Raw genomic sequence first — 137,862 nt, 5'->3', positions numbered from 1 at the left:
TTAAAAAAAATCACTGTTATGTGGAAGCTAAATCCCCTCCACGGAGGTGTAGGGGGATCTGTCTACCTTTTGGGTTATAATATAATATATTTTGAATATGTTTTTTTTCATAGACCACTCTTTCTGATAGCCCAAAACTTTAAGAGCTTCACAATAACTTAGCATGTGGACCAACTAGTCAGATGGGAGTGACAACAGTGGAACCCCAAAGATGACCTACGATGAAAGGAGGAGAGGAGCAGAACAGCTAAACAGGAGACTCAAGGGAGAGTTTGGATGATCCAGTCGGCCCCTAGGACCGTGCACTAAAGCTTTAATGAAAGAGAACTAAGTGACATCATCCCTATACCTAACCATAACCCAATTGTGACCCTGACACTAAAACCACATTTTAACTCTCAAAAATGCCTTCAAACTTGTCTCATAAGTATAGTAAACTTCAAACATTTGGTCCCTACAAAGATATGACACACACACACACACACACACACACACACACACACACACACACACACACATACTTTGGGTGTAACTTGGGGTTCATTATCTTGCACAAGAATGCACGTTGGACAATCAGAGATATGTCAAGCACACCCCTACTTTTTCATTTGAGTCACTTTGATGGTATTTATTGAAGAAAAAAAAAAGCATGATTCATGCTTCAGGGAAGTGTACAGCTTTGGCTGTAAGCACAGATGCAACCACCCACCTGCTGTTCACATCCTTTGTTCATGAGGGGAGTCAGTCAGATGAAAGTTGGCTTAAAGTGAAGGGAGCTAAAACAGCTCGTCTCAGACAGAGGAAGCAGTAGGAATGCACTAAAGCCCAGCGTTTTGAGCTGTGAATCAAGCAAAGCCTAATAGTACAAATTTGGAGCTGGAAATAGGCATAATAGGTTACCTTTAACAACTAAGAAATTCTAGAGAATAAAGGGAACACATACTAACAGGTTTGCTATACACCTTGAAAATGTGAACATCTATTAAATAGGGGAAAATTCTATTTACTAGAGTTCACTATTCTTTTCAGGGTGTGATGCTACCTTCACTCTGTGTGTCATTTCTTTATGAGCAGCCTAATGGTCATGGCCATCTAGTTTATTCATACAGCTCAAATGAAAATAGAACCCATAACACATTTGATTCCAGCATGCTAGAGAATAGGTATCTGGCCTCCAGTGGTCCTTGGGCCTTCATGACGTAAATGGCTTGCACTGTTTCTCCCCTGCTGTGGCATGAGACGGAGAAAGGCAAGCAGTGCTAATAGATTCTGTGGGAAAGTGAAAAAGATGTGGACTGTATAAACAGATCAATAGCTCAGCCACGTATCATTTCTGACAGATTTGTTTTCTCAGTCTGATAATTGGAGAAAGAACAAAGCGTGCCATGCGCCTGCTGATCTGACGGCGTGTGGTCTCTGGGTTCACAGCTGTTTCAGTTCAAGGTGGAGATGCCGGAAGGTCCTAAAAGTGGCCAGTAATTATACCCGTAAGATTTTTGCCAGACCTTTTGTCATTGGAGAGGATAAATTTAGGTTGATTGTTGTTCCAGAGAGGCTATTGATTGTTATTTAGTGGTTTTCATTGTTTTTGGTGCGTTCTATATCAGAAAGAAAATACTGTCATTCATTCAACGGCACATTAAGTGAGCAGGTGGACACATTTGAGAGAAAAAAAAAAGAGACAGAAAGAAAAAAAGTGAAATTTCTTTCGCTTTCTCTCTCAGTCTCAAACTCATAATTAAGGCTATTCATGCCAGAATAGAGCAGATCTGCATGAAGCGTTGTAAATCAAAAATCGATATTTGCAATAAGTGAATAACCTGTCCAATCATGGGGTAAAGTGGGCAGTCATTAGACAGTCTCGACCATTTCATCCTTGGAAACTATTGAAAAAAAAAATAAAAAATCCCCCAAAAACCCTTTCAGCTAGAGGTTATTGACTATCATCTATCATCTTCTAGATTCAGCTTGTAACTTCAGTCAGATCTTAAATCTGATCAAAATTCAGTCAGACTAAGAAATCGTGGTGCAGAGAAAGCACAAAACAGGAACAAAGGCACAGTCTGAGGGGATTTAAAGGCAAGCAAGCTGCAAGGCTAAATAGACATATATTTAAAATGTAAGTGACTGAATTAAGCTGTCATGAACCAAGTAATTAGGACCCAAAGGCAGACTCAGGAACAGGCCATCGTTAACTCAAAACACACCTTTTAACCTGGCAGTTGAAACAGTCAAAAATACAAAATTCACAATGCAACAGGCAAAACAAAAGCCAGCGATTATAGTGAACACACAATTGGAGATTAGCAGATGCTGAGACAAAAACTAAAGGAAAGACATCACCATTATACACTAGAGGGCAATTAAAGGGGAAGTGAACACAGCTGGGTAACGAGTCACAGGTGATAGTAATCAAAGACAACGAGCCAGGAGGGGGAAGTAAAAGCAAATGTGAAGCACAAAAGATAAGTGATGATCAAAAGGAAGCAGGAAGTGAGAAGTAATGCAAAAACAGGGCAACTCAGCCACATGAAGGAACTTAACAAAGGCGATGAAAGAGAAACACTGAGGGATAAAAGAAGAACTAAAAACAGATAAATAAAAACACTAAGGAGATACACACAGATGAAAATGTAAAGAACTAGCAAACTAAGAATCAAATAATTTAAATAACAAGAACTAATCAGAGAAAACAAACTAAACCAAGGCAGCTAAGCTGCTTGGGAGTATTTGGAGGGAAATGGATTGTGTTTTGTGTATATATATATAAATTTTTTCCCCATACCTGGGCCACCCAGCCAACTTTCAAAGAAAGCCCATTTCTGCCGCTTGTATCAGCGATCTCACCTTTAGTCACTTCTCAGAGCTCGTTACCATATGTAGGGTAGGGACATAGATCCACCGAAAAATAGACTGCTTCACTTTTGTGCTCAGCTCTCTCGGACTAATACAGCATCAGCATCAGGGCAGATGCTGCCCCAATCCATCTGTAACTCTCTCACTGAGAACTGTTTCAGTGGGAAGCCACCACCCGATGAAGCCAACAGAACCACATCATCTGCAAAAAGCAGAGATGAGATATTGAAGCCACCGGAGTGGAAGCCTGGCTATGCCTAGAAATTCTGTCCATAAAAATTATGAACAGAATTGATGACAAAGGCAGCCCTGAGTTCAACACCCACTGGGTTCAAGTCCGACTTTCCCCATATACCAGTGAAATTTCCTAAATATTATTAATGCAATTGTATTTACAGACAAAATGAGACGTTACCAAAAACATAAGAGTCTTCGCAGAGGTCATAATTAGATCTTGAAAGTCAAAAAATCAAAACCCTGGATCAGAAACCCAGGACATGACAGAACCCTCTATCTACTGAATCTATTGACAACCTGAACACCATTTCCTCTAAACTAGACGATGGTTTTAGCTACGAGCACAAAGCAGGAAAGCAAAGCAAGATGGATTCTACTTTACATGTTCCCACTTCAATATAGAATATCATGCGCATAAACTGGCATTTTCTACACTTGCTGATTTCGCAAAGTGTTTTCTCATAGGGGATCGTCTGACTGCTGGAATTTTCTCTCTTATATTTCAGGGTCTTTACCTTACAATATAAAGCACCTTGAGGCGACTGTTGTTGTGAATTGGTGCTACATAAATACAATTGAATTGAATTAAACTGAATTTCATTGTTCACTCACTTTCACCCCCTGGCCTCGTTTAGCCACTTAGTCAGGATTTGGAAAAGTTTGGGTTAAAACACGCCTCCTCACAGCAGCAGCTTGTTGACAACGAGTTAGGAGATTTAGACTCACTAATTCCACAACCCAGTGCACTATGCCAGAGACACTCAAGGGCACGTTATGTGTGTGAATGAAGACAGTTGCTTTTAATATTTGCTTTTCATGTTTTATTCTATTCTATTGTGTACACTATCTTATTCTTATCATCTTATACTATTCCAGTGTTTTTCTAATTTTTGCTATGTAACTTTGCACTGTCCACTTTCTGCTGTAACAAAACAAATTTCCCACATGTGGGACTAATAAAGGTTATCTTATCTAAAACATCTTTGAATGACATCTCAGGAGTAAGAACAGGCTGCATTCTCACCTGATCTCTCATGAATGTCGCTGGATTTCAGTCGCCACGACCATAATGCAGACTCTTATAATATGTAACTCGCGCAGACGAAAACTCTGCTGCTATTACATAGCTTTATTTCCTTTTCCATTCCATACAGCTCTGTACTCTGGTTGTACATCAAAGGCAAAAGGGATTCACAACCATTATCATAACACTGGATAAACCAGCCATTTTCTGGACTCTCCATAAAAACCACGATGTCATTAATGTAACAATGCCTGCACATAACAAAGGAATCCTAGTGTAATTTTCTACTTTAGTATTTACAGTCATATATAGAGCTGTCTGGGCATACAAACAAGTTGTTTGGCTAGCTGATGCTTTGTCCCAGCAAAGATTCTTATGCATTAAACAACAAGGTGACGACTGTTTGTGAAATTAAATGGAATTTTGTGTCTTTGGAAAGCTCAACGAGGCTGGCAGGGTCTGCTCTTTGGTGGAAGTGTGCTTTCAAACTAATGTGATAAGGTGAAAAGTTATGTCATGAGTCATATTTTCAGAATCATTGATGATATTTTGTACTATAGATGATGAGATATTCAAAGTCCTGACAATTTGTCATTGGTGAACATTATTCTGAAATTGTTTGTAGATCCGTTTTTTCAGTTTAGTGAAACTCTGCTATCTTCTGATAAACTCCGCCTCTCTAAGGTACCCAATCTTGTTACGGACCTGTTGCCAGTTACATAATTAGTTGCAAAATGTTCCTCCAGCTGTTCCTTTTTCCTAATACGACTTTTTCTTGCCGCATTCAAACTTTTTTTGTGTGTTTCTGGCATCGAATTGAAAAGCTAATATTTTCATGAAATGGTATAGCAGCTTCATACACTTTTGAGTTCTGTTGTCAGGGAAATGTGGCTTTATAGGATTAGCAAATCATTGCATTCTTTCTCTTTTAATTTACATTTTGCACAGTATCTCATTTTCAGAACTGGGTTTATAGATTAATAAAACCTGCAGAGAAATAGTTACCAGATGACAAAGTTTATCAATTAACAGGCATCCCTAATAGCCTCTTTAAAAGAGAAGTTGTGACCTGAAGATCTCAGGTCCCTTTCAGCACTGATACTGAGAGTCTGCATGAATATGATGCTTCAGGTGAGAAATTAACAGGCCACTGTGGCTTTGACAGACCCTGTTCTTTGCATATTACTGCGAGCCTCAGTGGGTGAAGCACACTGGCCAGAAGAATACACTCAAAGGGCGATTTTCACACTTGACATGAATAATTTGATATTTTCTAACACGTTATCTCAGAATGAGTCCATGGTGAGTCATGCATTCGTCTCGTTTTGACTTTGAAAAAAGGCACCAGAGGGAGGGCTTGCAGTGTTTTTCATAAAAACAAATCATAGAAACTGTTAAAATTGCTGAAAATAAACCAAAATCCTTGTTCTAGTCCTATGTTTGATGTTGGTCAGATTGATTTCAACATATTTGTTTGTTTGTACCCAGGAGGCCACTGCATGATAAAACTCTCCTTCTAAAAATAGCAGTGTCTACGTTTCAATTGAGACTTTCATCCAGTTCAGAATTCATACAACTTTCATCAAAGAGCATCAGAAGTGTTGTTTGGAAGACCGGCACCTACACTGAACTGCCAAGCATAAAAGCTGTGTTGTATGCACTTAAAATCCAGGGCAGCAAAAATATAGAAGATTGTGTAGTGTACTTAAGATGAATAACCCTTTAATACAGGCTCTATGGTGGTCCCACTGTTAACGTATACCGCCTAAAAGGTGTTTAAGAAGGTTCAAGTATATAATAATCATATGCCTGCTGTTGAAAGGGCTTAAAACAGCCACACTCAAGACTCTCATGGAGGTCACAGTCTTGTTTGAATTAGGTTGAGACTTAGAAAAAAGGGTGTTTCACGGCTTTGTCGTCAGTGATAGTGTGTCCTTAAGAAACTTTAATAAAAGGAAAAAGCCCAGCTCCTCAGCAGTTGTAACCTTACAGCACAAAAGTTTATTGCCACAGAAGATAATGTTCAAGGGAATGATGTCATTCTTTTCCCCTGCATTTTCACCCAGTACGTGAAGACGTGCAAATGTTATCACAGTATCATCAGAAAATTGCATTTTCGCATAAAGTTTCCATTTGGAAACCCATTTCAAATGCTAGTCCTTGTCCTTGCTACTGTTGGCGTGAGAGTAGAGCAGACACAGGCAAGAAAGGGGTTCGATCCCGCTCTGGCTTCATTTCCTCTGTGAGCCCAGAGGATAACTAAATGATCTGAAACCACTTTGTACTTTAACGTTCAATTCAAACATTATCTTATAACTTGCACGTGAATGTGAAAAGATGTCTGTTTCTCTGTGTTAACCCCGTGACGGACTGGTGACCTGTTCAGGGTCGACCATGCCTGTCACCCTGTCACAGCTGGGATATGCTTCAGCCCCCTGCAACCCTGAATTGGATAAGTGGAAGAAGATGAATGGAAGAATGAGCATGAGACAGGAGGTAGTTAAAACTATTTATAGCATAATAACTGATGAAGACAATAGCAGCCAGAGTAGATGGAGCAGACAAAGGAACAAGCACCATCCATGTCCAGTGCCATGAAGACAGAAACTGAGGACGGGGAGGATGGATCTGGACAGTAAGCTATTAATAGGTGTCAGCAGTGTCTGAAAGCATAAACATAAAGGTTTGTGGTTGTTTTTCTTTTAAGGACCCTGTAGAGTTTTGTGGGTTTTCTCTGCCATTTTATATAAGCTTGAAAGGATGTTCAATAACCCGGTGGCCAGACCTCCACTGTTAAGGAGATTTTAAAGCCAAGGAAATTCTTGATTGTATAAAAAATAAATGTGAAAAGGAGGACCAACGATGCTACCTGGCTGTTTGTGTTTCTGTAATTAAAGGGCATGGCAGCCAGCAGTTGAACCTGTGCTGTGAATATCAAATGTTCAAGATGTCAAATAAAATCACATCAGGTTTTTGAGTGTGAATGCCCTTTTTGTGAATACCAAGGCTGTCCCTGAACTCATAAGCCTGTCTCGAGAGAAATGCAGGCAGGATGAAAAATATTATTCTTAGTATTTTACACAAAATGTGGAAATTGAACACACTCTAACGCAAGTAAAGTGAGAGGAAAAGAGGGAAACTGCAGCTTATAAGAAAAGACTCTGAAGTCGCCGACTACTGTCTATTACAGGAAGTCATCCTCGCTTTGGAAGCAATAAAACCCTAATGATGTCAGCCCTGAAACTGAGTTGAAAGCATTCAGCAAAGGTTTCAAACCAAGTAAACCAATATACAGAAAGTTATGACTCTTGCTTCACAGGAGAGAGCCTGACATCTAATTTTCAGATATCAAGAGGGCTTGGCTTCGTGAACCGCGGGAAATAAGAGCAATCTATCCGGGGTCAAAGGGATAAAGGCAGTGCAGCTAGGCCACTACCCCTGCCTGTATTTATGGCTGAGATTTCACAATCAGTAATCCATAATGCAGAGGTTTCCACGGCAACCGAGCTGTAAAGCTGCATAGTGTTTGGTACAGTTTCTCCCGAAGCACAGAGATCACAGGTCACAGCTTAGTCATGTCCCACCTTTGATGGAGAAACCCTCCGGTAGGTGCAGCTGAAGTTCCTTTTAAATGCTAATTCCCCTCTGAGCAGTGGGACCAATCAATGATATTGATCCACATGCCCATCAGGAGCATGGAGACAATCCTGCAGTCGTATAGATTAGTATTTTATGTCCCCTTTCCCCCTTTTTAGAACCCCAAGATTTTGTGTGGATGCTGAGCAGGCTAACCAAGGCTAATGTTCAATGATACTTTGATGGCCGAGGCCGTACAGATGTTCGAGCTTAATCAAGATAAATGGGAGCATTCTGTTGTGTGCTGAGAAGTCGATATGGCCATCCCGCTGAGTTACCTGGAGAAACTCCCCGTGGAGCTCTCAGGCCTCCCAGACTTTAGATTAGTCGGTGGAAACAGTTCAGGACTCTGAAAATAAGCAGCAATTAGCAAGTTTCCCTCCTCACTGCTTGGATTCTGCTATTTCAGCTTCAAGAGACATTTACTGTAGCTCAGTAATTAGAAAATGATTCAACACAGTATACTCCAATATAAACTTAAAAATGCAATGTGTACCTACAGGCTTGAATGCCTTTTACAAAAATGTGAATTTTACTTGAAATACAAACCATGCTTCATATTTTTCATCCGTGCATATTAGTCTATTTTTTACATTTGGCACAGTAGACTGGTAAGTAGTTAAATAAACATCCACTACTGTGTGTTTACCAACAAAACATTTGAATGACCTGAATGATCTTTCCTTCTTGTACCATGAAAGACAGTCAGTAAGAGACATCGTATATCACAATTACATCCCGGGAACTGTAACAAGCTTGGAGACCATCTCAATCTGGCGTCTCAGATCTTAATCCAGGACTGGGACTTCCCTCGCCAGCTTCAATCCAAGGCTGCTGAGTTAGAGTGTGTCCATCTGTGGGTTTGAGTGTCTCGCAGCAGTGATTCACAACAGTGACTCATAATGGTGCCTGCTGGTAGGAAAGCATGAGATGGGAAGTGCAGGTGATAACTGGCTTGCCTGGTCTGAACATAGCAGACACTGGTCGTTTGAAACCAAGAAATAAGAGTGAGGATGTCAGAGCTAGACACTGAGCTTGGAAAAAATAAAATTCTCCTATCATCTTTCTCCTCGGTACTTCAGAGACACTTTTCTGGGTATTAAAATTCTCTTCTCAAGGCAAACGTTCACCTCACATAATGCACTTAAAATTATCTTCCGTGATGTAAAATCATTGTTTGTTGGTGTGACCATGAACTGCATCCACTGGCAATCTCTCACAAGCAATCAGCATGACGGGCTGCTCCGGCTTTTTGTGTCAGTATGAGGCGATTTCATTAATTACAGTGGAGATGGCACGGGGTTAGATGAAGTCAGACCACTCGTTCTCCTCGGTCCATTATGGTGTCAGTTTGAGGAGAGTATGATTATTTTTTGCATTTCTTGTTATGCGGGATAACGTTCAGACTAAAGAAAAATACATTTATAGTGAGGAGGAAATGAGTCACTTTGAGTCGTGCACATGATCACAATAGCAGGCAACACTGACTCAGAATGAGTTTAACTCTTTACTTACAGAAAATGTTGGTAAAATCTTTATTATATTATCCCCTTTAATAATAAATAAGATGTTATACATAAAAATACATCCACTTTTTTTTTTTTTTTAGCTTTCAACACTATGCGATATTGTTGTGAACATATTTCATGTCATCTTCTCTTTTTATTGACATTTTATGCTGTTACGTATGAAACGGTAAGTGTTGAGTCTCATTAGTCACAGCTACTTGGCATAATGTAATGGCACACAACCAGTGTGGTGACAAAGCACCAGTGTTGCCAACTCCTCAGTAAGGAAAATCGCTATTGGCTGTCCTAAAAGTCGCTAGAAGTCGCTAAATGACGTCATCGCCTAATTTGCATAATTGGTCATGCTAATGTAATCGTAAACTACGTTGTTGGAGAGAGAAATAACATCGTGGAAGAGACATAAAGTGAGTAAAAAAGGTCCTAAATGCATTTAGAATTTATTTAGAACTACAAATTAAATTTCTTTTAGCAATTATTGTTTTTTTTAATGTCACAATTCCAACCCTGCTCCTTTATCCGGGCTTGGACCGGCAAAAGTGACCCGAAATAGGCACTCTGGTGGAGTTACTTTGTGTGTGTGTGTGTGTGTGTGTGTGTGTGTGTGTGTGTGTGTGTTTATAAGTAGTTTTAAACCTTGTGATCCACAAAACAGCATAACAGTAAAAGAAGAACTGACTGCGTTTCAGTCAGTGCGGGAGCAGCGGCTTCGCTCATGCGCGATTCATTTGCAGTTTGGACGCATAGGTGTGAACATCTTCTGCCCTGATAGCAGCAGGGGGAGGACTATCCTCCGCCCGTGAGCGCTTTGGCACGGGCGAGGTGCCCACGGCAGCACCTGCTGCTTGTTGAGAGTAAAAGCGATACGCGCTTTCACGTCAAAAAGTCGTCATAAATAAGTCTCCAATAACACCAGAAAAAGTCGCCAGATTTGTCGCTAGTCGTTTTTTAGAAAAAAAGTCGCTAAGGGGGTCTGAAAACTCGCTAAATATAGCGACAAAGTCGCTAAGTTGGCAACACTGCAAAGCACGAACATAGTCAAGAAATTTTACAAGATACAGTACAAGGCTGATCTATTCAACTACATCATAATGAGTAAATAATCTGGTCTGGAAGTCTGACGTCATTAGCTGTTTCCAGGTCCAAACTCAGCCCCAGGTCCCAAAGTCAAACGAACACTGCGGCATCACTGAGAGCTACAAACTGTCTAAATTCTTTCATCTTTAATAAAATGATCAGTGTGGCTGCTCTACCAGGTGAAACAATTAAGTTTAACATCCAGGCATCCATGAAAACAGAATGTATGAAGTTAGCAGGAAGTTAGCGCGCTAGCTTCCACCTAAACATGATATAGCATGTTCTGACTGAGAGATTTCTGAAAAAATTCAAACTTACAGCTCTGCTATCACTTCCAACATAAATGAAGACAGAAAACTAAACAGCAGTGATGTTTGTAGGGTTACTGAAGTTGGGCTAGCTGGTATGTAATGATGTTCTACGTGATCGCTAGCAAAACAGCTATGTTAGCATAATATAAACACAGAGAAGCTGTAGGATGAACGCTAACCTTTTTCCACTCGATAAACGTTAACGTGAGGGTTCCCGATGGTTAGGGACAAATGCAATCGCATGGCAGGATGCTGTAAACGGACCAAACTTCAGTCAGGAGAACAACTGAGATAATCCATCCACAATACGAGGTTAGTCATTAATATACTGCTGCATGGGCTGGGCTGTAGTTACATCTAAGGATTTAAAAACTGAGCTTTAAAACATGCTGCCAATGAATAGTGGTAATAAAACCAGAGAGAGGCCAACAGTGATCACTGTAGAACAAGATACAAAGCATGAAAACATGTTAAAAACACAACAACCTTAATAAACACAGTAGTTTTGACCTGGAAGCAGGGCTCATATGTCATCACTTAACAACCAAATAGTGAAAAGGGTTGATTCATGTATGCAGTACATGTTTGCAGCTATTGCAGAAGTGTCATAAACTTGCATGCTTAGCACTGGTCAACAGTGGCGACACCTCTGGCTGCAAAAAGAAGCCCATTTGTATAGAATTCTCCTAGAAAATGATCAATGACTTCAGTAAACACCTTACCTGTGACTCAGTATCTGGGATTGTGTCTTACATTTATTAAATTATGGTACCATTACCATAAACAATTACATCCAAGCAAAGTAAACCATGATATAGACCTACTTTCTCACTGTCAAGCTGCTACTGTATGACAGAGCCGTATCCACTGGCTTCTCAGGTCAGGTACGGTCTTAAAACAAACACCAACCTGGTGATGTCATAGTGGCTCTGTTTCATCTTTTATTTACAGTCTGAGGGTGGCAAACATAGCCGATGATATCGTTTTGCAACAAGGGAATGCAAATGTTGCCTTTGTTGCACTTATATATTGTTTTCTTACATCATGTGATGTCATCATCTTGTATTTTTCAATACCTTTAAATTGACCCAAAAATGTCTTTGTTAGTACCAAATAACTATCCTGGTCTGTTTGTTTTTATGCAAACCCTTTACTTTCACAATAAAGACATAAATCTATAAAATGTTATTTCAGAAGGATCGCACGTTTCCTGAGACAGATGGCTGCTGTGGGTTTTAGGAAGTCTTATCCAGATCGACTGCTGTCTGACTGAGCTACATTTAGTGCTCCAGTAAATTTATGAACACATGATAAATCCGGATGCGCATCAAAGTGTGCGGCAGATCTCAGAGTTGTTGAAGAGATTATGACAACACAGTCAACATGTTTGCCGACCACTGTGGCCAGGAGTCGCTCCATTAGACGTTTGGTTGATACAATTTATTGATGAAATTTCTGTCGGATGATGAAAGTCTCACTTCATCCATGCTGTTTGAGCTTTAAAGATTTCATTCAGCGCTTATCCGACAAACAAACGGAGGAACACTTACTGCCTCGGATTACATCGATACGATTGATTTTTTCCCTTCATTTTCATCTCTCTATTGAGACAGCCATTGATTTTGTTTTTTTTACTCACTTCATTTCTGAAAAGGAACAGGATTATAATTACAGCAGCTCGTCTGTGTCTGAAGACTCAAAACAAACCATCGTTTACCCAAAACGATTGTTTGCCTTAACAAGTTTATTATGCGGTTACACTCTCAGACTGTACGTATCTGATTTTATCTGTCACCTGCTTTCTGCACGTTCACACTTGTGTTTTGTAATTGACTCAAACATTGTCAGTAGCAACAGATTCTTGGCAGACTTTACTTTTTTACACTTGAAAGACAATCGTTTTGAATAATTCATGAGTGTACTGTTTTTCTCCTGAATCTGTTGCAGCTTGCTCCGAACTGTCACGCCAGATTTTAATTGTTCTGAAGCCTCCCCAGACTTATAGAGAGAACACAAAGAGGTTTGACCTTAACGGGGCGATCTTTTTACCATTTACCATCAAAACATCTGAATTTTTTCTAAAGCATTTTCCTCGTAGGGGTTTGCAGGACAGCTGAAAATCCACACCAATTCCCACAAGAGGCTCCTCTTTTTCACGGTTTCTCTTTTACTGCAGTACATGCCAGTTAAGGTCAACAGTCTTTTATCAGGCAACCCATAAATCCAGTGAGAGGCATGTATTTAAGAATTTCTTACACTCAAATCAATACATGCGATTGTGAATGATTCTCCCAAAGCCAGAAGCCACAGAGCGAGGACTCAAAAATGTGATATCATCAGGTATACAGCCAGGAGCTGCTCCACAGAAAGTGAATTAAAAAAGATAGCAGAGTTGAATGGTGGAGCTTGCAGTGTTATTTTCTGGTAATGTATCTGACAAGTCAACAAAAAAGCAACAGGAAATAAAACCTGTAAAACAAAACACAGCAGCAGTGGGGTTTACAAAGTCTTTCATTTGTTTCCCACTCTGTAGTTTCAAGATTTATGCTTTACATGTGGAACCACTGCCAAATATTTTTGATACAATCTTACAATATAACATTAATATAGAGGTGACAGTTGGGATAGTAACGATCATATCGCTTTGATCTCAGCTCTTTACAGCTCCTCATAATCCAAAGAATAAATACTGAAGCCTGACTGATATATCTGTAGCTGATACTGACCAACAGATACTATCTGATACACACCGGTATGAACACGTAACATACTGCAGAAAAGATGACTGTAGTATTTTAGAAACTGTTTCATCGCCTAGTTTTCCAGCACAGATGCATCAACTCCACTAATGACAATATTCTAACCGCTGTCTGCAGCACGTGAAGCAGATTAGCATCTAAGCTCAGCAGGAGGTACAGATTCAAGCAGTGTCTTTGTGCTAAAATGCTAAAAAGTTTGTGAGAAAATATTGCTGAAAAAACAGTTTTCTGTTTTCAATGAAACTGAATAAGTGCATTCACACCAACAAGCAAGGCAGCATGCAGCACATCATGAGCAGAGATGGGCAGTAATCTGATTACTTTTTTCAAGTAACGAGTAAAGTAAGGGATTACTATGGCAAAAAAAGTAATTTCCCGTAAGCACGCTGTGTTACTGCGTTACTAAACCGCCATGATTTTGTTTGTGAGTGTCTCATGACAATGACGTTTGAGCGTGCGACGTCCGTGGCAGCAACAGATGTGTGCAGATCAACAATGGATAGTATGGAGTGCAGGACAGAGTACGACCATGCAGCGTTTAAAGCTTGGACGCACTTAAATTACTTTAAGTTTGATTCTGTAAAAAGTGACAAAAACATTAGTGTTCGCTGTACACTCTGTGTGGGAAGAAAACTTCTTTCTACAGGGAAAAATTAAACTTCAAATCTGAGCAAGCACTGACCACGCTGCCACAGGAATGTGACATTCACAGAAAAACCCCCAGATCCCTGTCACGAAGTACAAGGTGGACTCACGCGCTGGACTCCGGGGATGATGCACACAAGAGAATTTATTAGAAGACAATGTCCAATGAGTGTATATACACAGATGCGGGGCAGTGCTATTTACAAGGGTGCGGGGCAGTGCTATGTACAAAAGGTGTGGGGGGCAGGGCTCCGGGGAAAATCCAGGGGTACACGCTCGTCTCTCTCCACACAATCCAAACACGAATCCACTCGCACACCAGGGAAACAGTCCAGGGGGTGCGATTCTCACAACGATCCAGCGAAGAACAGCCGTTGCTTCCTGTCTTAAATACCATCCACACTGATGAGGCACAGGTGTTTCTTCCTCCGAGGGCGTGGGCCAAGGGCGTGAACCCATAATGAGTTCAGCCCTGGTGAGAGAGAGAGAGAGAGAGAGAACTAGAGGGAAAGAGGGAGAAACAGCTGATCAGCGACCAGCTGATCCTCCAGGCCCCCCTGAGATGACCGCTGTGGCACCGGGCAAACCTCCACCCACCCCACTCCCGCTGAACAGGTGACAATAGATTTAAGAGCTGCCGAATCTTTAATTTTATTCATTTTCTGCTGTTTTTTACTTGCATCTATTTGAAAGAGTGAGTGTAAACAAAAAACATTATTTTATTTTATATGCTGGAATGTGCAGAAAATAGGTTTAAATGTTAAACAAATTACTTCCTGTGAAAGACTGTTGCATATAATTAATTTTTGCTTGATGCAATGTGCATAAAGTTAAAAGATTAAAACTAATAAAACAAGTTTTAAAAAAGAGACTTTTTCATTTCATTACATGTGTTATATGATGGATTATCCAGAAAAATAGAATGGGGCTGAAAGGTTTATTGCTTTATTACGTATTCAGGTTGTGTATCATGTTTTTAAATAGTGACTAAGTAATAAAGTAACCAATTACTTTTGAAAATAACAATCAGTAAAGTAACAGGATTACTTTCTTGGAGAAATAATCAGTAATTAACAACTAATTAATTTTTTCAAGTACCTTGACCAACACTGATCATGAGTACCCACATGGTATATTTGTAACTGTCAAAAAGCAGAGAATAGAACTGTTGCACTTAGTAATCATTATCACACTGGCTATAGCAGAGTGGAGGGACCACCGAGCAAAGGACTGGGCTTAAAACATTAAAAAAAACCCAAAAGATATTTCATCAGCACCCATAATAATCTCTGCTAGCTAACTGTCTGCTAGCTAGCTAGCTAACACAAAGAGACAAACAATCATTTAAGTCCACATTCACATAGAACAGAGAGGGAAATCCCCTCTATCCCATCTACTACTGTATATTCTAAGTTACCCTTGGTGGTAGTAATATATCTGATAAAAGTAAATGACCAAATTCAAATTGTCACACACAAACACGCACACTTTTACCTTCTCCACTTAGCATTTCTTGTACTGACAGCTGATGTGAACGCCATAACCAAAAAGTAGAAAAAATTATTTGAGAAACTGGGCATTAATCCACTGCTGTAACAGCTTCTGATCTCCTGGTTTCAAACTTCTCACCAAATCTTCTCACTTAGGAAGCTCCAGATTCTCCAACGCGTATGCTGGGTTCTAAGTCGCAGTCAGCATTTCAGGCTTTCTGCACAAAGATCCTGTCCAGTGTTGCCAACTCCTCAGTAAGGAAAATCGCTATTGGCTGTCCTAAAAGTCGCTAGAAGTCGCTAAATGACGTCATCGCCTAATTTGCATAATTGGTTATGTTAATGTAATTGTAACCTACGTTGTTGGAGAGAGAAATAACATCGTGGAAGAGACATAAAGTAAGTAAAAAAAGGTCCTAAATGCAGTTAGAATTTATTTAGAACTACAAATTAAATTTCTTTTAGCAATTATTGTTTTTTTAATTTCACAATTCCAACCCTGCTCCTTTATCCAGGCTTGGACCGGCAAAAGTGACCCGAAATAGGCACTCTGGTGGAGTTACTTTGTGTGTGTGTATGTGTTTATAAGTAGTTTTAAACCCTGTGATCCACAAAACAGCATAACAGTAAAAGAAGAACTGACTGCGTTACAGTCAGTGCGGGAGCAGCGGCTTCGCTCATGGGCGATTCATTTGCAGTTTGGACGCATAGGTGTGAACATCTTCTGCCCTGATAGCAGCAGGGGGAGGACTATCCTCCGCCCGTGAGCGCTTTGGCACGGGCGAGGTGCCCACGGCAGCACCCACTGCTTGTTGAGAGTAAGAACGATACGTGCTTTCACGTCAAAAAGTCGTCATAAATAAGTCTCCAATAACTAAAATTTGTCGCTAAAAATGGTCTGTATTTGTATAGCGCTTTACTTAGTCCCTAAGGACCCCAAAGCGCTTTACACTACATTCAGTCATTCACCCATTCACACACTGGTGATGGCAAGCTACGTTGTAGCCACAGCCACCCTGGGGCGCACTGACAGAGGCGAGGCTGCCGGACACTGGCGCAACCGAGCCCTCTGACCACCACCAGTAGGCAACGGGTGAAGTGTCTTGCCCAAGGACACAACGACCGAGACTGTCGGAGCTGGGGCTTGAACTGGCAACCTTCTGATTACAAGACGAACTGCCAACTCTTGAGCCACGATCGCCCCACGTTGCTAGTCGCTTTTTAGAAAAAAAGTCACTAAAGGGGTCTGAAAACTCGCTAAATATAGCGACAAAGTTGCTAAGACACTGATCCTGTCATGCAAAATATCTCTACATGCTTTTGTGGCTTTGTAACATTTGGGGATTTTATGTCATTCAATGCAACCTGAACAGCCACAGAAAATTACAAAACTTAGGAATTTGGGGATTATTGTTAATATTTACTGTCTGTTATTTTTATTTTACCATCTCAGCAAAAGATTCAAAAGTAAACCCACAATTCAATAATAATAATAATAATAATAATAATCTTTAAAGTCTCTGAATCCTTGAGGCACTAAAATTAACTGATCAAATAAGAACATACACCCCTATCATGGACCCTCATCTCATATTTCTTCTTTTAAGCTGAAAGCATCAAACATCACCGAGAGAAACACATAAACACCAAGTAGCTGTGGTTACCAAGAAGCAAGGACACCCTTTCTAGACTTTAGGTAGTGTGTGCAGTGCTGGGTGAAATTAGCACTCTCTGATTTGGCAAATCACAGGAGGGAAACAATATTAATTAGGTTAGCAGTTAGCCTGGTTTTCACATCCCTGGAATCAAATGCAGCACTTTTCATCTGGCAATTCATGCAGTCTGGCTGTGCCCCTTTCTGAAATGCCTCTACACCCATACGCTGAATTTTTTATGGCACATAACCTCGTTTTCAGGTCCCAAATTTCAGATGACCCCCGCAGAGTTGTCGAGTTATTGTGTAATTTTCACAAATTCTATTTTCAAATCTCAGCCATATTAGCATAATAAGCTGAACCGCGTGGCTTTGAGCCATAAAATGAGAAACCTCCATTTTAGCTCCATTACTTGTATGGTATAACAAAGATTTACTTCAGGTTTCACAGAAAGTCTGAGGAAAAAAATACATTGACTATTAACATTAAAGCAAGTAATTGAGCATTTTTTAAATCTACAGCAGGGCTCAGATGAGTCAGTCTAACAACTGGAAGCACAGACAGTATAAAAGATGGATGTAGCCACCCTGATGTCACCCAGTGGCATTTAGCCAGAAGTCCCCTTATACTGATTAAAATTAGCAAACCTGGTTAACAAGGATTCATAAACTTTACACATTAAGTGCACACAGACACGTATCAGCTAAATGGTGCTAAGTAGCATGCTATTAATATGCTAAAACTTCACTTACCAAAACTGAAGCACAAATTTGTTGAATGCTCTGAATCTCTGTTTGTCAGACGCTTCCATTGAAACACTCCAAAAAACACCAATAACACAAACATGCTTGAGAGGTCTAATTAGCAGAGGGGAAGCCTAGCAAACAGCTTTCAGCTACAGCTGGCTGATCAACAAACCTGCCAGTCAAGTGGTCCAATCAGGTTTAAGCCTTAGAAAAAGAAGGGTGAAGAAGGGTGAGATATTAAAAAACCCCATTGTGCTCTAGTTTTAAAGAGGGAAAATGTTTACAGACACCAAATCTAACCACACCGACCATGCTAGGTATTAACTCTGCATATGTAACTTTGGGCTCCAGAAGGAACCAAGTCTGCAGCCGATCACAATGGCAATGTCCATCGTTTGTATAAAGCGTATGGGGTTGTGATGAGAAAAATGATCATTTCTTTTGGTTTTTACTCTCTTTTTATTTTCGCTTTCATTCTCGGTCACGTTTAGGCTCTCACAACGTGTTTGTTATGGTTGGTATGAGATTGTCTTTCACACCAGTAATCCTTTTCAGAGAAAAATGATGAGTTACAGTTACGGCCTGCTGCTCAAGGACATACTGAGACACACCAGCAGCCTCAACTGGCTGGCATTGTTTGACACTCCTCAGTACAGTGGTACCAGTCTACCCAGCAAACCCCCCCCCATTAAAATAAAAAAACAATAAATAAATAAACATCTCTGTCAAACAGTCAAATAGAAGCTTTTAGCATGGCTAATTATATTTTACTCTATGTATCAGAACTGTGACTTTTAAATGAGTACAGGTATGTTACTATAATGATCATAGTATATATATGTCTATATGTGCCCTATCTCCTTAACGACTGGGCCTATCTTAATGAAACACAGTCAAACATACAGTGATTATTAACATGTATATGTTTTAAAAAACTGATTTACTATAAATCCAAGGTCTTTTGATTTTCATATATATTATGTTCATTTCATGACTCCCCTGCCAGTGTGGTGCAAACTGTCTGTTTGCATTTCTTTTACATGCCTACATATGTTGCCTGTATGTAGCTTTTCAGTCATCAAACAGCCTGCAGGCTGAGCTTTCACCATTTTATCTAAAACATGCTGGATGTGTGGGTAGGTGTATTGTTACAGGCACAGATAAGGTGATGAAAAACAGTCCAGGAAGGCTAGATTGGCTAATGGCTGCATGCATAATCTATGAGCAGGTATCTAATGAGCTAAAGAGCTCGTCAGATTTATATGTGAAATTTAAGGCTCAAGCAGAATACAACATTGGTATTGTTAGTGTCAATGGCTGTAAGGTGTTATCTCAAACTCTGAGTTAAAGTAGGCTGCACCAGATCACAGTGCTCAAACACAGGGTGCTGCTTTTCCTCCAGGCTTAAGGAAATAAATCAGAGCTCTGTAGGTTTCTCTACAGTAGAAATCAAGGTCATACACTGTTTTTTAAATCTAGGACAGTTCGCCTCATGAGACAAGCTGTTCATCTACCTCATATTACTGGGGTGGCACCATGCAAGTCCACAAAATCAGCAGCACAACTACAAATGTCACTGCACAGCTGGACAGGTTTACTGCAACGCCCACAACAAGTTGATATAAATATTATTACCTGTTCTCACGTAAATCCTGGCATATCTGAGGACCCAGAGATCCATTGGAGGATCCTGGGCTCGGGGTTGTGTCCACTGCGGGATCAATACTGTTAACTGATGAATTTGTTACATGATCTCTTGAACAAGCCACCTACTATAGAAGCATGTGACAGCTGAGAAATCTGCAGACCATTTTTTTTTCTTTTGTGTGCTTACTTTGTGCCCCTCCTGTTAATTCCTCTGAGATGCTTCAGCCTAGTTGCCCAGATTAACACACTGTCTGCATGTGGTTGTTTCAGCTTGCATGCAACCTGGCGTAAAATGAATCTAAATATGTTAAAGTTTTAGACAGAGGAGGTGTTTTTAAACCATTCACTAAGTCTACTGCATCATAGTCTCTTAAGCAACCCCAACAGAAAACAACAACAAACAAACAAAAACCAACAGAGTTTATTAAAAGATAAACCTGCACAGTGAACACGCGCGCAATACACACAAACCTCTTTGTAAACAAGTGATGGTCTCTGCTGGTGGTTCCCTCTGTCAGACGCTTCCCAGCAGGATACAGTCAGATTAGCAGCATCTCATTGATGGCTTGTGAACATCCTCGTTTCATCATGTTCACACAGTGGGAAGCTTCACATCCCACCTCAGCCCCATCCTCGCACAAAGTGAAGAGGGGGTGTCACGTGCTACGGTGTTTCTGGCAGAAACCACACTCAGACCGGCACAAGTAACACTTATCAATGTAACCTATCACACGTTAGGTTTAAATTACATGTGCTGAGGACTTTTTTCTTTTCCTTCACTACGCCATTCACGGGTACAGGTCTGGTGATCGTTCAGGTCAGCCCATGTGATGGAGCACTCACACTCACGCCGCTTCTTGATCAAATAGCCCTTACATAGCCTCAAGGTTAATTTGGGTAAGGCTCAAGCTAAACCTTTGATGATATAAAAGTGAAGCCTAATTCTTGAATGGCCACTGAGGATAACCCATACACTTACATGCAGGATAGGTGTAGTTTGTCAAAGTGAAGGGATCCGAAAAGTGAAGCAAGCATAGGTATTTTTAAATATCTCAACCTTGTGAATTTTGTTAAGGCTTAAAGTTAGAACACGTTGACTGGCAGGTTTGTTGATCAGTCAGCTGTAGCTGAGCGCTGTTTGCTAGGCTTCCTACTGCTAATTGGACCTCTCATGGATGTTTGTGCTGTTGGTGCCTTTTGGAGCGTTTTAATGGAAGTAAGTGAAAACAATAAATATGTCTTGCTGAGAGATACAGGCGGTCTTTGTCCTTTGAGTTTTGGTGAGAAACTTCTGGTATTTTCTCGTATATTATGGTTTTTATTAGCATGTTACTTAGCACCAGTTAGAACCCAGAGAGTTTATGGATGTAGCTTGCTATCTTGCACACCAGGTTCTGGATTAAACATGGCCACTTCTCTCTCCAAAAGGTTAACACACACCTCAAAATGTGGATTGGAGAATAGGTGTCACATTAGCTATGGCTATTATTTATATATCATACAGTTAGTATAGCTGTATTTAAAGCATGTTTAATGCTTTGAAGAAAGCACTGAAGTCTTTTTTTTTTTTAATAGTTGGTTGATATTTCCATTCTTCAGTTTTTTTTAGCTTCAATTTACTCAAGAACCTTGTGTATTTTTGTGTGTATTTCTTGTTAAATGGGTAAAACCATAATGGGTAAATTACCTAATATGGTCAAACACTGCTGCAGTGCAAATAATCAGGTATAACATATATAGGGTGTTATAATGTAATTTTATATAAAGGTCTTGCACATTTAATCTATATTTTATGTAATAAAATGATATACCACCCATAAAAAATGTCACAATACTAGTAAATGGGTATATAACTACAATATTAATTTTAATAAATTCATTAATTTTTGATTATATAAACAGTAATATGGGTTTTCATGTTTAACTTAAAAATGTCCAGAAAATGTTATTATAATATACTAAATACCATACACTGTTATTTACAGTTTGGCCTCTTGTAGATAGAAAAACTCTGTTTCAGTCCAGGTACAACTTCACAGTGAAGCAGAATGAAACAGTTACCTGTTTCAGGTACCTGTTGTTACCTGAGTTGATACTTGCAGCCCATTCAGGTTGAACAAGCAGTTTCACTTCTCCAGGATGGTGCATTCATGGGTGCCATTGCAACAAAGTTTGCTGTGTCTCACAGCACAGTATTAAGAGGTTGCAGGAGACAGGCTGTTACACATGGAGAGCTGCAAAAGCTTGTAGAAGGGCATGAATCACACCGCAGAACCAATATCTGCTGCTTAGTTGAGGAGCTGCAAAACTCCTACAAAATGCATATAGACCAAATTGTCAGAAGCAGTCTCCATGCCATCACCTAACACCCTTTAGCGGGACCTGTGTTCACAGCCCAGCACTGCAACTCATTTGGTATTTCGCAGAGAATATCAAAACTGGAACCTGTTTGCGTCACAGATGAGAGCACAACTTTAGTTATAGGAGACAGATCGAACACCAAATGCCTGCTGGAAGTCTCCTCCTTTGTTTCTCGCACGTATTACCTTAAGTTTAAAAAAAATAGTTTTGAAGTTTGTGTACACATTTACAAACCTTACAAACATCTCCATCTTATATTTACATGCTTATTAAAACTGCATCTGCATATGACCATTCATTTACACAGAAATGTCTTAAACTGTTCAACAGTTTCAAGCAGCTTTAATTCTTGGACATTTAATCATTCCAGGAATTGCTGTACTGTTGCAGCGCTGCTCGAGTTAACTTATACTTTTTAAACTTAGAGGAGAGCGCAACCTTTAAGTAACAGGTCTGTTGAACACTGAGCTGTTCTGACTGCAAATAAGCTGTGAGTAGTTTTAAAAAATCCTGAGTGCTTTCATTTTGGTTGCATGAAAAGAAAGGTGTTACTTTTTTCTGCTGGCATTTGATCAAATGGACACGAGAGCCGAGCTCGGACTCTGGAGAGGGTCCGGCCTCTGGTGTTCTGCACATTGATCTGCTCTGTGACCTGTACTGTCTGAAGTCTGGAGCATCTGCTCTGCTTCATGACTTAAAGTCCAGGTTGAGGGAGGGAAAAAACTCTGAGTTTGACTAGAATGTGTGAAAAAAATGAAGGAGAAAACAGAAGGGAAGGAGGTAAAGAATGACTGAGAATTGTGAGCATCCAGCGTAGCGTGTGTGACTTCAGCAAAACTAGTGCTGTTGTTATCTCGGTAGCAGATGGAGAATGAATAGTGTGTATGGTGTGTGATTAATGAAGGCTGTTGTCAATAAGACAATGCAGGCAGGATATCTGTGAGGCAGTAAGCTTTGTATTTAATTGAAGAATGTTCACACTGGAGCAAAGAAACAGGACTTTTTAAGAGCTTGGAAGATAGTTATGTGCAATATCATAATATAATTTAGGCAGTTACATTCAACAAACATCTAATATTATGGTCAATTTTGGAGGGATCTTGGAATGAATTTGCAGATTTTGTGTCTTGTTTTCACTTTGTTCTCCTCAGGCTCTGATGACTGTGTTTGACAAGTATGTTAAAACCACTCATGAAACCGTGGCCATTTGGATGCATTGTGACGTTTATAGCAATGGCTGCTCTTATTTGTTGTAAAACCCTGCAGCTACTCTAATAAACCATAAGGCTTCCTTTGGTCTACCCTAACGAGGATGTTTCCATGATATTTGAGGAGGGAGTTTGCAAGAACTCCCATAACTGTTGTTATTATCGTTATGACGGTAATTATCATAATCATTTTCTAGACAGAGTCCTCATCTCTGATGCGCAGCTCAGCGGCCCTCTAACTTTTCTTGGTGGGTAAAATTGACCAAGGTGATGAGGTCTGGGATCATTTGAGGTATACAACTAATCCATCTGTGGTCCGCCGGTGCTTTGCCGAGCCCATTAGGAAATTACTCTAATCACATCCGAGTTATGGATTATTATCATCTACAGGTAGCCACTTCATAATCATTCACTTCTTAATTTGTGGGTTATAAAATCACAAAAGGGATCATTCTGTGGATCCTGTGTAGGATTCACAATGAAAAATGTCTTGTGTGACAGAAAGGAAATAATGAGGTTCATATAAATGAAAAGAACAGCAGCACATCACTGCAGACCACAAGAAGGTAAGACACACCGCACAGTTCCCACACAGTCATTTTGGATCAAAGGAGAGCCCTGTAAATGATACAAACCACATTTGATTAGCAGAGTCATTTGTTGTTTCTTAATTAGTCATTTATGTATTCCCCGATAATGTCAGAAATTAAGTCATTTATTTATATAAATTGATATATTTATTATTATTTATTATTTATTTATATATTTATTATTTATATAATATAAAGTTTATGCTGCATAAATGCCAATACATATCACACAGTAAGGATTGAAAGCCAGGTCAAATCTGTGAAACTAAGTCAATGAAGAGATATGCAATCTGAGGTTCTTCCCTTCTAGAGGGAGTCAAGGAAACATGGATGTGTCCTATGCAGAAGCCTTCAGTCGAGTAAATTCAGCCACCTTCAGTCACCTTTCTCATTCACTATGTGCTAATAGACCTCTCTGCATTGAATCATACTTGTTATTAATCTGTCTCTCTTCCACTGCATGTCTTTGATCCTGTTTTCCTTCTCTCACCCCAACCGGTCGCAGCAGATGGCCCCACCCCTCCCTGAGCCTGGTTCTGCCGGAGGTTTCTTCCTGTTAAAAGGGAGTTTTTCCTTCCCACTGTCGCCATGACCCCCTATGAGTGCTTGCTCACAGGGGGTCATATGATTGTTGGGTTTTTCTCTGTATGCATTATTGTAGGGTCTACCTTACAATATAAAGCACCTTGAAGCAACTGTTGTTGTGATTTGGCGCTGTATAAATACAACTGATGGTAAAAATGGTAAATGGCCTGCATTTGTATAGCGCTTTACTCAGTCCATAAGGACCCCAAAGCGCTTTACACTACATTCAGTCATTCACCCATTCACACACACATTCACACACTGGCAATGGCAAGCTACATTGTAGCCACAGCTGCCCTGGGGTGCACTGACAGACTGAATTGAATTAAATGTTGCACCCACATGTATGCAGCACTTTTCATATACTTTGAATGCTTTTCTTTTTCCTCTTATTATGGTTTAAAACACAAAGGATTAAAACACTTAAGGCACTCTCTTGTGACTATAAGAATCTCAGACGAATGCTTGATTGTCCGTCAAACTCCTAAAAACTCACGATGCTCATATAATTAAGACAAAAAAACTTAGATTGTATTTATTTGCAGAATGCACATTCTTTCCAGGTTATTGTTACTTTTTATGCTATAGTTATACAATTTCCTCCCACCCATCCCCTCCACCCCCACTCACCAACTATCACTAGAGGCTATCTCACACACAGCTCTGCTACTGACTGCTCTCATTTAAGCAACAGCGAAGCAGTATGTCGGAGGGATCGATAGCAGCCGCCTACGAGAAAGTCGTATGTGTGTGTGCTTTGCAGTGGGAACAGCCGCAGCCTGTTAGCTGCATTCATCTTCAAACTCCCATGGTGCTATGGTCACCAGTGAATGCCACGGTGTTTACACAGGCTCCTTAAGCACCCTACTCTATTAACTCTCTGCATTTACATGGTGCCCACATCCATTCATTTCTCCTGGGAGGTGAGAACTCTCATAGTGAACCATAGATTACAGGAATTGTCCAATTTCTGCTCAGGTTGGATCCTATTGGTATAATAGAAGCTATTATCTTTGCTGCTATTTCCACCCCTGTGGCTGGTCAGCTGCATTTATTATTTGAGTATTTCCTCTTTATGGTTAGGTAAATATTCTACTTAACAATTTAATGCATTCACTCATCTGTCAGCTATGAGTATGTGTTGCACAGTTGGAGCTTATATAAAAGTATGATTACAGTTTACAGTGTAGAATGATTGAAATTTAAGAGTGTTGGATGCAAATATGAGATGATAGACAGAGAAATTTAGTTCTGATGAGTTTGAGAGTTTTAGTGTTTTGACAAAGTGACGAACAGACTAAGTTAAAGTAAGAGAAAACTGAACATTCAAGTAAATTAAATAAATTTTTTTTAGCATAAATCAAAGAATATAAACTCAAAGTATTTCATGAAGATCTTATTAAAATGGGCCCTGAATGAAACCAAGGAGTGCCAGTTGTGAATCTGCAATATTGGAAAAAATCATCAAGTTGGAAGAAGGGGAAGGTGACTTGTACAATCAAATGGAGGAGACACAGTGAAAGGGTAAACACCAAAGAGCGCTATAAAAAATTCAAAAGTTATCTAAAGTGGATGGTGAGGATAAGGCTATGGGTTTTTTCCTTTGGTTCTGGCTTGCTTGCCTTCTGTCCATTCTTTGTTTGGCACATCAATCAATCAGAGCAGCGTTTGTCCCTCACGCTGCTGTGGCTTCTGATTGGATCACAGTGGTGATACATGAGGTTAGATTCAGCAGCTTGAAATCCTTTGTCCTTCCAGACAACTCAGATCCCAAATTTCAGCATAGATAAAACCCTGAAGTTCTCGTTTCTTTTCAGAGGTCTGCATGTTTCTTTGTTTGTTTTGTTTTTTTCTTCAGAAAAATACCAACAACAACAAAGGAATGATTCATGAGCGTAGTTGGTTATTTTACATTGCTGGGATTAGCACTAGGGCTCAGTAGCACAAGGATATATCCTTCTGACTGTTGGTTTACTGATAGTAAGCGGGACCACATTACAATATACACCATATCACTTTTTTGAACACCAGTGGCTGTTGATGATGGTCGGAATCATTCAAGCAGCTATCTGAATTAATTAACCTGATAAAGGACACAGAGGGAACAGGATTAAATTGCTTAATGGCCAAACATTTGACCATTGCTCCTCCATTTGGGCCACAGTTGTCCAAATAACCTTGTTCGTTTTTCCATCTAAATGCAAATGGATGGGTGTTGAAGAAAGTGGAAACCACTGCTATTTGCCATCTGCCCATTTGTGTGTGCACTATTGTGACCATTCGGTTTTGTTCTGGTATTGTACAAAATGCATGGCCTGCTCACGCCGCTATGAATTTCAAGAGGGTTTCAGATGGACCAGGACATGATGGGAGCAAAAGGTATTAATACATGTGTCATAAAAGTAATGAGGCTCAGTGCTTTTTGTTGATGGTGTCAGTGACCAGGAATGCAAAGGCAGGTTGGGGTACAGGTATTTTTGTGTGTTCTTTGAAGTTATTATAAGGCGAAACCAACCTCATTGTAATTCTCAGTGTATCCAAATCTGTTTTTTTGTCTTAGAGATATGCACAAGGTGTTTGTTGGTGTGCCAGGACACACCTGGTTATAACAATGCTGAGATGGTTCTTATGCCCAACTCATCTTTTATATAGTCCTGTGAGAAATTAAGCTCATAGAACAACCTTTAGCAGCAATAACCTTGAAGTAAACATTTTCTGTATGACTTTATCAACCTCTCATGTTGTTTTGTAGGAATTTTGACCAACTCTTCTTCATTAATTGCTTCAGTTCTGTGATTTTGCAGGCATTCATCTATGCACAGCTCTCTTAAGGCCAAGCCCCAGCATTTCAGTCAGGGTGAGGTCTGTACTCTGACTGGACCATTCTACTGTAGATTCACTGATGTGCTTGGCATCATCATCCTGTTGCATGATCCAATTTTTAGGCCAAGCTTTATCTGTCCGACAGATGGCCTCACATTTGACTCTAGGATAGCTTGGTGTACCGAGGAGTTCACAGTCAACTCAATGCCTGGAAGGTAGCTTGAGTTGACTGTTATTGTGAGTAACAGTGTACTGTAAATGAAATGAAAGGAAATGAAGTGAATAAAAGAAAAAACATAGTTGGTATTTTTCTAATTATTCTGTAATGCACGTTGACTTTTCACACTAACTGAGGCCTGTAGAGTCTGAATGTAGCTCTTGTTTTTTTTTTGTAATTTCACTGAGCATTGCATGGTCAGCACCTAAATGCTCCACATCAATAAACTGCTAAAACCTTTTGCTTTTATAGAGGTGGTCACACTTCCAGATGATCAAGTAGATTTTATTAAGTGCATATAACTGTTATTTACCCCTAGAATTCCTATGGAAACACTTCCAGGACTGCATAGATTTTTTTTTCACTGTAGATTATTGTAAGAGAGCCCTTTGGACTCATTTTTGAATGCAGAATCTTACTCTACATACTTTATCTAGAGCATATTTATGGCCAATTTAGAATCACCAGCTAACCTGACATGCACTGGACTGTGTTAGGAAGCTAGAGTATCCATGGAAAGCACACAGAAGTGAACCCACCAGGGTTCAAACCAGGAAACTTGCTGGGAAGCTCCAGTTTTGACCAAGTATGCCACCTGTGAAGGATTAATTAGTGAAGGAGTGCATTTTAACCCAAAGCACAGTCATTTCCTGAACACAACCCTTGGCCCAACTATTAGACTGTATATAAAAGATAGAGACATGCATCGTGACACACATTATAAATTGGTATGTGGACTGGATTTTGAAGTGTTTCACCATTTTGATCATAGTTTCTGGAGACATAGGTGCCTGGAAACGTTTTCAGGTAACATTAGCAAGCTTGGCTAGGATAGTGCATCGAAGAGTGTTTCAGTAGATCGCCCACTTTTTTGCAAAAAGGCTATCAGACTAGGGTAGTGAAACGTGAAAAGCTCAAACCACAAACAAAAACAACAATTGTGTCTCACTGCTGAAACCATCATGTTTCCAAAGGTTTGCATTGCAGGCTTCACAGTTTTGCAACCTCTTAGTGAGTAGTTGGCGAGAGTTCAATACAAAGTACTGACTGTCAGGGCAATCTGCTGGCAACAAAAGCAATTGCAAGGAGGTTTTTGCCACAGCATCATATATTTCTTTGTGACTAATTTCACCTAGCAACAGCAAACACTTACCAACTGGCCCGAATTCACATTTTTCCCAGCCGTAAGCAGTAAGGTTAGTGACCAGGCCTATGTGGCAGAGACCTTACTTTGTTTTTTACTGGCTTTTGGAAGAAAACTCCTGTGGCCATTTGAGGAACTGCAGTTTTTGGTGCTTCTGCATAATATCCAAGTCCTCCCCAGGTTCACTCTACGGGTTTCAGAGTTTTGTTATCTTGGACTTATATAAGCACACGTTATTAAACGCATATATACAACACACATGGTTTGCTTTAATAATTTGTAAACAAACAGAAAAATGCACAAGAACAGTCATAATTTGTTTGTTGAAGCCTTTAAGTTAGTCTCCGGTTATTTGTGCAGTTACATAGAAGTGTTTTCATTCATACCACATTTATCTGTATTATAAAAACTCCTCTTTGACTATGAAAGACAATACAATCCTAAATAAAAAGGACAACAAAGCCTGTATGGCAGCCAATGAACTTCACAACTTTTTAAAAAGAGTAAGTGGCTATAGAGCTATACTGCATGAACAGGAAATATTGCACATAGAGAAAAGGCTCTTGGGATGACATCATTATTAATTAAGTGAAAAGAAGGAGCAGAAGTTTGTGAGATTAGTCGAGCGAGTTGGATGAACACATATCTGTCTAAAGCAGTCTATTAATCACGCCTTCTTCAAATGGCCCTCATTTGTGCAAGCACTTTCCAATATAGGAAGAAAAAAATTGTGTACAAAGACAGTAAAGTTGGAAAAAAGACAACCTCAAACTGACATCATTAAATGCATATCTGACATTAAAACATAAAGTGGCACATTAAAACAAAGAAATACATTTCTTGAACTTAAGATACATTTGGCCAACCTTTCATGCTCCACAACGTAAATCAATTTTAAATGTATTGTTATGACAAGAAATGAAGCACACTTAAGGAAAACGTGCAGCAATGCATGAGCATACTTCAGCATAATCACAGAATTGAATGGAATGAGACATTGCTTTCCTTTGAAGTTTTCCATTTAAATTGCACAGTCCAAATCATAAGTAACATTGTATCCAAGTTTGTATATACAGTAGCTGACCACTCAAATATCTAAAGAAACAACAATTTTCCTGATATCTTACTTGTCCGGTCTGCTGAGAGTTGTCACAAAGAGACACGATTTCAATTTCTTATTTCCTGACATTTTGGGAATGGAAATAGCAAGTCTGTAGAAATACAAAGGTTATTCTGAGGAGCATTTCTGACCTTTAATGAAAACATAATGTAATTTCTGGCCTTTATACCATTAACTGAGCTACAATGTAAAAGTTGGATGTAGCTCTAAATCTCTAATTTTATAAAAGTCTATCAGAAAATGACTGTACTGCTCACTTGATGTGTGACACTTTCTGTATGAGTTCATAGTTTCAATTGTTAGTTACAAATTATCTTTAATTTAGCAGGATGTTTATTTATAAAGGGTGTGAAAGTGTTTTTGGATTCTCCATCAGACACACCCCTTCAGCAGAAATGCTTAAGTTGGTGGCTACGTCCATTTTTTATATTCAGTCTAGGCTTAAATTAAGATGGGACTTGTCTTAGTGAGAAAGCTATTTTTTTGGACATGTGACCATTTCCTAAAGAAGGTGCTTAGCGGGCTTTCTTTGGGATTTTAATTGGGACTTAAACAGGGACTAGATTGGCAGGAAGCAGCATGACACTCCCCCTGTAGTTAAAAAGTGCAATGGCACGCTTAAATTTTCCTGCACTTAATAGAAATTTGCCTTAAAAAACTGTCTTTGGCAATCTTTATGTCACACTGTGGCGAGTCCATGTAGAAAACCCAAGCCCTGAAGGAATTACACAAATCCTAACAGCCACACTTCTATTAATAGTATAAAATCTGGACCCCGACTGTCTCACTTCCTGGACTGGATCTTCATATAGCAACCGAGAAAACCTTTCCCACCCCCCAGGTCAACTGAAAACAGAAGCACAGTATTTTCACATACCTGTAAGCCCATAAAACTTTAATAAATCTTATTCGAGTAAAGTTTAAACAACTTTCAATAAGAATTGGAAGATTGATATACCTAATGGTTGTTTTGCCTGCAAAGTTTGAGACTTCTTCAATTGAATTTTTGAGGTATATATACTGTAACATCTCTCACCGTATAGGTTTTCGCTGCTGGTTCTGCTGGTAAATTATAGTCAATAATATTGCACAGAAAGCAAAGACAACAAGCATGATTGTTCAATTAAGAGCATATGGGATTCCATACAATAAGGCATTGCTTCAATGAAAATATCTCAAACATTTAAATCAATGCTTCGCTAACAGGTGATTGTGATGTCCTCTTTAGTACTGATTGGTCCATCACATCGACAAACTATTACACAACCTGTGCACTTCTTAACACGGAGTGCTTGATATGTAGAGATGGAAGCAGCTGGCCAATCACAAACTGAGAATTATGTGTGGATGGGGTTATGGATGACAAAGCAAGGATATGGAAATTCAGCAAATTTGAATGACCATCAGGCTCCGTTTTCACCTGTAGATTTATTTCTGCAGACTGAAGCTGCCAGTCAACACTGGTAAAAGGTTTTTTCACACACAATCATTCTATGCTACAAGCACAGTTAGAAAAGAAAAAAATACCCCCCAGATATATATTAAATCCACATATTTTGCCGACATCTGTGGAAATAATGCTATTTGGGGGAATTCACCTTATCTAAAACAAAATTTTAAAGTAGGAATCAAGGATTCCAGGTGGGAGAAAAAAATAATGCCGGAGGGCCAGCTTTTCTAGGTTAATGCTGCTAATATAGCCTATTTACAATCTCCTATTATATGCAACAAAAATAGCCTCGTTTTTCACTAATAAGCTGATATGTTCTGGCCATTCACCGAAGAAGAAGAAGAAGAAGAAGAAGAGAAAACTTAATCGAAAAAAAGGGAAGTCATTAATTGTGCTTTTTAACCCACAAATCCACTTCATCATCGAAATGGGACAATTCAAGAGGCACCATCTGAAGTGCTTACATCAGTTAATGAGAATCTCTAAAGCTATAACAAGGACTGAAAATACAAATAGTAAATATATTATATTTATATATTTATAAAGTTGATACAATTCCCTTCCAGTCCCAAATCCAGTTTAAAAAATATTTTCTTCACATTGTCTAATGTCCGACATGAAGGATCTTTGTGTCGCTGCGCAAAGCCCTTATGATGCTCTAAAAGAGAAATGTCTTTGCCAGGGTTTGATTCTAATTATCCAAAATCTGGATGACACAGAAAGCTTGTGCTAAAAAGCCGGAAGAGTTCTTTTTTTGTTCTCTTTTCTTAAATGCAGGAGGTTGTTTTGATGAGAAGACTGAACAGTTCTGCTGAGTATCCTTCTGTTGATGTTGGTGGTGGGTCTCAGGAATGCTTCAACCCTGGAGTTAAACAGTTACCTCGTTCTTACTGGCAGTGTGGTATGTGTGGTGGTGGCCGGGAATGTACTGCAGGTGGTCCACCGTGTGTGTTCGTCGGGAAGCAAACGCCTGCCTCTTAGACGTGGTCACTTGGTGGTTGACCGTCAGCGTGTTGTAGGAGTCGGTAGAGGCACTGGGTTGAGAGTGCATCTTGGTCACCTTGTGGCGGTCCATAACTGGCGTGGTGGGTATCAGCATGTCAGCATGAGACATCGCCCTCGCCATGGCCTTCTCCCGGAACTTGTCACGCCTCATTGCTGGGGACAGCAACAGCGGATCCTGGGAATGGAGGCGGTCCGCTGAGAGCAGCTGCTCTTCCGAGAGGTGGCGGCTGCTTCCATATGCTGCAGCCGCCATCACACCGTATGAAGACAGGCCGTACTCTCCACGTCGCGGCGTCCTGGGAGGAGACAGGACGTGGTCCTGCGACATGGCCCTTTGGACTCGACGGGGACGTTGCCGCTGCTGGTGCTGCTGGTGTTGCTGGGGTTCTGCGTTCAGCTTCACCATGTGGGTTGGTCCCCGTCCACCAAAGTCAGGATGATGCTTCCTGGCGTAGTAGTCATCTATGTCTTTATCACCTGGGGAGTTAGACGACAAAGATCATCAGGGAGAGGCAGGCGCATTGAGTCTTAATGGCTTTGCTTTGAATGGCTATAATTTTGGATAGCTTGGCTTATGACACATCTCTCTGCAGCTAGCTTTATTTCAACAAATTAGCAAAATGCACCCATCAATCACTGAAACAGCAACATTGCATCCCTGGTCAAAAATAGCTGCAGTACACTGGCAAAAACTGCAGTGTGGCTTATGAGGTGGAAAGACAGATGGGGGGTGGGGGTGCTGTTTCCATGCTCAACAGCGGGAGTCAGGAACCTTTCTTATAAACCAGGAAATTATGAGCATCCACCCAGTTTCTTAACTGTTTATCCAGCTTATGATCAGGGGCAGCCTGATCCTGTCTCCCCTCTCATAGGGCAAAAGGAAGGATACACCCTGGGCAAGTCATAAGTCCAGAACAAACAGAGAAAGGCAGACAATCACACATTCATACCCATGGCCAAGTCTTTAAACTGTGGGAGGAAAAATAAGAGAGTACTAGGAGAACATGCATATACAGAAAGGCACCAGTAAATCAGGGAACACTGAATAAACATGTTTATGTCGTTTATGTACACAGGAACTTCATGGTGAGCTTAGCTGTACTGACCTTCAGACTGTCACATAATGCCCGACGATCATCACTCTGCTCTCTCGGTATGAGTAATATAATCCAGTCGTTTTCTAACCCTGGACTGTCAGCAGAATAAGTCAGTGTGTTAGGAATCAAAGGTTGCAAGAATAATCCCACCTTGTAGCTCGTGAATTAAAAATTATCTTATTTCCACTTGATTATAATAAATATTATAATAAATATTAAAGCAATGGTTGCTCGTTGCCAAAATGTTTCCTGGGCAAGTTGTGCTTTGCAGCATATTAGATCATTTTTCAATCTGATACATTTTACTAATCAGAACAAATTATTGCACAAGCAAGAGCCTGTACCTGCATCAGAAAAATAAAATCTCTCCCCAGTCTTGGTGTCCACCTCTAAGGAGACTCCTCACTGAGCATAAAATCTCTTTTCTGTGGCTATTTGGGTATTGAGCATTCTATCTACTATTACTGAAGGCCAGGCTCATGCCATTTGTGTGGCTCAGTACAGATGACGGTTGCGTAGTGCGTCTCGCGACATCATTAAGTCAAATAACAAAACACTCAGCTGCAGCGGCAGATTAAACCGGTCTTTCACAAAAACGCGATCCCCACGGTAATAGTGGCAGTAAGAACTGATAATATAATCCCACACCAGCTGGAAAGTGCTATTCAAAGCAGTTTGAATTGTTTTGTCCTTTCCCTTCATGAAAAACAGGATAACTCCAAGCTCTTGTCAATGTATTTGTCCTTCAGCATTGAGAACACTCATCAGCAAACCACAGTACTCAACAGTTCATGCGCGGGTGGTGCCTGAACGGGCAACCAGTCATTTAATCCTCTGCCAGAAAGCAGGCCGCCGCTCCGCTGTGTGCACACACTCCTAATGGTAAAATCATTACCGCAGTATTAGCCACAGGTAGCTCTCAGCAGACTTCTGTCTACCTGGTTTTTGGCTGTGCTCGCAAAAAGGAGAAGGCTACCAAGGAGCCTGCCCGATTAACTATTGTGCTGAGCAGTTGTTACCTCTGCAGTAGTTAATTACTGCAGAACACAGAGGTTGAATTGGCGCTTTAGGACTATATCACGCTTCACCAGGTCGTGGAGAAAGGGGATGATGGGAATTGTTTGTCTGGATGCTCGTCTCTCTGGGAGAGATGTCACGCCTGGATGCAGAAGGTCACCTTATTTTCTCCCACTCGGAGGTTTTAATGTCCACTAGTCTGTGCATTCCTAATGAGGGAAGCCCAACTCTTGCCTGTGGCGATGCGGTCTAGCATTCTTCCCCGAAGGGCTGGTTTAGATATGACATTACGGCGGGAAATGTCAACCGAACTACAAGTATAGACACAATTGACAAGCTGTGGCTCATATCTCTAATGACAGGTCAAAGTAAAGTTTCCAGTCAATAAGATCTCAAGAGCTACACTCAGATAATGATATGGCATAAATAAGAAAAAAACCCACAACACGCAGCAGAGTCTATATTAGGGTCTGAAAAGGGAAGATTAAAGATTAAATTAGCATTCGTTCTTTGTAGTAAAACGTCTTAAACTGTGGTCTATGTGAACACCACCATGGGGATATCTAAGGTTGCAAAAAGTCTCATAAAAAGTCTATGACAAGCAACTTTCAGACTTCGTTTACAAAAGGATCACCATCTGTGGTATTTTCTGCTAACTTGTTTGCTAACGACTTGTCAGTCCTTAGCTAATGAGCAAGCAGTTTAAGAGTCTTCCCAACCCCTCCCCACATATATTTTTTGCAGTCAAGATGCCTGAAAAGCTCATCTTGAGGCTTGAAAACAGGAATTTGCAAACCAACAGGTGACGTCACAGTAACTACATCTATCTTTTATACTGTCTCAACTGTGGTGCAAAACGCCTGTTTTAGTATGGAAGCCTATGAGAAAACGACTGTACTGCTTTTACGATTTATGACCTCAGTAACCACTTTTCTATTCAGTTTATTGTCTCAGTCTCTACTTTTTTTTTTTATACAACTCAGTGTTTATCTTGGAAATTATGATCCCATTTAGATGGATGCTGAAGGATGTCATTCTTTAGGGCTCGGATGCTTTGCTATTGACACATCACTACTGTAGTGTTTTCAGTTTCTCAACACCAAGATAGCGATGTAGCAAAATGTAGCAACGTCCCCCACTTTCTACAAATTTCTATACATCGTTTACTTTTATATTTGAAGTCAAAGTTTTCATAGGACAGGACAAGAACAGATCAGAAAATAAGAGATGCTTTTTGTTACAATCAGCTGAAATGAGCAATTTTTTCCTTTCTGCCACTGAGATAAGTAAAGTCATCCTCGAAATGGCCTGCTCCTCTATAACTGCCTCCGCTTCCATTTGATTTAGGTCTTATTCTTTATGGATGTACACATGTTACACTGTTTACAGTGTAAGTGGCTGAAATGATTTAAGAAGGGCAATGGAAATTGCTTGATCTCATCTCTGCGGCACAGATAAAACGCAGCACTTTACTGTTAAAATGATTGTGAGAGGCTGAAGGGTCCCAAATGTGAAGCAGAGCTACAACACAGGAAATTGCTAACAACTGCTAATTAAACCCCAGCTCCCACTTTGCTAGATTACATTCAGTATAGCCAGTGTATTTATGTGTCAGCTATTGATCACAGAACACCGTAATCATATAATGCACTAACACTCGTGAAATTGGTGGAACATCAATTATAAAGTGATCTTTAGAGGTTTGGAGTAGGAGTGGTAGAATGTAAAAGGGGGATACGGTAATATCATTTAAGTATTTCTTTTTGGGCGGATTAAAGGTGGCTTATTTGTTCTAAAAGGTGTTTTAATCCCTTTTAAGGGTGATTAAGGGGAAAAACAGCAGAGCCAAATATGATTGGTTTCTCCTTCTTTGTGCTGCCTCCTTGGAGGAGCTAAGCGGGTTATTTTAGAGCTGCGTCCTCAATCCCTGCATCGTTGACATCGTTGAAGGACGGAGAGGATGGAAGTGCCTCTCTCGCTCTCTCTCTCATACACACACAAAAACTACACACCAGAAATGATTTATAATTGCCAATTTTAAATTGCAAATAAACCATGCTAATTTAATTTACTAATCATCGTCTCTCCAGATGGTTTCATTAAAATTGCAACTAATTATATTACTTTTAGGCTTGTTTCCAAAGATCTCACTCATGCTAGAACTTCTTTTTTCTTCAAGGGATGACTTTCTTTGCGTGTTTGGCAAATTCTGCCGGGCCCCTGTCTCAAATTCAAAAAGCTTCTTTGTAGTTCAACATGATTCATCTCTGTGATTTTCTGTGTTTGTACAGGACTCTGGCAAGATAAGAGCAAAACCCTGAGTTGATAAGTGAAAGAAAAGACAAACTTATAAAAGACAAATGTGGAATGCACTGAGAGGAGATTGCTCTGATGCATGTTTTTCTATCACATAACCACACAGTGTAAAAAAGGACCAGTGACATGTTTAAGTGGCTTTCTCTGTCTGCGTACCTTGTCTTAAGATTGCTCCTGATGCTTTGAAGGTTTTATTTGAACCATTTTTGCAAACTCTTGTGGAGCTCTTTCTGAGCTTGAAAGGGAAAACTAAAATACACCCAGAAGTCACCGATGAAATGTGTACTTTCTGGGTGCTAAAGCTATAAGCGAGTAGGATAAAAGCAATTTTATATATACATATAATATATATGCCAGTTGTTAACAGTCATGCCAGGCCACATCAGCTGCTGGAATGACTGATCTGCTTCAGCTTTATATGTTTTGTGGAATTTTAGAGCATTTAGAGCATACTATTTAAAAAGGGAGTTTTTCCTTCCTACTGTCGCCAAAGTGCTTGCTCATAGGGGGTCATATGATTGTTGGGTTTTTCTCTGCATGTGTTATTGTAGGGTCTACCTTATAATATAAAGCGCCTTGAGGCAACTCTTGTTGTGATTTGGTGCTGTATAAATAAAATTGAATTGAATTGAACTATTTAATGCCCCACTCACACAGGCCTAGATACTGGTTGGCAACTGCCTGGCAACCACCAGTTGCTAGAGAAAAAGCAGTTGCTGGAGGTTATAGGCGGTTGCTGTGAAATTGTCTGCAAAGCCAAGGACACACAGACCTAAAGATCTGCCAGTGACTCAGTGAGTAAGGAAAAATGTGTCTTCCCCGACAGATTGGAAGGTGATTGCTTGGTGTTTGGTAGGGAATAGGTATATGCTGCTGGAACAAAAACCTCCTTATCATTGCACCGGATGCCTGTATTTTGTATGGAAGATGCATGTGTATTCTTTTTAATGCAATAGAAAAACATTTATACTTTATGTTGATACAAATGTGTTGAGGTACTTTTAATGCAGTTGTTGAGTTTGATTAATTTTGGCTACATGGAAACATGCCCCAGAAACGTCAAGCATGAATAAGGCTATATGCAATCAATATTTGATTATAAAATCTCACTAAATATGTCAACTCAATGGACCCTAACAATCCACATGCCCAGCCTAGAAATTAGCAAAGCTGCAGTTTAATGACCTGGGATTGAATTAATTCGCAAGATAAACATAACATTAAATAAACAGCTTCATTTAAAGATCACATTAAAAAACTGTTTTATGAACAAAATTTTTTAATTCTTAAATAGTCGAGATTTCCTATTTGTTTTCTTGTTCATGCCTCATGTCCCATCTTACTGTGCAATAAAAGTAAATGTAATTTACTGTCATTTAGGAAAGATCTTCCACACAGATGGAGCATACCTCAGGAAACTTGTGGCTTTAATGAAAGTTAAATAAATGAAGAAAAACTTGACTCATCACATGAAACCATTCTACGAACCAGTGGACAACGCACCAGTCAGGAGGTTAAAGCAGCAGCATCCACGTTATCATCAAACTGAAAATGTCACCATGAGGATAATGAACTGTAGTATTGGCGAGACATTAAAGTGACATCCAGTTGTTGTATAGAAGCCATTTAGCTGAAAAAAAAAGGTTCTTAATATGTCATTAAGAGACATTAGCAACATGACATGGGCCACAGATGGAACTAAATTACACGCCAATTAGATGTCAGTCTATGAGCCGATAGATGAGTGGATGGGAATGAGTGTGGAGCCTCTGAGCGTGCTGTCATGAATTTTAAAAAGTTTATTTCCCTAAAAAGGTGAAAAGTGAGAGTACTATCTGTATGATGAGCCAACAAACATCTGGAGGTAGTTATCATGATGCATGTCTCTGTAATGAACACTGAGATGTTTCATCGGGGCCGGCGCGGTGAATCGAACAACCCCTAATGCACAGGCCCGACATGAGGGTGATGTCATCGCCTGTGTTTTTGCAGCGTATCAGGTATGACACAGTGATGGAGGACGACTGAAGGACCACTTGCTAGATCTGTGGAAAGTATTTACTTAAGTCAGACTTGAGGGCCAGCTCGTAGGAAGGCGGCAGATGGCTCAGGTTCTGGAAGGATCTGGACAGGGACAGGTCGTAGGCTTCCGTGGCTGAGGTCAGGATGTTGTTCATCCGCTGGGGTCGCTCTACAGGGGACAGGGGAGGAAGTGGTGCACTGCAGTCAGCACACAGTCAGTCAAAAGGATGGGCTCTACACTGGGAGTCTTTACTTGAGGGAAAAGGATAGGAAAGGAAAGTGATGCAGTGGGAAATGTGCGTTGAGAAAGATTGAGCAGGACTACAGAGCATTTAGGGGCTGTTTTACACATTTTTTCAACTTTTGGTAAAAAATAAATAAATAACTGAGACATTGAACAACAAGTTAGAGTATTAAAAATGTGAATGTGGGCACGGGTAACTGGGGTAAACACTGTAACTGCACCCGCCATATCTGATGTGCATGCTGGTCAGATTTGAGCTGTTTTAAAGTCAGAAGTAACAGAAAAGGCCAGTTGTTTCTGTTCTTATCCTCCATATGCTCCTTGTTCCTCCTCCATCCACTCATGAAATGATGTTGCACAGATTTCAGATGGTTTTTGTATCTTTCTTCTGAACCATGTCGAAAGTTTTCGCCTATTCCTTGCGTCCGTCTGCAACTTTTTCTTGATTCTTTCCCTTTGTTTTCAAAGTCACTCTCACCCTTTTATATTTAAGCCTGGTACATGGCTCCATTCAGATGAGAAAATCTTTTCTCTTGTGACATTTGGATAGTTTATTTTGCGTATATCTGTATATATCCTTAAGATATTTGCATTAGTTCTCTCAGAAATGCCCAAAACTTGGGGCTTGCTTCAAATGATCACTGTCATTTTTCTTCTGAACTGTGGTGCTTGTTAAAAATAGTCACAACTGAGCGGTGAACTTCGGCGTCATTTCAGCTTGTGATGTCCTGCTTTTTGGAATCTGGCGTGGCCAGGAAAACATCTCTACATGTATTTCATTTTCAACATTTGTTGAACAGTTCTGCAAAAAACTTTACAAATCCTTGTTTTTCATTTCAACATTTGTTGACCAACAGCTACCAGTGCATCAGTCTTAACTACTTTATGGACAAAAGTCCCACTGCCACTGGTGGAAAAAAATCAAGTATGCATATATCAAGGCATGCACTCTGCCTTTCCAAATATTTGTGAAAGAATGTTGTGTTCTAAAGAACTCAGTGAATTTTAGAATGGTATTCTCATAGGATGCCACTCTTGCAACAAAATTTCCTTCCTACTAGATATTCCACAGTCAACTGTAAACTGTATTTTTGCAAAATTGAAACATTTAGAAACCACAGCATCTCAGCCATTGCTGAGGCACATGGTGCATGGTGCACCAGTAATTCCAGACTTCCCAATCTCCTCTGGGATTAACATCAGCACAGAATGGAGCACTGGGAGCTTCATGGTATAGGTTTCCATTGCCGAGCAGCTTCTGAAGGTGTAATGTAAAGGTAGCTCAGTACATTTGACCATATAGTGTATCTGTTGGTTGCATCAATACAGTCTATGGATGCATAATGCGAACCAAGCTTGCTGGGATTGGCTGATAGCTTAACACCTCACCCTTTTGTCTAAACATGACTACTTCTGGCTCCAAGAACTTCTCAGACTGGGATCCCAGTTTGGAAACTGTAATTTGTCTTTGCTGTGTCTTGTAAAGACACTGGACAGACACATACTCAGAACTTTAAAAAGAAGAGATAACATGTTTGACTGAACTGAACTAAAAATTTAAAAGTCAGAATGGGCTGTATTTTAGAAAGGACTATGCTTACCAAAGAGCGCTTTGCTTGGTAAGGCTGAGGATTTTGTGTCAAGGCATTTCAAGGATATTATTTACTGAAGTTGCAGCTTCAATGAAATGACTAATTTGTCTTCTTTGCAGTTCTGAGTCAGCGGGAAACTGCGTCACTCAACTGCATCTAAGCAGCTCAAACGACAGGTCATTATCGCATGCCTTTAACAGTTCATCTGGGGATATCTGTGATATGTATAACACCATTACAGCTCCCTGCACTGCACAGAGCTCCTGTGGCTTCAGAATTTAGGACGACCAGTCACGGGTCACAAGGCGCGGTGGGCGGAAAGGGCTGGGATTCAGGCAGGGATGCGGGTGCTGGATTTAAAAATAGGACCGGGCGACTACTGCAGCAAGGAGGATAGGGACACACAACACCAAGGAACATATGGTGTAGAGGGGAGACATTCACAGAATCAGAAAGTGTGTGTGGGGGTTTGTGGGGTAGATAGAGCCAGTTAGGTTGAGTGAAGGAAGAGGAAAGAAAAAAAATGTGTGAAGAAAAGATTTTAAGGTTGGACTAAAGGTCATGGATTGTAATGCAGCAATGTGAAGTTTTGCAACTGCAAAAAATACACAAGCGCTTGAACAAAAGGAAAGAAAAGGAGAATAATGACCCTCAGTGTGCAGGAAAAGAATTCAGTTGCTACTATACATGAATTATGTTAAAGAAAAACTGATGAAAAGATACACATAAACACCATGTGTATGTGTATTACTTACCGTATCTCATTTGTCTGTGGGCTAACAAATCCAAGTGAGAAAGAAAGGATCAATAACAATCAATGTGCACAGTATGTTTCAAACTAGAGGTTGCCCTTGGTCAAAAACAATATTGCAGGAATGCTGCCAAGGGTTAACAAAAACGTCCAAACCAGCAACTCTTGAATTATGCATTGCAGCTATGATCCTCATCAGAAGCTAAATAGACTTCAAAAGTGCTGTTTGAAGAGTTTTATTTGGTTCTGAAAGCACTTTCGAAACCCATTTTCCCATGAAAAGCCGCCCTGTTTAAGAGGCAGACAAGCGCAGGCAGGATGTGGATGGCAGCGCTCCGTTAATGGTAAAAAACTTTGTTTAATGACTCAATGACGATAACTTTAACCCGAAACAGTGACACAAAACACTGGCCTCTGCAGTTTTAGAATATCACAGAGGGGATTTTTGTAAGTAATTAAAAATCCAGGTTCCCTCTTTCATTTCACAGCCATTTAGATGCAGAACCGTTCAGTAATTCCACAGTGAAGGGCTGCTCCCCTTTCACAGAAAATCACATTTAGAAAAATAGATGGGATGCTATAAGAGTAACTGGGTTTTCAATAACTTGAGCAAACTGCACAGGCGATCCTTTGATTATCACACTTTTTGCTTTTCATTTTCTCCGAGGATTTCTTTATCAGCTCCTCGTACTTTAAATTCCCTGTGAAAGGCATACTTTTGTTTTTGAAATTGGAAATAGTCTATCACAGAAATTGCTCGGCTTTCTATCACTTAGAGATAATAATGCATATCATTTTGGAAAATGAAGCCAACGACTGCCATGAAATCAGGCTAAACTAAAAAGAGTATATCACGTTATCAGTCTAGGGTTACACAGTGAATTGGGCTCTGCCTGTAACTACACATCAGCAGTCAAGCAGTTTCTTACCCATTTTAGGTGTCAGGGCGGTCAGGTCCAGGTGGCTATGCTGGTAGTCATGGTGGTGGTTTCCTGTTACGAGAAGAACAAAAGCAAATAAAAGTGTGTCAACATCAGCAGACACAAAGAAAGGCAATAAAAAAAAGCAGCCCTTTTTGATTTATTCAGACTGCATTATTATATAGAATAACTGACCCGACTCAAAAGTAATAACAATCAAGTCAAAAACATATTACAAAGCCAAGTTAAACTAAACCAGTCAGCAGCACAGCAAACATGAGATATACAGCCCAAATAAAAATAAGATGGTTATAACTGGAATCTAATTACTGTTATAATACTGTTAATATGCCTGTTTGACAACAGCTTATGACAAATGTCAACGTATCTCATGGCTCAAGGGATCCAATTTTTTTTTTTTTTTTTTTTTTCGAAGACTCAGCATCTGAGAACAGATTCTTCTATTGGTCCTATTCAATAAATTATACACCTATGTTATACAGGCCATCCATAGCTGCTGTGCAATACAAATAACCTTGCTTTGCCTTGACAGTCACTACACTTTATGCATTATCTATGCCACAGTGTTGAAGTAGTGAAAAACTGACCTTTATGAGTTCGGCACTACTGGCTCTTCTATAATAACGTGACAAATGTTGTTCTCTATTTCAGCAGAGTATCAGTCAGCCCTTCCATCCACTCAAGTCAGTATTTGCTATATCCCCAGACATGAAAGCTTTGATTTGTTCAGTGTCTCAAGTGAGCAGTAAACTGCCACTGCTCAGTTATGAGCCTGTAAGTGTTTCTTCCATTTGACAGAATCCACTGTTTAGCAGCGCTTTACCAAGATGATTGATTATAGTCACTTTGTCTGGGTACGTGGAAGCGGCTACACCACACGGTGATCCATCTTTGCGGCGGGTGTGTCATTTGATGTTGCGCTAATATTGTAATGTGTTGTTTTGTTGGCTATAGAACAAAGCAATATGTTGTGAGACCTCTGTCACTGAGAAGCAATGGGAATTCCAATAAGTGAAAATATTGCCTTTATTCAATTATATCTTCGTTTGTTTTCCTGAACAACATACAATTCATGGTTATGCAGTTGTGGCTTATTTCCATTTAAATATGTTCATCTATCATTCAATAAGGCAGTAAAAGCACAGCTCTGATAGCTGCGTGTGAGCTCTTTAAGAGGCTTTGAACTGATGACAGTGGCTTGAGTTCTGCCTTTGTGAAAGATCAGTGCCCGTAGGTCACCGACGCTGATTTGCCGGTGGGAGTTTGTGACATTTCAGACAAATGTTGACTTTTGCTAACATCCTTAATGTGGAGTTGGTGGAGACCCTTTTACATTCAGTCATATTTTGAATGTAAAGGCTTTGAGAGTTAAACGGTTTTGACTAGGTGCGTTGCATCATTATAAAGCATGTATTCAGTCCGTCCTCCCTGCAGCTGTACTCTGTTTTCCAGTCACACAGGTTTGATCAAGGGGCCAATTATAGCAGCTATAGAAAACCCAGTTAAATTACCCTTCTATGAACAGGAAATGAAAGAGGTTTTGTACCGAGTAAATAACAACCTTTTACTATCTGAGTAATTGGGGAAACTGCTTTTTCCCCAGAGCAGAAAAACAGACCTCTAGATAAATTTCACACATTAAAATGTACCACAAGTGTTTAGCCAAGGTTCAAAAGCTTATCACCCGGCAAAGATGGTTTCCCTTTGAGGTAATCTCCGGTTCAGAGTATGCATGTGTGTGATCCCTTTATATACATATGAATGGGATGGCCAGCATTGTGCAGTGACTCTGGTACTAAACTGAGCACATATTGGAGAACTAAAAAAAAAAAAAAAAAAAAAAAAAAAAAAATATATATATATATATATATATATATATATATATATACATACAAAAAAATAAATCAGATCTAGTCCCATGCATGGCAACATGGAGCTCATTCACACCCAACTCAGTTACTCATGAGGCTGGAGTCTCTATTTCTTTAGATGTGTTTGGTCAGCAAGCTGATATTTCACATCAAATATATGAAATTTAAAGTCTGTGCCTTCAAATAAACTGACAGCTAAAGAATCCTGCTACATATTAAGAATTACAGGGGATTACCAAATGAAGTGAAGGTAACTTGATGCAAAAAGTATTTTGTTTTTAAAAGTAAGAAGAAAATCTCCCCCACTAGAGAACAACAAGTGCGTCATGCAAAGCCGAGCCTTTTAAAAGATGTCCTCTTTTACCAAAGCCTGAAACCCAGCAGGATGACAACACATCAAAACTCTTAGGGCTATGCAGTCTGCTGCAACAGCAGTGCACAGATGCACTACAGATGCGTTACATAGATAATGCTTAACACTGTTTTATATACAAAACCTGGCAGTTTAATGCACTACTGAAATATACTGAAACATGTGGGTATAATTAATAGCTTTCATCCATCTGCAAAGGTATTGCCATTAGTCTATCCAACCATTTTCTTCCGCTTATCCAATTCAGGGTCATGGGAGGGTTGGAGCCTATCCCAGCTGCCACAAGGCTGAATGCCGTCAGGCTTTTGGAAAACACTGCAGGGATTTGCTCTTATTTAACCACTGAATGTTAAAGCTCAGCTGACAGTCGATGCTTTTAGCAAAGCTCAGATTCAGATCGAGACTGTGCAGACCAGTCGAGTTCTTCTAAACCAAAATGTAAAAATAAATAAAAACCTTTATGTACCCAGGTTCGTACTGAGACTGTCACCAGAGCAGCGTTGTTTAAAATGATCTTGTATGAAAATTTCCCTTTACTGGAACTAATGAGCCTTAACAAGAGAAGAGCCTCAGACTAAAGGTAGAATGAGAGAATAGTACAGATAAAAGAATTTATTACTGAAGGTACATTTACTCAATATTAAATATGAATACATAAAATTAATAAGTAAAATATGAGCACTGCACTCGATGATGTATTTAACAGCTTCTAAAAGCACAAACGTATTTTTTCATCCACGCCCAGTGGATGCTGTCAGTTCATCTGCGTGGGTAGGTTTGGGAATGTCTCCTTGTGTTGTACTGACAATATAGAGTTAATAATTTTTTTTTCCATTTTCACCCATGGGCGTGGTGTTATCGTACTCCATTATAGGGTGTTACACCCCTCTCCAACCCCTACTCGCCTTGCAATTGGAGTTACAGCAGAGTCTTTCAGGGTTGCCAAGGCTTAATTCCCAGTTGTCTACACCTGACAAGATATGGTCAAAAAAATATGCCTGAGGTTGGTTTGGGGCAGACACCACTTCATGCTCTAGGATATCATTTTTAGTTGAAGTTGTTGAGCAATTTAAAATAATCCCAGTGTTTCTACAAACTCTTGTGTCAGCCTTCACTTTATGTTTCAGCTTATTAGCCTGGTGGTAACAGCAGCTCTCTTACTTCTCACGATTAGTCTCTTGTGGATTTTGATTTTTCTTCTCTTGTCATTTCAGTGTCTCACTGTCCTGCGTTTGCATTTTTTTTAATTTGCCATCTCCCAAAAGGAGGAGGAGAAATAGAATATCAGCAAAAGATCACAGACCATTAAAAAAATGTTTAAGTGAATGAAAACCAAAGTTAGTTATGCTGCAATAGGTGTAGGCTGCTGGGGGATTCCCATGATGCATTGAGGTTTTCTTCTTCAGTCACCTGTCTTACTCACTATGTGTTAATAGACCTCTCTGCATTGAATCATACTTGTTATTAATCTCTGTCTCTCTTCCACAGCATGTCTTTATCCTGTTTTCCTTCTCTCAGCAGATGGCCCCGCCCCTCCCTGAGCCTGGTTCTGCCGGAGGTTTCTTCCTGTTAAAAAGGAGTTTTTCCTTCCCACTGTCGCCAAAGTGCTTGCTCATAGGTGGTCATATGGTTGTTGGGTTTTTTGTTGTATGAAAAAGCTTATACATGTATAAAAAGTAAAATGTTAAAAATAAATCCATGTGTCACTTTTAAACAGGAAATTCTCAGGTTTTATCTCCAGCAATCCTCAAACCCATTACAGCACCTATTATTAAAGTGCTAAACTGCTGTTTAGCACTTTAATAACACTTTAATAACAGTCCTTTTTTGATTCGAGTACGGAATCAAAAAAGTACTGTTATTAAAGTGTTATTAAAGTGCTAAACAGCAGTTACTCGAGTACGGAATCAAAAAAGTGGAGCAAATGTCAGTTTTGTCATTCACACAGAGATAGTGGTATGTTGAATGCATCAGCGTGTACTGAAAAAGAACACACCGTCTAGGTGTTAATACATAATGCAGCAGCCCTCACTGTCAGTAAAGTGTGTCACATGGATTGGCTGTAGTAATTCAGGCAGATCTGTCACAAATGAACTGAATGCTTCCAGGTTCCAGCGGGTGGACAGAGGGGATCCCACTGTGACCCAGATCCATTTTAAACGCCTCGCTCTGGGGGAAGCTGATGGACAGACGCTGGCTACCGAGACAGCCCATGCTATGCCATTATGCTGGCAGAGTGTGAAGTACCATGTGGACTTGGTGGGACAGATCACCTCATTTTGCCCTTCTACATATGCATGTGTGACGGAGAGGCCAGTTTACAGAGGAAGACAAGTTTCTCTTTACTAGAGCCATTCAGGATTTTAAGCTCTCATGTATCTGTAAAGGGAAGCTATGACGGATACATTGAATTATTACTAAGACTTTACAATCAGACACAGAGAAATTACATCTGTTAAAAAAAAAAAAGCAGTTTAGAGACATTTTGTGTATTTGGCAGCTGCAAATTTATTAATGATATATAATAAATTAATGTAGCTTTTTTGAACTGGAAAAGTGAAGTCAGGCAATTTGACTAACCATATAACGCAACACATGAAAAGAGCACTACTTGTGGGAGCCCACTTGTGTTATTTCTGGATGTTGGTGGAAAAAATGGAAGAAATGCCCAAATCGAACCAAAATGAACTGAAAAAAGTGTATACAGAGACTGAAAACTAAAATTTAATGTGACACCAGACAAGATGAGATGCTTTGGATATTAAATTCAGCAGTCATGTTTACTCCTCTGCTATACTGAGGACAATTACATAATTCTGCAGATGCTATTTATCAGATTTCCTCTACAACCTTCGTCAAAGCTGAACTAAAGAAATTACACATTTTAATTAGCAACTTTGGTCAACCTAAAAACCCTAATGTGACTCAACTATCACTACAGCTTACATTTAAATTGCCAGCTGGTTCTCTGCTGTTTTGTCAAAGGCAGGAGTGCCTTGACTTTGTAGAGAGATACACAAGGTGTTCTTGGGCACTGGTGTTGTGACACCCCAGGTCATGGCACAAGAAAACCACAGTTCACGGTCACACAAAGCTGCCTCTATGCAGACTTTAAAACTGGCTTGATAGTTCTTAGATCCAATATTGCAATGACCACTCTTTGTGATGCCAGTGTCTTTTGACAAAGATACAGTACGAGACCAGTAGGAAGATAATGCTGTAAGTGGGTATGTCCTTCAGGAGTCACAGGAATCTTTGTCTGTCCATAAATCTCATTATTTCATTCATCCAGCGTGCTTTAAACCTGGCGGTTGTGTTGCTGGAGACCTGAGTAGGTGTATTTCAGATGCTGAGATCAGTTGGAGCTGTTCTCATACTGTGGCTGAAAGCTGTTACCAATGTTTCCACTACCTGTTCCACTCTGTGTGTAGGAGGAAGGCCAAACACACGCATATAGACATTTTAATTTTGACACCTGTGTTAGATTATTCATTGACATCAAGGGCGTGATGACGCAGCATACATGCCCTTACAATGAAACAGTGCCTCCTTGTGGTGACAACTATAATACTGTCTCTCTGTTAAACAACAGTAACCATAATGCAGTTAAACACACTGTACAACACGAGTACACACAGTGAATATCTTAACAGTTTCCCCTGGGGGCTCATCAGAAATGGAAGGAAAAACTGTGTAACCCAAAGAGATGGAAAAAACAAACTAAATTCAAAAAAGTCAAACGTGGGCAAAGGAAATAGGAAAGGGAGAAAAAAGCAGGACCTAAGCTTAGAAAACTGAGAGAAACATGAGGGATAAAAACAGCTGACTCAACAAGAACAAAGAAGAACATAGGATCAGGACCATTTAATACTCAGGGCTGAGTGGAGACTGGTGGGGAACGAGACACAACTGAAGTTATTCAAGACAAGCACACAGGGGGAGGGGCAAAGCAAGACAGAAGAAAACGGACTAACAGCAGGAAAGAACACCCATACCTGAAACAAGGTGAAACTACACTGAAGGAAAGTAAACCTGTAAAATGAACCAGAAAGTAGACAAACGACAATTTAACTCAAACAGGGGGACAGACATAGAAAGATAAGACAGAGGGAACAGACATGGAAACACCGAGGAAACTAAAACAACTACTGTACTCTGAAAAATGTAGACAAAAATTAAAACACAGAATCAGAAAAAAGAAAATGTGAGTCAGTAAGCTCACGATCTACTAGAACAAACAAACCTTTTAAAAAAATGTCATTGGATTACACTTGTCTAATTAACTGTGATCTCACTCGAAGATATTTCTTTGGAATTTATCGACTGCTAATTTTTAGGCTATGGCACAGGAACGTGTTACCCCATTATTATTTAAATGTTGTCCCTTCCAAGCATAGACAGTATGAACAAAGGGGTAAATCCGACGGATGCCCTGAAAAACCTTCTTTCTTACTCTTGGAGTGACCGTAATCTACTTTTAGATATGACCCAAAATGACTGATTGCATCTATAATATTATCACAAAAGCATTTATAGGTCAAGATTTCTATAGGAACAGGCCCCACCCCCTGGCAGCCATTAAAAGAACACAGACTTAAGGCCCCCCTGCTTTAAATCTGCACTCCCAGCTTCACTTTTCAGACTCGGAAGCAACATCCATCTTTTATGGTTTCACAACACCAGCTGGTGGTGCAAACGATTTTTTTCCCTTCTTTCTTTCACCAAAAAAATAAATTACTTGCTACTTATTAATCAGACATTTTCTTGGAGGACACACATGAAGTTACAAAGAGTTAGACTTCATGAACATTAAGGGGAATGACTTTAGATAAGGCATGCAACTTTCAGTCGTTTATTGGCTGCAGCCCATCTTTGATGAGTTTTGGAAGGTTGTTGCTCATCCCAGTATGCCGGGTATTTAAAAATTCTCAGTATCATTTTTCACTTTCTGCACTGAGGATAATTACAGCATTTCTCTGTGCACATGACTTAATCTTATTTCATTCTACAAGTAAACCACATCTGACTGAAATCATCTCATCCTGTAGAGACCAGGATTTGAAAAAAACAGGAAAGAAATCCTTTCACCAGTGACTTTACTGATGACAAATCTGTTAATTTTCCATCTCACATGGTGCTGTGGTGAAAAGGAAAGTTGCTTCATTTTGCTTATTTAAATGCCGGTGTCTAACATTAACGCGATCCACACAAGTCTCAGAGCCTTACCCACACGCTGCCACGAGCTTGACCGATGGTGTTTCGGGGAGCACGGCTTCTTGGAGTCTGTGAATTACTAACAAGGATAAGCACAGATTTATCTGATGTCTTCTTCGATATGTCAGAAGTCACATCACACAAAGCTGCCGTTATCCTTGCCGTGAAATAGAGGACTCCATGAACCAGAAGGCTGAAAACGGATAGGAAACCTGAAGAATCCAAGTAAGCAGCTGAGGTTGGAACAAACACAGATTTATAAAAAACAAAAACAGGCTTGTAACTGGCCAAAAGTGAAACTGATTACTGAAGAACGTATTCACAAACCGTCCCCCCACCCCAAAGATTTACCTAAAGCTTTCTCCTTCGACACTCCTTTCCATCCACTTCTAGTTCGGCTCTGTTTTTCTTGGTTTAGGAGCATCCTTTCCTCCACTGCAGAGAAATCTCTGCTACATCCTCCAGTGTTTTTTGGGGAGCTTTTTGTTAGCTGTTCTCCCTGTTTCAACAAAGCCAGCCCGGTAAACAAATGCTTTTCCCACTTTAGTGTGGAGAAGCTCGACTTGTGTACACACAGCTCTGACCTTCACCCCATCCAACACTTTAGGGATGAACTGGAAACAGAATGTCCAGCTTTAATGGAGCAAAAAGTGCAATGCTTTTACAGAAATACACAAAAGTCCTCCTTTAGTGTGAGTGTTTAAAGTGCAGACGTTCCAGGAAAATCCATTTTAGCAAAAGATCCATGAAGGTTCACAAGGTTCACAGTAGATTTAAGCAAATTTAAGTCAGCTATCCAATGTGTAATGGATTATAATAGAAATATATAATATGTGCAGCTTTTGATATTTGGAAAGCAGACTGACCTTTTCACTCCCCACAGGGGATAGACACCAAACTCTGGACGCCACAGCTATGATACTAACTCCTTCTTTGCTGGTTGGTAGTCCCACAGCGCTGACACTGGGCGAATCGGAATTAGCGACATCGTGAAGTCACCGACGTCTTATGTTCCATAAAAGTGTGCTCGACGTGTCAGCATAGCAACAAATTGAACATGAGTACCTGAACCGTCATTCAGCCACCGACCTCATTAAAAACAACGAGAATGTGCACATATCGTTAATGATTCTGCCAAAAGATTTCTTTTTATTAGAACTTTTTCTTTGCATCAATGCAGTGTCCTCTCAGAAGCAAGAATGCCGACAACTCTGCATTCATTTCAGAGTAGCTCTCATTAAATGGCCACATTTAATGAGAGCTGTAATTAATGAGCAATGCTGAATTCCTGTTCTAGCGTCTTCTGTCTGTGGAAAGTTGGGCAGGTTGAAGAAGAGGAAGCGAGAACATAGACAAGCTGCTCAGTATTAAAGGAAAAGCCCAGAACTCTGTGATCATACTTGTAAAACACACATGCTCATTGGTTCAGATGAAACTATATTCTTTGCTCCTGAAAGATTTTTTTAATGCAGTATTAGTTAAAATACAGCCTTCATTGTCAGACTCACAGACTGTATGTAAAAGATGGATGTAGCCACTGTGACAGTCCCAAGCTGATTTTCTATTTGCTGTTTTAAACCAGGTGTAATGATCGAGGGATGGTACTGACTGAGAGACTGAGGCACACTGCAGATTCATGGGCTTGCAACCTGTCAATCATAACCTGCTTTATCCTTCAAACCTTTTGCTGTTTCCCCCTGGTGGTCATTAGAAGGAATTCCGCACTGGCTTCACTTTTAAGAAGGTCCATCGATCTTTTAATTGGCGAGACCTGATTGCTACTATTTTGTCAGAATTAAGGCAAATCCCTGGAGCTAAGTTCTTATTCTGTGGTTTTGGAATAACATTCAGTACCCTCACATATTTTTCTGCATCCGGCTACTTTTGGGCATACCATGTATTAAAATAAAAAACATTATGTTTCACAAAAAAATAGTAGTTATATTAATAACAAACCTCCTGCTCATTGCAGCTCTTCAGTTCAGTAGTTGTTGTTTTACCATTTTTAGCTTGAACTTTTTGGCCCATTGCTTTTTGCTGATTTTATTTTTTTTAATGCCAAAGAGAATGTTTACAGACTTTTTGTGTGTAACCAAGACAGATTATAGCTCAAGCAAAAAGCTGAATTTAATAAGGCTCGTGGCATGAACAGAAGCAAATGAGTAAAAACTGGCAAAGCGTTTTAATTCTCATTATGGATGTTAAGGAAATCATTGATGTAAAGGAAAGACAGGAGAGTATTCAAAAAACAAATTATCCAGTAAGTTATTTTCCATAATTGCGCTCCGTGTTTTCCCGTAATTACATTGGTCGTTTGGCACAGAGCAACTGTTGATAAGCAGGCTGATGAAACGATGAAATGAAGGAGAAATAGGCAGGTTTTGTCAAGATACCACAAACTGGAAAATTGCAACTGGGATTTTTTAATGACTTTGTAATTATGAGGCAGCCTCATCTGCTCGTTGGCATTTAACAGAGAGCTCACGGAATACTAAAATGAAATGTTTACGTCTTTCCCTTCAATTTGGGAATGCATTTCATTTTAGTTACAGCTAATTGGAGTTCGTGCAAGTTTAGACTTTTATCAGTGACGACTGCGCAGTCAGGCGTCACGCAAGCTTCAGAGTGAACTAGAAAATCGCTCTGAACAAACAGCTGAAGAATGCTCTTTGTTTAGTCTCTGATGTGCACTTCCACACTCTGAAAACAGACGAGTGCAGTCACTGTTTCCAGTGATTTAGTATGTTTTTAGCTGTTTGTCAGTCTGTCAGTTGTGCCCACAGTTCTGACAGATGTTGGTCTGTTTTCAAAGAGCTCTCCCTCCTTGCCGAAAAGAACAGACCGGAGAACCGAGACGACTGTCTTGGCATTACATGACGGCTTCCCGCCAGGGGCCCGCGAGGCCGAGGATCTTTGTTTCTCCAGTATCGATTAGGGATTGTGTGTCACAGCTCTTGGATGCATCATGTGCTCCTGACATGCTTTTTCCAGTCAAGAGGAGGCGCAGCCTGTTGTTTTTCCCTCTCCTCCTGTGACCTTGTGACTTTTTAACAGAAAGAAGAAAATACCTGCAGACCCTGCAGGGCAAAAAGTAGTAACACATAGGTGTGGAGGGACAAACCTAAGCTGTGTTTATGCACAATATTTCTTTCTGTGCCAAGGCTGTGCTCCCATTCTGGGAATGTGCTCTGTTCTTTGCATTTTGTGGGATATCTGAAGGAATCAAGGCTCTTTAATAATAGGCTCTCCCATCTCTATTCTACTTATCACATAACAAATTATAAATAAATTCAAGATTAAAGCTTCAAGCTCATTCAGCTATAATCAACTACAGGGTTACAATTTCTAGAGTAACACCTAAATCACATCTTCAATATGTGGCTACTGTTTTAACCAAGTGTGAGCTGGAGGAGGAGGTGTCTGGTGACCGGGAGGTTTTGTCTGTTCATCGTTGTTGTAAAAGGTTTGGTCGGTCAGCAGAAGGTATCCATGTTTCAGTTTACAGCATGAAGGTTGGGAATAGGTGCTTTACTATGTACTGCAAGATGATAAGTTGAGCCATCTGCCTTTTCAGATATCCAAAGAGAGAAAAATCATTCATGTGGCATTATTAAGGTTAACACTATCTCCCTTTTTTAGCTCTGTTTTTGGTCCCCTCCATCTTCTGATGCTGTATCTGATTCTTTAGCTGCTATCTGCTGCTTTATGGTCACCAGTTTAGTGCTGTGCATTTCGACTGCAATGGGTTTTTAGAGGTTTTGCTCAGAAGACAGAGTTAACTAATTATACTCAAGGATGCTCTTCGACGGGTCACTGCAGCTTGACATTAAAAACAACCCCCTTTAAAGTTCACACGATTTCAAAGATTGCTAATATCTGTTAATATTAAAACTTTACATTTTTTCTAAATGTTGTGTCAGAGGGACAATAAATATTTGAGTATATTAATGTATTTTCAACACTAGCATTGTGAGGCTTTTACTCTGTGTATATGTTAGGCCATTTATTTCCCAGGCTAACCTTGAAAAGCAGCATCAGTGTCTTGCCATTTCCTGACTACTCAGATGATCTTTTTTGGGGAGGCTTCAGTGTAAGTGGGTGTTATTTTACAGCCTTTCTGGCTCCCTGCATGTCTTTGAGTTGCTTTGTCTCCTTCACACTTCTGTCACATTCACAGAATTAAAGCAACAAGCGCCCGTTCCTCTGCTGCCTCCTGAGTAATGTGCGATGATTACAACAGATAATTACATCTATTTACATATAAATGTGATTGATATTTTTCCTACAGAGCTTCAGCTTCTTTAAGCTGCTGCCGGAGACGTTTGGCACTGATCTTGTTATAATCTATCCATAATATTTGGATCCTCCATCTGAAGTTACCTAATTAAATGATCATTCGCGACAAGTAAACAATCGGAGATGATGACGCTAATTAATGACGGCGCAACGCTGCGAGGCCGTATGTGTGGAGAGACGCTGCTATGGCATCTCACAGTGTTTATTCGAAGACTTGTGATTATAAGGAGTCAGATGTTGTGTTTTCTCAGTTGCATACTCAGAGTGACTGCAGAGGCCACAGGCTTAATTGATGAGGTGCTGTCATCCACAATATCGACCACCCTCATAAGAATCTCAAATGAACACTCCAGCGATAATGCCAGCACTCGTTAAAATCTGAGCGCAGTGGGACTTTCGGAAATGTCAAGACAAACCCAAATGATTTCAAAACAGGAGGACCTTTTAAAATAGATGCCACAAACCCCATTTTCATAACAACGAGCAACAATATCTTGATTGTGCATTCATAATTTTCAGATCAAAATTCTGTTCTTTCTCCCTGCTGTGCTTTTTAATTTTTACTGGCCCTGCCTGAAGAGACCATTTGCTCACCCTGTGCAGCCTTGTGTCAAACATGCCCGGCAGTCAGGTCGCGCCTCAACAGGTACATAGTCAGATTACTTATTAAAACGTTGGCTTTAAGCCCAAAAGGTCGGCAGCTTGCCACTTGGCTGCAGGTGCAAAATGTGGCTGGCAGGAGGTTTGACCTCGGGTCAAAATGATCCTTGATTTCCTTTGACGTACTGTAATAATTCTGACACACTTAGAAACTTTTACTCATGAGCTGCTGAGGATTTCGGTGTAGCACCTGTCACATTCGTGAGATGATCTTATACACACGCAGTATAAAGCTGACTGATGTATGCCTCGTACAGCCTTTTCATGAACAGTTTGGTGCACATAATCCTCTCACTATTTAAAGAAAAGCTATCTTCGCAAAGTTTAGGTGTCATATATCTACAGCATGGTCAGTTTATGAAGCTCACGGGCTTTCCTTGCAAGCTTGACTGACTGTAAGGACAAAATGTATGTTCCCTGACTGGGTCATGGGGGGTTGGTCAATGCCACTGGTGATATTGTTGGAAATAAGTATAAAGTGCTGCACCAAGTCTGCATTTTACTTGCAAACTACTGGTGACCGTGACAATGTACTAGTGACCAAAACAATCCCCAGGAAGTTTTTGGTGAAGCTAATTTCACGCAGTGACAGCTAGCAACCTCCAGCAGCCACTCACCAACCAGCGAGGGAACACACATTTTTCCCTAGCAGCTGGAGTTTTGCAGGGGATCACTGGCTGGTTTCCAGGCCTGAATGACTCAAAGTGTCAAGCAAAACAATGACAACTTGTTTCACAGGCCTCTATCAGACAGCTGCTGGTAATATGGGGCATTTAATAAAACTCAATACATCCTGAGCTTTGATATTTAAAGACTACAGCTGTAGTTTGCATTCCTCACCAAGCTATATACCTTAAAAATGAGCCTTTGAAAACCCTTGAAAATATTTAGTCTGAATAAACCCTTTCAGGAGGTTGAGGTGAATATAAGCCACACATGACAACAAAGAATGTGGTTCACTTCTCAGCCTCTCTCAGAGTTTAACTAACACTGCTTTATTTAAAGCAAGCAAGGTGATCTTCGCTGACCTTAACTCCCGATGCTCTAGGCTATTTTTTGTAATTTCATTTATCAGTAACATCTCCACAACTGTAAGGCCAAACTGAATCATTCAGTGCCCCCGCACCATCACCTGGAAAGAGTGAGATATGTGAAAGTCCAGCAGAAATCCAGTTTAACTTCAGCCCCATCAAAATTCTAATCAAAATTCAAAACAGTGACTTTTTATGATGAGTCAGTGGCACTGTTGCATCTATAAAGGCTCAACTTGACCAAATCTGATGCAAAGACATCAGTGGCATATCCATGTTGTCCATTAGTGTTAGTATTAGGCACACTGAATGTGCCAACCCTTTTTTAAAATGTCAGGGGTTCTGTTTTAGTAATTGGCATTATCCTCAGTGCAGGAATTACACAGTTTGGAAAGGCTCAAACAAAGAGGTAAAATAAACCAACCTTAGAGGACACATCTGTGAAGATGACCAGCTTGTGTGTTTTACACCTGCCATGACGATCAATATCTATTAGTTTTAGGTGTGGAATCTTTTTTAGGTGATGTCATGTATATTTTTAACATATGTTTGTCTCCTTTCGTGGATTTGTTCTCAGGTTTTGGGATATACTTCACCAATATATAACACTTGACCAAAATCCAGCCAGTATATATATATATATATATATATATATATATATATATATATATATATATATATATATATAGCCACAGAGAGGAAACAGAGGCTTTGGAAATTTGCTGAACTGAAAAGAAGCATGCATCTCTGGACAGAAGGGTCTTTGGACAAATTTGCGACAAATATTTTTTCAAACCAAGCTTGATTTTTCAGATCCAAATGAACAGATTGGACCAATCAGACCACTGCATGTTGCAACAGGTGGAACGTGCACTGGTACTTAATATACAGTGATACACAAACAGGAAAATGTTACAGTTTTACCTCAGACACAAAACTAGACATCAGCTCTCTGAAATGATTCCTCTGCTTCCTCAGATGAGGTATGAATTATGTCCAGCTGCCTCTTTGTCGTGAGAAGTGGATAAACCCAGAATCTCAGTTTCTTCCTTCTCTTGTTTAGAAACATCAGCTCATCATCGCTTGATGTTGATAAACTTTTTTTCCAAGTGCATTTTGATTTTTTTATTGGATTACACGAAAAGTTTGTGTCGCTTTTTTGCAACTCACTCGGTGTGTAATGGCCTTAAGACTATATGGTAACCATCCATCCATTCATTATTTAAAAGAACAAAATTATATAGAAGTTTCCAAATGCACACTTCAAGTTCTGTTGGCAGGTTTAACATCCCATATGGAACAGATATATATATAAATCTTATAAAGTTTGTATCTGTCTTGTGTGAAACTTGTATGAAAAGCATACAAGAGTGAAAACAGATATAAGATCCCTTGAAAAATTATATAAATGAAGCTTGTATGTTTTGGATACTTACTAAAACAATATATGAAAGTAATGAGAAAGTGGCCACTTTCATGAGTAAATCATATAAGCCTTCTGTGATTCAATATATGAAGTAGGCCACATCTTATGCAAGTCTTTTATAAGTTTTTTCTATTTCTTTTCCATATGGGATATAAACTACATATAAAAATTGAATGTACTGTCACCTATCAGTTTGAGACGTCCTGTTTGAAGCCTTAGCCTGAAGATTGTCATCTCTGATATTTTAAAGTTGGGCGTGACAGTTGAGGAGTGGATCTTACAGAAAAGCTGAGGGTCACTGCGCACCCACTTAGCAGTCACAGGCTGTCCTGCCTTAGAGCAGAGCCTGTTTTATAATCCATTTGACTGTAAATATGAACACACAAAACGAACATCATTCCCACTGGCTCCACTTTTCAGATGTGAACGCTCGGTCAACTGACACATGAACACGAACCCTGTGCGACTCCTTGGGCTACGACTTTGAGAGATTTCTCAGCAATGACACATTTCTCAGCACCAAAATTAAATGAATACACTATGTTCAAATACATGATATATGTCAAATATAAATATATGGAGAATATGATGATTGATATCGATATTGATATCAATCAGTTTTATCAATTTAATAAGTGGAAAACCCAAATATGTACTTTCTGAATCCTTAAGTGAAAACAGTTATTCTGTTACAAAAAAGCCACTCCTCACCGTGCTCAGTGTTTGTATAACCGCAGCCTGTACCCTGTGATTTTGCCACTACTACAAAGGTAAACATATGGCATTAACAATTTGACAATTACAATGCCAAGTAACAACACGGCAGTCCTTTTATAAAGCAAGTTAATTGACTCTTTTCTTAGGGAGGTCTTTTTATACTCTGTGTCTCCACAGCATTTGGTTGTCTACCCCAGGCTCAAAGCACCCCCCGTGGTGCTGACTGCAGGAGTGACTACTAATTAGACAACAGCAGGGATGTGTACAGTAAAATGGTATTGCTATATAACTTGACTTTAAAAACTGCTTCTTTATGTGTCTTTCTTCATGCATAATCTTTTGCTTGAAATATGATCCTGACCTGAGGCAGGTGTCAAATATACAGAGGAAATGAAAACTCATCAGCTGCAATGTTGCTACCTATCAGCACAGAGAAAAGCAAAGTGAAATCAGAACAAAAACAAATTACACAACTAAGAGAACATTTCTGGGGAATCAAAATACTTTTCTACCCAAAATCTGAAAGGCTGAATTTCAAAAGGCTGAGATCAGATAAGAAGTAAAGGAAACAAGGGAAGATAAGGAGCAGGTGAGAGGCCGGAGATGAAAGGAAGGATTGAAAGAGAATGAATGTCTATGAAAGTTTGTGTCAGAGCTTTTGAAGACATGTCTGGTTCTTACAAAAGGAAGGGTCAGTGAACAGATAAGGGTAGAATGGGTGGTCTGCCATATGCACAGGTGAAGAAATCCCACACTGCCAAACAAAAGAGAATGGAAAACACAGGTGAGAGTGAAGGATGGATGCATCCTCCAAGGGATGCCAGACATTTTCTGACCTAGGCGATATCAAAGAGGTGAAGATGTAGAAAGGTAAAAAAGACTAGGACCTTGATGTGTTGCTCTTTCTGTTCAAACTAGAGAAATAATGGTAGAATTTGCTCATATTGCTTTTCTTTCATTGAAATTCAGGGTTAAAGGTGTGGCATAGACATACCTAAACGGTGTGTTTGGTGTTTATGCCATGGCTAATGCACTGCTGTAGTCCTACACTAGGTTTTCTTTTATCTAGTGAGCTTTGTAAATTGGGTGAAGACTGCTAAATTAGTGCTTAAAAAGAAAATTAAGCAACATATAAGGAAAAAATGAAGATATCTCTCATTACCTATGGTTTAATCAGTAACCCAGATGTTCTCAATACAATGATGTGGACAAGCCTCACATTTCTAAATAAATTTTAAGCCTTACCAAAACCTCAAACAAGTTGAGTGGCTCTCATTTCTTCTTTTATTCACCAAATCGATCAGACATCAGATCCATCTGCAAAGGCTTGTTTTCCCGAGTGGTAGTAAATGAAAAACATCTATGCCTCCCTCTGTAGTGACATTTGCAAAACCATTACTAAGTCTCGCTGCCCTCAACCTCCTCCCCTTACAAACAGCTACTCGCTTTGTTCAGTTTAATACCTTAAATGTAGACTCAACGAAACAGTTTCCGCCTTAAGTAACCTAAACAACGGCTTTCTGCTTTCTGCTCTTTTTGCAGAAAGCCAAGTGTATAGTCACACAAAAGCGAGACACGATAAGCACGAGGGTATCCATTCAAAGATGGAAATTAAGAGAAAACTAAAGTCAAGCGACAGTTTGTAAGACTGATTTGCATTGTGCCTTCAGGTATCTTGGGGGGTGTAAATGAAATTTCTGCAACCTCTTGTCGTCTATCTGAAGACTCCTGCTGTCAGGGAGCCTCCACCAGCCACATTTTGATCTTTGCTTTTATGTCTCTCAATGCTTTGTCTTGCCTCTAACCAAACATGTGTTTTAATTAGACTCAGAAAGAAGCTGCTTCACTTTTCATCTGTTTTTTCTTTCAAAACATGAACCTAAAATATATTATTTACTCAGAAAGAAGATTGCATTAGCAGAGGCAAAGATTTCTTTATGTGTTTACTGCAAATACGTGCCTGTGGATAACACAGCGTGACGATCGCACAGACAGCACTTTATTTATATATATATATATATGTTTTAAAAACAGGAAATTGCATTTTGATGGCCTGAAAACTAAATAAAAACTGAAACTAGACAAAAGTGAGAGATGAAAAGACTCGAAAAATTGGGGTGTAAAGGAGTTTAAAAACACACACACATACGCAAGTCTGTGAATATGGGAACAAACAACGTGCAGGCGCTTCCCACAAGACAGAGTGATGCACTAACAAGCTCTCAGAGTGCCTCGTTTTTCCACCTCTTGCTGTTTCTGTTCATTTTGGGTGCCAGACACATCTGTCTGCGAGCTTGCAAAGGTTATGACTGCTCGGAGATGAAATCCTGGTGGGCATTGCATGACTGGAATCCACATAGAGATTCAGGTGTCTATCAGTGTCTGCTGTTGCTCCTGACAAGCAAACCTAATAACAAAACAAGAGCTTTGGAGGCGTGCGAGCTGCTGATGATAAACGAGTGTGTTCAAATCCGGGTGGAGGCACCAGTGCACTGCACCACAGAGCAAAATATATCAAGCATAAATCAGAGTGTCTGCAGGGGATTGATTAGTTGATACTAATGAACTCCTGCCAATGCCTTGCATTTTTAACTACTCCATGATGAAGGTCTCTGCTATGACTGAGCAGCAGGATATTTTATTTTAGCTTGAAACTATTTCAACTCTTGGAAAAAGTACAGTTTAGTGTACTTCAAGTCTGCTTGAATGGTTTTGGGCAGGAGAAATCTTAACACTAGACCGCACAGCTTGTAAAATGGTTTGGGGAGTACCCTTTTTCTGCTTCAACATGTCGTTATTACAGGTGCTTTTGTGGGTAAATGGGAGCTGAAAGAGTCCAACAACTGGTGGAAACCCTGACTGCTTTTATAATAACACATTATTGTGAACATATTATGCTTTCCCTTATGCACTGTCATATATAAACAGCAGTGAATTCATATTACTTTGGCCAAAGTTTCAAATCACAAGGTCGGTATATGTAAAAATCACCCATGGGAGGTTCAGACTGCCCTACATGCTCAGGCTACGTCCACACTAATACGTTTTCATTTGAAAACGCATCTTTTTCTCTCCGTCTTGGCCTTCCGTCCACACTGAGACGCCGTTGTTGGTCAAGGAAAACGGAGCGTTTTGAAAATGCTCTCCAAAAGTGGATACATTTGGGAAAACACCGTTTTCGCGTGGCAGTGTGGACAGCGAACCCGGAGCCTTTTCGAAAATGATGACATATTTTAGTCATGTGATGCAGTCATGTGACCAATTAGACTAAGATAGCGGAGGGCATTATACAGCGGTTGTTTTGTTTGCGCTCAGTTTTGACAGCCTTATTAAAGATTAATATCAGTGTGTACATGCTCCAGATAGTTTTTCTTCAAATTCTTTAACTCTCACTCGCTTTTTCAGCTTTGTACTTTTGTGTTACTCACAGCAACAACTCCACCTCATTGTTAGTCCATTTAGAAAACTCGATGCTTTTCCTCAACATTTTGCTGCGACGTTTCAAAGAGCTGGAAAGTAAATAAGCGGTAGACGGAAATGAGGCAGGTTGAATCGTCTTGCGTTTCACGCATGCGCAGGACTGGAACGTAAGCGTTTTCAGTCGTTTCAGTGTGGATGCGCAACTTTTCGGAAATGATTGAAAACTATAGTGTGGACGTGGAGCATTTTTAGACGACAATGCCATATTCAAATTTATCCAGATTAGTGTAGAAGTAACCTCAGTTTTTACCCCTCAGCCATAAAAGGCTTATGGGTTATTGTTGTGACCCTGCCAGGTGGGAGAGGTGGATACTCAAGTTTGTGAATGCGATAACTCAAGAACAAAGCGGCGTAGGAGTTTCAAATTGATATGATAGGTGTATCTACTAAAAATCTTGGACGAATTTGAATCTAATGGACCTTGACCTCAAGGTCAAGGTATAACCTTTAGTCAGTCAGAAAAACTTGTGCAACAGTTTCACGAGAGGGTCATAGACCTGAAACAGAAAATCCTCCACAAATGGTGACGTGGTGACACGTACGCTTGGCAGCCTTGCTTCTCTATGAGAATGTAACCAGACTACAACCAGTTGGCAACCAGCTGAGCCGAGTTCTTTGTTGCAAACAGATGTGTTGCAGATGAGTTGCACTGATTGGCAACCACTCATTTTCATTGCTTGTAAAGAGGTTGCTGCGTTATTTTTACTTTAGTGTACCTGAGCCATTAAAAGGAAGGTGACCTTAAAGGGGGGAAGAGATTGTTTCACACAATCTGGAGGCACAATCAATCATATCGCGCTTGAAGAATCTAAGAATAAAAAAATGATGGTGAGCATGAAAATCTTCTTTAATGAGCATCGCTTTTGATTTCAAGTTAGCAGATGTTTTTATTAAATTCTGTAAATTTATACAAAGTATGACTCAAACTGAAGCAGAGACTAATTTTATCTAATTAAGAGAGTGTCTACAGCCAAAAGTGTCTGACAAATCAATAAGACTGACAGATTTCAAGCAGCTGAAGGTGGAGATTTAAATGCAGTCATAAAAAGGTCTCCACCAACTTGCCAGAAATGCTGATCAGCACCGTGTGAAATAGAGGCTCCATTATGAAGTGGTAGGCACGTCCCCTTTATTGCTGACAGGGTTGGAAACCTATCATCATCTCTGCAGATTAAAATAATCAAGCACAAACATTTCAGAGTTCGTCACTATTTCCTAGTGTGCAGTTTGTGATGAATGAAATCTGAGTGGAGATCATCATGCGAGCAAAGCCAGTTTGAGAAGTTGTTACACCAGGTTGTGGAGAGAGGCACAAATAACACGTAGAGTGAAATGTGTTTTCAAATAATATTCTGCTAATTGTATTTCTCTGAAAGTTGAGCAAAAGCCATTAAAATGATTTCATTGCCGTTTGAGTGGAGCATTATTGAAATTGCCTTCATGTGAAGAACATAAAGACATAAAAATGGCTGTAAGGAAAAAAAATACAGAGCCACTGCTGGGTCACGTCATTACATCCAGGTTTCACTGCTCAGATCCACTCAACCGAATATCAACTCGTCCAACATAACTTTACTCATACGTGGTTCACAACAACACGAAACCAGATTTTCTGCATGCATGTCAGAGGTCAGTGTTAGAGTTAGGGAGGAAGGAAGGATGAAGACAGCCAGAAAAGAAGGAATAAAAAAGGAAGAAAGTTAGGAGAAGGAGGTGAAAGGGAGAAGACTGAAAAGAAGGAAGGAAGAAAGAGAGGAAGGAAGGGAGAAAGGAAATAAACAAGCCAAACAAGAAGGAACAAATGAATGGAGGAAGATGGAAGCAATAAAAAAGGAAGAATGGCAGAAAGAAAAGTATAAGATGAAAGAAAGACAAGAAGGCAGACCAGGAGTAGGGAGCAAGGAATGAACAAAGGAAAACTGGGAAAAGGCATGATGATGGGGGAATGAACAAATGAAGGAAGCGGAAGAAGAAAGGAAAGAAGATACAAAGAAGTGAGGAATGAAATAAATGCTAAAAGAATACAGGAAAGGAGCTAGGAAGGAAGGAAAAGCAAATTATCAGCTGCATAATGTAATCACTGTTTAACACTGACCAATAAATCAATAGTGGTGAACATGTGGATGTGTCTCTCAAACAATCAATCTGTCAAATAATTAAGGGAAAAAATCTCAAATGTTAGTTTTCAAAGAATTTTACATTTAATCTTTCACAATCTTTACAGTTGTTGTCAGAAAGTGCCACACGGACCAACACAGGCCCCGTCCCAGAAAGACAAACGTCTTCATGTTCCACACAAAACGAGTGGCATCACAGGGACAAACAAGGTTTCCCTGCAGATCCATCGCAGCGAGTAAAAAACAGCCACCGAGGGGAATTGTGGGCATCAGCGGAACGAGCCTGTCCAGGCTGTCACAATCCACACAGCGCAAAACTGTCAGGACTTTGTTCAAAATAACGACCCAAAATCTGCGGAACGTAAAGACTTGAAGAGTCACGATAAAAAGATGACACAAACGGATGAAAGACAACAGGGAAGATCCAGGAGGGAGAAGGAGTAGAGACTCTGACCTGACATACACCGAGGGAGAATGCACTGACTAGGTTCAAGGTTCAAGGTTCTTTATTTGTCACATGCATAGTTATACAAGTATAACACACAGTGAAATGTATCCTGACACGCTCCTCAACATGTGCAAAAAAAGGGGGGGGGGGGTAGAGGAATAACATTATAAATATATATATATATAGTATATACATTGGGTGAATGTGCAGTAGTAGCAGCAAGCAGGTGAATTCTGTACATTAATATGAATAGACATCTGACTATTTTACAGAATGGACAATATAAATACAAACTAAATACAAAAAGTAAGCAGGAGGGACCAATGATAAGCTGACAGAGACGACACTGAGATGGACACGGAGGCGAACACAGTAGGCGCAGAATTTGACACTTTGGGGTATCCAGTGGATTCAAGGGACCCTGATACAACATGCAGTGTACACGTGAGGAGTTGGAGGTGTTATCCCTTACAGCACTGACACCAAAGGACACCTTGCACACATATCTGGGACGCCAGCAGCTCTGACCAAATTTAAATGAAAACAGTTTCATTTCCTACCAACAACTTCCAACATGTTTGAAACCGATGCTTATCCGTCTCCGTTAGTTGAACAATATGACAGTCTCGCACCCAACCTTTACCTATACAAGCCCAATGACCTATTTGCCGTTTGATGACTCGTTGGAGCGCCTGTTACAATACACCAGGAAACCCATCCCATTTCTAACACGCAGCTCCTAATTCATTATAACAATGGTGTGTAAATTACCTCGGGCTCCTTCCTGTGGTCTGACACTGAAGAATGCTTCAAGAGGAAAACAGCTGAACTTGAAAAGGAGATAAGGGCAAATGAACCCGTGTGGGAAGTCTTAAAATACCCCCTTAAATAGGGCAGCGCAAGAGGCTCGGGGTGTAGCACGCTGTACGGCGAGCCCGTCCACGCAGACGGGACACGAGTTACATAAACCGACACGAGACACCGCGGGATCCAGCTAACTGGAGCTCCTGATAATGAAAGGGAGCGCTGAGGGCCCTGAGAGCGATCGGGACCGAAATGTCACCTGCTGCACGGCGACCCAGATGACTGCGCAGGTACGGCACCCAGCCGGGGATTAACTCCAGAACTTATACTTTGAATTTCAGCTCTGCCAGCGAAGCAACTTGTACAACTGGGGTGTTCTAAAACAAATGAAAGGAGCAGAGGTGGTTAAAGATTCATAGGCTCTATATTCACAGCCATCCGTTTCACTGATGAGGTGCATAGTGAGGGATTAGGGAGGCCTTGCATATTGTTAAAAGTAAATTGGTGCCTTTCAAATTTCGCAGCATTGCCCGGTCTGTCCTGCACATATAATGAATTCTAGTAATGAACCGGCCTTATACAGGAGCTGTAAAGCGTTGTACTATGCAGACCACATTTGTCACCATTACAGTCAATATTTGGTGACTGCCACAAGATGAATGTTGCCCTGGGGAACAATGAAAGAAGCCTGGTCTAATCTAAAGTGAGTCATGATAGTCTCTTTGGCTCCTGCAGGCGCAGGTAATGGTCGGCATTATACAATGCAACACCAGCTATTTTCTATCCCTTTCCTTTGATTCTTCTCTGTATGTATCACACTCTGAAAGCATTAATATTAGTTTGAGGAAACAAAAAGTAAAAGGATTAAGGCAATTATACAACAAAAAGATGTAAAAAAGAAAAGCTGAAATGGAACAGATGTATTTTATTTCTGAGTCGCAGCACTGACCCAAATATTAGAGGTACAATCACCTCATTTTCTATTTGCGCTGGCTGTCTCTGGTGACCGAGCTTAACATGGAATCAATTCAACTAATTGGAGACTTCAAATGGAATTGTTCTTGCCCAGCACCTGAATCATTGCCAAAAGCGCCTCATTCAGACAGTGAAAAACAAACAATAGTGTTACTTCTATTAACTCTGTCTTCAATTAACTGCTTAAGCTCCCAGTTGTGCCTTTAAAATTCCCCGGTAATAATATTAAAATGAAGGGGTGGGTTGTAATCTCAGGTTTCTTTCCTCCTACCCCTGTTAAACTATCGACAACGCCAGAACAATAAAGGTGTTTACGTAGGTCATAACCAGACAAAGCGATTGATTTTACCTAAACATGCATGTTCAGTCTCAGTTCCTGCATCCATATGTGGCCAAGGAAAACAACGTGAGTGGAGTTTTTCTATATCTGACACAAAGCAGGTTCGGCACCTTCACACATGTAGACTCAGTGTTTTAACCTACTTCAGCTGTAGGCCAGCTGGTTGGCACCAGCGCTTAATGTGGCAGACCCTTCACATGAACGCACAAAGTTAAAGTTTGTATGGAGATATTGTAGGAAGCAGATTGAAGCTGACCTGAGTACGAATGATCTCTTTGTTCCAGGGGTCAGCACTCCCCTACCAGCCGTGCAGTGGCAGTTCACGAGCCTTAAAGGTAAATTGGGGTTAATTTTGTAGTTGTTACACCTGAGCGGAGTGAATAAAGGCATGACTGAGTGGCCTTGCGATGGTCCCGGCTTATTTCTGCAGAAACCTTTCATACTCTTCTGGTTGTGTTTTTTTCTTTTCATATACTTGAATCTTTTTAAATCTTTCAATCTTTGTTTTTAAAAATACGTTTTTTCAGCATCTACAGATCCAAAGTTAAAACTATAGTCTTTATTTTCTGTTGCAGTTCATTAGCTATGTGACACCATGTGCTGGTTTATAGATGGTGATTCTTTCAGTCCATGTTCTCTGTTTGCTCCAGGCAACTAGGCCCAGTCTGGGCTTTGCTTTACAATCAGTGCAGTTCTTAGTTTTCTAAAGCATTCACAGGTTCACTGGAGGCAGGAATTACTAATGGATAATTCAGCATACATTTAATGTTTCTGATTTTCCAAACATTTAAATAAAAATCAAAATAGTTCGAGTTGCAGTCGACAACGTGTGTGATCACAACTGTCAAATCCATTTTGTCTTTTCTTGAAGGAACTTGCAATCTCAGATTCCCCTCTGACAAATAATTTCTCCAAAATGTCCATCACTAGCATCTTTTTATATGTTTTTACTGAAAGTTTACAGGGCTACTGTCACACTGAGTGAAATCTAGGATCAGTCATATTTCTGATAAACCTGGGGTCGTTTATACACATGTCTAGAAATCAAGTGCTAGATTTGCAATTGTATTAAAGCAAATATCTGTAGGTCTTTAAAAAAAGTCTAGTTCATTCCATTTCCATTAAACCCAGAGGTATTTTGTCACATTTTCAGCCACCCAGACTCTCTGCAGAGGACAGCGTCTTGCTTAGCAATTCACCCTGGATTTTCCCTGCACTGCCGGGTAAATCCAGCCACAAACAACCTAAAACTATCTGACCGTAAAACCTTTATTTTCTGCAGTGGTGTTAAGGGACCCATGCTCACCTCCCCACTTTTGTTTTTACTCCTAAGTCCTTCAGCTTCATAAGAATCCAGCTTGTCAGCTGACAGGCTGACAGAATGCCTCAGGGCCACCCTGCATCTCCAGCCGGGCTGGGGCATTAGCATGCACGCGGAGTTTGAAGCTCGTGTCCGTATCACACTGTGTGCGTCATATCAAACCTCCTCCTCCAGTTCTGCACACTACAGGCAAAGGCAGTTACAAAAAAAGAGTCGCCATGGTTACAAAATATAGCCCAGCATACGATCTGTAAAAGAAGCATTTGTTAACATTTTGTAATGGAAAATTTAAATTAATTAAATATCAGTTAAAATATTTTCAGATGACAAATCCTCAATTATTACTCAAGCCTGCACTTCCCTTCGGCTCTGTGGAGCTTTTTAGAGTTCGTTGTTTTAGGTTTTGTGCCCCAGTCTTACATGCAGCATACACAAAAATAAAAGCATATGAAGGATATTAAAAAAAGACACTTTTTCTGTGAACTGGATGCACAAGTGATGGCAAAGATATTTAACTCATCTTTTTTTCTATGACTGTAAAACATATTGCATTAAATAAATCAACTCATTTTTTTCCAGCTACAATATTAAACCACTGAATTGAGAATTAAAGCTGTAAATTTTATTAATAACAGTTGTGATGTCATTTTCCTTCATGCAAAAATAAAACACCGGCCATGATGTTTGTTTGCTGTATTATTGCTATTTTAGTGTTCCTACTGTATTCCCCATAAACAGTTTATTAGCTACAGCAGTCTTGGTCACGACGGCCCTTTGCCAGTAAAATCTTTACGCTGTTCTCAGTCACGCAGACAATGGAAACCACAGCACATACCCACAGCAATCAAAGTGTCACTGGAGAATAGCTAATTATAAAAATGGAGAGTGGACTGCTGTTAATTTGTTTTTCCTGAAAGGCATCAGCATTTATAATATTCCACAGCATTCACGAATAACTGTGCATTACTGTGTTTTCACAGCAGTTTGTTAGTGTGCAAAGAAATGAGTGGAGCGAGATAAGTTTACCTTCGGCTTCACTCATTAAACCACGTTATCATTTGTATGTGTCTAATTAAGCAGATATGCTTTAATCATAATCAGAAAACAACAATTTGGTAATTTAATAAGTGGTTCTAATTATTATTACATCTAAATAAGCATGAGAACTGTGCACACTTAACTTTTAAGGCATGTAAAATAATGCCCGTCCTGAACTGTAACCGTATAATCAAAGGTCATTGTGGTTTGTTTTGCCATCAGCGATCAATTGAAGTTATGTTTTGTCCTGTTAGTGCAGCTTCTAAGAAATGACCTTCCCTTACAATTGCTCTCCCTTCTCAATTATGTTTTGAAGGGAAACAATTTTTCTCCCAGTTAACTTTTGTTTGTAACCTTTCACGGATATTTTTGCTATTTATGTTCTTGCTCTCCTTGTGTGGCTCCTTCTCAAGCAACAATGCACCAAGTGGTATTACCTGTACAGTGTAGGAATGACCTGTAGCAAAGTATGTGACACAAAGCCAAAAAAAGCACAATATTTTGCACATTTTTGTTTTGTCCACTGACAAAGCACATTCAGTCTTTAAGGACCAAACCTGTAAATCAACACATTGCAGATTCAGCATCTTTAACATAACACATGTTCAAATTAAAAAGCTTAAAGAGCTAATTTACTCTTGTGCCTTGCTACTGTGATTGTAGCACAGAGGATAATATTTAGCTAATACCCGTCACTTTTTAGACTCATTTCCTGAAATTCTCAGGTGGATTAAGTGCATTAGAGAACGACTTACAGTGTTTTGAACAATGCCTTTGTGTTAAGGCTACATTGTGAAATAAACCCAGAAAAGAATATGACCAAAAAAAGAGATTTAATATAGCAGGAAGCGGAGGATTGCAGAGCAATATAATAAGCGTGGTTGTTATTAATTCAGTGTCTGATCTCGACAGTGTGCTTATCATAGCAGAAAGTAGGCCACCAATTCCAGCCAAAGATCATGTAATTTTCTGAAATGAACATCGTCAGTGCAAAGGCCAATAAAGCAGAGACACACCTCTCTCCTCGATCTCCATAATGAGGTCAAGCATTAAATATGCCGCCTCTCGGAGTGAATTTCACTTCCGCTCTGATCTCTCTCTGTCTGATCTACGTCTGTATTCTTAAGCTTTTTCTCTCCCGGTGACATTTCAATTGCCACAATAGCTGCTCGTGTAAATGCTGCCGGTTAGTGAATCATCACAATTAAGTTAAATCATCACAAAGGAACATCAAAGCCATCAGTAAACCAAGTAGAAATGAAGAGCGACTGCAAAGGTTTGATGTGAGAGAAATGTGAAATAAGGAAGCCGGTTATATTAATACCTAGAGGACATTTTTCCTGTCGTGAGTCTCCGACACAAAATGAAGTGTTTCATTGATCTTGTAAGAGCCAATAAAGCATTTGTTAACCTCTCTAATCCCTCTTCAGATATATTTTAATCACTCCGTGCCCATTTTGTTTTGTTAGCTGCACATACAGCAGCTCTTTATCAGTGTTTTCCTCCATTGCATTTCCCTGAAATCTAATGAACTCGTCAAAGATGCGGCTTTTCATATATGGTCCCCGCTGACTGCTCAGTTAATATCATTTTCCTCCGTGGAAACGCATCTGAGCTTCGGTGGATCACGACAAATATTAGAAATGTAGAATATTTATTTATATTTAGTCACAGTTTCTGATGAAAATGTACATCTAGGGGCAGGAAGATGATATTTTGTGCATATTTAAAGAGGCTGCTGTACAACTGAGAGGTTTGGTAGGAAGAAAGGAACTGATCTTACTGCATGTGATACATGGAGTATGCAGTTTTATTAAATGTTCATGCGCCTTTTATCAAAAGGAAGCTTTTAAAGAATTAATGGAGGAGTGTTTCAGTACTGTCTGCACTGTCTCGAGGTAGTTTTATATGGAAGATCTGTGTTCAGTGAATAAATCTCATTTCATATTGATGACACGGTGTCTTGTTAAGCCTCTGAAGAGTCAACACGAGAAATATGAAGAAAATTTAGTGCAGGGTGACGCCTTTAGAGAGATTTTGTTTAGTTTAATGCGAATATTAAGTGCTGAATGTGAGTTAAAGTCATGAACATGCCTAGAAAAAGCTGTAGATCCATCCAGCTCTAACCGGCAGGAACATGGAGGATGTTAATCCGTCAGTCTTAAATATCTGTTGACCAAACCTGGAACTTCGTCTTCCACTGAAAACATCTCTCCGGTCTAAACAGGTGAAGGTTGCCTTGTTTGTGGCACACCCCACAGAAAGGTCACCAGCTCTGGTGGATACGGGCTCGGGGTGTTTGTGGAGGTGTGCCTTTGTTTAAAGACCGGATGATTAATTCTGCTGGTGAAACAAACTGTTGTAAGGTAAAACCAGAAAGCAGCAGTAACAATGCAATTTCACAGAATCCTGATGTTTTTACAGTTTTATTGTACAGCTGCGTGTTTTTATTGAAGTCTTTAATAAATAGTAGATTTTATCATTTATTCTTTTTTTAAATTAATTTATTCCAGGAAGGATTTTTCCTTAAGTGTTGGATTGGATTACAGTGAATCCTCCTAAAGGTGGGTGCAGTTACTTTAAATCTCGGAGCGCATTATCATAAGTGGCTTTCAGTTTTTCTTGCTTCTCATTTGCATGCTTAGCTTTTGCGTGTGTTTAGTATTCGTCATTTTTAGTGCAGTGACTGAATGTCTCTCGTGTTTTTTAAGTGAGCTGTGGTTCTCCTAGTCTTGGATTGACTAGCCTTACCTCTATATTTCTATATCTTTTAATGTTATTTGAATATTATGTTTGTTAATATTCAATGAAAGTAGCACTTTTAAAAATAATTTTATGCAGATTTTTGATTTTTAAATGAGATACAATAAATTCTATCATTAAACGCGGTCTCTTTTAGTAAGTGGATGTGCTTGTGTTATAGGGTGGCCTTATGGTTATAATCAAAGATGCATTTGTAGTTAATATGAGAAGGTAGATTGTGTAGGTCCTGAGGGGGTGTTACTAAGATCATAAATATATATTTTGCCAGGTTTTCTGTTGTGGCTGCACGTCCATCCATCTTCTGCTTATCAGGCTTTTGCCTAAGTGGAGAAGCCTTCTCTCCAACCATTGCCTCCAACTCTTTCAGGGGTATACTGAGGAGTTCCCAAGCTACACAACACCCAACCTCACCTAGAGGGATCAAGAACCTCAAATCACTTCATCTCAGTCCGTTTGATGCAGAGGAGGAGCTGCTCTCCTCTCAGCCTTTCCTAAATCACTGAGCCTCCTCATCCTTTGAAGGTCTTTGAGGGTAAGCCCAAACATCCTTCAGAAGAAACTCATTACCACAATGTAATTTTTTAGGTCACTAAACACAGCCTGTGACCATAGGCAAGAGCAGAAACATAGTTTGACTAGTAAATTGGCAGCTTCACCTTCACAGCAGAGCGGGACAGCATCAGCACCACTGCAGACACTGTGTAAAATCTCCTGCTCCACAGTTCCCTCACTTGTGTTCTTGTCTTACTTTGAAGGTACGCGAGGAACAATTAGAAACCTGCAGCTGATGACTGATTTATGTGGTGAATTACAATCATATGTCCTGTCTGAGCCAAGCACTGATGCAGCAGAGTCTTAACGCTGATAAATCGCGGAGGTGAGGGAGAGCCCAAAGGATACTAAAAGTTAATACCCACCCGAGCCACAGCCTGTTCACCCTTCTGCCATCTGGCAAGCGATACCCAAGTATCTGCTGCCATACTGCCAGACTTTTGGAGAAGTTTCTCTTTTCAGGCTGAGAGAGAAGCCGGTGTCATCCTCCTAACAACACCACCGATGTTAGCTTTATTATTTTCTTATGACGTGCTTAATGTGTGGTTCACTTCTGCTGAAAAGAAAACAGATCAATGTGCCCACCATAAAAATCACCAGCACATTAATTCACATAACATTTCTGATGATCGAGTGCAAGCGCCGCACATGTAGCTGCTGGTCACATAAAACCTTCATCACTCTCCGCAGAGAGCTCTTTGTAATATACCTGGGGAAGAAAATAATTACACTGAGGCTGTGGGAATCAAAACACATGCATTATAGTGCTCCTTTTTCAATATGTAATTTACTATATTACTGAAAAAGTTATTAGCCTGACAAAATACCACAAGTAGGATGTATACACATATACAAATACCACAGGTCCACTATTGGCTTGTAACCTGGATGGACATGATTTACAAGCAACAGCAGGAAATGACAAAGATTTTCTGGTAATAAAAATAATAAGAAAAAATTATCCCAAACTGTCTTTGGCAACAACAACCTGTTCAACGCTGGAAAAACAAACTATGCTAGTAATCATCAGAATCAAAAGTCATTATCTTGATTGTCATGCTGGGAAGCAGCCTTGCTTTAAAATAGTGACACTTATATTTAAAAACCCAAACAGTGAAAACCCAGAAAGGAGATTGTGTTAAAATATTTAAACAGACGCATTAGTCTCTGTTTGCATCACTTGGTGTCAGGTTGTGTCCTTACATGGACACTGGCAATAATCATGCTGCACTCACACAAAAAAGTAGACCCTCTGTCAAGTTTCATGTCTCAGGACATAAGAAAACATCATTTGGTTCTTACCAGAAGCAATGTGTGAAACACACATTAGCTCGTAGAACCAGTTTTAGCAGCAATAACTTCGTGCTGTTTGAACTTGATATATTATTTTGCTGGTAGTGATTTTGAGACTTTATCAGTTTCTCACTTGTTGTGGAGGAATGTTAGCACACAGTTCTTTACTGCATTCTTTCAGTTCATTGAAATGTGCAGCATTTATTCATGCACAGCTCTCTCATGGTGCCACCGCAGCACACCTGGATTCTTCTGTTTTTCAGCCATTCCATTGGAAAATTACTTTTGTCCTTGGGATCATTGCCCTCTTAGGCTATGTTCACACTGCAGGTCTTAATGCTCAATTCCAATTTTTTGATCGAATCTGATTTTTTTTGTCTGCTCGTTCACACTACAAATAAAATGCGACAGCAAACACGCTCTAGTGTGAACCCTCAAAGTGGCCCGCATGCGCAAAAGAAAACGTCACACACAACGCGCTCTGTTTAGACCCAGAGCAAACAATATTGTTTGACTGATGGCCCTTAATATAAAGACTTCGGACTTTACGTTTCCCAATTTTTGCTTAAAGTTATTTTGTTATTCACATAATAATGTAAATAACCTAATAATTATCCTTATTGCTGTTTTAGAGAGGAGCGGTGCTTCAAAGGATAGTTGCAGATTTCTGTCAGAATCTACAGATTATACAGTACAAATAAAATGTTCACATTTCTCCAACGTTGTCTTCCCAACAGTTTCACTACACGGGATGGCCAGGAAGCGTTCGCGATGTCTTCTCGGGTGCTGATAATTGGCGTCTGTCTTGTGTCAGTGACGTAAAAGACGGATTTAATCCGACATGACCGTTCAAACAGCAGTCGCTTTCTAAAACATCGGATATGTATCGGATTCATTACCACATACGAAAGTGACCCAGATCGGATTTGAAAATATCGGATTTGTGCCGTTCACACTGTCATACCATGATCGGATATGGGTCGCATAGGGTCAAAAAATCGGATTTGATGCGCTTTCGCCTGCAGTGTGAACGTAGCCTTATATGACCCAAACTGGTCCAAGATTTTTCTGTTGGACAGATGGCCTCACGTCTGACTCTAGAATATTTTGGCATACAGAGGATTTCATCGTTAAGTTGGTAACTACAAGGTGCCAAATTCCTGTTTGTGCAAAAAAAAAAAAGGCCCAAAAAATCAGCCCTCCTCCACTCTGCTCACAGTTGGTACGAGGCGTAAATGGTGAATGTTTTTTCCAGACTTGGTGCTTTGCATTGTGGCCATTCATCTCTACGCTGACCTTGTCTGTTCAAAGGACATTATTGAGGTTTTGTGGTTTGTTCAGATGCAGCTTTGCAGATCTAAGCCATGCTGCCATGTTCTTCTCAGACAGAAGACGTTTTCTCCTGGCAATCCTTCCAAACAAGCCATACCTCTTCAGTCTATTTCTACTGTTGTGAACTGCAACATTTAACACGCTAACTGAGCACAGCACCGTTTGACCGTGGGGTGAATTTACTGGAGCGTCCTGAGAAGGCTGGCAGCTCTCTTGAATGTTTTCCACTTGTGTATGATCTTTCTCAGAGTAGCTGATGGCCTTAAAATTCTTCCCAGACTGATCATTTTCTCTCTTTTTTTAAGATCATTGCTAATGCCTTTCCTCCTTGGTCTTGTGATTACACACCTGAATGCTTCAGGACAGCAAACTGTCAACACTTCTGCTTTTATGGAGCTAATGCTAAAACTTACTGATCAGTTAAGAGTGCATGTGATTATCCTCTCTGTGACTTACCCTTATAACTCCTATAAACACACTGATGGTCTTTGTAGTTGTTCACAGGACAGTTTTTTTTTCATTTTGGCTTCATTTTGGTTAAATGAATAGTTACACATCATAATATATCATGTTTTATAATTCATATTAAGTTGCCTTTATCTGGCATTTAATTTTAAGACCTGCTAAGGAAGACAGCTGCCAAACTGTTTATAGAGATTTTATGCAACAGGAAGTTAAATTTTATATTGTTTAATATATTTACTGTTGCCTTAATGTTTTGGACTGAATTTGAAGGTAAATGTGTTTGTAGCTGTTGTGAAACTCTCACAAACAAAGCTGTTTTTCATGCCAACAAGGATCCCTGATGGTGTCAGAGAGGAAACACCATCTGTGCACAGCAGCCAAGCCTGTCAGGACAACAACTGCAGCATTCAGAAAGACTGACATCAGGATTATGTTCAGATTGTCTAACCCCAGCATTCACAGACAAACAACAGACGAGGATGCTCTTAACTAAGGAACAACCAGTGAAAACAATTGTAGTTTGTCTTTTAAAACTTGAGAAAAGTTGAATTATTCTCTTATGCTCATGCTGGGTGCTCTTTAAGGTTATTTTTTCCAGGAAGAAAAAGTACTAAATCCCGAATACTCAGTGTTCTGCTTACATTTTAAACCTGCACAGCATCAGGTCACAAGTGATACCATATTTATGGTTGTCAAACTGGAGGTAAGTGTCACCACAGATCCCACAGCAGCTTTCTATGAGAGCTTCCGCATTTTTGAAGTTTTAATAACGCAAAGGCTTCACTCTGAGATGAAAGATTTATTTTTAGTGAATCAAACCTTTAGGTTCCTGTTGATCACAGAACTTTTATACCAACATCAAACGCTCCGTGTAAGTGAAAACCCACAGGCTGGTTGTGCAAGCTGTTGTTATGATCTATTTTAGATGACAAGCAAAGTGTATGTAAAATTCACACTGGTTTTTCACCTTTAGATAGAAAGGTGGAAGAAATCTGAGCTTTCGAACACTTTAAATTTGTGTATGTGTTAGGCCACACTGTGAGGGTTTCCTTGCCTAACCCAAACAGAGAGTTTGGGTGGCCCATATACCTTCCAATGTAGACTTTTTCTTTCTTTTAAACACTCCTAAATTATGAGGTTTCGGGAACACTAGTTTAGTTGGAGGACGGTGTACATATGGAACAACTGTAAAGGAGAAACAGTTCACTTCTTAATTTTAGACTGCTGTTCTATTTTTCTATGTTTATGCACAGTATAGTGACACAAGTTGTAGAACTCTATATTTCAACTGAGAAATGCAACAGAGGAGCAATGGCATGCGCATCACTGCCCAGAATTACAGCAGTAAGTCAGAAGCATGCGATGAGGTGCATAATGATGAGCTCTATCTAAACGTGCAGATTTGTGACACCAAAATCAAAATGACGGCCTGCTGCTTTATGAAGCACAAAGATCACGGAGCGGTTAACTGAAGACGAAATTATCGGATGGTACAAGCATTTGAAGCTGAGCCACTCTGGCCACCGTATGTGACAAAAGGTGTCCAAATTACCTCAGCGACAGACCGCGCTTTCAGTTAAAGTCCCGGCGTGAGCATTTAATTGAGTTGTCAGCCCAGTAAAAACAGAGACGATGATGGTGCAGCACATGGTGGCAGATTTGGGGTCAAACTCTAAGGTCGATCGCTTGTTGATTGAAGGTTTTGTGGTGAGGTGAGGTGATGAACCTCTGGAGGAAGTTATTGCTGCTGTGTGGAGTGGCAGCTCTCAAATGATCTCAGTGGGAAAAAGTAGTGGGATGGGACCAAAGGCCACCGAGGTTAGACCACAGTCTCTAGCAGTGTCCTGAATTTCCAATCAGTCCAGCGAAAGGTAAAAAAAGACCTGTCCACTAAAAAAAATATTTTTTTGTAAAGGCACGGTTTCAGAGGAATTCTTACCCTAAGAATTGTAAGAGAGAGATATCATCTTGATATATGTCCAGGGGATACTTTGGCTGGATCTCATACCACTTGGTTGCCATATTTTCAGAATTCCTCTCTTGTGAAAAAATAATGAAAAATTATTTTTTGTCATTGATTTAAATGTTTTCACACTAGAATTGATAAGAATCATGGTTCAGTTTCTTATAGACTGAGATCAGCTCTATTCAAAGGCTCGGGGCTTGGCTATTTGTAGCTGACTGTGGTCCAGGAAAGGTTTCACACTTGGCAAGCTACAGTCAGGCTGGAGATAACTGAAAAGAAAGCACTCTAATGGTTTGTCTGTCTGATTCTAAACAAACTCCAGAGCAGTTTGTTCATCGCGAGAATGTAATTCGACCTCGAGCCAACTCAACTAGCAGGTGTTTGAGCTAAACGGCTTCCCATAGCATTCTGGGATGTAGCAGAATACCAGAAACATGCAGAGTACACAAAGTGCAAACACGTATTAATATGAATGTTAGAAGTGAAATTTTCTTTCTTTATCTGCTTTTGTCGCTCAGCAGGCAGCATAAACGTTTTCGCGTGGTTTGTAGTGATGCCTTTTGGTTCACGTGGAATTTTCTCTGTGTACAAAAAGAAAAAAGAAAAGAAAGAAACAGAAGAAGGCTACAAGTTTGCAAACCGATCAACTGATTTGGGCCAGAGTACATCAACTATAGGTGTGAAAACGCTCTCAGAATGACATCAGCATTTGTTTGCTATTTATTATGTTGCTGCCATTTCGTGCAATATTTTGTTCCTGTGCAATATTTCAGCAGATGTGCAATTTCCATCCCTTAACTTATCCTTAACGACCATAGCACTTCCACCCTTATTTATTATTTATTATATTTTATTACGATGTCCTTGTACACACCCCCACAATGCTTCCCATAACCCAAACATCGGGTATACACTGCACATAGTGTTCTTATATTGTTTATCTTCTTCTTTTCTTGTATATTGTTTTCTTTACTTTCGCACCTTCATTGTGCAAGCAACTGTACAATGGCAATAAAAGTTCTAAGTTCTAAGTTTAGTCTAAATGCACAACACACTAGTTGGTTTAGTGCCATGTTGTCGTGAACAAGATATCCAATTCCAAGTCCAGCTAAGTTTTCAGTTGCAGGTTCACAAAATAACTCTTCAGTCCAACAATTTATTTCTATTATTTCTATATAAATAAATCTATATAATCACTTACAAACAAGTCAAACCAACGTTGAAACCTTTCTCCTTCCTATCATTGCAGCAAATCTTAAGTCATATTGGACCTAAACCAAGCAATTTCATATGCAGCCAAGTCAGAGCACTTGAAGACAATTCATATTCTATTCATTTAAGTCCCTGAGAAAGTTCTGATGTCATTTGCACTTACATCTGTCTTGGCTTTCAGATCTCTATTAATATTGTGTAGAAACAGCTGCAGGTCCTACGGCTAAATATTTAAACATAAAAGCCTCAAAGCTCTAAGGATCTCGCTCTTGCTTAGTTATTTACAGTTACTTGTTTTTAATCTGTTAAAAACACGACACGATCACTGTCTTGTGTTCAGATTTTAGTCTTAAGTAAAACAGTCTCAGGGCAAAATTAAGCTCAAATTAAACTCTTGAGTTTAAGTCTTGAGCGTCCAGCTCTGAAATACAAAGCTCCTAAAATTAATTCAGATATTTCATGAATACTGTATTTAAAAAGAAAAAGAAAACTCATACAAAAACAAAAGCACTCAGAGAGCGCAGTTCCCACTGGAGGGCCAGAGTTATATTAAAACTTTCATGTTTTATGTCATTTTTATTACCACACACTAATGTCAGCCTGCTTTTAATACAACATGCTTATGCTTGACCTTTGACCTATGACCTTCATGCATGACGTACTAAAATGATGCATTTTATTATCTTCTTTACCCATATGATTAGAGCAGAACTGGATGACATCTTTGGTTCTACAGGCTGTAAAAACGTGAGATTTTAAGATATATTCATGCTCTCTTCATGCCCTTAATATAATGTATTACTCAGTATTGTTTCTTGACTTTTTTTTGGTAAATGGACTGATTCTTATATAGCGCTTTTCTACTCTCCCGGAGTACTCAAAGCGCTGTATACAACATGCCACATTCACCCAATCATACCCATTCTCACAAGCACTGACACTAAACCAAGTGCTTTTTCTAACAACATTCACACTCCGATGGATGCATCGGAGAGCAACTTGGGGTTAGTATCTTGCCCAAGGATACTTGGCATGCAGACTGGAGGAGCCAGGGATCAAACCACCAACCTTCCGATTAGTAGGTGACCTGCTCTACCTCCTGAGGTTTCCAAGATTAACTTTGACCTTGAGCACTAACAGTGGGGCTGGCTGTAGCTCAGGAGGTAGAGCAGGTACTCTGCTGATTGCAATGCTGGTGGTTTGATTCCTGGCTCCCCCAGTCTGCCAAATATCCTTGGGCACGATACCCAAGTTGCTCTCCGATGCATCCATCGGAGCATGGAAGCACTTAAACGCATAGAAAAAGGTGAATGTGGCATGTTGTATAAAGCGATCTGAGTTCTCCAGGAGAGTAGAAAAGTGCTATCAGTCCATTTAACAATGAAGGCCAAATGCTAACCTAACCAAAGGTCAAGTATATTATTGTGAAGCTTGAAGACTGATTTTCACATTTGACGTGGCCTTGTCCTTCATCCAGTCAGCTCGAGCTGTTATTGGTCTCCACCATCACACAAAATTTGAAAATTATATCTTGAAAATTGTGGATGCCAGACTCCTAACAAACAGTCGATTACATGCTCTCTTCCTTCAGGGGGAGAATGATGGCCATCATGAAAAATGCTAAATACCAGAGGTTTGAATTTTTATTGAATTTTAAGGATTATTACAGTAGTTTATATTTTAAACCACAAATCTTCCTAATCACAGCTATGTGCTATAAAGACACTGATTGGTATCAATCACAGCTGCCCAGAAAGGCTGACTGTTATAAAAACCAAACAGATGGTTTCTCATCAGAGAATAACCTCAGTATGACACTCGTTTATTTATCCAGCCAAAATAGAGCAATATTTTATTAGAACTTGTTAGATATGTTGTTCAGAAATCATGACCTTCGAAAGAAACCCAGCTGTCTTTGTTACAAATAACATGGCTGCCTGCTTGTCTTAATCAATTAAATGTGTAAGCTCTTAAGCTCATTCCTCTTGATATCTGCGATATGCATAATAATGACCTCATTACTGGAGGCGTCAGCATTGTGTTAGGGAGATTGGCTGCAAAACACACTTTTATCATTTGTAATTTATCCTTCCGAGGGGCCGAGGAGGAAAAAAGAAACAAATGGTGAGAGGAGACAGGGAGGCTGCGACGGAGAAACCAGACACTGTGTGAAATTGAAGCTGGTCTGAGTCATTCCAAGCATGAACGCACATCCAACCATATGTGGCATCTGTGCTATCTGCCCATCACTGACAGCAGGCTGAAATGTAACACATAAAACACGTCGTCTGCTACCTCTTTGACAAAAAGGTGCAAAGAGGAAAGAGAAAAATGACCTTTTCTCAAGTGACTCAGGGCCTTGGACGCGTTCTTTTTCAACCAGCACTGTTTCATTAAACTCCATTTTCAAGATGTGTTTCTGTTGTCAAGGTTTCAGTGTGACGATTATCTGTTAAAGGACAAATTTTGTGTTTTTATTGAATAATCAGATGGTCCTCTGGCACGAGAAGAGACTTGAATATACTTCATCGAAGTAGTTGGCATGTTGTTTGACAGAAACGTCAGTTTAGTTTTAAGCACAAGTCAGAAAATAATCATTTGACTTTTTTTTTTATCACGCACTGTGCACTTTCTTGTGAAATGCATTGAGCGTGCCTCGCATTTAAAGGCGTTTTGTTCATAACTTATTCATGAGTTTTGTAATTCTTTCTCATGCAAACAGACAGAATGTCAAACAGGGAAATGTGCGAAAAGAGCTGAGAAAATGCAAAAAAACAAAAAAAAGAGAGAGATGTTATTCAGTGCAGCCTCGTGTCTAGATTTAGATCTAGTAGTGGACATTTGTGATCGAAAATATAAATTAATTTCGATTTAAAAACTGCTTCTATAGCCTGTTTCTCACGTCTACCACATTATCTCTAATTCGCTTAGTTAGTTATTCTAAATTGAGACTTATGAAGTGCTTTTCTATTTTTTAAACAGATGAATAAGTCGTGGGAGTAATATTTATAGTTCTGCTGATTAGCTTCATCTTTGAAATTGTGTCTCGGTTACAGTGGCTCAAGTTTGTGGTTTAAATGAATAAATTCAGACACTGACGTCTGCTGACGAAATGCATCTTCTGATGTCTTTCCTTGAGTTGTGTAACTGTCTGATGTAACTGCACTTTTGTTGAACATGAGCATGATGTGCAGGATCAAGTCGTCTTGTCTCGCTGTGTTTTAAACTTCCAGCTCCAGGTCCAGGCCTCGAAGCCCTCCTTCGAGGCCTGGACAGTGAAGTCTCCTGTGGCAGTGAAGTCTGCAGGCGTTCTCACTAACAAGCGCCAACACACAGGTGTAAAATAATCTTTAATTTAATCATTATAATTATAGCCTGCACTGTGTGAAAAATACTGGTTATGAAGTTGATATGAGAGTCACCACATCTTTTTACTGGGTTTTCTTGCTGTGTCATATCACACGGAAAAAAGGCATCATGTTGGGAGCCATGCTCGAGTTTCGTTGCTCATCCAGGTCGTGTAGCTAAAGGAAGATAATCTATGACCGGCAATGTGCTGATGTTAGATACATGCCAGGGTAAAGGTCAATCAATATCAAGTAGGGGGACATTTGTAGCATATGTGGTGATAAGTGTAAAGTTGTTATGCAAATTTCTGCAGTGCGTTCGCAGATTTTGTGAAAACACAACTAAGGTTAAAAATGTATACAGCATCAGAAAAGATGTGGCTGCTTAAACATGTAGATATAAAAAAATTGGAGAGGATGAAGGTCAGTCGCTTGAATCTTTGTCTCCAGATTTACTTTCAAAAAGTAAACAAGACTAGATAGGATTTAAAACATTATGGATGTGTGTTGCACCAAAAGCAAAAGGTCTGCTGTTTAACAGCATGGAGCTGAAATATTATGGTTTCTAGCCTCATATAAAACATTTTACTTCAGATTTCACAGATTGTGAGAGATCTCTGCCACAGGACTCACAAAAGAACCCTGGTCACATCAGAGGCGGGCTTCGTGCTAAACTAGTTTGAACCTAAAGGTGACCTGTTGATAAAGAAATCAGGTCTGTTTGGAGCTGTGGATTCAGCTGACCTGAAACACTCACCCAGCGCTTTGTCACGTGTGCAGTCTTCTCTCCACCTGAGCATCAGCGGAGGCAGCAAAGTCTTGGAAGCCCTGCTGCACTCTGTGGTGCAATGTGACCTGGATGAGAGTTGGAGGAGACTTATCTAATGTGGGGCGGCACAGATTGCATTGTGTCCACAGGGCCAGGGACCACAGTTCTGAAAAACCTCGGGGACACAAAGCGCTGAAAGCAGATCTCTTACAGAGAAGGCCTACAGAGTAGACCAGTCTCCAGCCTGTTCGGCTTAGCCTCTGGTCTGAGGCGAAATGAAAAAATGGAAACATGTAGCTGATTCGTTTAAGCCAAGAACTTTTATGTCACAACAATTTGGAGCATGCAAGTAGGAGTTACCTTTTTGTTGTTTAATTTGACCCCTTTGGCAATGGTCACTACTGGGACAAATTAAAGTTAATTTCAACAGTTATGATGTTAAATTGGCTTTCACAATAAATTTCAGAAAAAAACAATCATAACTTTGTGTTTGCTCATTTTTGAGTGGAGTCCAGAAGTTAAATGAGGTGAATTACCGCCACCTGTAATGATGATCCTTGTTAATGGTGGTACATGGGTACAGCAGCGGCTTCAGGCAAGTTATGTAAACTGAAGCAAATTTTAAAACTCATCTTTTGTGGAGTTGGACGAGCAATGAAAATTTAAAAAAAAGTCATGAAAATACTGCTATGGTTCAGATAATCATCCAACAGGTGCAACCAAAGGCTTTAATAGCAACACTACCTCCACCCCTTTCTGTTAGACTAAAATGTGCTTCTTTTTGCCAATGCTGATGTCAGGCTAAAGTTTATTGTGGTCTCTGCTAACAGTATAAAAATCCAATTTGGCCTGGATTACTCTGAGGATCAGGACAAATCAAAGGAGCTCGGAGGACCTCTCTACACCAGATGAGGTGATTGTACAATTGTGTGTAAAGAGAAGCATCTTTATATGTGGTCAAACAGTCACACTTGAGTGCATCACAAAAAGTCTGCTCTCAAGTACAGAATAGAAGAGCGAGGCGTCAGCGCACACTGTCAGACAGTCTTGTCAGAGCTGTCCATTGTGTTGCACTTAATTGTACCTACAGAAGATCCACAAGTGAGGGACATTACAAGGGAGAGCTGGAGGAGGAGTCCACACCTTGCCTACCTTCACACCGCGGCAGACGGTGTTTCAGAAAGTTACACGTTTTGGACAAAGCTTTTTAAGTACTGTTAGAAGCAGTTTGTGCTGAAAGTGGGAAGTATAAAGATCCTGCAACACAGAACAGCAGCCTGGTGGAGGCTTAAATCAGTATCTGACATAATAACATTCTGGTATTTCGTTTTTAGCTCTTGGTGGTGACGGCGACTGAACTACTTGAGTGAGGTTTATGCTTTGGGATAAATATATCATTTCACATCACTAACCACATCTAAGAAGACAGTTTTAGTTAAATCAGACTACCTGTCAACATGGAAATGAAACTAAAAGGGTGCCAACTGTTAAGATGCACCGCCAACTGATTCTGACCAGTTTCTGTACATGATGAACTGGGAGAGAGTCCCCTCTCAAAAACCATATGTTAGCTGTAGCTGTTTGACTGTAGTTAGTTTATCGTTACAATTTGTGGAGACGTTTTATAGCTCGTGTGCATCTACTTGTCACCAAAGCTCAGCTCTGAATCTGGCAATCTGAGCTGCATCTCTGGCCAAGAAGACACAAATCATTATCTACACGCTCATCACTAACTTGACATGGTAGATCTGTGAACAAATCCAATTTCTCTCCAAAATAATGCCTCTAACAAGAGCCAGCAGCGTGGCAGCACGTCTCACACGATCACAATGTCATACGAGTCAAGTGCTGCTCAGCCATTACTCGAGACATCTCGTCGGGGAAACTGACCGCAGATCCAGTCGTCGCCCGTGGCCTTGGCTGTTCCTTTGTCATGGGCTAATGTAAGCACGAATGTACACTCGCCTCCTCAGGCCGGATGCTGGTCTCTACCCTTCGGATCACAAGTTCAATTAATTTCACAGTCGGCGGCACCCGCAGTCAGTTCACTGGGGCCTGTTGTCTGGAACTGGAGAAAAATGGGAAGAATATGATGCGCCCAGAGTCAAAGCCGCTCAGCTGCTCAGCCGCTCAGCCGCTCAGTGCCTTCTCCTCCTCTCTATCCACTGCACCCATGAAGGCTCCAATCGCCCGGAGCCACATCTTATCAGATAGTGCCATGGCTGTGCAGCATATTAAAGCTCATATCACGACGATAAGGGGAGATGAGACGGATTCATGCATCATTACTACTCTGTAAAGACATCTCTTTTCCATCTCATACAGCAGAAATGTTGGAATTTAGGACAAAAAATGCAGTTCATTAAGGAGTTTGAGCTAATTCACAGTCTGCTGGATCAAATGGCTGTTGGATTCTCACACAAATAAATAAACCAGCGACTGCTTCAGACGTGAATGGAGGTCACGTAAACTCTGCATCATAACACAAACATTTAAGAAGCAATATAGTGGAATAGCTCCACTGCAGACACCCAAAACAGCTCGATATGCTGCCCTCAGTTTACCATTTTATTCATCAAAGCAAACATGGCCTCACAGAAATGTTTTCATCAGGAGTGTGAGGCTCCGATTTGCACTCAGTTATTATGAATGACTACATTCACAAGACACCTATGAGTGAAAGGGGTATCAGTAGCACCTATCAATACAGAAATCACTGCATAATTACACCTTCACATAGACGCTCCTATTGGCAAAGTTCAAATGTGTCAGAGCTGCGAGGATTACTTGACTGGTTTACTGGCAAAAAGTAATTGCAACCATATTGATAATCAATTGCAAATGATTAAAAATGCCAAACATTTGATAATTGGAGATTCACATGTAGAAAATCACTAGGTTTAGATTGTTGTTTGGCAAGCTAAACCAACTAAAGATGTCTCTTTGTGCACTGCGATTTAAATTTTTGACTATTTTATGAGATTTGAAGTCAGCTTAGTACAGAAAATTAGCAGATTGAGCATCAGAACGAGTCCATACAGATCAAACACCTCTCCACACTCTGTGAGTTTAACAGCTAACAAAGGTTATGTAACTATTAGTAAAAAAGTATCTGTTAAAGTGTTAATTTTGTATTATTAGTTAATAATTATTCATCCGTAATTCTGTCCTGCTCAATGCAGAGTCTGCTATTTTGCACGCCTTCCTCTTCTTCCTATCCAGAGCATCTTCCGGTGTGCCTTTCGCAGCCTTCATATTGTCTTTGATTCACTCCTGCCAGCGCTTTTTTGGCCTTCCTCACGGCCTGTTGCGGCCCGGGTCTAATCGTTGGGCTGAGTTCTCATTGCAACGGACAACATGGCTGTACCATCGAAGCCTCAACTCTCGCATCTTGTCCGTGATCGGCGCCACTCCCCATCGTTTCCTGATGTCTTCGTTCATCACTCGGTCAAGTCGTTTGAGAACCAGGTCGCCGCTGGCCAGCACTTTGACTCTGTGTGCCACTGGGCGCACGATTGATTGTAGACTTTTGTCTTGAGATAGACTGGCATTCTCTTGTCGCACAGGACTCCAGTGACCTGATGCCACCAGTTTCGCAGTCCGAGGTGACGAGGGACCCGAGGTATTTGAATTGGGTGACTTTGGTCAGTGGCTCGCTGTTGATGGTGATGGTGCCGTCAGTTTGGGGGCTGCATTCGAGGTACTCAGTCTTCTTAATAATTAATCCGTAACTGTTAAGTATTAATTAAAAATTAAGTATGGATATTGTGTCAATAAGGCACATATGATAATATGATAAATAAGTAATAATTATTGTTATTTTATGCAATACGTGAATGACAACAGCATTCTTGCCATTTAAAAATGATCTGTTGATACTGGGAGAACAATATTATTGTGTTTTTTTTTCTTTTGCCACAGTAATGATGAAGTGGAAAGCAGACACCATGACAGCCCTGCTTGGAACAAGAAAACTGAATTACACTTGTATTTACTTCTTTCGACAGGCTTTTGGCCTTCAGCTGCACGCTTAATTACTGCAACTGCATTGTATCAGCGGCACTCACACTCTGACAAACAAAACTTCACACTTGTGTAAGCACTGATTTGCAAGTGTGTGTGATCAGAAAACTTCAGACAAAAAAAAAGAAAAAATACAGAGTGATAGATGGAGACCCTGTCTGTCTCATCACTGGTTGGCTTTTAAAAGAGTTATTGAAAAACACTTGTGTCTAAAAATGTCATTTTAGGAATCTAATGCATGAGTCTATATGCATACTGCTTATGACTTGAGACAGACTTATTTTAAGGGTGACCTGGTTTCACTTTTCCTTTGCATATCTATAGTGCTAGTTAAAAAATATGCAGATATGGCCTTAAACCTCTGTGTCCATGGTGAACTGTCCTCTTGTGGCACTGGAGCCTACCCATGAGGCACAAGGGCACTCCCTGGACAGGGCTCTTTAACAGGACCTGAATCCAGACAAAACCCCAGCTGGACCTGTCCCCAACCTTTTTACTGCGATGCCGTGGGCTGCGCATCAGCTCAGTGGCACGCACTTAAATTAACACTAATGCTGATAGCTCTCTGCAAACCACATTACACTCAATGATGAATGAGTCCAACATCCGTAAATATTGTAATGAACCATCATGCATTCCTGCAGGCACCCAGCTGGCGTCGACTCTAATGAGCACTTGGAAAAGTGGCCACACGGCTTGTTGAAACATCCCTGATAGATGCATCGCATTATGGGCAAAAAGGCCACCTTTAGTAGAAGTGAATTCACCCTGCTCCCCTTTGGTTTCCTTCTTTAACATTTCTCATTCTGTCTCTTAGCCTCTCTGTCATGCAGGGCTGTGTGTGCTGGTTGCTTTTCCAGGACAACACACAAGGGATGATACTAATCGCAGACCTCTCAGTGCTACCCACTCACAGCTTATACACCTCAGATTTGCTGTGTAGTAAGCCTTGAACTCTCTGTCACAGTGTGCTGCTGTACGGCAGCTGAATTTTTCATACTGTTTCACATCTGTGCTTTTTAAAGAGCTGGATTTATGAATGAAGCCTGGTCTGTGAGCGAGTCTTCGTGAGTGCATGTGTGTGGGGGTTGTATCACTCAAGTTATTCAAGTTAGGTTTGCCCAAAGGGTCACAGGAAATCTGTGGGCAGTTCTGTTCACACAAAACATGCAGAGGCACTGACTAACGAAGCATTTAGAGCAGAAGACTCAACCTGAAGATGAGCTGCAAATGTAATTTCTGATGATGATTTACATACAATTAGCATCAATTTGTGAAAGCTAGCCACTGGTCGCAATTTGACAAGAAGCACCAGTAAAACGAGCGAGGAGCGGGAAGAGTGGGAAGATTTCACGAACACGAATCACATCTCTGCCCAACTGCAGGCTGATTTGTTTGGACAGGATTTGTCTCTGATGAGTTCAGTGCGCTTTAACAAAGCTGTTTATGTAATATGTGTGAGCGCCTATCAGAAAACACTTGTGCTTCTACATAGATACTTCAGTTGCCCAAAGTTGCATTTTAACACTGTCCTGGGTCAATTATGCATCTCAAGATGGCTCAAATATTTTAAAAACGTTTTAAAATGCTTTATGTTGTCTAAGAAGGATATTAATAATATTTAAATCCTACATACTTCTTAAAGTACGCTGTCAGCTTCTACTGAAGGTGTTCCAAGGTAATTTCTAGGACTTCTCTCAGAATGTCCTGAGGTGAACAGACTCAGCTGTTCACTATGATAATTTGAGCATTCACTCTTTTTCCCCACAGTTATATTTGGCAAATTTTGGATATCATCTGGAGGTAAGCAATATGGGGCGAGACCCTGCCGCAAGTGGAGGAGTTTAAGTATCTTGGGGTCTTATTCACGAGTGATGGGAGAAGGGAGCGGGAAATCGACAGACGGATTGGTGCAGTGGCTGCAGTGATGCGGACGCTGTACCGGTCTGTTGTGGTGAAGAGAGAGCTGAATGTAAAAGCGAAGCTCTCAATTTACCGGTCGATCTACGCCGTTACCCTCACCTATGGTCACGAGCTGTGGGTAGTGACCGAAAGAACGAGATCGCGAATACAAGCGGAAGAAATGGGCTTCCTCCGAAGGGTGGCTGGCCTCTCCGTTAGAGATAGGGTGAGAAGTTCAGCCATTCGGGATGGGCTGAGAGTAGAGCCGCTGCTCCTCCTCCACATCGAAAGGAGCCATTTGAGGTGGTTCGGGCATCTGACAAGGATGCCCCCTGAGTGCCTCCTGGGCGAGGTTTTCTGGGCATGTCCCACCGGGAGGAGGCCCCGGGGCAGACCCAGGATACGCTGGAGAGATTATATCTCTCGGCTGACCCGGGAACGTCTTGGTGTTACCCCAGATAAGCTGGAGGAGGTGGCTGGGGAGAGGGAGGTCTGGGCTTCTCTGCTTGGGCTGCTGCCCCGGGACCTGGCCCCGGATAAGCGGAAGAAGATGGATGAATGGATGGATGGATGGATGGATGGGTAAGCAATATGAGATACAGCTACACTTAAAATGGGGAAGGTGGTTTTATGTCGCGCGACCTTATGCAGCTGGGTTGATATCCGATGCACAAAACAGCTCAATAAAAGTGTCTTTAATGGCCACTTGAGGTTGGCGGTCAGTCTCTATATATTCCCTTGTTAAACTGACCAACTTGACAGCATTAAAAAGCAATTTTACAGCACAGCCACAAAAAACAGTTTTGACCCCAGCCAATATATCAGGTAGGTTGGACAGTGACCATATTTCAATGCGATAGCTGTAACCTCACATCTATTACACTGAGTCAGGCATGAGATTATGACCGCTGACAGGTGAGGTGAATAACACTGATTATCTCTTCATCATGGCACCAGTTAGTGGGCGGGATCTATCAGGGAGCAAGTGAACATTTTGTCTTCAGAGTTGACGTGTTGGAAGCAGGAACAATGTGATAGCTAGATAACTGGGTGAGATCACTGCCAAACCTGCAGCTCTTGTGGGGTGTTTCCAGTCTGAAGTGGTCAGTATCTATCAAAAGGGGTCCAAGGAAGGAGCAGTGGCGAACCAGTGATCCAGCATCTGTGGTGCGTGCTGGACAAACAAGTCAGTATATGTCCAATGAAACTGTGGTCCCACCTCACAACATCAAGGACTTGAAGGATGTGTTGCTAATATCTTGGTGCCAGATCCCACAGCACATCCTCAGGGGTCTAGTGGAGGGTTAGAGCTGTTAAGGCAGCGAATAGGGGATCGACACAATATTAACCAATCCCTGATTGGTGTTCATTCACATATTGCAAAAAGCTCTGCACATTCTTTTACATTTATACTAATTATGAGGGAATTTAATGATGAAAGATACAAAAAGCCATCGATCCTTAAATGTATCCTCTACATCATTTATCTCATCTTTGTTTTTTTCCTGCTACTTGTGCTTCTTACCTTATATTTTTCCATTTACTTACATCAGGGTAGTTAGTTTTCTTTTTACCTTTTCCCTATTTGCCACAGCGATGTTCTCAAGATTCAAAACACACACTTCTCATCTCGACTACGGCCGTTCTCAGTTTCCCCAAAGCTTAGTTTTGATGTTTAGCCAAAAGCCCATCATTACAATGTCAGCGTGTGCGTCTCTGCTGGTCAAATGAGAGTAACTATTATGAAATGGAGTCCCATTTGTTTTCCAAATGAGCATATTGTCCTTCACAACAGAGACATTAACATTCAGCCTCTCCTCACAACACTGAAACTCTTTTTCTTTATCCTTGGTTGTCAGCTTTTTTCTCGCTTTAATTATTCTATCGCTCTGGCAGCTTTCTGGTCTCCATGCAGTCCCTCATCATTGTAAAGGGAGAATACTTCCCGCATGATAAAAACAACGCTGCCTCGAGCTTGCCTGCCTACTGTACGATAGCTAATTCTTTGCATACCAATACAAGCAGTCCTCTTGGTATTTGCTTGTGGACAGTGTGCTGACTGAAGCATTTCCACGTCCAGCTCTGCCGTGTCCTTGCCCCCCACCCATAATAGATATTGACAGGTGCGGCGCAGATAACACTAATCTGCATCCTAATAGGATTTTACATGTCATAGAGTGCTTTCTCGTCACCACGGCATTCAATTCACAACTTTGTTATGCGGCTAATAGCATTACGGTGGCACAGCCTGCGGCCTTCAAAGGCAAGGATGTGAAAGTGGAGCCTGACTCATTCACAGGTTTGCTGTCTGAGCAGGTGAATTAATGCTTATTGGACTCAGCATATGGTCCATTAACAGTCACGATAAAAAAACATGTCATTAAAATTCATCAGTGAGAGATTTAGTCCTTCAACGAGAGATATTATTTTATCTGAAAGAGCATTTTTCTTTCATTTCAGCTCAACGTTCAGAAGGAAAACAACACTGTGACGCATTTTAGTGGATTTTCTTAAAACCTTTTAAACTTCTAAGATAATTGGAATGATCTCAACTTTGATTTGAAGATCATAACTTTTATCAGATCTATTCCTTTTTCACAAGATTCTAATCTCTTGTGAAAATCCCAAATTTATAAATACCATAGCCAGCTTTCTCTTTCTTCCCCTTCTCTTGCCACTATTACAAATATAACCAGCCATTCCCTTCCTGTTGTCCTCAGTGGGTGTCCACCTTTCCATATGACCTCCACACCCACCTGCTGCCACGTGTCCTTCAGCCATTGTCGGATCATCTTTGTGCCACTTCAACCATGGGGGCCCTGCGGCTTTCTTCTCTCCTTTTTTCTCCTTATCACCTTTTACCGTCGGTGTTTTTGTCTCTGAGCAGTGAATGTGAGTTCATATCCTGTCATAGCGAGCTGCTTCATATGATGGAACTGCAGCACAGCATTCGTGGAGTAATCGTTTAAAGGGCTCGCGTTTTCCAGCTCCATATTTAGATTCTCCTCTAGGGTAGTTTTCCATGATTCAGACTTCAAAATAGAATAGAAAATTAGTGGAAGCCATAATAAATCAAGTTTAATTTGAGCTTTTAGGAACTGTTAATGAACTTTGTTAACGAATGATTTATGTTTGCAGAAACTCAAAGCACACAGTATTGATAAAAGAAAGGCGTGTGGTGAAATCCAGTACAACTGCACTGCAGAAAGTGCCTGTGGAAGGTATTTTTCTCACTCTCGTATGTCTTTGGGATTACATTTAAATTTGAATTCACATTTTTTATAATACTCTTAAAGCCTCCCGTATGAGGCAGTTCTTGTTTTTTTTTTCAGTTTAAATGTTTGTGAAGCACTTTGAAATAGCCCTTCTGTGTAAAGACATTTTCCTTCCTTTGCCTTTTATCTTTTACTTGTAAGGAAAATCTGTAATTAAACAGAAACCCACAGTCTGAAGAAAAATATGCAATATGACTCAGACTATCTGAGGAGGCATCTTTCACCGCTAACTTTTACCCACATTCAGTCACTACTTCGGCTTTTTTCTGCACTTATAAAATTACATACTCTTAATTTAAACATTGACTACTAAACCTGATATTAGAATTCAAAGGGATATACAAAATGTTATACATAAATATGTTCAGACAGATATGCACTAGCCTCGATATCAAAAAGGACAATATATATTTCCAATTTCAGATAAACGGTGTCAGGAAAAGATACGGCGAGAGCTCGGGTTGACCTTCCATTTGGTGAGCTCTCGAGATGTTATTTCAGTGTACAAACAAGCGCTACATAATTCATGAGGAGAGGCTGGATCAGACGAGGTGTTAAGAGGCTATCTGTGTGTGTGTCAGGATGCATGAATGAGTCTCAATATTCAGTTCTCGGCCATGTGGTTGGAAAGACTTGTGGGATTCTCCGAGTGTGAGTTTCATCTAACCACTCTAATCAGGTTCATTAGCCTCCTATTTAATGGACAGGCGAGATAAGGAGACAAATCAATTCATATTGTGCATTTGGCAGCCGCAGATCTCTGCACGGAGACTGCAACATCTCCCTGCTGTTTGGAATCACGCTCATTGAGAAAGTTGCGGCTTAGGAAAATGCTGCGCTGACTTGAAATGACTTGATAAAGATCAATCACAGACTGATGCTGCCTGAAAATTGCCCAGAAACACTCATATATGTTATTACAAATCAAAAAGGTCACGTACCAGGTTTATCTGGAGGCTGGTTTACATCAATGATTTTAAGAGTTGCATCAGAAATGAACTACTTAAGGTTTTAGCATACAGGCACTGCAATAAATGCAGTGACCTTTAAGCTATTAAGGTTTGTTATTGCTAAATATTTGTGAACGTTTTTATATTTTAGTGCAACGAAAACGTGATTCACTTGCTACAGATATCTGCATACATTTGACAAGTTTTAGGGGATTTTGCATTGCAGCATCACACTGTTGAGGGTACGCAAGTTTACAAACTACAGCTTCTCTCACATACTTTTTAGAGCTTTAGAGGTCTGTGTGTACAATTTTTTTTTACCGACATCATATTTATAATTTCATATCCACATGCAGACTCAGATCCAGTAGGCAAGACACGAATGACGCTTTGGTAACACAGGCCTTGAGGGCGACCCTGCTTTGAATCATTGGTCTCTGTTTCTGTTTTTTGAGTCACGGTCTCCACAGTTTCACTTTCACTCAGTGAGTAGTTGCTGAGTGTTTGCAGATAAGTTGGCATCTTCCGTGCAAACTGCTGCAGGCAGTCTGCAGTCTCTCTGTAACCAGTGTCACCTAGCAACAGCCAGCAACCACTCAAATGCACATTTTCCCCTAGCAACAGGTGGTTGCCAGGCAGTCAGCGACCACTCTCGAGGCCTGTGTGACAGCAGCCTAACATGACTGTATCATGGGCTTGTATTAAGCTTAGCACTCCCTTATACTGACCATCTTGCAGTAAGTTGTACCTTGTTTTTCATCAATGCCAGTGGTCATAAAACTCAGAGACTTGTAGCCCTCTTCGCATTTAGTTTTTTGGTAGGCTAGCGACAACCAGGCCTGTGGTGTTTTTCCAAATTCTTAATTTCATATTTCTTGGTGGCTCAAACCAAATTTTATCGCTTATACAAATTTTGGTGGCTGTGTGGGCGAAGTTAACACAGCGAAGAACGTAACATCGCATTCGCAGGGAAATGATGAAATCAAGACAATATATAGGAGAATCAAAAGAACTGAAATTTATAATAAATGCTTTTAAAAAACATCTTAATGTTAATAATTAAGACAGACAAATATTATTATAGCTAGAAAGACTTATTTATGTTCCTGTGACTTTACTTCCAAATTAACTGCAGAAGACTGCAGCTTTTACCTCATTTCTCAATCCAACATGTAAATATACTGCATTAAACTGAGTTAAAATAATAGCTGACAGTGTAAGTGTCTCTCACAGACAAATGTTTCTAATGGGCTCTTCTTTTAAAAATGGAGTTTCTATGACAATATAATCCCACGGTGGCCCAGCAATATTATGCAAATAAACCAATTACTCTTTGGAATAAAAGCAGATTCATTTTTCTGCATAAATACACAATGCAAAAATAGTCCATTTAACCTTGTTACCACCTGCTCCTCTCATCTCAGTAAACAACCGCAGCAAAGGCCGTATGACCCTGACATCATGTTGAATATTTTATTCCACCCTACTATGCTGAAAAAAGGTGTCTGATAGTGAGAGTAGCGCAGTTTGCCTTTACAAGATTTGTGCGTTTAGGTTCATATGTAAAGCAGAGCAGGATGAAACGCTGCAGGGATAAGGCACTTGTATTTCGCCTGATGTGATGCCTTGCCTTTGAGTCTCAGCCCTTTGAATGCTCTGATCATCTTAATGCGGCAGGTTTGATGCTGCGTCTACACCTGGATCCCACGCCACGTCTGCCATTTGTATAGATGTGACCAGCTGGGAGATGAGCTGTGGCTTGTAGGTAAGTGTGCAGAAGACGAGACTTGATGAAAAACAAAACAGCTTCTTCTTTTTTTTAATCTAGTCGTATTTCCTATAGAAAACCAGCAGCGTTGCTGTGCTCTGTTTCACCACTTGCGAAGACTATACATCAGATGCTGCTGGTAGCCCTGCTGGTTTTAGATAAGTGTTGGGATGGGAACTGGTCTGTGTGGGCAGAACACAGCGGGTCTATCACAGACTTTCCTGCCCTTGTAATAGAAGTCCTGTAGCTCTGTAAGCTCAGTAACTCTGTGACATATAGTGATCGTGGAACATCTCAGATCTTGTATCTTTTATAAAATAATAAATATGAAGACTGGAAGGAAGCATATTAATCGGTTGAAAGAAACAGTAGCTCTTATCAAAAGGCTTAGCCATGTTGTCAAACAATTTGCAGTTATCTTTTTACTGTTTCAAGACAAATTATTTATTTTAATCTTACTGTAACAAACCAGATCTTGTTGTCCATGATGTCGCTCTACAAGGTGAGGAATTCAGTAACCAAACACATAAACACAGGTACATGTTAGGGCTCCTGAAGATATTTATCTATGCCAGAAATGGTGACATCATCACGTTGCCTAGCAACCGCCTACCTATGGGCTGAAACAACTCATTTTTGCACATACAACAGCTTATATATGCATAATATTTTACTTAATTTCATGATAATAATATTTATATTCACATAACTTGAATTTTATGATATTAATGTTGCTTGTTAACCTCCTAACAACAGAGCATAGGCATGCACTATTGTTAAGTTAATGTTGGGAAAAGACTAATTGTGGCAGAAACTGTGGTCAAAGCATGTAATGATTGATGAAAAATAACTGCAAAGTTAATAAAAACTGAGCCATTTACCAAAATGTTAGCAGTCTTGTTTTCTTTTACCACCCTGCACACCAGTCTGAAGGCCGGTACTGAATGAAATGTTCTTGTTGTTGTTATTTGGACAGTCTTATGTAAATAGGCAGTATCACTTTTGCTTATCATTATGAGTTTAGTGTCGATGCACAATGTAGTAGCTATCAAAAAATGATACCAGCAACATTTTGATTGGTGCCTGTGACCCTCACTTTCACTGAGCATGAAATCTGCCAGAAAATTGAAGGCTTGGTTGAGCAATAAAAGGCTGTTTTGGTTTAGCAGGTAGCTGAAACGGTACACACTGGGAAAAACAAAACAGATTTATTGTTGAAAAATATTTCCATTTCCAGAAGCAGCAAAAGGAAAAAAGGCAGATTTATAAGAAAAAGACAAGCTGCAGATGCAGATGGTCCTTCAATTCATCTTATTTCACCACCCAGGAGCTCTGGGACGGGTAAATGCCAGAAGGTTTGCTGGGAAACATATCCACCGGCTAAATGGGAGACATACTGTACAGCTGAATGGGACATATACTGGACTGTAGAATGGGACACACCCACTCAGTACCAGTAGTGCAACTGTACACACTGACTTCATTGACTATTACTAACAGAATATTTTGCTTCAGAGGAATCAAAATTCTCTAAGAGACTTTCTTTCATCGCTAATTCTTTGCTTTAGACCATCGGTCTCCCTTTTAGACTCAAAAATATTATAGTTCTTTTGTTTTAGAGGAGGTTTTTTTTTTTCATGCGTTTTTTTCAAGACGCATTTCACAACCACTACAATCTCAACCCAGTGATATCTGGATATTTGTACCAAGACTGTCAAGGAAGCATTAAGCCTATTCAAAATCAGATATCAAAAATAATTACACATTATCAGCTCCAATCACAAACGGTGGCTGCACACTGAGGGGGGAATGCAATCCTTCTGGAAATGATCTTCTATAACAAATAAAATCTCGGTTGCTGATGCACATCCTTATCTTTCCAGATAAAGTTGGAAACTTTAGAAAGAATTTCAAGCAGCAGCAGCAGGGAGCTGTCACTGGATCCAGAAGGAGCTTGACTCACCACTGATCCCTTTAAATCAATATAAAGCGTCATAGTCTAGTTTGGTAAACATGAGTATGCAATTGGCTGATGTCACCTTACAGGATTTTATTGATCAGTGATTCTCACGTTTGAAGTTTTCAGTTACTGCATGCTCAGATTTTCAGCCGCTACGAGCATCTGTAAAGACGAGCCTATATAAGGACTCGGTAATGGAGGCAAACTGGGAAGTGAAACCTACTTGGCACAATTTGACACCCCTCCATTTGCACTCACACTCAGCTACGCAGCCCCATACATGCATAGGCACAGACACACTGTAGGCCTGGAGGGATTAAAGCAAGGGGAGGTGGGAGCGCTGCAGCAATGCGTCCCAATAAGACAAGGTGACCTTAAGTGGATTGGGATGACGGGGTGGGGAGGTGGGGGGGTTGGGGAGGTTGGAAGACAATTCCCTCAGGATGAAAACAGGGAGCAACTCATGAAAAAGTAATTAAGCAGGATGCACATCAGTGGATGCCACAGGCGGGGAAAGCAAGGAGAGAGATGAATAAGCCCCGAGGACGAGGGGGATGTTTGTACACAAGATGTCTGGGAGATGTTCGCTAAATGCACACATTGGGACTGTTTAACCTCAGAGATATTACACGTTAGCCTCAGAGTTACAGTGAGTCGACAACTATTCGGGTAACAGCAGCGAGCATATTTTAGTTCCTGCTTCTCAAACATGACTGGACCGTGTTACTGCACGGCTTTTGTGGCTGATTTACTCCATTAAACATTATTTTAAAGCTGCAGATTTTACTTTACTAGTAGAAAATGATTGCTAATTGTTTTTAAATGTCAACATCTGGAGGAAAACTCTTGCTGCTTACGGCATCCTTTTCTTTGTAGTCGCAACAATAAAATACTGTAGCAATGTTCTCTGTTTCAAAATAGACATTTAAAACTACAGAAAAACTAATGTATGTGTAATAACTGGTAAAGTCATACAATTACTTTTGAAAGAAGTCCATCCATCTACATTCTGCTCCTTATCTGGGTCCAGGATGTGGGGGCAGCAGTCCAACCAGAGATGCCCAGAAACCCCGCTTCCTGTCACCTACACCAGTTCTTTCAGGGGGCCACTGAGGCCTTTCCAAGCCAGCTGAAAGAGACAATCACTCAGGCATGTCATGGGTCTGCCCTGGGGTCTCTCCTCTAATTACCAACCCAGAGTGGGCACTCCGCCCTTTTCCAGCTGAGAACAATGGTCTCAGACTTGGAGCTGCTAATTTTCATTCTTGGCGCTTCACACTTCACGCTGCAAACCACCCCAGTGAGAGCTAAAGGCCAGCGCCTGATGAAGGACCACACCAGCAGCAAAAAGAGGTGATCTTCAGGCCACAAAAAGGGGAGACCTTTTGGCTCTTGGCTCTGCATAGAAATTCTGTCCATAAAACCATCCAACAGCCAGTGCTAACAGGTTTGACTGAGGACACAGCGAAAGAAGCTACCTCTGTAGCTAACTTGTGTAACACCGGTCATGTACATCCATCCATCCATGGAAGGTAGAAAGTCATTTTTAAAAAATGAAATAGTGATAAAAACTTGAAAAATCTACCAAAAAGTGTGCTGGACCAACCAGAATAGACAGATTTGTGTCACATCAATGACAATCTGAAGTTTAGATGTAGATCTAAGAACTCTGAGAACAAAGCTGAGACTTTAATTCCATCACTGAGTCAAATTTCTGATACTGATGCACAAGCCAGTCAAGCTTTCTTTGAGTCTTACTGTTATCTAAAGCGCTGCTGATTAATTATTTCAGATAAAAGAAAGAAGGAAAATGCCCTGAATGTCATTTTGATGTCAAATTAAACTCAGAGAAACAGGCTGAACAAAGAAGAGATCTTATTTTGAATTTCCCTTTCCTTTGGGAACATGTTCTTAGACAAACCTCTTAAAATCTGTGCTACTTTGATTAAACTGACATTCCGTGACTTGCAAAAGGGAGCGCAACCGTTTTTACTAAAGGAAGCTTTTCTAAATCAACAATTTAACAGTAGACCCTCTTGTAATTATGATGGAGTTAAACAGGAAAAATCAAATAAATTGAATTATGTTACTTTTGGCCTTAAAATAAACCACTCACCCTGCTTTCTCCTCCCTTATTTCATAACAAGACCTTATACGAAACAAATACAGTAATCACACTTCTGGATAAACCAAAACACGGAGCATCTCAACCAGTTTTATTCAGTGAAAATATTTAGAAACATCAGCTGTTTGTATCTGCTTGACTTCCATATAAACTGATATCTGGAGCTGTTAAGCAGCATCGCTACATATAATCCATCCAGCCTCACTTAGTCACTTTACCACCTGATCCGAGCACTCCTGCAGGCAAACCAGAGATGCTCGTGTGTCTCTGTGGATGCACTCAAAGCTCAGAGAGTCATGTTATATCACAGGTGCATGAATATTAATGACATTATTTGGATCTTTGTTTAACAGCTTGGTAGGACTGACGTACATTCAAATCTGTACTGTTTGTACTGTTCCTGTCACTATAGCACCCCCACACAAACAAAACAATGCTGCACACACACACACACACAATGTGGGGCGTAAGGTCAAAGTATTCATGCTTAGATATTGTCTAAAGGAGTGATTGTGAATGTCTCATCCAGCCTTTTAGGCCAATAAACGCACCCAGGATGTACCTGAATAGAAAATGGACTTCTAATGAAATAGTTCTTCTTTCACTGACATAATGTGTTCAACTACTGAACCTTCTCTATGTGACCAAAGCCTTGTATCTCCAACACTGGTGTGTTTGATGGTAACTGATCCATCAAAGGTGAAGCAGGAAGGACAAAAACTATGATAAATGGAGTAAAAGATAAATAAAGGAAGGAGAAAAGTAATGGAGAATGCATCGTGACAATCTAGAAAGAGTGAAAGAAAGGAACAAACTGAAAACTAAAGGAGGAATACAGGAAGAATAACACAAGGGAGAAAGGGAGAGAGGATGCAATGAAGGAAGCAAGACCAGAAAAGGAAGGTAAGGAGAACAGAAAGAAAAGGGAGGAAGTAAAGAATGAAATGTGTAAAATTCCTCCAAACGGTCTCTGACTACAACAGAACTTGAGTAAATGAAATTTCCACCTCTTCACATGAACCAGAATTAAGGACTTGATGTCTGCCTGGAACAGCTGACCTGTGCAGATGTTCGCTGTGGATGATCTTCGCTAAAAATAAATAAATAAATAAATGTTTTTGGAGCAGATTTGGAGCCAGGGCAGGATGCAGTCAGCTGTGACACGTGCACATCTGTCAGTCTACTTCCTCCTGACAGTAGCTGTGTGTTCGGGGAGAGGGGGGGGATCCCGCCGACAGCCAGCTGTTAAACGAAGACACGTACGATGGAAGCTGACAGGACCTCCGCTTTGAAGTGACAGCTACCGCCATCAGGCCGCTAAAGCGTGTCAGCTAATAGGTGCAGTGAGAGGGTGACAGGTACAGTCAGGAGAGGGTCGCTGCCTCAGACAACATCTGAAGTGTTAGTCTTTAGTTAGAGGGATTCATCCAGTTCATGAAAGCTGACGTTTCCAGCTTTCAGAACTGCTGTTCAGTATTTGCTTTACTGGCATGCGCATGCTAGCTTCACTTTCAGCATTTCTGTAGACTTGTTTTGTGTCTTTTGAAATCGATTTGCTTCTTTCATAATATTTCCAAGTAGAGTTTCTGCATTACCTCCAACTTCTTCAGTGTGTTACTGTAAAGGAGCTTCAAGGCTGAGATTTTGCCAGTTCCCAACAGTAAATGTCAGCAAATTCATTATCAGTGGCAACAATTTCGCTTTACTCTTAGATTTTAAGGTTTTTCTGTGTCTGTTAAATGAAAAGCTTTTACGCATTCTGCGGTATTTTATTTGGTATTGGTTCTGTTGCTTCGGACCAAGTCCTTCTTATCTGAAGTTAGCCTCAGGGGAAAATACTGTACTGTGCAAAAGTCTTGAGCCACCCCTCATTTCCTTTTTTTTTGCTTCCAAGGAGCCGGATGTTGTTGTATTTTTTTAGTGCTCTCCAGCAGGAGATCTACAGGCTTTCTGAAGGTGTTTCCAAAATATTCTGTGGACACTGTTTGTTTGTTTGGTTGGTTGGTTTTTTTGCCTATTAGGCATTTAAGCATTAAAAAGCCACTTAAGTCATGGGAAGATATAGTATATAGAGTTCACACAGACGGCAAAGAACCAACTTTAAAACAGCTATTTAGGCACATCGTTGCTAACAGCCTGATGCATAAACACATGATTCGTTAGTTTTTTTGCAAAAGAAAATAATCCAGCTTCATAAGAATGAAATTGCATTTTGTCATTAGCTGAAATGTATCAGCACAGTGTGCAATGTGCCCTTAAAAAAGTTGAAAAAACATATGTACAATAATATCCTGCACACATTTTCTCATAAAGAAATGAGGGGTGGCTCAAACCTCTTGCACAGTCCTGTACATAAAACATTCAGTGGTCATTAAGACATTTAAAAAGATAATTTTTAAATTGATTAATTATCATCTCTGATCTTTAAATCTGGGTTTTATTGAAAAAGCGTATCTTTTACGTATGTATATTAAGGTTCAGAGATAAATGTTCACATACATAGACTGAAGTTGCAAACAATTTGCAATTTGAAGTCCTTTCTTGAGCTTTTCTTTATGTTGAATACTGAGTTTTTCTGGGTATTTTTACAACAATCAATAATTTTACAGTAATCCAAATGTAACCTATGTGAGGGTTTTCCAGACAGAGACACACTTATTCGCTGGTTTTAGCTCAGTGAGAGTCTGTGCAGGCATAACCGAGACGAGTTACAGCGGTTTCTCAGATGACATGTTAGGACTGCGAGCTGGTCAACTCGACTGGTCCAAATTTAACTCGTTCAGGTTGTGTGAAGCTGAATGATCCAGAAATGTTCTCCCCTTTTCAACGACACTAGACCTTTTTTTTTTAATCTCACAAAGCCATTTTCACTGCACAGCTTCCACTCAGAGCGACTTTCGCTCTCTATCACTGGGACTCAAAACCTGTCAGGTTACAATCATCAGTTCAATCACCAGTCCTCCTGCCACCACACTTTCTAAAGGAGAAACACCTCTTGGCACATCATTGTCACTTAAAAAGACAAGCTTGCAACAAAATGTTCTTCATGGGTCTGAATTGCAGTCTCCTGAGAATTCGGATCAGTTATGATGTTAAAAGTGAGAATTTCAAAGACAACCACACATTTTAGGTTTAAGAGTTTGAAAGGATTCAATAGCAGATTCAACATTCAATAATAGAACATAAGACTAAAGACACGATAAAGAAGCAAGTATTTTCCTGATCAAAGCCACATAAAAGTCACTCATCACGTCCTGCAGCCCCGATCTTCTCTAAACGTTACCCAGCAGAGCTGTGTGTCAGAAACCAAATGTCCAAATGAGTCACGTTGGACATTAAGTACACTTCACCCTCCCAGCTTCCTTGTGCAAATAGAGCAGGTAATTATCTGGATAACTCACAGTCAGGAAGTGGGTGACATGCGACTCATCGCCATAAGCAAATTCAGTATTTCCAGTAGTAATAAAACATCTGATACAGAGGATCATCTGCTGTGTGACACAGCTGAGAAAGGGCCAGTTCTGATGTTTCAACCTGATTCTCCAGGAATTCACATGTGAAAACAACTAAACACATGTTTATGATCAAAGATAAGATTCTATCACACGTTAACTCAACAAAAGAAGGAAAAACAAACAAACTTCAAAATGTGAACCTTTCACTTACCTTCCCGACTGCAGAAAAGTGTTAACCCCTGGCTAGACTCTCACTTATAAGCATCAAAGCAGCCCTGTTAATGTCTGACATCCTCACCTGTGCGTAGAGGTCATACAAATAAAGCCGACCAGTGTATTCATTCAGAGCTGCTGTCAAACAGCCACCAGCAGAAATACCTGGGCTCTGAGAACCACCTCCCATAGAATAAATAAAATATTACAACTCTGGCACTCTACACCCGGTGACTGAGCTGTGATTATCGGCCAAGGGCACTCCACTGATCCGTGTGTGTGTGTGAAGTGTGAGCAACTTCTCTTATCAGGTGTGAGCAGAAAACAGGTTGTGTGGCTGGAAAATGGAAGATTTAGAGAACATACCGTAGGACATGGGGATGTCCAGATCGCCCTGCCAGGACATCTGCCCCGATTCGTCTATGGAGTGCTGCGCTATAAAAACACAACAGGCCTCTTGTTTATGGCTCATTCTTAATCTAATGCTCCTTTAATTTATTTGAATTTCAGAGGACAATAGGAGGGAAATCTACAACTGTGCCATGCTACGTTCACACTGGCTGCCTACAGAGTTGGAAAGTGTTACTTTGTCATTGGAAGTGTGGATTTAATCATAGATAAGAAATGTGTGTCTGTGTGGGAACTTTGCAAGATGTCACTTAAAGCCATTATGAATTGTAGCGTCCAGTTTCCACTGAGCTGAAACAAAAGTCACATTCTTTGACTTTTTTTACTGCGCAGTCCTGCACACAGTCATTTGGCAGAAAGAGCTCGACAGCACGGCACAGCGAGTGAAACGATTGTTATTCTGCACTTCACTGTACTGTGAAGTGAAAAACAGATAATGAGGATGGACTACCTTTCAAGTGGCCACGTCCAAGTGTGACAAACCCAGAGGAGATGAAGTTGTGCATGTCTTGGCCTCCGCTGCGCAGGTTCTCTTTTCCGTAATGTCCTGGTGAGACAAAGATTGTGGAAAATTAATATTTCAGCAACAAATTTGAGAGTTTAAAGGACGTGCTGTGTACTGTGCCTCAAGTTGAGACACGGGCTTGGTGATGCAGACTCAGATAAGCTGACATCACCTGTTTCACAACTCAAAAGGCAGTTGCATCATCATGTTAAGACGGACAACTGTTAAGTGAATCCTTCCCTGCTGTTACTGATCTCTTTATATGTTCGATCCTCTGCTGGTGAATATCTTAGTGTTCTGCGGACCTAAGAAAGATACACAAAGTGTCTGACATATTTCACATTCAGTTATTTTCCAAGTTTGTCATCACTGTTGGAGCAGCAGAGCTGCTCGATATCCTGGATTTTCCAAAGATTATGAAAAGTTAAATGAAAAGTAAAGGAAAAAAATGGATTATTGTGCACTTCTTAGGCCAGCTGGCATTCAAAACATTCATATTGTTACAATGGTGACTTTTTAGTATTCATAGCTGCAAGTGTGCTGTGAAGTCTCATTCATTTTTCCTCTAAATAACATTATGAGACTCACAAGCTGAAAACCTTGGCCAACAGAAATCCTGCAGATTACATCGATGCAAAAACTGAACAAAAGAATTGTAAAATATCTGAAAGCTTTCTAATATTTGTACATGCACATGAACTAAAAGACCGTACTTTAGTTTAAAATGTAATTTAATTTTGAGAGCCATCTGAAAATCTACAAAAATAAAAAAAAAATCCCAAACATCTTTTGAATTCTGGTTCTGTTTTGTGAACAGCAATGACAGCCGAGTCTCACTGACATCACATTTATGTAAACCTATTTAGAGCCAAACTTTTAGATAAAATGGGAACAATGTTACTCGAGATAATTAAAATGACTGAAGTCAGATAAATTGGACCGGCGAATGCCAAAACACACTTTCCACAGTCAGTCGCTCAGTCCTTCACAGATCAGTGCTCTCAAGACAGTTTGTTATTGGCTACCAGAGCAACATCACCAAAGTTCAACTCACCTGAATTTACTTGACCCCCTCAGGTAAATCCATTGATTAAAACCGCTCTATTGGAAAGAATTTAACCGAAACATTTCACCATTTTAAATGCTGGTGTGGCTGCGCTTCTAAACTAAGGAGAGTCTGCAGTAAATTCCCAGCTGTTTCTGCCATTTTATAAAAGAGCAGCCGCAGATGACAAGAATACTAAACAGGGATAAAATGGCAAAACTGGCAAAACTGACTCTCAGGTGGGTTGATTAGCTTGTCAATATGCATTGCTTAAGGATGCCAGAAATGAAATCAGCAGATTTCAGGGTTTCATATTTCCTCTTTTTCAGTGGCCCTTTGTTTTTTCTGAAGTAGCTGAAACCCTTTGATAAAACTGCAGAGGTTTTGGAACATTAGAAAGGACAGAACTGGGTTTTCATATAATTCAGAATAGATTAAAGTCTTTAAGACTTTTGGAGACATATGTGTAAGAATGACCAATGTTAAGGCTTATGTGTACACCCTGTTTGTGTTAAAGGATCTGTAATCAGTGATTTCCCCTCATCAGGATGAACACGGGTGTAACTGAGAGCCTGGTCTGAACACAAAGGAGCAACACAAGGTGTCTGCTAGCACTGTGGCAGTGTTGAGTGTTCCTGTCTGCCACAAAGCTGCCTAAAAGAAAATAAAAAACGGCAGCATTAATTAACAGATGAAAATGTTTTTAAAAAAACATGCAAACTCGTAGAGGTGGTTCATCAAACAGCTTCTCCTCCTCCTCCTCTCTGCTCTCTGTTCGCACCTCTCTGCATTAACTAGCAAAGAGTTAAATGCCTATTTCTCCAAAGAGCCACTTCAAAGTCAATAACATCACTCAGACCTTTGGGCCAGGGGAAGCCGAGATCGAACAGCATTTCAAATTATCATAATGAGAAGAAACAAGTGGGAGCATTAGGCCTGGTCTTCATCACGCCGAAGTTTGGCACTGAAGCCTCCGCATCACAGCTCGTTTGTTTCCTTTTATCAAACCCAGAGGATGACTAAAGCCTGATTACTGACGCACTTTGACCACCACTGTTAGTTTGAGACCTTGAAAGAAATCAGGAAATATCCGAGGATGGGAGGCAGCATATTTCACTCCATTTAGTGCCTGATTTTTAATACTGCTCTCTCTGTGCAGATATGAATGCTGTACTATATCTGTTTATTTTTTCTCACAGGGTGAAATGTTGATGATTCATAAGTTCTGTACACTCAAAGGAAAACACCTAAAACACTAAAACCATGAGCTGGAGACACTCACCATGATATAAATTGCTCCTGTGAGGCAGCCTGAGCCTATAGCTGCTTCGATTTATTATTTTATTTTATTTCTACTTGATGTGTTTGCAAACTTTGAGAAAAACCGTGTATGACTCCCTCTATTTCTATGAAACTCCAGCCTGAAATAGTTTGGCTTACTGTTATTTAGCTTTAAAGGGTTACTTACAGCAGCAAGATCCATATTCAGCGTCACCAAAGCAAAAATGGTTCTCACACATTTGTTATACTTGGAATACCAAATATAGTGGTATCCTCATTTTTTACAATTGTTAATTATTCCTGAAACTGAGATGGAGTGTGGCAGGACCTAAAAGGTGGGAAGTTTTAAAAAAAAGTTACTTTAAGGTGTGTTCTGGCCAAAAACTAAGGTTAACCTTGTATCCTTTGGACATATGTTACTGCTACAGATTATGCACTAAATATACAATGTTTTAATATTTGTCTTCAGGCCAGCTTCTTACTGTTATCTTGTTCCAGTTTTGCTCCAAATAGTTTTAGGTCAAAATTCTAGGGACATTTCAGATTTTGTTACCACTGGACAGAAATAAACAGACTATTTCCCCCAGTTTGCTAAGCTAATCTAACTGGATGCTGGTTGCAGAGATTTATATCCTATATAAACAGATGAAAATGGTATCAGTCACCTGATTAAACAAATAAACAGACAAAATCAAACTCTTTATTCAGAGCAGCATTTGTCTTTTTCCTCAAAAACCAGCTGCATGCAGAAAATGTTTTCTCTTCCATTGTTCAAAGCCTCTGAATCTGCTCACCAGGACAGCCGATTCATCTGGCATCTTGACCTGACAGTGAGGTTTCTAGTTTGAAAAAGTGATTGTGCTCATTAGTCCTGCAGGAGGATGTACAATTACCCATATGAGCAAAAATCAAATGTCCCTCACCAACAGAAATCCTTCAGAGAGGAGGCAATAACAGACTGAAGATGGAAACAGAGTGCAAGGTGTTGACAGTTTTGTCAGGTAGCAGTCCCATGCACCACCTTTGGAGCGCTGACAGTGAGCCAGGCCTTATTAGCCCATATCAGTGCTGGGCCTCACTAATTCTCTTGTGGCTGAATGTGAACAAATCCCTCCAGCCAGGGTTAAAAATGCGGTGCAACGTTTTCTCCGGGGAGTGAAAGCTGTTAAAGCAGAGGATTAATGTCTTTTGTATTCACCACAGTGGGTTCCTTCCCATATACAGTTATAGCTGAATGTCAAGTAAAATAACGTAGTATAAGTATAATACATATAATACAGACACAGTTTTTTGCTACTCTTCAAGCAAACTGATGCAATGACATCATCTTTTGAAAGTTTCAGCCCAAAGTTGTTTCCATCAAAACTAAGATGAACCCAGTTGCTGTAAGTGTCCTGAAAGGATGATTTCATTCTCCGTGTGGAAAGTGTGGAAGACATTTGTCGCCTATTTTCGCAGCAACATAGAAACTTTAGAGGACAAAATGAGAGTAGAGAACAAAACTTCAGGAAATTGAAGTGATAATGCTCACTCTGGGACAGTTCTGGAGGGGTACTATCCTCACCAGAAGACACACTCCATCAGCATCATATCTTGATAGGCTATAATACAGTTTCTCCTCCGTAACAGCAAGTGCAATTTGCTCATAACGCACTGCTGATGTTTCGAGTTCACATCCAGAACTTAACTCTTGCTACACGTCATAAACCTCTTTTAATGAGTTTTCCCCCCTTTTTTCTAACTCTGTCCTTTTTTTGGGGAGATATGACTTGGCTCTTGTAGGCTTATAATTCTTTGAAGGGCTATTTTTTAATCACAACATATAAAGACAAGTGATAAAAAAGATTAAGAAGAGAGAATGAGCTTCATACTGTTAGAGCCCATCCGCTGAGTGTAGCTTCTTCTGAGTATATTTTATTCTCTTTCATGGTTGTATATCAGTGTTTCACAGAAGTCTATTCAAATCTGTCTTCATTCTCTCTGCCCATTAACTCTGATTTGTTGCAGCGATCCAGAGGATGGTTTCAGGCTGCCAAAAGAATACTGCACCTGTGGGATCATCGACATCTTTCTTTCTTTTTCTGCTTAAATAGCTGGCTTAAATAGTAAACACCATGAGGTCAAGGAAAGGATGAAGCGGGAATTCAAGTTCATCTACTGTTTGAAACAGACGAGCAGTGAAGAAACATGAAATGTAAATCGCTCCAATAGAGTCCAAGCATAAAAATATAGAACTAAAACATAAACATGTGCTCTTTAGCCCAGACCTCTTTCTACTATTTTAAAATTACTGCAGTGTTTTGTTGTTGCCCTCATAAAATCTTACATTTCCTCAGTTTCTCGATATAATGAAAACCAAATGCAGTCTTACGAGACGTGTGTGTTTTGTGAATGAACTGATCTGTCTTTATAATGTTCTGTAAAGCTAACAATAATTATGATAATGAAAATAAAGCCGCATGCTGCCAAGCAGCAACAAACTCTCCTCATTCTTCTGGTGTAAATGAGTGGGCTCACAAATCCACACACTTAACAGTAGTAGTAATAATATGTTGCAATACAACGTGTAAATGCTCGCACTAACACTGTAATACTTAAAAGAGATAGTTTTCCTCATTTTAAATTCCCATCACTGTCCAAAATTTCAGCCATCTCAGCCTAAACATCCGTCATCCTCCTTAAGGTCACCATTCACCCGTTCACTGGGAGGTCTTCTGTTCACACAGCAAACAATAGCCGGGTAATAAAACACGGGTTTCATAATTTACCAACATCTTTTCTGTGGGTGTTACCATATACTGAAGAAAGTTATGTGTCACTTTGTGAATCACACACAGACTAGTCCTTACTCTGTGTTTGTACTCACACAAACAGACACTGAAGCTTATTCTAAAAGCTGCTTCAATGTTTTATCCAGGCGGATGAGCTTTTAAACTTACCCCTAGTGCATTTCTGCTACTTTGGCGTCACTTCTGCCTGTTTCAGGTTAAGGGTTGGTGTTAGGGTTAAACCTAGAATTGGTTTATGGTTTAGGTCAGGGGTCCCCAATCTCAGTCCACGAGGGCCAGTGTCCCTGCAGGTTTTAGATGTGTCCTTGATCCATCACAGCTGATTTAAATGGATAAATTACCTTCTCAACATGTCTTGAAGTTCTCCAGAGGCCTGGTAATGAACTAATCATGTGATCCAGGTGTGTTGACTCAGGGTGAGATCTAAAACCTGCAGGGACACCGGCCCTCGTGGACTGAGATTGGGGACCACTGGTTTAGGTAATAGTCTCAGGCTTTGTTGTGATGTTTAAAGAATGCATTAATGCCAATAAAGATTGTCAAACAGACATGCATGTGTGTATGTGTGCCCCTCCCACAAACTTCCTGGCTTTCACAACTTTTTGAACCAGTGCTGCAGCTTATATGCCAAATTACTACTGCATCAGAAAGTGATTGTATTAGCTCAACCTTGACAAATAAAATGCAGTTTATTACTTTAAAGATACACTCACTAATTCAGTTATAAGTTCAAGTAGCAAAGGCAATATCTCAGAAAACATCCCCCTGGGTCTCGGCTGTTGTTTTGAGAGTTTATGAAGTTCACCTTTGAATCCCAAAGCAGAGCAAAATGGCAACAAATTATAGGAAAATGATGGAAAAGAACATACATTGTATTATTTTCGACCATCTGAGTTGGTGATTATGTGAGACATGATTTACTTTTCTTTCTTGTTTGCTTTTCTTTGGTAAAACACAAACTTATAGGCTTGTGTTGCTTCTCCTGTCTGTTGGAGCAGTTCCATTTCAATCATATATGCCAATGAAATCAAGTCATACTGTAGCAGAAAATGAGTCATGCTCTGATATCCTGTTACTCAGTATGAGCTCTCCTCTGACACTTCGCTTCATGTTGGGTGGTGGTGCTGATGGAGAAAATGGTGAAGGCAGAATGACACCAGAGTAAAAGATAACACTACGGAATCTGGGACACCATACTAGGGCACTTAGCAAACAAGCTGATCCCTGGAGCAGGGATCTGGAGACCAACCAGATAAAAGTAGCAGGAACAGCGTTACACCAGAATTATCTCTGGACAAAAAGCTGGCGTAATCCCGCAGAACATAATAGTTTACGTCTCAATTTTTAGCCAATGCTGAGTAGGCTTATGCAACCTTAGCATGAGGAAGAGGAGAACTCAGACAGAGGATTGTGTTTCATTTATGCACCTCCGTAAATGCTGGCTCTACAGAGCAACTCAAGAAAAAGGATCTGTTTCACTGGATGCCAATCACAGGATGCTGTGGCAGATTAACCAGAGCAAAGGAGGTCTCTGTTTACGTCGCTTCACGCCTGCACGTCACAACATCGTAAAGCTGGATTTGTAAATGGACGTACGGTGAGAGCTACACATGAAGCCAGTTATTTGGCCTTCACACACACACACACTCTATTTTACAGTCTGACTTATTGATCCCAATAAAAGCAGAGCAGTGTCACCTACCGTGGTTTGCTGCCTTAGTGTGAACAGGTGTGTAATGATTCTTCAAGGTTCTGACCGGTGTCTCATCTTTGGGGGACCCGTCAAGCGCTGCGATGTTTTCGTGCTCATACTGAGATATGGGAACCGGTCCTTGTTGTCTCAAAATGTCAGCCAGGGCTCTGAAAGGAAACCGCAGTGATGTTAAAAACATGAACTGATATGTTCTCGTTTCCAATTGCCAACATTTTCTTTTCTTAGCTCTTCCTAATTTGTTTAGCTGCAGCTTCAATTTGAGCCACAGAGGTTTCAGGCAAGGCGAAAAGGAAATCCTAATTACATCCACAATCACGAGGGAGTCAGGTGGTCAATAAAGCAATGCACACGATACAGAGTGTTATTTGTACCGGACTCAAGCTCGAGGCCTGTTTGCAAAGCGTTAAATCAGTGTCTTTCTTTGGAGCTGCAAAATAAAAGTGATATTTCACTAATTCTGCTTCCAACTTTTGGAGGCTCAGTGTCTGTCTCTGACACGGAGTGCCAGCAGTGCGCTTTCTTAGAGGAAATGAAAGGGCAATTTAACTGTGTCAATGTCAACCTAAAGGAACCACACAGTCCACTTTTCCATAACTCTGTGACTTTGGGAGATATACTGTATATTAATAGCATTTCCCTTCCAGGATGAGCACACTTTAGCTGTTTCGTTTTCACAGACAGAGGCGACCTGATTTTGCATTGTCCCAGTTGATACCTCATTGCGTGCAGCAGGAGCACATCCTGTATAGTTTGCAGGAACTGACCCAACTTTAATCAGGTATAAAACTGCAAATTGTGAAGGAAGCAAGTTTCACACAGCTTCTTCAAAACTGTAGGAGCAGCTGTTATAAATGTGATTACTGTTTATATGGAATTTTATTGCATAATCCTTTAATTAAATCTATTAGATAGATAGAATAAACTCTATCTATGTTATTACAAAGAAGAAGACTCAATAAGTAAAAAAGTACTTGGTAAAAATAAAGTCCTAAAAGTAAGTTACAAGTTTAGATAAACTTTGTGCCATAATTACATGAGCTAGGCTATATACAATATTCATAAAAGCTGGTGTAAAGAAGAATCTTTTAGGATACAATAAGAAAAAAATTTGGAGCAAGAATAATCAGTCAAAGATGCATAATCCAATTTGATCATATTTTACGGTCAGAACATTAGAGATTTTAAAATGAAGGCAGCATCAAAATTAACTGAGAAAAATAATTACTGTGGTAAACCAAGTTTTACCATAGTAATTACAAAGGGCCAAGAATCGATCCTTGGGGAACACCGCAATTAAACTCACCTACTGTTGTTACGATAGAGATCTAATAGCAACACTGTTTATGTAACAACTTTAATATAAAGGATAGGTATAATATTGCATATGTTTTCTTGTTGAACTGAACTGAAACCAAAAATCCTCCAATTTTAGTGATTTATGTGAACGTGAGTGAGTCGAACTGTTGCAAGAGGCCTTTCATTTGTCTTTGAACATCCACAAAGTTACAGGTGAGCTGTGTAGGGTTAGATTTGAATAAGAATGTGTTTAGCCACATGCTAAATAGTAAAAATTATGGAAACTTGGAGCTTTTACATTTCAAATGAAGTCTCATCCTTATTGATGTTATACGTTTTCTGATAAAAGGTTCATATAAAGGGTTTGAACATTAACCAGACTCTGCTCCCTAACCCTAGATCAATAAAACTTTAGCTCTCACTCACATTTCTTGTGTTTCGGTGAAGGTCACAGACCAAACAGCAAAGGTCTGCCAACAGCTCAATATTCTGCTCACATTCCTCCCTCAGTCACAGAGGTAGGAGTCTAAATCACTTTGGAGAAGCACCGGAAATTAAGAGAGACGCTCACACTTTTCAGGAGCAGGCCCTTGCCAAATATAAAGCTAATCCCATGTTCCACTACTTCTTTGTGGTCACGGCTGTCAGCATGAATGTCTGCTGCCAGCCTCTGAGGTCTATTCCAGCAGACATCATTACAACAGCTCTATGTGCCAAATGGTTGGTGAAAATAAATAAATCATAAAAAGAGGGAAAATGCTACTGAGCACCCAGCAGGCCGTGCCTCCTCGTTTAATTGTCCTCTCTCTAAACTCTCGACACCAGCCCTCATATTGAAGTGGTGACATTAAGCAGATCCACTTGAAAGTACACCCCATGGCTAGGATGGAAAAGCAGTACGAAGGCATAAATCTAAATGTTGCTTCACTTTTCAGAGTACAGACTAAAAAAAATCTGCATCGTGATATTTGTTGTTATTTTTGTGTCCATTTCAAACACAATACTGTATTATAAAGTCCATATGGATATTAAAAGCTTGCTGTGCCAGCTTTTGAAAGGAGAAAGCCAACACTCTAGCTTAAATTGAATCTATAATTGATTTGCTGAAAAGGTTTCTTTGTGTTGTTTGTCAGAGCTTGAATTTGAACATTTTCTATCAAGAACTTGTTACTGTGTTTCTCTAAGAAAGACAGCTGAGTAATCTCCCTCGACATTTCCAAATCAGCAGGCAACAAAGCTTCATGACCCGAGCATAACAATGCGCAATTATCATTAAGTCAACTTCTGGGCTCTGGCAGAGAAACAAGACGTCCTCTCCTGCTCTGTCCAAAGTCAACTATGGATAATAGGAGGTGACTCCAGAGACTATTGAACAACAGCAGTGACTAACTGACTATAATTTTTCTTTAATTGTGGGTGGAAAATGCAATTTTAGTCAAACCTACGCCTAATTAAACATTATCCTTAATTATCCTTTTAATACCTGCTTCAGTGACGACGGAATATCCATCAGACATGGAAGCAATCAGCTACGTGCAAAATGGATAGTCTATCAAACAGTAAAACAGACAGTGGTTTTCCAGTTTACCTTTTCTGCAGGAGTGCTGACGGAGATGCATCTAAAAAGATTTTTTTAATCTCAAGGTGGAAACCAAAATTCAAAACAACACAAGAAATTCTATCTAACCACACACCACACGAACAATAAAAGAACCCCTACTGTAGAAATTTACTCTATAACAGCATGAGCTGATATACTACGATAACATAAAAGTCATTCCTGTGGACGAAAGCAACCTATAAAGACTTAACATTATGGCATCACAGTTACAGTCACCACACTCTGCTAAATCTTCAGAACAGTCCACCATCAGATCCTCTGTTACCTAAAATGTTTCAGCCATAAGCAAAGAAGGCCACGTGGTCTTTTGCTGGTATCTGAGGAACTGAACACCAAGTTTATTTCTTTTATCTTTAATGTCAGCACAATGCATGTCGAAACTGTGAAGCCAAATAACAAGGACATAACTATTAGATCCTTTGGTGTTTTTCCATGATGACTTTTGTGCTACCATTTGGCATAAAGTTGCTTCTAAAATGTTTCCTATCATCAATATTATTATCACATTATAGTTCATTGTAAAATAATAGTTCAGAAAGGCAGAATAGGCATAATTTTTTCCATTCGAAGTATCATTCAGTCTGTGTCAGGTGACATGCGATCTGTGTGCTGCCATTTCACAGACCTCTTCTAGAAAGATGGGGTGGCCACAGTGGCTCACTTCCATTTAAAGCTACAGACAGTGAAAGAGCCATATTTGAAACCACAGCTATACACATTTGGTAGCAAACATGAACAACTAGTGTGGCATTTTGAGCTATCATGCCAAAGAGGATGATTAAAATTTAGATTTACTTTATCTGTAATCCCTTTGTTATTAAAGATAAGAAAGATAACAAAGTTTTCAGTCGCTTTAGGGTTCTATGGATGGATGGATAGACAGACAGTGACAACACTTGAAGTGAGAAATAAGCTCCCAAAGATCTTGCATCTGGCCTTTGATTTGCATAAAGTACCAAAGTTCTCAGTTTTATTCAAATAGGGAGTAGGGTCCTCCACGTTTTATCACTTAGAATGCAATGCAAAGCCTCCAGACTGCACTGCATAGAAAATAAATGAGAAATTTGGAAATGATATATCCTGCTGAAATGAACCACAGTCTGAATTTTTCCACAGTTATCTGGCTATTTCTGGGCTGCAGACAATACAGTCCTGAAAAATCAGTTATTCTTTGCAATTTATTAAGAGTCTGCAATAATCCAAGCTTTCAAATTGACAGTCATAAATTTTTCAAATTATAAGAAACTGCAAGATTTTACACCCAGGTAAAAGCTTTCTATACAACAGCACACCATTTGCAGTGTTTAGCACAGCAGACTTTCAAATGCACAACGGTGCCCATAATTTGGTCAGCGGAATTATTTTTAGGCAACAAAAAATGCCTTGAAGCTGAAAAAATAGACGAAGAGGTCTGATTCAGGACATAAGGATGGAAACAGAAGTCATTTGCATGGAAAATATCTTATAATTGACTTTCTGATGATGATGATGATGTGTGTGTGTGTGGGGGGGCAAACATTGCCTTCGGCCTGTTCCACACATCATACAGCAATTTGTTCAGCTTGTGACTGAAATGGCCACAGGATGTGTTTTTATGTGGCTTTAATATTCACTGAGCAATTCAGTGACCACTACTGGTGCCTCGAGGACTTAAAAAAAATGTCATTGCAGAAGAGACCACTCCCATCACGATGAACGTGATCACTTGTAATGGTTTTCAGTGGCATTTGCTTTATTCCCTGGAGGTTTGACGGACATAAAACACCACCACCCGCCTTCAAGGATTGCCAGAGAATCGGATGTGTGCCCTGTAAAGGTATCTGTGACTTTTTTTAAGGCAAATCTCTGGGAAAAAGAGTAATGGTACATGTTAAAAGGTCATGGGGTAGACTGAACCCATAATATTGAAGGTGTAAGTTATGTGCGTTACTATAGATTAGTTGATTCCCCATGAGAGCAACTATATAGATTGGGTTTTAAAGCTATTGGAGGGAATTGACAGCAAAAAATCTGATTGTGAGCTGAAGTCTGTGTCAATCTGCAAAAACGGCTTCCCCATCTGATCATTTGATAAACTGTAGTTTTAAGAATTAGTCTTAATTACTCTAACACATGAAAACAGGTTCAGATTTATATGAGTAAACGGCACTGAAAGAGTCCAGACAGGAACACAAGTGTATAACTAAAATTACATAAAAGACATCTTTTAAAATTTATAACTTCCCAGATTGGACCGTGACAACATTAAAAAAAAGAAAAAAAGATCTCACCTGTGCACGTTCATTTCCTGAGGGGGCTTCGTGGCTTTATCGTAGGCAACTTTTGCAGAAATCCCAATGGCAATGATGAGCGCAATGACCCCGCAGGTGATGTACACCGTGGTGTTGGTCTGGTCCAGCGCGGGGTCGTACGTGTCACCTGTTGGCGCCGGTGACGGGGGCTGGGTTTTGATCCAGTCCGGGGTGATGTAGTTGTTGCAGCTGTTCTGCTCCAGCCGCTTCCCCCGGTCCGCGCAGCAGAAGCGCAGAAAGCAGCTGCCGCAGCAGAAGCGGTGATCGGTATTGTTGCAGGCGAACGCGTTGTCGAACTGACCGCTCACGTCGTAGTAGCCCTTACAGGTGTCGTGCTGGAACGCGACGAGCGGCGGAGCCTGGACCTGGGTGATCTTCCCCGGGACGGCGGCGGCTCCGGGGACCGCGGTGGTGCTGCCGTTGACCTCTTTCACCTTTGGGATCCTCCTCAGCGGGGTTTTGTTCTTTTTGTTGGCGGTGGCGGCGCACAGGACATTCAGAGGGTCTAAGTAAACCAAAAGAAGCAGAAGGTGCTTTATCCCCATCATTTGATGACGCGCTGGTGTTTGTTTGCTGGCCCCCACTCTCTTCTCTTTCTTCACTGAATATCACTCTTCCACTTCTTACCGGGTGGAGCTTCTTGCGGGTTTCTTCACCGCGGGTACTCCTGTCTGCGCCGAGCTCTTGATCACGGACTTTAACTGGCAGATTTTGCACTCATCGGACACGCAATGCATCTTCACACGTCGTGGTCATCCAATAAAGAGCGTGTGTTTCTTCTAAAGTTGGGTCTGACCAAAGGTCTGGATTTATATCTGGACACAGATACCCGATAAATACACAGAGTCCTTCAGGGGAATCTGTCTTTGCTTTGCCACGAGCTGTTGGTCTCGAGTATGATCGGGGCTCTTAGTTACACTGTGGAGAAGAGAGGGGTTATCCATGAGAAACTTTGTCAATACAGACAGAGATAAAGCTGCGACAACCGGACCGTCTTTAAACACGCGAACACTTTCAGCACCGTGGACAGCGCCCAAGTTTCCCTTTGGCTTGCTGGAGCGCTTCAGCACCCGGAAAGTAAAAAACACCGACCCGTTTCTATATTCATATAATTCAAAACACCAATATCGGCTACTTTGGTTTAAAAAAGAACCAATTCTTAATCTTGACTTGCACGGAGATCCCAAATATGCCGCTGCGTTGCGTTGTGTCGCCTCATCTGTTTCCATTTTATGCGCAAACTTTATTTCTTCCGACTTCCTGACCTGTAAAGTAACTTCTGCTCGTTTCTAAAGAGAGATAAATGGCAAATGGTCTGATTTAAAGAGAGAAAAGAAGAACATGAGGACTTACCAGGTTAACAGTGGCCGGTAACAGGGTTGTCTCAGCCACTGCCACTGAATCAAAGAGCCTCGGCAAGACAAGAGGCAAGACCTCTCTCTCCTCTCCGGCCCGCCTACTTCCATCGCTCTCTCTCTCTCTCTCTCTCTCTCTCTCTCTCTCTCTCTCTCTCTCTCTCTCTCTCTCTCTCTCTCTGTCTTCCCCACCCACGTCACCGATACAGGTACTTCACTTAATTATCAATCATCTCTGCTCCCCTCTCCTTTGGTCATATGCCTGCAGGCTGCACTCGATAAGTCGCGAGGTGGAAAAAACACAAAGATAACAGTGTATTAGAAGTTGTCTGCAGAGGCGAGGCGCTGCTGTTGGTGTATATTCACGCATCAGTGCGCACACAAGCTGTGCGTGTGTGTGTGTGTGTGTGTGTGTCTATGCAAACATGCCCCAGCTGGTTTACTTTAGAATTATAAATCAAAGCCCATCCAAGTGGAGGGGGAGGTGAGACGGATTTGGGCGCTGCAGAAATATCTTGAAGCGGGGAGGAAGTTTTAATTTGACGTTCAGAGTAAAAGCTGAATTTAGGGAAAGGACTACTTTAAGAAAGGTTAATATTAAGCACATACATATGAGAGTATTTCAGAAATCCTGCTTTTGCAATCAGATTACTCATCCCTTCACTTTAATGTCAACATCTGACTGACATATTTGAATATTCTGTACACTGATGGGAAACAAATGACTTTAAGATGACATTTTCTCAGTTCACCGCAGCTCCCAGAAAATATTTTCTACAAATGCTGACTTGATTTTCAGGATATGCTTCACAGATCTGACAATTTAAAAGTCAAACTTGAGAATGTTTTGCTAAATATGGCTTTTGGGAATCATGACTTTCGGGCTGCTGTTTAATTTCAGTGTTAAAGATTTTCCTAAAATCATTTTCCCATTGAAGTCATTTACTTTATTTCAAATTTCTGGCGAAACCAATGTTAAGTGACCTTTAATGTATTTGTCTTGATGACTCTAAGCTCAGTGTTTTCTACACTACTATCAAAAAAATTTAACTTTTCACTTACTGGTAATTTCACGTTTACATCATATGATACTTGGTAACTAATTGTTAGGGAACGATTATGTTCTAGGTCATAACACCTGATCGTGCGCTGCTTTCTGTGTTTCCAGAGTGCCAATTTTGTCCCCTTATAATGGTGAGGACATCTGAATCCTGTCACAGCCAGGATGGTCAGTGTGTTGTGGAGTGGACCCAAAAGCAGACACAGGAAAGAAAACGAAGTATAACAAAAAGCGAGCCATTTATTTATGCTGATGGTAAAAACAAAAACAAAAGGCAAAGACGAACTGAGGAAAAGACTAAATGATAACCTAAACTGAGAACAGCTAGAATGAGACAAGAAAAGTATGACATTAACATGAACCTGAAAAGAAGCATGAAAAATGGAGACTTGTGGAAACACAAATAATAGACCCTGTGGACGAGAAAATGCTAACTTCCTGGTTTGAGACCTGATGTGGGGTTGTACATTTCCGGCAGCTTTACTTTGCGGTCAATCGGTACTGCGAAGATATACTCCAAAATCATGTCCAAAACTCGAAAACGGAAAGATCGCGTTAAGTTACAAAGAGCAGAAGGTGGGAACACTCACCACTGTTGTGTCATAAAAAAATCTAATGATCAATTTTGACGTTTAAAGAGTTTAGATCGATCAGTTGTTTACATCACTCAACACAAGCAGAACTGCATTACTGCATGCAGAAGACACATCGTCCACATTCAGAAGCACATCTCTGTATAAAGACTGGTCTTATGATTTAAACAGGCAAATGTTCAGCATTTAAAATAAAATTGGCTACTTGATTTCACCTATCGCTGGTTATTTTTAGAACATAACACCCGCGATAAACGAGGGACCGCTGTTTACAGATACTGAACATTTGAATCCCTTTTCTCTTTTGCTCTGAGGCGCGGGGAAAAAAATATCGACAAGTCGATGAACATCATTTACAGATATATTGGGTAAATGCCCAAGACATCTATAGAAATGTAAATCGCCGCTTGATTCATCCATTTGCTTAACTTGTTTTGGACCGTAAACGAGGCGCGAATAGGACACCGGAAACAAAGCTCCCCACAGGAGTTTCCGCACCGGAAGTAGCATATGCTAACGTGCACATAGTCTATCCATAGACATGAGGTGAGATACGCAAATAACCTGACAATGAACAGAGGGAGACAGAGGACTTAAATATACAGAAGGGTAATGAGGGAAGTGGAAACATCTGGGGAAACACAGCTGGCACAAATCAACATGACGCCACAGGAGAAGCAAAACTAAACACACTGAACGTGGAACACAAGATTCTTCAAAATAAAACAGGAAACCGGACATAGACAACAAGAGCTTGACAACATGGAACACAGGAGACGCATGACAGACTGGAGAGACACAGAACACAAGGAGAGACACATGAGAACAGATAAAGACTCAAAACTAAAGTGACCTTGATGATAGCATGGACTAGACTAAACCTTAACAAAAAAAAGATGGTCATTTTTGCTTAAAAGGGTTACTAAACCAGAAGTATCAGTGAAAGTCATATTGAGCTGGACCATGCAGTGTCTCAGTAAGACCCACACTGCATCTGCTTTCATCTAGTTTCAAAACACCGACATCGCCTCAGTTTCATGATGAGAGTACGGCTACTGTCACAGTGTTTGTGTCCATCTTCTTTATGTAGTGAGTGGATTTTACATGTACTACATCTCCGGATAGCAGGGTTTTATTACAAACATATTGCAAACATTTTTTATGAACAGATCACTCAAAAGGAGAAATATTGGGAGTGGAACATAGTTAATAGAATTATTTTTTTTTAAACTTAGCCTTTCAGCCTTTCCCATTTTCTCAAAGGTTTAATCGTTTTAAAATATGTGCTTTATTCTGGCCAAATGTGACAGAGCAGATGGTGAGCATTACCACATTAAAACATCCAGACAGGTAATTTGACAGCAAAAGGAAACCGTATCAAATTGACTTTCAAATACTTTGCTGTCATTGCATGAAGTCTGCTGTCCTCATTCACTCAGTTATTATCCAGCATGTCAAAGCTCATCCATCTGGTGTGCAGACTAAAACTACTGCCAAGATTTATTTGTTTTAGCCAGCTCTAGTGCCATTTGATCAAGGTGAATGCTGTTTGACCAAGGTCTGCTGTTATTACTTTTATAGCAATTCTATTTTTCACATAGCAAGGTGATGATATTTATGGGGTCCTCTGCAACATTTAATGCACTTAAGTTATAAAACTGATATCACTGGTGCATTTTTTTTGTAGTATTATTAATGTTAAATCCACAACAAACAGTTGTTAACATTTATTTTATGTGGGAGTGAATTACTGTCAGCTATAGTTGAATTATTACATGTGAATCTTAGGGTGACAGATTTCATTTTAAGGATAGGGAGAATAGATTTTACATTTAGCACAAATAAAGTTTTTTTTGTGGTTTTTTGTTGTTTTTAAATGTAAAACAGTTTTTGTTTTCATGAACTGCACCATCTCATAACATTAGAATATTGTGACAAGCAATACTTTTTGTGTATCCTATATTCAGTACACACCATTTCATTTTTTGGTTTAATTTTGATGATTAGAAAGTACACCCTTCTGTCACTTCTAAAGTTTTACATATCAGGACTTCAAAAATCATCTGATCCTTAGCAGATCTTAGGATTAGGTGTGATATATTACATTGTGTGATTATTTATCTTTTTAAAAAAACAAAACAAAAAAAAACATGAGCAACATACAAAAGCAGAATGTAAAAACACAAAGTAGACCTATACTGCTTCTGTGAGAACAAAGAGGGTAAGAAGCAGCCAGGTGCTGCACTTGATTATGGGCAAGTGTGAAGTTTGGGCAGTTTGCTAGTCGGAAGCATTTAGGTGTGTTTTAACACCGTGCCAAAGACGAAATACATCAGCAATAACAGAGAAGGAATTGTTGCTGCCCATCAATCTGGGAAGGGTATTAAGGCAATTTTCAAACAACTTGAAATCCATCACTCTACAGTCAGAAAGATTGAAAATTCAAGACAGTTGTTTACCCAGCAAATTCACCCCAAGGCCAGACTCTGCAATCCTTAAAGTAATTGCAAAATAAAAACCAAAATAAATAAACTACATGTCATACACTACATGCCTCAGCTGACATGTTAAATGTTAAAGTTCATCACAATTAGGAAAAGAGTGAACCAGTATAGTTTGTTTGGGAGGGAACCAAAAGATTTCTTTAACAATGGAGATGTTTGGTCATGATGAATATCAGCACAAACACCTCCTACCAACTGTGAGCATAGTGGTGGAGGCGTGCTGACTTGGACGTGGGCACCTTACAACCACTGAGTTGTCCATGAGCTCCACTGTATAACAAAGTGATCTTTGCGAAGCCATCCTTCAGTCAAAAGCTTGGCAAAACTGATCATATAACATGACAGCAATCCCAAGCACATCGCCAAATCTGCAAAAGAAGGGCTGAAAAAGAAAGGAATCAAAGTGTTTCAAAGTCCCAACCAGAGTCCAGGCTTCAACCTGACGGGCATTAAAAGAGCTGCGTGTAAACAAATACCTGCAAACCTCAATGAATTGAAGCAACACTAAAGAAGAATGGACATTACATCAAGTTATTGCTTCGGAGAGTCGTACTACAAGTTACCGAATCAGAGCATCTTCTTAGTTCTTCCAGACACTGCTTCTGAAATTTTATCATGAGCTGTGAGTTTGTTATTTTGAGTTATTTCCCTAGCCAGCAGTATTCCTTAGTGTCAAGTTGCTGTATGAGTATTTTGACTTAGTGTTTTGTCACTGCTTGTTTTACTTTGTTAGTGCGTGTCTCTTGTGTCTTGTCTCAAGTTTTATTTTCTGTCTGTCATTTTCCCTGATTGTCTCGTTTTCCCAGATGCGGTCGCTTACCTGATTATCCGGTGTGTGTATAAATAGTGCTGTTTTCCCTTTGTCGGGATGTCTGTTATCCTGCTGAGGTGTTTTCCTTCTAAGTTATTTTGGAATTTGTGCTTCATGATATGGACTTTGTTTTAGACTCTGTCCATTAGCCTAAATAAATAGATCATTCATTCTGCTTCCTGTTTCAAGCACTTGGGTTCTGGTCCTAAAAAGCCTAGTTTTTGTTAACCTCAATAAAGCTCAGGTTGTATTTACTCAATTTAAAGACCCAGTAGATCATTTTATTATGTCTTTTACCTTTTTATTGTACCATGGCTGTATCTCACAAATCCCATATCTCAAATTATTCAAATACATCCCATGATCATTTAAAAAAAATAATATTTCTGAGCTTCTGAACATCTTCCATTACCATGAAGCCTTCAGCTTGTCTACAGTTTTGCATTCAACATTTCTCACCTTATTTTTGACAGTAGAGTCTCTGTGGGGTTCAGGTCAGTTGAATTATCAGGCAACATAAGCACAGTATGATCAGCAAACAATCTGGTGGTAGTTTTGGCACTGTGGAAAAAGAACTCAGTGTCTTCAGATGGTCCTATGAAGTGCTCTAAACTTTCCTGGTAGATGTGGCATTGGCTTTGCACTGTGGACACAGTTGTTCAACCAACACCAGAAGATGACATGACATCCCAAATCATCACAGACTGCTGAAATGTTAAACACTAAACTCTTCCTTCAGACACTGAGCAGCTGTTCAGTTCTGTTTCTTCTTAGTTTAATTAAGATGGTTCTGTTGTTGTCTCTGGTTCATGATTGCAACTGAGGCTCTGATACCCGCCTCAGTCCGCTCTTTGTGAAGCTGTCCGAACTCTTGAATTGACTTTGCTTGACAGTCCTGTCAAAGTTGCTGTTGTCCTATACGCTGGTGTGCTTTTTCATGCTTGTGCACCACATTTTTCCCCTTCTAGTCAATTTTTCCATTAATATGCTTCGGTACAGCACACTGTGAACAGCCAGACTTTTCAGCAATGACCTGTGGCTTAGCCTCCTTGTGGTGTCGATCATCTTCATCCAGACAGCTGTCAGGTGAGCTGTCAACCCCATGGTTATGTTTGTGTGTACTGACACAGACTAAAAGGTACTGATACCGTCTGAACAGTAACTTACTCAAACAAGATATATCTGATTGTTATAATCTATAAGCTATAATTATAAAAATTATTCTTTTTTTAAAGTCTTGAAATATTTGACTTTATATATAATGAATATTGTTTAAAAATTAAGACAAAAAAATCATAACACAAAATATTTGAGCTGTAATAGTATGTAAAATTTGGAGGTAGCTGACTTGTGAAGAAGTGAAGAAGCGCCTGAAACCTGCATTCTCCCTGCTGGCCAGCAGAGGGCAGCTACCCTGAGAGCAAAAAGAAATATAAGTATATAGAAGTCTGTGGAAAAAATGGCTCCACTGTTCACTTTGGTAAACACTTTCCCGACGTGTTTATGGTCTCAGTTTCTACTTTAAAGTCTTCTTTGAAGCAACATGATGTTTATTTTGTAAACTAGCATCCCCTTCAGAGTAAATTAGATGATTATGCAGGGCACACATTAGCATTTGGCTGCTACCAGGCAGCAGAGACAGGAAAAATGAAGCCAAAAATCAGTTGTGCCAAAACGCCAGAGTCCCTCTAGTGGCCACCTGAGTCTGGGTCCAAAAGCGAGTCACATCGGTAAACTCCCATGTTAAAAGTTTCCACTTGAGCTCTAAAATCAACATTTTACAGTCGAGTACAAATGGTTTCATAAATCACCTGTTTTATATTTTTTAATTTTTCTATTTGAAGTTTAATGATATTGTTGAAATTTAATTCTCAGTGCAGTACCTATCATTATTGCAATTATTATAGCCAATAAATATAACTACAGTAACCTCTTATAAATGTAGCAGCTCGACTGTGTGTTTTGCTAAGATACCTGAGCAGATATTAAAACTTGCACACGTTGCACCGTGTTAGTGGTGGTGTTTAATTCCGTGCCCTTACTTGACTTGTCAGTTGTCTAAAGCACTTTATCCCACACCGCTAACTCCAAGTTCCAGATAAAAGAATAAAAAAAAGAGAGAAGAGGAAGAGGAAGTTAATTGCCCACCCATCCTTTACATCATTCAAGTGATCTACCCATGCAGGCCTTTGATATATGGTATGATCAACTCTGCAGTGCCCCTGACAGCACTGTACAGATAATATGACAAGAAGACAAGAAAAAGGGCACAGAGCTTTTGATGAATGTCTTTCCACAGTGGATGCTCTGGAAGGCGGCATTTGCAAATTGGCCCTCCATTCCTCTGTCAGTCAAAATGGCACATCAGATGCCATGTTGAGCACAAAAGCAAGAGGGATTGTCCATTAGTGTTAAACAGCTTCTAGTGTGCAAAGCTAGTTTCAGCAAAAAGAGCTGACAGGTAACGACGGGGTCGGAATTGGCTGAAGAATAATGAGACCGTATTTCCACAGACAAATGAAATAAATAATAATAAATGACACCGAGGAGCTTCCGAGCTCCGTGTCGGCTTTCCACACCACGAGCGCTAAACAATCACGCCGTAAAAATAATCGCCTTTCGCCCCACGGAGGGGATAATCTTGAAAGCGCTCGCCTGGTAATTGTTATGTTGATTAGTATCACAGATATTTGCTCCATATTCACTCTCTAGTATCCAGCTGGTCTATATTTTGTCTTTCAATCAGGGATTTTATGTGGGTCTTGATTTGACTGAGCTCAGAGCACCATCCAAAATGTCTGCCCCACTTCTGGTGCAGGGGGGAATTGCTCTCCTTTGACATCAGTCCTGTTCAAGGGTCCATTCTGTTGCCTTTGTTAATGAGCCAGACTGCCCCGACATCTTTCAAAAGCTTGACGTTGGATGTGAATTGAAAACTTAAAAGCTGGTTTGATGTGTGCCACCAAAGAGAGCCGGCTGTTCATATCTACCCACCTGGCAGGTGTTTGAGTTTCCATAAAACAATTTAAAATCCCCCCAATGCTAATTAGAAATATCCACACATTCAAAGTCACTGATGTATGCTAAAAAATGTATTCCTCAGAATCTGTCAGTTAACATATGTTGAATTTATTCAATTTATATTATTCAAATAATTAATTATTAAAGAATATATGCTATGCATGAACCGAGTATATACCAGTCGAGGAAATTTTATTTGACCAGATTCAATTTAATATTTTAAACTGTACTGAAGTTACAGAATTATGTATTACATGTAATCAAATTACTTACAGTCAGCATTTTGGGCTTAAACATTATTATTTTGAATATGTGGCATTTCAGTGTTAAAGAGACATAAATAAGTTATAAGTTGATTTTATCTCATAATTCACATTTATAAATAATATATGAATAAATAAGTCAGTTTTATTTTGCAATGGTATATTTTCTACTATGTCTCTTTATCCTATATCAAAGAATCTCGCTCAATATAGGTCTTTTTTTCATGAAATATGCAACAATGATGAAACTTATTGTTTCTTTTAACTCCATAGGTGAACAGTAATAAGTAATAAATAAATAAACAATATTAATAATAATAATTCAGATTGACATTTTTTCCTTTCTTTGGCATAATTAACTTCAAAACCTTCTTGAGAGAGAGTAAAAGAGTGCAGCTAACAGATAATGTTGATGACAGGTGGGGTGAACTCGGAGAGCATCGACACTCTGTCATCAAAACTTTTGTTCCCATGTGGAAGAGATCCCGCTGATCTGATGAATTATTTACCAAATATCATGCAAATGAGGGAAATAGCAGCTTTTTTGCCCTGTTTCATAAAGAGTGCTCCTTGAGCTCTGCAGGGAACAAACCAATTTTGAGAAAACTGATGAAGTTTTCTTGGTGTAGTTGTTACTCCTCTGATTTACGCTATAAGGGAAAACGTACTGAGTCACATCTCTTCATCTTTGAGTCCCGTTGCCACAGGTGTATAAAATCAAGCACCTAGCTATGCAGTCTGCCTTTACAAACATTTGTGAAAGGATGGTCTGTTCGATGCTGCCGTTGCAACATGTCAGTCTGTGAAATTTCCACTCTCCTAGATATTCCACTGTCAGCTATAAGTGCTGTAAGTGGAAGCACTGAGGAACTACAGCACTCACTCACAAAGTGACAGACCACATAAAGTTAGAGTAGGGTGCTGAGACACATAGTGCGCAAGTGTGGCCAACCCACTGCATTTATATAACTGCAGAGCTCCAAACATCCTCCAGCACTAACATCTGTACAAAAACTGAGTGCCAGGAGCTTCAAGGCCGTGATTTCCGTAGCCAAGCAGGTCATGTAGGTGTCATGTGTAGGTGGCCCAGTACTTTTGTCCCTATGCAGAACTGTGAAATTCTGCAGTCACCCCTCATTTCTTTTTATTTTGTTTCCAGGGAGCCACTTTCGTTGTTGTGACTTGTTTCTTGTAATCAGATCAGTTCGCAGTATGGACAAAAAAAAGTGTTAGGCCTGAAAACCTACAGCAGATGAACACTATCTAAAAGTCATGTCTTTAATAAGCTGGAAAAAAAAATCCAGCAATGACCTGACACAGGATCTGAGAGATGCATCTGGACCTTCAGCCGTTCACTGAAGGCTCATCAGAAATGGTCTCAGTGGAAGGGCGGCTGTTAAGAAGCCAGGAGAAAAGGCTGAGGTATGAAAATCACCATCAACAGCTTTAAAGGAATGATGAATCCACCTTTGAATTTTTGTTTCAAGAAAGTACAAGAAAGCTGGCTAAGAGAGTTAGGCTGTGTTTAAGAATAAAGGTGGTCATGCCAAATACTGACTTTGAAGCTGATTAGAATTGTAAGAACATTTAGTCTGCCATGTAATATTTCCATGTATGTTTGCAGATCTTTCAATAAATCCTGCACTTCTTGACTATTTTCCCAGTGACTCAAGACTTTTTCACACTGCTGCCATGTTATAATGTTTATTAAAATCAGTCTGTTAGGATTTAGTGTGGAAGAGATATCAAAATCTCCCCTGTCCTTAAAAAGAAATCCAGGTTCTTGAAATCCATGAGATTAATTTTGATGTTCACCTTTCACCTTCCACCATCACCACTTCCTGTCAGTCTCAGTCTTTATTGAATATATGAACTTGTATTTTGTTTTCCAAAAGATTAGCAATGAGTCAGACTTGGAGTTAGTGTTCAAGCATATCCAAGAAATGTTATGGAAATTATGGATCCAGGTTTGCACCCTACAGCAACTCTCTCGATAAGGAAACACAACATGTCTCTGCAACTGCAGCAAGCAGCAAGTGTGTCCTCAAGAATTACTGTAGTGTTCTGTTTAGTCATGGTTAAAATGCATAGTCTAAAATAAATGATACAGTGAGTGGCATTAAAACAAACACGAAATTAGTCGAGATTCGAACCGCAGATGTAGAATCTCATCCTTTTTCCGGTTTAAGGGGATGTTTCTATGTGAGAGGGCGTGAAGGAATCAGTGTTGTTAAATGAGTCAAGCTTGCAGTATAGTCATTCAAAAAGGATTGTTCCATGGTCAAATGGATCCACAGACCGTTCCAGTACTTGGAGAGGGCAGTGCGTGCAGCTATTTCTTCAATTATCCAATCCCAACAAACCAATTTTCACGACCGATGCACAGTCAGCCAGGTGTCCAGAGGTTAGAAAGGAGTCGGGGTTTTTAACTTCGCTCCACTGCTGTCTTTTTTCGCAGTTGACACAACTGTTTTGGTCATTTTTCACACGAACGAGCAGTTGTACTAAGTGTACTAAGAGTGTCTTCCAGGAGAAATTACCTGAAAATCCAGATTGATCAAATTTGTTATGGTTGGTCAAGAAAATACAATAAAGAAAGGGCAAAGGTTACCGCTTTACACTTGGCTGCAGGCCATCACAGGTCACACACTGCTGGTGAAAGCAATAACAATCACGATATTGGGGAAAAGCACCACTCAGCTGGATCCAATCCATGAAAAGCACAAACAGATTGATGATGAAGGTATTGGTTTAGCACAAGCTAAGGCTGAGAGATGTTTGACCTTAAAAATGATAAAGGACATCGGCTGTTAGAGTATCAAACCTTTTCTTTCCACTGTTATTAAACAGCTTATAGAGTTATAGAAAGTCTGAGCACTCTAAGTATTTTAAGACCCAAAGAAATCAAAATAAATTGAATATTCTGCATCATTGGAACCATTTGAGGAACTTTGGAAAAGTATAAGGTGGAGCTGATGTGTACAGAAGCCGCAATCTGATTGGCCTGCCTTCACATTTTGGCTTTGACCACAATAACACAAGGATGTAATACTTCTGCAGTTTCAAACATCATGTGATATGCCAAATAAAAAGGAAACAACAACAGAAGTGACCTAAGATGGCTGGTGTGTCCACCTCTACACCAAATTTCAACCTGTTGATGGCAGTGACTGAGAGAAAGGATCCACTGTGGATCCAAGAAGATGAATCAACATGTTATTTCAGTTAAAAGAACACAGTAGAGTCTTAGGGGTTCATTTCAGGCACTTTGGATATTGGACAAAACACATTTCAAACAAAGCAAAAAGTGTACTTTTTCTAAATTTAACCAATGAGAGGTGAGCGCCAGAAGGTTATTTGTAAGAGCCCCACAGTGCAATCTAACCAGAATACTTACTTTCTTTTTTGACTTGGCATTACGTTAGGGCTTGATCAGGTGACCCTGAGTCCTTGTGTTTACACATAATCATTAGTTATTATTGATCTCTTCCACAATGTGTTTCCCCCTCACCCTCAACCAGTCACAGCAGCTGGATGCCCCTCCCTCAGTCTGGTTCTGCTGGAGGTTTCTTCCTGTTAAAAGGGAGTTTTTCCTTCCCACTGTCACCATGTTCACTCATATGGGGTTGTTTGATTGTTGGGGTTTTCTCTGTAATATTTTACAATATAAAGCGCCTTGAGTTGACCATCTGTTGTGATTTGACACTATATAAATAAAACTGAATTGAGTTGAAGAGTTTTTCATCCCCCTGAAAAAGAGAACTTCTCAGAGTTTCAGCACTTTCTCCATGTTCTAAGTGGTTACATAGTAAAAGGTTAAATGAGTGTTACATTTTTTTGTTTGTTGTTTTGACAGGAGCTCTACGCTTGAATAAGTTCAAGTAGATGTGGAGTTTATGATAACAGGGGAGCAACTAACAGAATGGCTCAGAACATTTAAGAAGTGCATTTCCATCTTTTTTTCATCAAATGAACTAAAGCTGCATGGCCAGAGAGACTTCTTGGTGCGCTGATTCCTATAATTTGTTTCAATTTGACACATCTCACTGCTCTATGATGCATAGAAGGGGATTATAAGCTACACTAAAACTTCTAATTTGGACCTCAGTGACTGGATGAGTTACACCTTAAAGAATACTTAATGACTTCGTAAAGAATGCAAACTAGGGTCGAGGGAAATTAAAACTCTTAGCCTCTGTGTTTGGTTCTTTACCTTAAGTCCATATCTTGTTTTTCTCACGTCTGAAAAACCACCACAAAGTGCAGGAAGGGGAGGAGAGAAAACGGCTCAGAGAGTTTTCTCAGAGGAGATCAATGATTGCAAAGTCAAAATCAAAACAGAAAGTCGAGCAGCAGCTGTGCGTGCGTGTGCGTGTGCGTGTGTGTGTGTGTGTATCACACCGTCACAGCTGTTTTGTGACGAACAAACGAGTATTTATGAGAAGACATCTGGCCATCAGCTGGTGGGAAAACAAAGTAGAGTTTTAATGTCAAGCACTCCAGTCAAGAAGAAGGCACTGATACGTTTCTGCTCTGCACAGTTAGGAACAAATATCTATGTAATAAATTGTTATTATTGCAGAGATATAGCTCTCGAAGACTGTATACAGTACGTGCAAAAGTCTTGAGCTATCCCTCATTTCTCTATATTTTGCATCCAAGTAGCAAGACTCTTATTTTTTTAGGCGGTCTCAATAAATCTCCAGGATTTCTGAAGGTCTTTCAAACTTTATCTTTGGACACTGGTTGCTTTTTCACTCATCTTTAGTCCTGTCCTTACACCTGACCATTTTCCCACAAATCATTCAGTCTAAATAAATAAATAAATAACAAACCCCTCGTGCTCACACATAACAAACAACATGTCATGAACTAGCTGTGTGCAGGCAGGAATTGGACCCAAATGCAAACTCACGGAAAACTGGATTTCAACTCAAAATGCAGCTTTATTGGCTGAATGGGGAAAAAGGCGGTACAACACTAAACTGGGAAATTAATAACTAATACTGCGAAGAGGCACATGAGGAAACGTAGCCAAGAGGGAGAACGCGACACGGAACTGAGGGAGACACAGACATAAATACACAGAGGTATAACAGGGAGGTGAGGACACACGAAGAACACAGCTGACATGAATAACCATAACGAGACAGGGAAGCTAGACCAAACATAGAAACACAGGACCTTCACAATAAAACAGGAAACATGATACCGGAGTGGAGAGGCAGACGAGAGGAAATGAGGGAACACGAGGGAGAAAGCAGACATGACGGGCTGGGGAACATGATGAAACAAGGCACAAGAACTCACAATTAAATAAACAGACACACAGAGGGAGACAGGGGGCAAAGACACAAGGGGGAATCTAATAGACTAAACTAAACAGAACAACCTAGGAACCATAGAATCCTTAGAACAACAAATGAACTTAAAATGATACAGAAACACAAGAAAACTGAGAGCGCTGGGTCAAAATAACCCAGGATCATGACACAACATCACCAAGAACTAACTTCAGGCACTTTGTTACCAGGAGCCTGTCACAAACACACATCATTTGTTCTTTCTCTTTTATTTTTTACTCGAATCTCTGCAAAAATGCCTCATGTGCCCAACACTGGTCGACATTGTTTGACATAAATAAAACAATACTTTTGCACATACAAGGCGATGTCCAAAGAGCTACTAGCTGAAAACCTGGCATGTGGCATGTTGTGGAAAATTAGGAAATTTGAGGAAACTGGGCAAATGGAGGATAAAAGAAGAAGTGGCAGGCCTAAAAAAATAAATATCTACAGCAGATCTGAATGTTGTGTCCTTAAGAAATAAGGAAAGAAAAAAAATCCAGGAAATAGATGCATCTGGACCTTCAGCAGATACAGCGACTGTTCACCTAAACCAGGGGAGGGAAACTCCAGGCCTCAAGGGCCGGTGTCCTGCAGGTTTTAAATGTGTCCTTGATCCAACACAGCTGATTTAAATGGCTAAATTACCTCCTGAACATGTCTTGAAGTTCTCCAGAGGCCTGGTAGAACTGGTAGGCCTGGCCAGGCAGTGGTGTTGGAGATCCTGTTAAAATTGATGGAATGATGAATGTAAAAAACGTACAGTCAGATGTTACTCCAGCATACAAAACCATCTGGAGAGCTTCACTCTGATGTAATTTATGGCTGCACACTTTCAAGTCTTCTTTTTGACTTTTTATTCTCAGTCACTTTTTGTTCGAGTTCAGGCAAAGGCGGTGCTTTGGGGTTAACAACAACCATCAAATGTTAGAAGGCAGCAACCTTTGCTTCCATTTTCCCGACCAAGCTCAAGCAGAGCACATTTCCTATGTTCGAATGACATTCATTTTGTGTGCCTCTGAGAGAAAATGGAGTGGAAGGAAAGAAGCCGGGGGAAATAAAGGCCTTACAACTGAGAGAGCTGATGACTTCCTTCTTTTCATCACTCGCGCAACACTAATGAATGACGGGGTAGGAGGTGGGGGAGGGGATAAATTAGATTAGAGCAAACTGAAAAACACAGTTAATTTGTCTTATTTAGCTAAGATTGTAGTGCTAAACTCATTTTACCTTTGTTCCAACCCGACCTCAAATTGAATGTTGGGGGCAACAGCTTGCAGAGAAGCCCTGGATGGTTGTAATGAAGGGAAAAGTCCTCAGGAGTGTAAAACGAGCCACAGGTGCACCAAAGTTTTTGGTGTTTTTTTTGTTGTTGTTAACAGCCCAGCTCATGATAATTGATGGCTTTCATCTGCGTTAGCAGCTGCTGAACGATAAGAGCGAGGACACGCGATGAACTCGGCCGTCAGTAGCTGGAGGTCACATTATATGGCCAATCATCGCTTCATTTGTTCTCGTTAAGCGTGTCATAATTGTAACTGTCCGTGGCTAGTGCTCACGAGTGGTAATCATGAGTGACAGCTCTGGCAATTTTGCAGGGCCTGCATGCAGTCAGCACGCTGGACGCGATGCCATTATTTCTGTTCAGCAGGCTTTACCATATCTGGGAGGATTACTGCTGCTTGTCTGTCCCTTGTGTTGCTGTTGTTGTTGTTGGTGTTGGTGCCTCGACTTCGCCGGTAAGACGCACCAGTAAACACAGCCTGCAGCCTGAGTGGGGAGGACTGCCTGTGACAAAGTCCATTCTGTCAGTGGCATCCAATCAATAACAACCTCAGCAGCATCCCTTCACACAAGCTATGTGTGTGTGTGTGTGTGTAGGTGTGTGTGTGTGTGTGTGTGTGTCAAGTTAGGAAGCAAAATGTGGAAAACAAGCCACCTCTCTCTTTCCAGTCTTCTCAGGGGGTCTGGGCGGGGATGGAGGGGGCTGGGTGGGCTGTCTTAAACACAGAAAACAACAACCTCCAATGGCAAAAAAGAAAAAAAGAAAAGAGAGAATCCTTTCTTTGCTTTCCGGGCCTTGATCCCCCCCCCCCACCTCAAGAGGAGAATTGTTAAATTGTAGCTGCATACTAACAGCTTCCTCTGAATCAATTACCATTTGGATATAAATGTCACAGCTTTGGAAACTGTCACTGGGCACAGACTGAGAGGAACTGGTGGTTTATTAAGGATGGCATAGATGCTCAGGGTTTCATAAACACATTCTTGCTGGTGAAAAAAGTGACATATTTTCAATTAAACTATCATCTTACACTTGGATATATTGCGAAAATAGGAAATGAAAAATATCGCTGGCCGCATTGTTGCATTAAACTCTTCAACACTGTGCGTGTGCAGGAAAACCACCAGCTGGAATTTACAGTAGGCTGCTTTAACTTGAAAAGAGCACTCTAGTCGTCGTTGTGAAGACCCTTTTATCGGCAGCAAAGGTGGACCACAACAACATTTGCAACTCTGCACGTGACCTTTGCTTAGACAGCATAAGGTTTGCTTGTAGCCGAAACAAAAGTCCAAAAGAAAATGTCCTCAGATGCAAGTGTTCGCTGTCAGTGTCTTGGCGAAAGCAATAAGGCTGAGTGATTGAAATGTCAATATAACATTTACTTTTAATAACCTGGAGCCAATAAGGACTTGACGTGTATTATGAGAAGAGGAATCTCTTAAGCCTTCTTTCTGGTTAGTGGCCAGTTTTTTTTTTTTAAACTGACAAGGCTTTTGCTCAGTCTAAGAGTCATTTCTCTGACTTCAATCAGAAATGAAGGCCTGTCAGCCTTATCTATAATGCCATGTAGATTCAGCCATGTAGCTGTGCAGCTCCTGGATCTTCCAGGGTTTTGTGGTTGTGTCTTTTTTACGCAACACAAACACATGTTGTCATACCAAACATGTACTGTATTCCAGGCACCCGCTGCATAACTGTGTCCCGTTCAGGCAGTGCTATGCTCTTCTCTTAAACTTCTCTGCAAACATTTCTTGTGCTGACAGCATATAGCTTAAGTGCACCATTCTGTAATGTCATTTCAGGACATCACAGTGGATTCATTAAGAAATCCTGTGTAAGGACTGGTGGGAGACGTTTGGCTCAGAGGTTTTTCCCTACACGGAGATGCTGTAGTGTGTAATTCTGCAGGCACTACGGTACAGAATTCACCACTTTCATTCTCCAAGCTCTGCTGCTCCCATTGCAGCTGTTCTTACTGTGTTTTATGTTATGCAGGGTCTTGCAGTCAACTGGTCACTCCCAGTTCCCTGCTGTACTGTACCCTGCTTAGTTCATCCTTGCAAGTGGTGACCAGATCAGAACTTGCTAAATGGTAAAAATCACATACATGTAGTGTTAGGAGTGTTCTGCCTGGTTCCATCAAAGAGAGCTGACTCTCGCAACACTTTAAGCCAAACTAAACCTAAAAAATGCTGACTCAGAGCTTATCGCCAGCATAATTTCCCTCCTCAATGGGCCACCAGTGTTCTGGAGCTACTTTGCTTACCTAGCAGGTACTTCCACAAATTTGAAGCAGAACTCTTTGGAAATACTTATGATTAAGGTCCATTTTGCAATTTCACTGTGATGCTGTTTTCTTTTTTTATTCACAAACTCATAATAATGTAAAGCCAGACCTCTCTTCTACCTCACTAGCAGAGCTGCATGAATTTTCCGTATTGTTTTGTTTTGAGGACACAAAAGGAACAGTGAATTGCACTTTTTTTAAAAAAAATAACAGACTTCTTATCTGCAAAAGAAGAGAAAATAACAAACATATAAAAACTGACTAAAAAAAATCCCTTTGCTGTCTTTGACTCATTTGTTCATCACCTCACATTCGAGCAAGGTTCACCGAAACACAACTGCAAAAACCTGCGTTGTACTCCACCCCACATCTGCCCGTCTCCTCTGCCAAGTATGTTATCAGAGCCAGCCCCTGCTGTGCTGAGCCTGGTGTAACTGACCAGATAAAAGCCTGGTAATCTCTATAAACAGATATCTGCATTTAAATATAATCTGTAGGCAAGGGACAAGATTTTTGGTACAGGAAGCTTTCTGGTTATCATTTGTAGTCCGCTATTCCAGGCTGATGTTTGAACAGGCTTTGGTTGCATGCATGCACAGAGCACAAAGGGGACCGTGTTAGAAAAACTCAACCTTTAAACCACCACCTATCATCTGATGACTTTTTTTTAATTTCAACTGCATTCATAAATGATAACCAGGGGTTGGAATAGGAATTCTTACACCAGATAACCACTTGTTACAACAAAAGGTCTGAAATGTTGTCATCACCTGAGACTCACCAGTGGATTAGCAGACAGAAAGCCTAACCTGGCATCAAAGGTTAAGCTGCAACGATTCGCTGATTGATGGTTAATGCTTTTTGTCATTGTTTGGAGATAATATATTTTGAGTTCTGACTGTTGGGCAGGTATAATCTGAATCTATTATCTGGTTTTTGAGCAGCTTTCCCTATTTTTCTGATATCCTTGAGATGAACTTGTTGCAGTCCCATACAAATAAACAAAGCAAAAGGAAAAGGCTATGCTCGCTCCAGGGCTACGAGCAAAAATTTCCAACAAATGCACTTGTGAGCAAAGAGCTGCATTCCTTCTTTTTCATATTTAGCCCTACATACATCACTGTATGCATTCAGCAACATGTTGACACTAGTAAAGTGTGTTCATTCAAGATACCGGTGTGAACAAACTGAGGCACCTGCCACCTTTGTGGGGAACAAAAAAGCCATAAGTCACCAAGAGTAGAAGAAAAGAGCAATTTTTTTCCTGTGGTTTGCAAACTGAGTTATGGGCCGTGCGTTCTCCTTTCCCCAGTTATTGTTTTTAAACTAAATTTTAACTTGTTGGTGTGTCTCAGAGGGAAAATGAAATCTAATCTGCTTATTACACATATACAGACACACAGTAAGTACAAATATTGAATTGCGCATATTGCAGAAGGTGCAGAGAAATGTTTGGGTCCAGCAGCACAAACAGAGGAAGAAAAGACAAAGAATGAGATGATTAAACCTCGACTGAGGAGGAAAATGTAAAACTCTTGAAGCAGAAATGTTTCTGCCTGTGCCCTTGCTTTTGTTCACACTCAGAGCATGTGTCAGTCTATGAATGCCTGCGGCAGGAAGATGCATGGAGACGGCACCGGCATAAGATGATGACTGATACGGTCACATCTCGCTGCTCACAAAAGGATAAAATATAAGGAAAGGATCCCCGTCCAACCTGGCAAGAACTTTGCTTCATTTTGCCCACTTAATGGTCCAACGCCACCTGCCAGTCAGCCTTTATCACCTCCATCACTCCACTTAATCAGAAGTGCTGGCTTAGGAGACCCTCTAATCAGACCAATTATAGTTTAAGGACTTGTCTTTCTGGCGAGTGTCCTCTTAGTTCAGGAAACTCTTTTGGCTTCCTCCTGCCTGTCTGGCAGATTCCCAACCGAGCTTCCAGAGAACAACCTTGAGCAGTTTTATATTCTACATAACCTTTATTTAAAAAGGGAGGTCAATTAACAACAAATTGTTTCTCACGATGACAGCGAAGATAAATGTCTCTTGGGGCTCTAAAAGGGACTTGGGTTAAAACAAAAGAACTCATAAGAGAGGTGTATGCCAGCAAGGCGATTAAATCACTCACAAAAATTCGCATCACTTTCTCCACTTTGTGCCTTTTGTAAGAGTTTAATACTCCTCATTAAAGGAAACGTGGTCCAAGTGTAGAAAGAAGGGCTAAAAATAGGACTCGGGTGAAATAATGATTGAATGAATTAAAAAGTTATTCTTTATATCTTTTCTGCATAAACTTGAAAACAAACCTACACAGCGAATGGTCAGATTATATAACACAGAGCATGCACGATCTCACGGTGAGTGTGCCCACCATATAATTTCACATAAATTATCTGAAGAACTGGAAAACCAACTCTTCCAGTGACCTTGTAATAGTTTTTGACATTTGGAATTTCTGAAACACGTTTAATCTCAGGATAATCATGGTAAATCTGACAGCACTATCCATCATAGCCAATTGTAATTACCTGCATATAGATCACTGTCACATGAAAAGGGCCATTAAAGGGAGCTCTGTGTGTGAATAGAAAACATTCAATCAAAATGCCACAGGCAACACGAGCGGCGGCCAGGAGCAGAGATTGAACAAGAATCCTAACCAGGACATCCCCGCTGATGGCTTCATTCCCAGGTGGGCTGGACGTGTGACAGTCACAAACAGGTCTATCAGCAAGGGAAGTGTTTTTTTTACCTTTTTATTTGACCAGCTTGGTTCAGCTGAGCTCACATCCCCGGTGGGCTTTCGCCAGTCCCAAAAATTGCCTCAGATATGTTGGTGATTCAAAGGATATTTTTACTAAAATTGTTTTACTCATATTTTTATATTCATTTATACTAGTTTTTGAAGTTTACTTGCTCGTGCATGTGAAAAAGTTTTCCAAAGTCCCGTGTACAACCCATCATTCAGTAGTGTGACTACAGCAACACATCTCTTTAAACCTCTTTCAGTCATTTTGAGATGCTGTGGTGAGGTCCGGACTTTAACTGGGCTGTTTCAGCCATTCTGTTGGAGGTTTCCTGCTTTGGTCCAAGCTTTAGCTGTCAGACAGATGCCCTCATGTTTGACTCTAGAATACTTTAGCTCATGGTTGCGACTGAAAACAAGCCAAAGTCGTGACCCTCCACCAGATGTTTGTGCTGATATGCTGTGTTTGGTTTTGTCTAAATATGGCCAAACATCTCCACTTTGGTCTCCTGCAACTTGAAGATTGTTCCACAAGTCTTGTGGTTTGTTCAGATGCAACTTTGCAAACCTGCGAGGCTTTTTCTGTTTGAACTGTCATAAACTTTATTTATGATTTAACATGTTATCTGAGGTCTGAGCTCTTTGGTTCTTTGCACGGTCTGACCGTGGGGTGAATGTGCTACACTCCAGGGATATTAAGTTATTCTGTTAACACACGCATAAATGCTCCAGACCAGCAAACTGCCAAAGCTTTCTGCTTTTAAAGAAGTGCTTTCACTTCATGATGATTAGCTAATTAAGTGCATCTGATTAGCAGCACCTTGCTGCTGCTTACACTCTGAAATGGAAGCAGTAAGGGTGTACTATACTTGACACTTTTGAGCTGGGAAGCACAAAGACTCGTGGAACAAAGTTGGAAAATTTTAATGTTTGGTTATGTTTATATTGTTTCGATTTCTCATGGAATGGCTCCATAGTGTAGTGGTTTGCAGGTTTGCTTAACAAGTGGAAGATTTAATCCAGGGAGGAAACACAAATCCTTTGGGGATTGCATCAGCGAGGGCATTCGGCATAAAAATCTGCCAAATCAAACATGCAGAGCTACCCGCTGTGGTGACCCTTGTGAATAAGGGAGCTCCTGAAGGTAGTTTCTAGACTTTAGTTCTTGTGGATAAATAATGTGATGTGTTTGTGTGGCCGAAAAAAAACAAAAGGAGGAAAAAACCCACTTTATTATTTAGCTGCTTTTCAAATGATCCGTCTGTTACATTTTAAAATGTTAATGTACAAATTCCTGTTCCTGTTTTTCTTCAAAATAACAAAAAATAATAGAAAATTTAAAGTTTATAGCACAAAGGACAACTCAGACATCATAAAAGTTGCATACTGTTCCTAATTTGTAGTTGAAAAACACATGAAAAAGATCACAATGGAATGCAAACTATACTTGAGTCACGCTACCTATCAGCTGCAAGCTCTTCCTCACATCTGAAGAAGCACCTGTTAGCTTAGCACGGCAGCTCAAGGATACTGATGTCGCTTCTGAGGAGGAAATAATTCACCCAAACAGCAACAGCAAGCTTTTAATGTGGCTGAAACTACCAGCATGCTTCTGGTTATATGATGGTCACTATTAAATGACTCAGTGTCATTCAGAAGTATTTATACACCAACATACAAGTTTTTGAAAGATATGCACAGCAAGCACAGACTAATAGCGCTCTAATTTCACTTTTCTCACAAAGCAATACTGCTCATTACTTCTTAAAGCAATGCTGCTGATAGTTATTTCTTGGACAGAGATTTAAAAGTCTTATAGCAGGACTCCTTTATTTATTTATTTTTTTTTAGGCTAAGCGAGGAATATTTTCAGAAATAATCTGAATACAGCCAATAAAACTAAAAAACATCTCTGTAAATGTAACTTTTCCCGAAGATGGCAATCTTGTGTGCTCTAAAAATGTCATTCCACCACACCCGATAGTTGTCCAGACTACTTCTCAAACCTTACAACAGTTCTTTAGATAACAGTTCTGTAGATGTACATATATAACATGGCTTCATTT

At 40.2% G+C, this 137,862-nt stretch overlaps 1 protein-coding gene across 1 annotated transcript; it reads right to left on the bottom strand.

Moving 5' to 3' along the window:
- Nucleotides 1-28,868: 28,868 nt before the first annotated feature.
- Nucleotides 28,869-115,931, bottom strand: LOC134626537 (protein shisa-6). The gene is made up of 9 exons (XM_063472446.1): nucleotides 115,877-115,931; nucleotides 114,503-115,441; nucleotides 109,304-109,461; nucleotides 102,433-102,528; nucleotides 101,940-102,008; nucleotides 42,081-42,143; nucleotides 41,156-41,176; nucleotides 38,605-38,733; nucleotides 28,869-32,589 (listed from the first exon to the last, which is right to left on the bottom strand). Exons 2-9 carry the CDS (start codon nucleotides 115,069-115,071, stop codon nucleotides 31,976-31,978), a joined length of 1,719 nt encoding a protein of 572 aa, XP_063328516.1. The 5' UTR covers nucleotides 115,072-115,441; nucleotides 115,877-115,931; the 3' UTR covers nucleotides 28,869-31,975.
- Between the last annotated feature and the right edge of the window lie 21,931 nt (nucleotides 115,932-137,862).

Source organism: Pelmatolapia mariae, linkage group LG4, assembly GCF_036321145.2.
Source record: "Pelmatolapia mariae isolate MD_Pm_ZW linkage group LG4, Pm_UMD_F_2, whole genome shotgun sequence".
Lineage (NCBI taxonomy): Eukaryota > Metazoa > Chordata > Actinopteri > Cichliformes > Cichlidae > Pelmatolapia > Pelmatolapia mariae.
Note: the sequence above shows the minus strand (reverse complement) of the source record. Positions and strands in the feature narration are given on the sequence as shown.

Excerpts from the sequence above, each read along its gene's own strand:
- LOC134626537 (XM_063472446.1), bottom strand. The coding sequence starts at position 115,071 with ATGATGGGGATAAAGCACCTTCTGCTTCTTTTGGTTTACTTAGACCCT. Across the intron at positions 38,734-41,155 it reads CCACAGACAAATGAGATACG|AGCGACCCCAGCGGATGAAC; the intron begins GTAAGTAATACA and ends TGTCCCCTGTAG. Across the intron at positions 32,590-38,604 it reads GGCCCTCAAGTCTGACTTAA|GTGATAAAGACATAGATGAC; the intron begins GTAAATACTTTC and ends CTAACTCCCCAG.